Source organism: Melozone crissalis, unplaced genomic scaffold (assembly GCF_028551555.1).
Source record: "Melozone crissalis strain CALT ecotype California unplaced genomic scaffold, PUWL_Pcris_2 ptg000027l_1, whole genome shotgun sequence".
NCBI lineage: Eukaryota > Metazoa > Chordata > Aves > Passeriformes > Passerellidae > Melozone > Melozone crissalis.
Genome location: NW_026535805.1, coordinates 47,802,959 through 47,947,137, shown reverse-complemented (window position 1 = coordinate 47,947,137; position 144,179 = coordinate 47,802,959). Strand labels below are relative to the sequence as shown.

Here is a 144,179-nt window from a genome sequence, read left to right as displayed (position 1 = left end):
GCTTTCACAGGGATGAGAGGTGTTTCTGTCATTAGCTTCAGACAAGACCTGAATACCAAACTCTCTGAATGCAGCAAAGTGTGTGCAATGATTCAACAAGCAGAAGTATTTTTAAACACATTCTGGAATACTTTTTATTGTCCAGTCCTATTTGTTGGATTGTAATAGAAAACACCTACAGTTTTCATGGGAGGTCAACAATCAGGAGATGCTTTGTTGCCAGTGACAGTTGTGCATCTCTTCAGATATATTAAAATACTAGAAACAAAATGCTGTGAAGATTTAAGATTCATCATCAACAGCCACCAGGACACAAGGTTAATTGACACGCACTGGCACATCATGAGCACAGCCATGAACATTTCCCTTTAACATAGGCTCCCATCTGTACAAAGGTGGGCACAGAAATCAGCTCTTGTGTTTTTCCTCTCTTCTTAGAAAGGATCCCTGCAACATAAACTATTTCTCTTCTCTGTAGCAGTGTAAAACTAATTAGTAACTTTTGCTTTCAAAAGTGTTGGCATTATGAAATTGATCTGGCAACACTGGTCTGCTTTCTGCTTCATTTTTCTTCATAGAAACCTGAGTATATAACGAAATTAGAAGGTGACTCTAACCTTTTGCAAATTTTAGTTCAGAAGTTTTCACATGATGAACACAGCCAAGAAAATATTTAAGACCCTGATCAAACAAAATGTTTACCTCCTAGAGTTACAGTCTAAGTTGAATTCTTAAATACATTGTGGGCTAAACATGGAAGTGCTGAAAGCTATTCACAAGATGAAGCAAGGCAGCAATGTTGCTGTTCAACATCCCAAACCCCACCAAAGCTTTCTTTGGTTTTCAAGCTATTTTGTTGTTGCACAGAACTATCCCACAAAAATCAAATCAAGTAACCTAATACTGGTGGGTAAGAAAATAAGTAAAAAATAAAAATTATCCTGATAGGTAGAAACATTTTGTCAAGACCTTTCTTGACAGAGTAACTGTAGTTGCACAGGAGATATATACACTAAAGTCTGTACCAGTTATGTTAATGAAATAAAACCTTCTCATGCATGTTGCCAGTCTCAGGATCTTGGATTATCAATCCTTCAGGAGAAAGGCAGGCTTCCTTTTGTGTTCATTCCTAGCTGCATTATCAACAGCAGAAATTCAAACATAACCACATCTGCAGCCAGTGAAGAACAGCTAGGAAAGTTTCAGCAGACAAATCACTGTTTTGTGCAGTCAACTCACCATGATTGCCACAACTGACATTTTTCTTCCATATAATTAATTCAGCATCATAAGTTTCTCAATACTGAATAGTTCTGTGTTTTCACACAGCACTGCTTTTACTAATGACCCCATAACTAAACTGACTGAGAAGCTCAAACTGAGACAGAGGCCTCATACCCAGTCAATGGAGGTTGAAGTTGATGAGAAAAGAAAGCACAGAGAAGGGAAACAAGGATTTTGGAAGTTTAAATTACTTCTTTAGGGATATGCAGGAAGCATAGTTGTGTCATAGAGCAAAAATAAAAATAGCTGTCACCTGATGTCATGCTTTAATTTGACAAAGCAATACTGACTTTAGGAGGCAAGTGCAATCTTAGAGCATCATGGTTTTAATAGTTTAAAGGATACATTTTCCATTGATTTTTGAACAATTCTGACTCAGTCCAAAAATTCTGCATAAAGGCAAAAAGCTCAAGTATTAACTCTTTAGGCCCCATATTTTACCTCAGTTGTGTGATTTCCCCTGCAGAAATATCATAATCTTTACCTTCTTCAACAACTACCATAACTTTTTTTCCTGAAAAATTTACTCCAGTGGATGGTTCCTTATTTCCATATTACTGCTAAACTGACAAAGGCAGCTGTACGTGCTAATAGATCCGTGTAACTAGGACTGCCTTCTTTTCCCCAGGGCAATCTGAGACCAGCCTTTGCTGACCAACACTTTAGGCCAACAAAGGCATGGGGAATTCTTGTTGCTTTTCTGTTACTGGGGTGACACCTTGCTTTGGTTTAAAACATTTGATAGCATTGCTCACAGATGACAAGTAGATGATCACCTTGGCAATGGCTTCATTGCTTGAAGATTTGAAAAGATGAGAGGTGATTTTTTTCCAAAGTTTATTGACAGCACTGGTTTTGTGAGTGCTTTCCATTGGGAAAAGACAGTGACGTGGAAAGATTAACTTATGTGCTGTGCTAAAGAGTTATCTTTACTTATTCTCATTACTAGTGGTCTCTTTCCCATTTCTTTTTCCCTGGTATCATCATGTCTTAGCCCCCACTGATCTCTCCTGCAGCCCTACAACTTCCCCTCCCCACCATGAGGCCGTGCTCCAGCGCCCAGCAGGCTGCCCTGTCCCAGTGCCCTGCCTGCCTGCCTGCTGGCAGCAGCTGTTGGGCCAGCAGATGCCTCTCAGACCTCTGAAAGCCTCCTCCCAGGCCCCAGCCACCCTGGCCAGGGGCCAGGAGCTGCTGTCACCACCAGACCCATAGGAAAGGAGGTATGTTCCCTGCTCGGCACACTGCCCAGCTCTGCACCAGGTGGGGCAACTGGGAAGGGGATGTCACAGAGGCAGGAGCTGGCCCCTCACTCTGCCAGCAGCAGAGCTGCCTTCCCCAGAGACAATTTCATCCAGATTGTCCTATCTACCTATAAAATGTCACCAGATGCAGGGATGGGATGACGGACGCTTTTAAGGCAGAAGGTCTCAAAGTGTGTGTGCCCACAGCCTTATCACTGCTGTTGCTGCTACCAGCTGAAGAAATGGACATTGAGTCCTCAATACTGCCAGCTGCCAACAGGGCTGGGAGAGGAAAAGAACTGGAAGAATACCTGAAAGAGATGCAAGGAGCATTCATAACAAGAGACTTGCCAAAATACAGGATGCATCACTACCAGTAGCACTCCAGGGGATGCTTATACATTTTATTTTGAGATGGAGTATGGGAAGCATTAAATGGGACTGAGATCCTTATAATTAAAGTGTTCAGTTTGTATTGTAGAAACAGTGAGCAGCACCCTTCTACAGCCTTTTATTAATGAATGGGCAAGAGCATCATCCATACAATACCCAGTTGTTAGAAGCAACTTAAAAGATGCTCCTAAGAAAACTAGAAGAAAGTCTCAAAAAACAGTCTCTGTTAAAACACAAGTCATGGATCATTTAAAAAATAAAAAAAGAGGGTTCTACTTTTCTGAAATTTATTAATCCATCTATGGATTCTATGCCAACAGGGTAACATATTTTGCTTGTCCCTCTGAAGGCAGTATCCAAATGGTTTGAAAAGGATCCCTGAGCAGCTTCTATTCACTGCTTTTATTGCTTTTTACCCTGGGAGCTGTCATGCCAGGACCTCACTCCATACAAGGGGTCACATCAGCACTCATGTCTGGCACTCGTGGTTATGGAGCTGAGAGGTGACTGTGGGGCTGTGATACTGCACGTGCAGCTCCTTGGGCACTTCCAGGCATGGATCCTGAAATGGGTCACAGGACACACCTTGGGCAGGAGCAGACCCATAGGAGCAGTGGGGTGTTGCAGATTCTCTGATTTGTCCCAGTTTCCCTGCAGGTGGATGTAACCCTCATGGTGGGGCTGGTGAGAGGTGTGGACTGAGAAGCCAGGTTTGGGGGAAAGGAGAACACCTAAGTGCTTTCTGAACTGAAGCTTTAGGACTGTCAGGCAATGGAGAACATGTATGCTGCCTGAGTGTCTACAGTGCACGCTGGAAGGAGGAACACCTGTGACTGAATTAGTGCTGTGGTGCCAGAGCTGTAATGGTGGAGCTGGGAGGTGGCAAAGGATACATATGACAAGTGTGCCCAGGATTGCTCATTCATTGCAGAGAGCCTGCTCCCCACTCCTCACCCCCCATCTTGCCTCTGCCAGCTCAGCTCATCCTGGGCACACAAAGGTGCAGCCCCTTGTTAGCCCATAGGTTTCTCCACCTTTCCCGTGGGGAGGATCACACCCCTGGCTCCCACTGGCACAGCCCCATGCCCGCTGGCACCAGGCTGGGCGCTGCCTGAGGCCTGCGCTGTGGCCGGCCCCCCGCTGCTGGGGCTCGCTGCCTGCTGCTCAGCTGTCCCGTGCAGCAGCCCCGGGGCTTGGGTTACAGGACAGTTTCTAACTTTGTGCCTGTCCCAAGGCATCAGGGCAGAGGCACATGATTTTTAATTTATGAGGACACCCATAGAGCTGTCACTTTCAAGGCAGGTGTTGAGAAACTGGCAGGGGGCCCGAGCAAAGAAAAAGACTGACCTCACCCTGAAATAATGGTGGCCAACATGGTCACAGGACAGAGAGTATTGACATAAGCAGGCTTTAAAAATAACTAGGTCATCCCGCTAGACTAGCTCACTGTCTTATACAAAGAAGCCATGAGGTACCAATTTATAGTAAAAGTAGGAGTGTAAACAGCTATTCAAGGGGTTGAACAAATGTGTAGCGTTTAGAGTCATTATTTTATTTAGCTTTTTTAATTCTCTTACCCAAATCGAGTGCTAAGTCACCACTAGACATAGCATCAGAATAAGGCAAGCTTTCAGGGCCCATGCGTGGCAATAGCACTGGACAGCAGGCATCTGTGGTTGTACAGTGGTCACTGTTCTGGGCTGTGGCTGCAGCCGCCTCACTTCAGATCCAAGTCAAGGCAAAAATCTAAAATGGCTGTTGGACTAGATAATCCTCATAGGCCTCTTCCAGCTGGACTATTCCAGTCTGAAAATGAAGCAAAGGTCACAAACAAATAAATATTTTGTTGCAGAGGAAAGTTGGTGAATATGTGTTAATAGAACCTGGCCTTAGGAAAAAAGGAGAGGAAATCCAGAGAGGAAATTACTATTTCTTTACCTAATCCAAGCTTTGGAAAAAATCTTAAAGCAGACTGTTCTCCATTCAGATTTGAGGTGGGGCTGAGTGCTTTCAGACAAATGCTGGTTTGCAAAACACACTTCACACCTCCTACAATCAGGGCATTTCACTGCAATTCCTAAGAGGCGAGGAACAAGATTTGGCTTAGACAGAAACCTCAAATAGTTCCAGTAATTATGAGAGTCACAAGGCCAATAGTGACTTAGGTTTTGACATCTGCATCCACAATCACCTATTCCTGGATTTCTGGCACCCATTTAATTCTACACACAGTTGAAGAGTGCTTGCTGCTGCTCCTGCCCTCTTCGTGTCTGTCTGTCATTGGAGAGAAAGTGTGATTTTCTTACAGAAAACTCTTTTACAATAACTCTTTCATACCACCTGAACGGTGCAAAGGGAGAGGACAAGAACACATTAGATACTTGGTACTGCCGCTCTGTGAGAATACATTCATTGCATGCTCAGGAACACAATATTAAATTCATGTACTGGTTAACACAACTGCTTTCATCAACAGTATAAGTTGACAGCAAACTCTTCTCAGTCTTTTCTTCCTAAAGGAAAACTACTCCTCAGCAAGAGCTTACAGCACCCTTGTATTCAGCCAAACTGTTTTTCTCTGCCAGGAAAAGAGAAACAAATAATTACAACATGGAAAACACTTTTGCTTTGACCAAGCATGCCTTTGAGTCAGCTGTTAAAGGTTTGTCACATGGTGACTGTTCCTTGTCTGGGTAACTAGCGAGCTACCATAAAAAGTCCAGTGTCGTTGGCATTAGGTTGTTTGTCAAGCTGGTAAGGCGGTTTTCTAAATCAAGACATCATATTACCAGAGGTCAATAGATTGCAATTTCACACTTGAGTATTTTCCATGCTCCTTCTAAAAAGTACTTGTTAATTTTCAATTTCTCAACTAAGTCTTAAAGATATCAAAAATATTTTTGCTCCAGTAGGACACCTATTCTGCTGCTTTGCTTGTTCAGCTTTAGCATTCTCAGCTCGTCACCCCAGGAAAGGGCAACACTGTGTCCCCTGTACCATGTTCAATTTAAATCTAATTTTTACATTGCAACTTGGACCACGAGTTTAACTCCTATCTTTTTAGTTGTGGAAGACTTCTGTAGCTCAGCTCTGAATAGTACAAATATTTAAGACTAACTGGGGGAATAAAAACAAGTATGTATTTTAATGCCTTTTTAAAAATCTTTTCTGGCACCCATTTTATAAGACAGACTGAGAACAGGCCCTAAGGAGTTTGCAACATTTCATGACAAATTGTAATTGACAGGCCAATTAAAGAAGAAATACCCTCAACAAAGCAGAATCTTTCAGCCCAAACATCTTATTAAAGTGACAGGCCACCTAATTATCTTCAAATGGAATTAGGAGCTTGTTCTGTGTTTCTTTTCCAGTAATATGGCCCTCCCAATTATCTGTATCCTGTTTCATTCATTTTGACCGTAAACACCTCTCCAATATAACAGATCCTTTCTTAATCAGTGTACTGCAGATGAGATTTGATGGGGCCATGGTGCTGTTGTTCTCAGTTAGGGGTATCCCTCTTTGGTGTTTTCCCTGCTGCAGCACAGCTGAGAATTATGTTGACCAGCCAAACGATTATAATTTCTGGAAAAGTAATTGGGGAAAAAAATGGCCATATAAAAATGGCATTTCTAGGCATGTCAAGGAGCTATTATAGGCAGCCACAGAGCAACAGTAGAGTCTATAAGGTGGAGACAATGTAAACTCTGAGATAACTGTAATTTGCCAATTTAGCCCTACCAGTAGATACTTTTCATAGTATCTGTTCCAGAAAGATTTATATTTCAAATGCTCTTTTAGTGGCTTGGTTTGCATGTGTTACATTCGGAGAAAGGAAACTAAGCTGGGCTTTGAGAGCTCAGCTGAAATAACCCCTGGTAAGTGTTTTTGACCCTGCAGTGAGAAACAAGTAAACAAGACACACAGAGTATATTAAAGTCTTGACTCTTCAAGTTACTGACACATTTGGTGGTGATGACAGTCTAGGGACAGGAAGATCAAATCTTGTACTTAATACTCATTAGTTCAAGGCTCCATGACAATTTTTTACCAAGCATAAATGATATTATCTCTAGATAATATCCCTCTGACTGCTAATTATACCCCTTGGTCTGGTGTTGACCTTACAAATATTGGATAAAAAAAATTAATGTTTTTTTAAATTCCAATATTTAGCTTACATCTGGTTGTGTAGTTCTCCCAAGTATGTGTACCTAATAGGTTCTATATTCTTAGTTAAAGTAGAAGGATGAGCAGCCCTGAGCCTCTCTAGACTTGTGCTGCTAAATTTCCTAACAAAAGATAAAATTAACTATTTAGAATTTTGGGAGTAGGGAAAATTTTTCAAAATCATTTTACTGAAAATGCACAAGGGTGGGGTCAGTTAAGTAGTTCTCATAATAACGGTCCATAGCCAGGAAAGCAACCCTGGGACAGTGGGGACACGGGGTCTTTCCAGGCTCAACTTCATAATTCACCTACTAAGTCCTTAAGTAGAGAAGGACAGAATTCAGTATTTCCAGTACTCAGTGAGACTTTCTTTACCTCATGTCCAGGGAGAAGGATGGCAGGGTGTGAAATTTGGTTTGAACTGCTTTCTTAAATGGCCAAAAATTATTTCCGGGCAAATTCACTATAAAAACACACAAACAATAACTCATTTTTGCTAAACCTGATCACAGTTGTGAGTCAACAATAAACCATCCAGGCAGGTGGAAGCGTTGCATTTTGGAGTTTTGTACCAGACTACCTAAACATAAATAGCCAGAGTTGCTGGGTAGCCACTTGATGCTCCACAGTTATTCTCATTATGTTACAGGTTAAGCAGGTTACATGTTCAGAGGCAACCCACCACCAGACATCTTGATTAGCTATTCCCAGGCAGAAATCACCCACACAGTTCACCTCTTGGTAATTAATTCTATGCAGCACATGCAATGTTGCAGTCACAGAAAAGCTGTTGTTACAATCTTGATGCACTTTTAAAGATTATACCAAAATTTGTGTGAAAGGAAAGATTCCATCTCTTTCTATTTTTATTGATAATATACATCCTCTACTCAAAGAGCAAGAGATTTAATTTTGGAAGGGCATGGTATTCCCAAGCAAAGGTGTTGTTTGACGGAAACACTAATATACCTCCAAGACTGTGTCAGGCATAAGAGCATCTGAATTATTTTACACATCTGCCATTTTCTAACTACATGCTGACATAATGTTTATATATTGTGGGTTTGTTGATTAAAATCTGTTGTACAAAAGTGAAAACACACAGTAGCCCATGCTTATTTTTGCCTTCCATGTCAAATTGACTGGCAGTGGAGAGATGAGAACAGTGCTTCTGATTAAAAGAAAATTTCCCTACTGGTTCTTAAACATCTTTCCTTGCTATGAATGGAGTCAATGAAAGAGTAATACTGTGTTTGAACCCAGTACAGGCTGCAAGTGTTCTGCTTGGAAGCACAGCTCCAGCTTCCCTAGTAATGCTCCCAGTTTGCATTTAAGACTTCCCAGTATATCCAGTTCCCTGGTTGCTCCTGTGGTCACTGAAGCAACTTAGTCACTAAATAAGTATTTTATGGAAGTGCTTTTCATAGTGAAAATTCCTTTGCCAGTGTATCATATGTTTTTCCATATGCTTTCTTTTCTTCCCCATATCACTGCAATCAGGGATATTTTCAGCTCAGATTATTATGAGGAGAAGGATACAACAAAAATATCAAAGGTGCTGTTTACCAAACTAGGTCCAGAAGATTTCTCCCTACCATGACACACCTTCCAGCCAATTGTGTGGCCAAGAAAATAATGAATCTGATCCATGCAAAGCAGATGGCCTGGAATGTCTCATTACTCACAGGTGAGTGTGGGATTCACTAAATCCTCGTGGCATCCCAGGAAACTGTTTTTCTCCATAGCCTTCACTCAGAAAACTTTGCAGCTTTTCTATGAACTGTCTTTTTTTTTTTTCCTATTCCTTCTCCTTTTTCTCCAGCACTCTGAAGTAATTTTTTTTGGCCTACCCAGGCAATTCCTTTGTCCTGTCTGCTTTCTGAGGCTACTTTTTCCCTTTCAGTACATTCAGGGTCCTCTGTGCCTGGAGCTGCATGGTGCTCAGTAACCTGAACTAGGCTGGCACTGTTGCAGTTGTCAAGCTGAGCTTGACAAAAAAGATACTCTGGTACTAACAAAGTAATAAAGCTAATTTCCAATTATTAGAGGTGGATAATTATACTAATCTCAAAATTTGAATTTTGACCAGGAAGAACATACAGAAAGTGTTTCTACCTGATATCCCCAATACATAAAGTGTTCGGATGTTCAAAGTGTTCATATGGTAGAGTGTTCAAATGGTACAGTGTTCAAGGTCTAGTACAGAATTAGTTCAGGTGTTCAGAATTAGAAACCTGCAGTCTGTGGTCATCTGCAGATATTTTCCTTCATGAAAATATTCTCTCTTTCATTAACTGCAGAAATCTGTGATGTTCTTTTACAGAAAGGTTTGCTCATGGTGCTGCTACTCTTTAACATTGCCTGTGTCCCTAAGGATTATGCAAACTGTTGCCAGCTCTAATGCAAGAAACATCTATTATTAAAATTCTTTTCATTGAGGAAACATAAGCAAAAGTTGTTTTGTTTTCTGTGGGAATCAAATGAAGGTTAGAGATCCATTCAGTGCATTGGGAAGCAAAAAGAAACAGCATGCTGCCTCAGAAAGTTAGCAGCCTAAAGTGTTGTTAGAAACTCTATTTGGAAAGATTTCTGGGATTTCAAGAAATACCCTTAAAAAGAAATCACTGTGGTACTGCTCTTTGTCATAAACACATGAATTGATTGGAAAAAAAAGCGGCATTCATCTCTGGGAAGTAAGGCTTGGGAGGATGAAGTGGAATGGATACCTCTCAGTGGACATCTTGTAGGCTCACATTTCACAACCCTGTCTGTTCCCATCAGTTCCAGTTGCTAGATTAGTTCCTATTAAGTGTTCCATTTAACTCCCTATTAAGTGTTCCATTTAACTCCCTCCCCTGTACCTTTTATGCCACACTGCTCCTCAGAGGACAACTTGATCTGAAACAAATACAACTTGCAAACAAGTCTGTGTTTTGACATAGCCACATAAAAGGTCTTTTGCATGTTAAAACTAGAAGACCAGTGGTTAAAGCCTCAAAAATTAGTACCATCCATAGGATAAACACACAAAGATGTTTTAAAAGTTCATCTGGGGAATTAATATGACAGTTTTTTGGAAATAGGAAAAGCTATAGATGTGAAATAACATATATGGAAGTACTTCTTATTTCTTTAAATTAAAGTATAAGTGGCTTTTTTATTTGGCGAAATACATTGCACCAATTAAATAAGGGCACAAAGTTGCACAGTCCCTGGCTCTGTGCACTACAATCTTCACTACTAGAAGCATCTAACTAAGTGTTCAGGTCCCTGCCTATTCAAGAGCCCCTCCTTAAATGCAGGTTTATATAGGGATACTTAAGCACAGGTTAGGTCCTTTTCTCAACTGCCATCCAGTTTTTTAAACTTAAAATACCTGTTCATTTTGTGCAGAAGGAATTAGCTGTCATCACCTCTTGTGACCTAATGAAAAGACAGGATTCAATTTGGTTGAGGCCAAAGCTGCTGAGGGCAACCAGGCTGGCACATTCTAGTAGGGAATAAACCATCCTGCTCTCAGCATTTCCCTGGAAGCCTTTCACCTGCAAATCCCAGGTGTAAGTGACGTCAACCTTGGCAGCAGTGAGCACTTGTTACCTCCCTGGACTGCAGCCCAGCAGGGAAATTGAGTCAGTGGTCTCAGCTCAGGTGGTTGTGAATGGCAAAAATCCCCAGCAAAAGTGATGTCCTTGCTGGCAGAGGTCACATCAGAAGAGCTAAGACAAAATTAAGCAGAAAAACACATAGGCCAGCACAGGACCCTACTCTCCTCTAAACAGGAGGGAGAGGAGTAAAGGGAAAAGTTTCTGTACAAGTCATACAAATAAGCAAGCATGGTAGGAATGAGTGACAGTGTTCAGGCTGTATTTTTTAGATGCACAATGTCCAGAGAAAACTTGGGACACTTCTCTAGACAAAGCTAAATTTTACACAGGGAGAGAAACAGAACACAGCACACTATATGATAATTCTGGAAATATTAAGCATTCTCTGACAAATTCTAAGGTACAGATGCAAAAGAAAAAACTGGTCCTGTGTTCCTGTGGGACAGATAGGGAGCTAGTGACTTAATAACTTGTCCCTACATCATCTAGAAAATCTTCATCACAAATTAAAGCAATAGTTCAGGACTACAAACTTTCAACCCACTGAAGTCTTATCAGCAAATGCATAAGTACTGCAAGGGCTAACTCACAGTCATTTTTTCTTTAATTCAGCAGATGGCAAAGATATGGAAGGTAGAAGCAGCAGAAAATTTCCTTTCCCCTCCTGTGAGGGAGAAGGGAAACTGGTTTCATTTATCAGAAAGATACAAAATGATTATGGCTGATTATGCAGGGACACTCAAAAAATGAAAAGCACCAGCTATTAGATAATCCTCCAGCTCCTCTCCTCTAGCTGAAGCATGTGTTCCCACATCGTCTCATGCACATTCACAGCCACCGATAACTAATTACTGTCAGACCTGCCTCCTTTCCCTAAAAATGACAGATGGTGGTGGTCTAGCACAGGTCTGCCCAGATTCATCCCCCTGCTGTCCCAGCCTCTGCCTGGCCGCCCCTGCAGGAGCCTGGCCAGCGTGGTGAGTTAAGCCTAAGATTCTCAGGATTCCCCACAACATAACAGCAATGCTTCGGAGAGTTTCTGCAGCTTGTTATGGGGGATGCCGTGCATGGTTACCAGAGGGTATATTTTCATTTAGTCTGAATGCTTGGCACCCTCGGACCGTAAACAGAAGCCTAGGTAGAAATAGATGGAATTATTTACTTACACTTCCAGTGATGAAAATGATTAGTCAATTAACTTTACTAATATACAGTATCTTGTGAGAAGATAAGGTGTCAACAGGCAAAACTAGCTTCCAGGTCATGTCAAAAAGAACAAGCCCTCTGATATTTACATTGATTTATGGTGAAGTATGACAACTATGAAAATTATGAGAGTTGCCTTTTATGTTTACATTTGTGCATTTTTCTTTGGCTATTTCTGATGATAAGCAGATTAGTGCAGCTACTTATAATTTGATATCACTGGCAGGAAAGTGTTCAGCCTGGACAGATATCCTGCAGCCCCAAGTTCCTGTACTACAAGAGGCTGAGGGCACCGTGTTGGTAAATACCTTCAAGGGGAAAATGACAGCTAAAATTGGCCACAATGACATTACAGGGATGTAATGAGAAAAAAAAAGTCCAGATGAAAAAAGTTTATAACATGAGATCGATTCAATTAGTTATTCAGTTCATTTAAGTAGTCCAACTGGACAATTATAGATGGCTACCAATTCCATTACATAACCATGAAGCAATCAGTGTCCATCAGCTTCTATTTGTGCTACTGTATCCACCCGAGCTGTCTAAATCTCTTTTCAGCTCATTTGCACATGAGAGGTACTGGGCTATGGTCCTGCATGTGTTACACACACATACAACATAATTTCTTGGTGCCTCAAACTGTAGACGTGCTTCAAGCTGCCTCCACCTGATTGGCCAGCTCAGGAAGTGAACATGGGTAGCCTTGACCAAAGGTTTACATTCATTCTGTGGAAATGCAACTTCACCTTCTCACTGTGCACTTCCACCACCCTTAGTCTAATCTGCTTCTGTAATTCTACCAAAAGAAATAGAGTCCTAGAAATTACAATCAAGCAACAGGTCTCCCTCACACACATCTATCTGAGTGAAAATGTTTAAGGAACTTATTTTACAAATGTTCTTTGGATCACAACTGTCCCAAATTCTCAGTTTGGCAAAAGTCATCTGAAGAGTTCTGCCACTGGAAGTCTGTGAACTCTCCATGACTTTGATTTCAGTGGGCTGTTCTGGTGAAGAGTAAATCCGAGTACTATGCTCTCCAGAGATCCTCCTTTAGAGATTTCCTTTGAACATTCACATTCCATCTTTGGTGACTCAAAACAATTTGGACTCTCTAGAACATCAAAAATCCTTTCATAAACGAAGGTTATTCACTCCAGCTGATAGCAACACACAATCCAGAACATGAGGAGCAACATGCCTATGCTTGTCCACATGACCATAAACCCAAACCCCACCTGCATCTTTCTGGCCAGTTCTGTGCATCCAGACATCTTTTTTGCTATAGCACCAACAACTCTGGCCTAGAATCAGCAACAAGCTGATTCTACTTGGACCTGATTTTACCCTGAACTTCTCTCACACGTCTATTAAAAAGTTAGAAGAAGGTTCAAAGCACAGTCTACCTTAGCACAGACAGAGCTGCCATCTGCAATTTAATTATTTCCATTGGAAGCTACTTACAAAGCTATCCACCCCCTGGCATCCTGAGATATCAGCTGTGAAGAAAACAACACATCTCAACACTCCCAAAGTTTGAATTCAGATCTAAACTTTGAGCAGGTTTACAAACATAAAGATCATGCAGAAAAGCTCTCACCTGAGTGAATCCTGAACATTAGCCAAGCACAGTCCCAATTTCTTCAGGGTACAGGAGTATTTCTACGGCAGCTTTCAGATGAGTGAAGGGGAAGAGACAAGGCTACACCATTGGTATTTTCCTTCTCTTACAGCTGCCACATGTTCCATCCAGTGACATCCTCTCTACCAACAACTTCACAGAGGTATGGCACAACAGTTGGGCCCTTTTAGGCTGCTGAAATGTCTGAGGTTCTGGGAGAAAACTTGGAAATTACAAGGGGAAAAAAAAGCTATTTTTTCACCTTTACTCTTTTTTTCTGTGAATGTCTGCCAAAAGAAATTGGAAAGATCTGAAAAAAATTTTGAAGGAAACATTTTCCACATAGAAAAGGCAATTTCTTTTGGAAGAAACAGTAAGAGAATCTCTAGTGTCTTTTTCTTTAAGGATGTAGCTGCTGAACTTTAGGCAATCAATAATCTATCTATAAAATTAAGCCTTCCACATGATGTTACTCCACTGAAAAACTTGCAGCTTTGAGTTATTAAAATTCTTCTATTCCTTAGGACAAATGGGGCAGTCTTATGTAGCGTTCGCAATACAAAAACATCTCCACATACAAGTTCATGAAATAAAGCTGAGTATTAGCTATTAGAACAATTTTCTTTATTTAAACCTGAAGAACACATGTACAAACACAAAGTTCTTAGGAAGGAGGATGTAGTTAGACAAGCACATAAAAGAGATTGCTATTCTTGCAAAACTTTAATTTCTTGTATTCTTAAACCAGCCAGGATAAAGCACTTGTATTTCCATTATTTCCAGTAGAAACATACACTTGTTCTTTTAACTAAACTTAATTTGTTCTTTTAACTAAACAGTATAACTTACATTCTCAAAATTAGGAAAACTTTCTTTTAGTAACAAGTAGGTAGCCCACCTACTTGAGGCATTTCAACCTTCAGCTTTTAAAAAATAAATAGCTTCAAGAAAACCTGAAAAACCTGGTGGAGGAATGCTACTTCCTGGGGCTTCAAAACTTACAGAAACTTTGCACATCCAACTCTAACTAGAAGCCAGAAGAAATTGCCCAGGGCATCAGAAATACATTTAATAATCTGCTGAACAAATAAGCCATTTTGACCTCTTCGTTTAACCATGGGTATAAGAGGGAGATAATGTCCTATTTTATTAAGCAGAGACTGTCTGAGAAGTTGAAATGAAAGAGGACTCAAAGATTCCTGTTCTGTAAGAAAAGCAACCATTGCCAGGATAATAGAACTTCGAAATCTCCCTCCTTTTCTTGATAGAAAAGAAGAAAACAAGAACTTAAGTGACTGATTCCAAGAAGCACTAGGCCTGATCTGTTGTCAGGAATATCTACACAAATCACTTGGTGGCAGGTCACTGTGTTCTGCCAAATGCAAGTCACAGAAAGAATGTAAAATAAAAAAGTGAGCTCATCATATGAAGCCACTTATCCTACTGGGTCCTGAGAGCAGTAACTTGGAATAAGAATAAGGGCTGGGGTAGTACCCATCCTTGGGTATAGTCACAGTCTCGTTAAACACCCAGTTCTCATCAGCTCCATGGATAAGTCACACACAATTAGTCAAGGGGTAAAAAAACCCAGCACCAATATGAACAAAAACCAAACAATATTAATTTCGTCACATATTGTGGTAAAGACCATATTGGTAATTATTCATTTTAAAAGCCAAAGTATGACATGTAGTCTTATGTTTTACAGAGCCAGCTCAGCAAAATGTCTTATCTTTAAACACGGGCTTTAACCCCAAGAAATGGTTTGCTGTTTGAAAGCCTGGCACAATTTGTGCCAGAAATGAGAGTGTTTCAGAAGTGTGAGATGCATACTACTATAAAAGTGTAACTTTGCAGGACAGCAACAGGCTCCTCTCCTCTTACACAGGGCAGCTGCTCCAGAAATACTCCCTTGTTTACTGCGGGCAGGGCGCACACAGAGCGCACGCCTCCGCTCCTGCGCCGCGTGTAACGAGGGGGTGCGTGCCTGGCCAATCCTCCTGTCAGCAGATCTTCTCGGCTTTCACTTCTTCTTTGCTACTTTGCAAACTCTCAGCTATTTTTTCCTGAGCCGTAACACGGGGGCTCTTAGAGATTATTGCCATTCTCCCCCTGCCTGTCATACACCTTGTTTCCAAGTATGGTCACTATGAGGGGACTGTCGCTTGGAGCCTTTGTGGAAAATTAATGGCAGACAGGAAAGGGCAAAAAAGACAGGACAGATGGCTCTGTCACCACCACCAGCCTGATGCCATGAGGGCTCTTCAGTGCCTTTGCAAATGCCACTCTGTTCTACAGACTTACTCTGAAGTTGATCCAATTGCACCCTTGGCAGCTGTCTTTCTTCTTTTTCATAAGATTTTTCCTTGTCCTTTGACTTCCCAGGCTCATCCACGTGGTAAATTCGAAAGGTCAGTTTTTAAATTAGTGACTGGGTGCTGATGGTCTGAAATACTGTTTAACTATAAACCTATTGGCATCTTGCTAGAAGTAGTGTTGAATAGTGTTGTTAATAGGGCTTGTTTACTTGTTGGTTAAAATCCAAATCAGGTCAGCTGAGACTTGAAGATGCAGTGAGTAATCTTCTAATTCAAGTAAGCAAATGGAGTGATGTCACCTCACTTTATTCTTTAAATGGCATTCTGTCTAGTTTCACTTTCACAGTGAAACACACACCCATAGTATATTGGGTGCACACTGGAAGCACAAAGAGATGCCTCTCCTTATGTGAGCGGTGCCAGACAAATCGTGGTTTGATTTATGCACATACTTGAGGGAAGACATGCTTAGGATTTTATGTGTTTAAAACACGATGAACAGGGTGAATAAATTGTGATGTGATGCCAGGACATACAGTCAGAGTCTCCAGAGAGAAAGCTAATCCCTCTGGAGGACTGGGGTTAAAATCTCTAGTTATGTAATTTCAACCTATATAATTGTATTTATAGGAGAAGTTCTACACTGGATACATCCCAACTTGGTTTGCTCTTCGACAAGAGCAATTCATGCGTTTGCAAAGCCTGGTATGTTTGTACAATTTTGTTGCCCTTTCCTTGTTAATTTGGGGAAAACATTTCCAGGTTTGGTCAAAATTTAAAGAAAGGGAGAGCTAGCCTGATGACCAGAAGAGCAAGTGCTATGGTGTGATTCAAGGTGGAACCTTTCGTCTAAGTGTGAAAATGGGTAACAGTCCCAAATTTACAGACAGTATTTAACTGTGGTCACTTGATGTGAGGGAATACCTGAGATCTTGAATATTGTGGGAACATTAATGCGAACTTTGAGGCAGGAGCAAACAAACCCTCTCTCACAAGGGATTCTTGCCATTCCTGTATCTCTGAAGGTACAGGGGTTTTCTCCAATACCAGGTACAGCTCAGGCTTGATGCCAGCTTTTCCCCTGGGGGTTTTGTGTTGCGCACCAACACTACTGAGTTCTGGAAAGATCTTTGCTGGAAACCTAGTGACAGATTGCTTCCAGGAAGTCAGCTGACACCCACCTACTGCAGTGGAAAGAGCTTTCTCTGTTACTGTGAGTCTGGAGGGAGGTGGATTGCCATCATATCATGCGTAGTCAATAACGTCATTCCTTATGAAAAAACCTGCTAGTTCACATGCTCAGATTTTGCTTGCCTAATCAAACTCATCTTCAGACTGATTCAATGAAAGGTTACAATGTTGAAGTTTTAATATAAAATGAAGATCTAATCTGGGCAAAAAAATTACTCATTCTGTAGCAACAGGTTACAACTATGCCTTAATATGAAGTATTAACAAGAATCTACATTATCTGCCTTGAAAACGGACCTGAAATAACTGAGCTTGCTATGTTGTAGTACAGAAGCTGCCAGTGCCAAGATTTATTACTAGAATGCACATACCAAAGACCACTTTGTGATAGTCTGCAACAGGGGTAAACCCTGTTTTTATGAAAACAGAAGCTGAGCAAGGTATGTAGCAGCAGTATTTCAGGACTGTTAAGGATAAAGCAGTCTTCCTATCATAAGGATGTCATTGATTGCTTTTCTAGATTCACCTGAATCATTCAATATTCCTCCTGATTTTTTGAGCAAGAAGAAGATGTAGCTGAGTTACACTGTTTTCAGCAGACCTTCTGTCTTCTTTGTGTTCAGACAGATTAGGATGAGAGCGAATTTTGTCATTTGCATTTTATGGGGCAAGACAATGCCACTTATGAAGTTAAACAGGGAAAGGTGCAAGTCATTGGATTCCAACCTGCCTGTTTAACAAAAGATGGTCCTGTCTCATCTGGGCTTCACTGATATGTCAGTGCTCAATGCCATGAACAGTAAACATGCTGCTCAGGTGCAAAGCATGCTGTAGACGTCACTACTGAATCTGTTGCAACCAACACAGTGTCCCATAGTCATCCATTTCCAGGTCTGGAAACACCTGTTGGTGTGTTCTGCATCCTGACCTAACTTTAGTCAGAGTCTAAATGCAAAAAATGATTGCTGAGAAGGGCATAAAAACCTCACTGCTGTCCAATATTCACACTTGGTAGTGGATGTGCTGAATATGGGAGGTGCCCTGATGCAATCCCTCATGAAAGAACTTTAAACTGTGAGTGTGGGTGCAATTTCACATCTTACATTGATGAAACAGTCAGCTTCCACACTCCCTAAATTCATTGAGGGTCATCATCTTTGTCTTTTTCAGGGTGTAATAGTATATCTACCTTCCTTTCCTGATATGTCCCAAGATCTCTGTTGCTCTTCCTTCTCATTTTTCTTGACACTTTCCCCAACACATTACCCCTACTTCCTTCTTTGACTACTTAAGTATTCTGTCCCTCCTTTGTCCAGCTGTATGACTAGGCTCTCTCAACCCTGGCCTAGATTTGGCATTTCTACTTGTTGTCCTTGCAGAATATAAATAATAAAGTGCTGTCAATAAAAGACAAGCATGGGACTCTGTTTTTGTATGTGGAGGCTTTTGTTCATGTTTCCACCTGCTAGATATCACTTAGACATATCAAAATGCATCAGATAATTTCCTACTATTACATTTCCTTGTCAACAAATGCTATAATCCCCACAGGAAAGTTATGTCATGATGAATGGGAGGGAAGAGTCCTCTATAATCTTCATGGGAGGACAGACACTGTGCCATTCCTTAGCTTCTCTTTCATGTCTCAGAGGCATGGCCTCCTTGGCAGTGTTTAATTCTTATTTTGTATTCCCTTTTTACATGGCAATAATTATATGTCACCACCATGAGATCTCATGAGATGGCTGCAGAAGGAGTTTAGGAATATCAGGTTCTTAGGCAATCCACAAAGCCTAACATGAGGTTACATTTTCCAGGCTGCAAGCCTGAGTCAGGTGCTTGATGGAGGGAAACCAAATAGCATCTGCCAACTTAGGGAGCACTTTTGAAAAACAAAGGTGCTGTTAGATTAAGCCCAGAGTTATTTGCACAAAATTGGACTGCAGTTCCTCCTCTTGGCAGGAAGCCTTGGTGCTGTGAAGAGCCTACATGAGCCTTAATGAAAAAGCGAGGCAAATAAAATGTACTTGTAATTTTAATAACTTCATTTAACAGAGAGATGAGGGAGGAATATTTTTCCAGAAAGACAGCCTCTTTCTGACAGAAATCTCAAATCTAAAGATGAAATTTGAATTTTGGTGGCAATTCCTCAGTGGCAATGTGTGGGTGATAAGCTCAGGATCAAGACTGTACACTTTAGGAAAAGACAAATCCATTGTGAAGAAGGAGATGGAGACCCTCTACTTAAACAGGTTCAGCTGGGAATAAAGTATGTGCTCCCTGGACTGCAGGATAGAAAGGGGAGTGCTGCCTGGTGATATAGCCAAAGTGGACCAAGAAGAGCTTCAGAAAAAGATGAGGGTGGACACAGTGCCTCTTCCCCTCAGCCATGTCTCCTGCTTTCTCCTATTTCCTACTCCGCTCAACATCCTGGAGGAGCAATGCAAGGACTGCGAGTGTTGTGGTCAGAGAAAAGAAAGCAAAGATTAAAGAGTGGATTAGGTCTCTCCATGTTCACTATGCCAAAATTTAAAGGTAACACTCTAATGAGCTACTGCTACAGATTGATTGGAGAGAGAATGCGATTGCACCCTCTCTCTTTTCTGCTAACAAAAAAATCTGTATTGATAAGCAGAAACCAAAACCCTGCCTTTCACAGAATGCCATCCTGTGGATCAAAAGTGATGTGGAGACAGGGACAGTCAAGTCACAGTGACAGTGGACCCATTTCTGTGCCTACCTGACAAACTACTGCCCTGCACTCTTTGTAGTCTGGGGGATGCAGAAAAGACAAGGGTTGCTCAACGCAGCCCCTTGCCAATCTTCTCACCAGGTACACTGTGTTGCAGCAAGAAAATAAGGTCATGCAGAGTGACTCAGAAGTCATGTTCAGGGTAAGCAGATATCAGAGAGGAGGGGGAGAAGAATGCAGCTGCTGCATGGGCCTGGCAGAGCCCTTAGACATGGGGGCTATATGAACAGGACATGCATATGCCATTAGGAAGAGAGGAAGTTTAGAATAGACAGAATGCCTAGGAGGACAGAAGCAAGGTGTTAGATAACAAGTTATTAAATGTCAGGTGAATGAATGTGTCTTCTACACCAGGTCAGGTGAGTGCTAGTTAATTCTGCCTGTGGGTAAACGGTAACAACTTACAGCTGCTCTTGAAAAGCAGTTCCATGAGGTTGAACAAGATGAATGTATTGCCTGGACATTTAGAACAAGAGACATGGTTTGCATGATGTAATGGTTACAATGCCTTTCTGAGGCACATTTAGGCCTTATGAACAATAAACAGGAAAAACTTCCCAAAGCGCCCCTGTCCATGGTGGGAGGTTGGGAATGTTGGGAATTGTTGATCTTTAAGATCCTTTAGAATCCAAAATATTCGATTCTATGATTCTAAAACCATGGTCTGTTACTGAAATTGCAGGATAGGAAATCAAAGTAGTCACACTATTGACTTGAATTACTTCTGTAATAGATGAAAACTTATCAAAAGGTAAAGCTCATGTAAAATGCAGTGTGTGAGTACAGCCTAAAGAAAAATTGAACTATGATAATAATTCACAGCAGATTACAGGTGCTGTATTAAAATTGCTTTTCTTTCCATTTCACCAGCTCCCTTTGTCAGGAATTATGCAAGGAAGGGCTTTTTTCAGGAAAGGGTTCTCTTGATGGCATGTTTGCAGGAGCAAATGTAGAGAATGAGCACATTTTTGAAACATTGGCTCCATGATAAGTATAATATACTGTTCTATCAAACCAATGGAAATAATTTTCCCATATTTCAAAGTGCCCTGGGAATTCAGAGTATCACTTGGCCACCATCAACTTTTATTATTTGATCTGACTCTTAAAACACTGGCAGTTGCAATTGGTCAATATATGTGTCCAGAAAGACAAGTATCAATAATGTCAGCCAAAAGAGATATGTGAGCAGCTTCTGTATATAGATGACATTTGTTACTACTGTGGAGACTGAGATGAATTGCTGTGTGTGAGCAGAATCTTCATGCCTGCATGAGAACACCTTAATGACAGTTTGGCCATCTACACTGCAGACATTTTTAAACATTTCAGGGAGCCACAAGCAGTGTGCTGCTTAATTCACTGAGCAGACTCAGTCGACATTAAATTCATGCTATAGGAGAGACAAAAGAAAGCAGGAAAAAACTCAGGGGCATCAGGAAACAGCACATGGGCCAACAATGTCCAGGCCAACTGGTAATAGCAAGTGGGAAAAGTGAGACCCAAAAGCAACAAGAATGGATTTTTTAAAATTGTGCAAATTCCTCCTACTCAATTAAACCCTCTATGTTTGAAATTTAGCATCGCAAAACAAATACTTAATGTGGAGGCTACAGTATCTAAAGGAGAATTAATCTTAGTTGGGGAACAAGGATAATGTAGACCCATTGCTAAGTGGAGGGAAGACCCCAGTAACAAGGATGCTGAATAACAATACCTGATGCCTTCTATGCGTCAATCTTCATTGCCAAGACCAGCCCCCAGGCATCTCTGATTCAGGAAACCAGAGTAAAGGAATGTTGGAAGGAAGACTTTCCTGTGGTCAAGAAGGATTTGTTCGGAGAACATCTAGGATCTAGGCAAATTTTATTTCCACAAGTCCATGGGACCTGATGGAATGCATCCCCAAGTTTTGAGAGAGCTTTCAGACTATAGCCAGGCTGTTCACAACCATCTTTGAAGACTCACTGAGCTCAGGAGAGGTGCTTGAGGACAGGAAGAAAGAAGATGTAATCCTAGCCTTCAAAAAGGGCAAGGAGGATGACCCAGGGCCCTCGCCTCAATCCCTGTAAAGGTGATGGAGAACCTCATTTTAGAGGACATCTCCATCAATATGGATGACAAGAAGTTGATCAAAAGTAGTCAGCATTGGTTCACTAAAGGTAAATCCTGCTTGACCAACCCAATTGCCTTCTGTGATGTGGCAGCTACCTGCATGGGCGAGGGGAGAGCAGTGGACACTGTGTACCTTGAGTTTAGAAAGGCTTTTGGCACTGTCACAACATTCTCCTAGGCAAACTCAGGAAGTGTGGCCTGGATGAGTGGACAGTGAGGTGGATTGAGAACTGGCTGAACAGCAGATCCCAGAGGGCTGTGATCAGTGACACAGGGTCTGGTGGGAAGCCTGTCACTGGTGGTGCCCCCAAGGATCAATACTGGGCCCAGTATTGTTTAACTAATTCACCCACTGCTTGGATGAAGGGGAGATGCCTCCTCAGCAAGTTCTCTGAAGACACAATCCTGGAATGGCCAATATTCCAAAGTGCTGGGCAGCCCTTTAGCAGGCTGGAGAGATGGGCAGAGAGAAACTGTGTGAAACTCAACAAATACAAATGAAGGATCCTGCACTTGGGGAAGAACTGCCCCATGCTCCAGTACAGGCTCGGGGCTGACCTGCTGAAAGCAGCTCTGAGGAGGAGGACCTGAGGATCCCAGTGGACAACAAGCTGCTCACGAGCCAGCAGCATGTCTTTGTGGCCAAGAAGGCCAATGGCATCCTGGGCTGCATTATGAAGAGCATTCCTAGCAGGTCAAGGGAAATGAACCTGCCCCTCTACTCAGCCCTGGTGACTGCACATCCGGAGTGCTGTGTGCAGTTCTGGACTCCTTAGTAGGAGAGAGACATGGAGCTCCTGGGGCTGGTCCAGCAGCGAGCTACAAAAGGGACTAGAACACCTCTCTTATTAGAAAAGGCTGAGACAGTTGGGCCTGAGTCTCAAGAAGAGGTGACAGTGGGGGCATCATCAATGTCTATCAGTATCTGAAAGGGGTGCCAAGAGGATGGAGCCAGGCTCTGCTGGGTGGTGCCAAGCAACAGGACAGGGGGCAGCAGACAGAAACTGGTGCACAGGAAGTTCCATGTGAATGTGAGGAAGAACTATAGTGCAGGTGACTGCATGGTATCAGTTGCTCAGAGAGGTTACGGAGTCTTTCTCATTGGACATATTCAAGCATCACCTGGACACAATCCTGTTCCGTGTGCTCTAGGATGACTCTGCTTGAGTAAGGAGGTTGGACCATATGGTTACTGTGGTCCCTTCCAACCATACCCACTTGTACACACTGTTTGAAACTCTATATTCTCTTCTATTTAAACATGTTATATGACTTGACTGAAACATACAGAGCAAAATGTTTATATCTTGAAATGTAACATCTCACTTGTGAGGATGTAATTATAATCAGAAACCAACTCTGTCAGTCCTCTAACCCTGCTCCACTTGGTCACAGTCCCTTTGCTAACTGGACAAGTTGTTTCTGTTTTGCCTGGAATTTTCTTGATCTTCTCTTCTGAGTGACAGCTGTTGGCACTCTGCAAGCACGGGAATTTGCTGGCATATTGTGGGTCAGGCAGAGAACATGATGGAGAGGAGCAGAAAAGCCAGGTGAGACCCTGCTAACTGAGTGAAGAGCATTGTAAAGAGAGAGAAGAGGAAGGAGGTTTTTCCGCCTGACCTGAAGGTCTAATGTTTTATTTTCTGTACAAATAGTAACCAACCCATGAGCCGTTTTCTGTCTGGACCATATTGATGAACCTCACTGCAGTGGCAAGGTGTTAAAACACCCACACATGCACTGCCATTCAGCAATAAACAAATTCAGGTGCCAACAGTCACAGCCATCTTCTCCATGGTGTTAAGTAGAAGGCAGGAATATCCCAGATAATCAAAAAGCCTAAATTACTTCCTTGGAGTTATGGCTAGTGCTTTTGTCCCCATATCCTTCCATCTGGCTCTGCCCTGGCTTAGTTAGCCTGAGAAGCACACTGGGTGCAGACATGGAGTCAGCTGCACCTCACTGTGCCCTGAGCCCAAGATAGGGCCGGGAATACTGTCCTGAAGTGTCTGACATGGATCTGCCTCGGCACCCTCCCATCCAAAGGGTAGCACATGCTGTCACACCTGAACTGGCACCTGGAGTTTCTCTGCCCCTGCAATGTCACTTGTACCCACAAAGAGAAAGCAGCCCATGAGTAATAGATGCACTTCCAGTGGCTTCAAAGCTTCTGTTAGACTAGAATAATTTAAAATACCAGACTGTTAATAGCAACAAACATTTGCAAGAGCACATTTTGTTACTGTTCTATTGTTTAGTAAGTGTATTTCTTACTAATTTCAAGTATCCTGCTTTGTGCTTTGTGAAGGTCTCTTGGAAATTTCTGCTTGAGCAATGTATGGAGGAGAGGAGAGGAGAGGAGAGGAGAGGAGAGGAGAGGAGAGGAGAGGAGAGGAGAGGAGAGGAGAGGAGAGGAGAGGAGAGGAGCATGTATTAAATTGAGCTATTCAAAGATTTAAAAGGCTGACTTGATTGGTTGGTAGTGCAATGCAAGGACAGAAGGGCCCTATTACATGACAGAAGGGATCAGTTTGCAGGACATCACCATCAGACTCCTTGGTTCAGTGCTGTTATTGAGCAACACAGACGTCAAGCGTAATGAAGGAAGGCTACCATGCCTATATGAAAATGCATGTTCAATTCTTAAGCTCTCTACAGTTATTCAGACATCAACCACCACCACAGCCTGCTCACCCAGCCTAATATTCCCTGGCTGATTTCTTAGATATACCTCAACATGTAGAAAAGGCTCAGGAAGGGATCTCAAGGACAGCCAGCGATCTTCATTAATGGGTTCAAGGAGGGTATCTCAGGTTCTAGGGAAGTGCAATAAAGCCCAGAGAACTGTATGATCTTGACCGACAGGCTGCCATGACCAATGCCATTGGCCAAGCAGATGAAGGTAGGTGTGATAACAGCAGAAACAAGTGTAATGGTTATAAGAGTATTGCATTCAAGAAAGTCATCCAAATGTGCACAAATGTTTTGACTGACTTGTTTTTGACAAATGGAAAATGCCTCCTTGTTAACCATCTAGTCTGTTTCTGTTTCAATTGGAAATAAACTTTCCCAACAAAAGTATATCTCTGTGTAAACCAGATGTCCTGGTTTGTTATTCTCAGAAATTTTCCATCATACAACTACATAATGACAGGGTGAGGAGCCAGGCTATGGATTTCTACCATGAAAAAAATAATGGCATAATCTTCTCTTTAGCAATCATTATAGGAAGTCTTTGGTCAGAAGGAAGCCAGAAAATCCTGCTAAGTCTTCTCCATGAAGTAGATCAGCTGCTATCTGAATTATAGTAGCCCAAACTGATGAATTGCACATGGCGCTGACATTAAATCTTGGTGTGCCTAGCTCTTTTCTGGTTTTTAAATATGTCTACCCTCTGTTGGAGAGTCAACATGTGTTGTCACAGGTCAGTTGCCTAATTTTAACCACTAGTGGGGCTTGCTTATCCTGGGCCAGAAATAGGAAGCCGAGTGATGGTCATATGTCTGACAAGGAGCCGGGCAGTGGGCCAAAACACATTTGAGCTGGATGGAATTTCTTGCCACTGTGAAAATGCAGTGCTAAATCTTCCTCCCCCACTCGCCTCTTTACACACAAGTGGATCCCTCCAGTACAGTGAACTGTCACCCGAAACTAACAAGGAGGATGTGTCTCCCAGCAATCTGAGCTTAGGTCAAAAGTTCACCACTTGCCAGCCCCCTATGCCAACTTGGACCAAGATTTCTGGAATGGTTAGAAAAATATTTTAATGTAATTCACCTTGCTATGCTATTTCATTAATAACCTCTAAAAATGCAAAGAGTGCGGCCTTAAAATTCCTTGACATCCTCAGCATATGACTAATAATAATGAAACTTTCTTGCTGTCGGCAGAGCCACTCTGTGAACGCTCTGTTTTCCCTGGAGTTTCATGGAGCCTTTAGCAAATGCAGTACATTTGCCATGTCCATTTTTTATAGCATAGTAACTGCTGTTCAGCCAAGCTTGCCTGAGCTGGCTCTTTGTCCGCCCCACCACACTGCACTCTCCTTCCTCCCCGCTCTGTGCTATTTTTCTCACAAGAATATTTTTTACAGGCATAATTTGGACGTGCGTGAAATACTCTTTTACATGTTATGTCTTTCTTGTTTTCTCTATATTAGCTCTGAGTCCAGCCTCTCACTGTCTACCAAAATATGTCATCCATGCAAGGCATGGGGTTGTTACCAGCCTGAGACTGTGTGTGCTGAGTGAAAAGGGCTCAGTCCTCAGACTGGGACAGACCATGTCTGACATGCCATTATATAACATGAAACCACTGTATACAAGACTGTCTTTAAGAATACATTTTACAGAGATCCCTATCTCTACATCTTGCTTCAAGCATTTCTTTCTAAAATAGTCTTTGGGGAGTCAGTGGATGAGACTCTGCTCACTGGGGGTAAATCCAGGACTGCAGGATTGCTTTCCAAGTCATATTTGCAGGCTTCATAAAACAGAATTTCAAGTAGGACCAGGACTTCATAAAACATGAGATGGTATCTAGAATTAAAGTAAATCTAGATTAAATTTTTCTCTTTGCTCCTGATTTTGCCCCAATGGCAAAAGCAAAGCCAAGAGTCAAAACATTTTTATTCTCAACATCTCCAAACCAGTAAAGAAACAGAAATCTCCTCATCATAATTTATTTTAAAAATTTGTAGTGAGGCACAATTATGGCCCATACAGTGTATTCCCTATCAATCCTTGATAGGTCTGTCTCCACTGCATATCCAAATCTAACAGGATCATGTTTCTCAGCTTCCAGTTGACACGTGAGTATTTAAAGATGCCATGCTAGATGACTGGAATAGATCCTTTACCCCACCGAAGCCTCCTTCATACCTAGGAGGTCTGCAAAAACATAGTTCTTCTTTGGATCTGATGGTTTTCCTACCATGAGAAGCAGCTGAGATCTAATCAAGAGTGCTACCATAAATATGAGAGGTTGTAATCCAAACATATTCTCTCCAATGAGCTTAGCCAGAGGAACAGCTCCCTGAGGGCTGTCCCATGCCATGACCAATTGCCCAGTCACTCTATTTTGCATCCAGAGATCTGTTCATACCACACTCACAGCACACCAGAGGCAAACGGGCCGGTTCAGAAAAGTGGAGTAAGGAGAAGTGACTAAAGACTATTTTTATATCTGGATGACCTTCTACCACATTAACTATAAATTATCCCTTTCCCAATGAATCCCATTTCTTTCCTAACCTTGTTCCCCTGTGCCTGTCTCTATTAACAGTTCATTTTTAGATTAAGTTGTGCCATATGCACTGAGAGTTTATTTACAAAAACTTTACACACTAGCAGATGTAATCTTCTGGCACAGGTGAGATTGATTAGTGGAAGAGTATTCCAGAGGTGAAATGAGTGTGGAATACTTTTTCCTCAATATTTCCATATTTGCTCAGTATTTTCCTATTTGTTCAAAAATTTGGCCCAGGAAAAAAACTGAAGCATTCCAACCTGCTCTAAAGGTAGGCAAAAACTAAAGAAAAAGAAACAAAAATTTATCCTGACAGATTATTGACATTTTAAAGTCCAGAATATTCATGAACAGATGCAAATATTTCTAGCTCCAGTTGCCTTGGATTTTGTAATAACAAAAATTAGATTTTGGGAGTGAATTTTTCATGGCATAGACATCTGATTTGATTTGTAGAAAACAGACAGAGACTAGGTTTCCTCCAAAGTATGTGCCACTGTTACACTTCCACCTGACATTGCCACACGAACATAAGCAGCGCTTTTAGGTTTTTCCACTCAGGTTTTGGCCAAGGTCTCCAATCATCCAGTTGTATGTGGTGCAGGAGCAGCTGCAGTCTAGGGGGATTGGAAGTGTTCCCTTGCAGAGGCCTTCTAGGAACATCTACATTCCATGACCTCTAGGAGAGGAAGAAAGATCTGCTTTTGGAATCTTCTGGTTTCAGAGAAGTGTCAGCTGCTGGCCTGGCCACATTCTTCATGTTGAGGCAGTTCTTCAACTGAATGTTAAGTTTCCCAATTTTTTAAGAAAAGCAACCCTTTCCCAGTTTTTAGTGAATAATTTCATAGTTCCTGATAATCTTCATCTTCAGACTTTCATTATGGTCGTCAGAGAAGGAAAAATATTTGTGTGTATATCTATTTGTCTATCTATTATATTTCCATACACATATGTGTGTGCATGTATATTTGCATACATGAACATGCATGCACTTTTTAACCACTTTTACTGCCTCCTTCACAACCAACTGTCCCTCTGTGACAGCATGTCAGAATATGTTTATCTGGCATATGTTACATCCCATGTGACTGATGCACCAGTGGTGAGCCACTCTGAGCAGTCACAAGCCCCATTCACCCAGAAAAGCCAAATGTACATGCATTGTATGCAAGCTGATCAGTGGAAAGTAGTCAATACGTGTAAACCAGTTAGTAAAACAGTTTTTTAGAAGAACTGTGCATATAACAAGTGCTTCTTTAGGCTCACTCTTACTGCACTTGTTGTTGTCCCACAGTGCCAACCCTCAATCAGCATGCTTCTAGAAACTTCTGAAAACCAAGCCTATTCCTGCACTCATTTTCTACTCCATTCTCTGCCTATAGCAAAGCATTTACTTGTTTCCTGCATTGCTGCTCACTGGGGGTCAGGGAGTCTGTGAAGCTGGAAGGCTCAGTGCGCATGAGAGCAGGCTGTTAGAAGCATTTTTCACACATCAACAAGACCTGCCCTGTGTAGTTTTACATAGCATGGTGTGAAAAAAAGGTTGCAACAGCCAGCTGGCCATCCACACCAGGAATGCTGCTTATGCAGGGCTGAGATGAGGGTGCAGCTTCCTAGGAAAATGTCCAAATCCAAACTGGGCCTGCAGGAGTGAAGCTCACCTGCTGAAGGCACGCACAGAGTGAAGTCTCACCACAGAAACTGAAGGAGCCACACTGGGATCACCAGCTGGCTCCAGCAAAAAGGGTGGAAAGGAGGACTCTGGCAGAGAAGGGAGACATAAGCTGAAAGTTCCCTCCTTTGACAGGGGGATCATCACCAAAAAGCAGCAGCATCAGGGAAATCTCTGTTAAAACTACTGTCAAATACAACAGAACTAAAGGGGGATCAGTTACAGTGCTTATAGTAATTAACGTGTGATGGGGGTTTTTAAGGGTGTTCCAAAAGTTCCAAATACAAGTAGATTTCCAGTCCCTCTTGAACATGAATTTTAAAAACAAGAGAAAAGTATTAGCTCAGTTGAGCTGTGGGGAATTAGTGTTCCGGGTTTTGATCAAGTGTTTCTACGAAAGACAACAGCAACCTGGAAACATTATGAGTCCCCCAAGGAGACTTCAATTTTGTCCATGAAACTGCTGCAAATTAGCTTTGAGGCTACCCAACGCCCCCAAAAGACAAAATGCTCTTTCCAGTCCTTGATTCAGAATTTTCCCAATCATATCCTTTAGATCTGAAGGCTTGGCTCAGCTTCTCTTTCCATGATATCCCTCTCAAATTGTTTCTGCTTAGGTATTTGATAATTTTCAGAAATGTATAAGCTAGTAGGTAGGTAGGTAGTTATTAAATGGATGAATAATCTTGGTGGGAATAGTATAGCAGACATGTAAACTACATCTTTTAAAATATTTGAAGCTCTTTGGTGTGAAAAACACTATATATCTTGGGCATACTTTCACACATAATTTAAATATTTTTTATTCTTTCTTAAAAGCAAAAGTACTGACTCTTTTTGTTGATAAAGAAACTTGTAACTGATTTGCATTTTAGGACAAATTGTGAGTACAGAAGGACAGAGTTGAAGAAATAAATGTGTTGGTAAAGAGATAATTGCCTTTTTACTAAGTCAATGAGGATGACAATTTTTTCTGCTTAGCGTTTCATGTATGTGTGAAATCTATACTTTAGCATGTGTTCTCTGAGATGCAGAAGAAAACATAGTGGTGGTTAAAGCACATAAAATTAGTTGGATAAAAGCATGCAGAGTCAGGATACCCTGAATACCCTTTGGAAAATTCATTTTACCCTTGTGCCAGCTTTCTCTCATCTATGCAAAAGCTGCGAGGCAGCATTACTGATTTAGGAGATTAACACATACAATTCATGGAGTAGGAGTCATCTTGCTTTTCTCATGTAAGAGGAGCATACAGTAGGATGCCACAAGGCAGTTGCTTTTAGGATCCTGGTGGAAGGATCCCTGAGCAGGGAAAACTGAAGAACACTGAAAAGATGGACCCTATTTCTCCGGGGCAACTGACATTTATGTCAGGGCAATGCACAAAAGTAACACGAGAGAGAACCAACTTCTGAAGCTCCAGTGAAGAGCAGGACACACACCTGAACCTGGCTGCAAGCAGAAAAGAAGCAGTGTAACATAATTCTGCACATGTAGAATGCAGGGCAAGAGAGAACATAGGAGCAAATAGGCTATATGACATCTTTCCTGACACTGGCTTCAAGCACTTGCAGGTGATTGGAGCGTGGCACCTGGTGCATTTTGCTGAATCATAAAATTTGTCCTCCACCATGAGAACACACTGGCCTGGGAAAGAGCACAACACCCAACAATGGGTGTGTGGTTTGCCCCAGAGCATGGCAGCAGGCTGTGCTCCATGTGGGAAGAGGCAGGAGGGGGTGTCCCATGCGGCAGGAATGCGAGGACTGTGGAGTTTGCTCGGTGCTGGAAGGCGAGAGACTGAACTATGGTTTGGCATGTGCCGGCTGGAACCACACGCTGAAAGACAAGCTCCTGTCCCTGGGACAAGGCACACCACATGTGGGAGAGAAAAGAGCTGAAAGGGGTTCCTGAATGCCCTGATCTTCCTCTGGAGTGTGGAGCTGATGGCAGGCTTTCCCCAACAGCTTTTTCTTGAGTGTTTCTGGTTGCCCTGGAAATCACCCTTGGCCGCGCTTCAGCAAGTACCTGCCTTCCCCAGGAAGGTGCGCAAGGGCTCCTGCAGGCAGCAGCAACCCTGCACAGCAAAACCACTGAAGCCAGGTCCCAGCCTATTCCCAGGCTGGAAATAAAGGAGCAAATCAGGACAAGAGGCACACAGAATGGTGAAATTGTCCCTGTGACCAGCAAGAGACAGTATAACAAAACTTGATGCCTTAATGGTGGACAAGCCAATTTATTTAGTACAGCAGTTGTATTATTTCAACAGATAGGGATGCAGAAATGGCTTTGAGCTACCTTCCTGCTGCCCTCTGCATTTGGCCAGCTCTTCAGCTTTCATACTCTCCTTTACAATAAACCATGCTCCCATCTCATCAGAGAACTGTCTGCATCAATTTCTGAAAAATGTCATTCAAATATTATGCCAAATTCTGAGGCTAAATAAGTCTTGTCTATTAATTTCTTGTGAAACAGCAGCTCCAAGTATGTGCCAAACCATGTGCTTGGCCCTTACCAGCTATATACAGAACTTCAACAAAAATTGAAAGATAATTTTTAATGTTTTCCTCAGTTGTGTTATCTTTCAGAAACGAAAATTGCATTCTGTTACCTTGCTATAAAAACTGGATCAGCATTTCAAAACCTTGATTTTTTAGAATAGTATCTCCATGAATTTAACTCAGTAGACAAAAAGTTCTTTAATGCACACAAGCTTTCTTCAGCAGAGGTATGAGAATGGCTTACTTTCTCTAAGCTCTTACCTGCTGTGCCTGCTCATTGACTGATTCATATTGTATGTATGTATACACATATATATGTATGTGTAAAACTCTTGGCAATTCAAGGAAGTGCCTCCCTCAGCATGAGAAGAGATTCTTGATTAAAAAGGAGGGCCATCCTGCATGAGGATCCCAGCACACGAGTCCTGATATGAGCATTACGATTTGCCTTTGAGGGTGTGTTTCTGGCGTGGGATTTCATTTCTTTCATGCTTATTCTAATAATTTTATGTGCAAGCAAGGACATGGAGCACAAACTACATATCCTCGATAGAGTCTGGAGCATTGCTATTTATTACAAAAAAGTCATCTGTATACTAAAATCTTTTCATATTAAAAGAGGTAAATTTACACAGATATCAATAGGAAACTAAGTCAGAATTCCCATCTGGGCTACAATATGACTAGGTATTCATTGTTTTTCAATGGACTGGACTGCAATACCTAGATATCATGAAAATTAAATGACATATTCTTTTGTCCCCTTCTCCCTCACATAGTATATACCCATAGTGTCAGTATGTTTGTTCACTGTTTTCTTATTGTTTTCCTCACTCCTTCTTGTTTGTTTTTCAAGCCTCATTTCTGAAGATGGAGTTGGATTTTGCAGCTGTGAGGACTAAGTTCTCTGTTAAATATGACCATTTAAAAAAATTAAATGCAAGCTCTGTGCTGTTTCATAAAGTCAGGACATTTTTCAGGCCCTGAAATGACCCCTTTTTACACTTAAGCCAGGAGCTACATTATTTGGGGCAATTCCAGGCAACGAGAACACAATTCCCTGTAGCATGGCTCCACCTCCAGTATTTTGCTATGAATTTTCTTTTTATTTTATTTTGCAATTTTGTTGCTAAAGTATAGCCTGTTACCATTTTCTTGTGGCATTCTCTCAAAGCTTAGCCAAATACACACTGAATAAAACAGAAGTGAAGCAGTGAGCCCCTTTTGTATGACATAATATTGCCCACCCTGAGCAACTAAAGTTTCCACTTGAGGAAGACTTAATCCCAGAAGTAAATGAAAGCCTTTCTTTTCCTCATCCCAGCTTCATATTGCTGGCAGAGCACTAAAGTCTGTACAGACATTAAAAGACACATACCTTACCTGTTTGTGCTCTGCTGAAAACCTGATTTTCTTGCTGCTCCTTGCATCGAGCCACTTCCTCTCGCAAGCTGCAGTCTTCCTCTGCCACCTACCTCCCTCTGTCTGAAATATTGTCTAGAAGAGTGGAAAGAAAGATGCTTCTAAAATGAGAGCATTTACAGGAATTAAAGCCTTTATGTGAAACCACTTTCTTTTTCAAAACAAAACGTGCAAAGGTATGACTGTGCAATCAAAATCACTGAGACTGGACATTGCAGGGGATCTATATATCACAATTATATCAGGAGTTTAGTGCCTGTATTAATAGGGCTGGTGCTTAAGAAACCTCAAAAGAGTGCAGACACAGCCTTTTTCTGCTTTCACATGGAACCAATTTTTTAAAAAAGTAAAATAAAACATAAATCCCCCCTATTTTATGTATGGAGGTGATTGTTAAGGAAATTTTTCACTGAACTTACTTTCCTGCTCTGAGCAGAGAAAAAATATGTGTTGTAGATATTACATACAAATATAAAAAATATATATCTTAGTGAATGAATCTCAGAACAAGCCAGATTCATCTTCTGGTGGGTCAGTGCTGAGAGGGGGAAAAAAGTGCACACTGATTCAGCTCAGATCTGAATGTGCCAAAACACCTGCACCAGAAAAGCTGCTGCCTCTGCCTCTGAGGGCAAAGCAGAGTCTGTTCCTATGCTGACTTGGGAAAAAACCTCCATGAACTTTCCTGTCACAAAATCAAGCCCTAAATTCAATGCATTCAGTGTGTTCTCACGCGTGTGAATGTATTCCCAAATGACAGCTCTGGATTTCCCTTCCAGCCCTGCACAATGATCTCTTCATCTGCCGCCATCAGTAGAGGAGAGACAGGTGATGCCTCTGGCCCGTCAGGGCTGGGCAGGACGGGTGAGTGACATGTGCCAGATGCTGCACCCTGGGCTGGGCTGCAGCTCCCCTGGAAATACATCATGGAGTAAAAATCACGGCGTGCATTCCAGCTGCTGCACAGCGTGTCTCTGGAGCAGGCGAGCTGTCACATGCACAAACGCACACCAAACAGGATCCCAGCCTGGGGATAATGAGCAGCTAACAGTAAGTTCTTAGAGGAGTAGAGGGAAAAAAGGAAAAGGGGGAAAAGAAATCATACCTTCAAAGGAAGATCAAAATTAACTATACAAGCTCTCTGAGATTGAAACACAGGTTTTTCAGGACAGTGAAAGAGACAATGAAATCAGTGATATGTGTCCCTTGATTTTTACTTTGTGTTTTACTATATTTATAGTACTGATTTTTATCTTTAATGTCAGTTAATTCAGTATCCACAAAAACTACCAAGCCAGAAGTCTTCTGCATTAATACAGACCCAGAGACTGGACCTCAAAAACATCCCTGAGAACACCATGGTAACAGTTGCCAAGCCCTAAAAAACAAAAAGCTTTTAGGGATGTGGAGCACAAAGACTGACAAGGTAAGAAAGAGAAACAGCATTATCTATCTTAATTCATTTCAGTCAAATTTGACCCATGTAAACTCACAACTAGTGCGTTCAGCTATAAGTATGTGCTGAGTCCTACAGGCAGATTGAGGCATTAGAGAGTAGAGAGCAGGAATAGGAAGACTAGTGAAACTGAACTTATCATCTCATGAAGGAGGCACTGCTCAATGTAAGTGATACACGCAGCGAATAGACAAAAAATACAAGAAACAAATCAACACACAATCTTCAGTATTTAGAAATATGACTACTGTCACATTGGAGTGCAGTATATGAACACTGCATAGGAATATTTGTATTAGTTTGTTTGTGGACTGTGCAAGAAGATCATCAGTAAATTGAAAGCTGAAATCACAGCAATAAACTTAGCAGGTAACATAGTAACAAGAAGGCTGGTGAGTAAAGTGAGAACTGGGACATTTGGCAATACCTGAGCCCGTTGCTGAGCCTCTTGGCATTCTCAAGAGCAAACAGCACATGAATGGAGCTGTTTGAAGAGTTGCACATCTATGACCAGGGAAGACAAGTGATGAAAATGTCTTAGAAAGGATGACTGTACAAGGCATCATGAGCAGGTGTCAGAGGCTCACATGGGATCATCGCAGTTTTCAGCCAAGTTACTTGCAATCTCAGTCAGATATGTAAGAGTTTAGAAGAAATTCCAGGAGGTTCCCAGTGCGGTCAGCTCCTCACCACCAAGCAGTCCATGTCTTTATGTACTTGTAGTATCAAAACTGAAAATACAGTGGTGATCACAGTGGGAGAGCACATCAGTGTCATGTCTTTAAATTTGTGTTATGGCAAAAAAACCCAATAGTTATAATCATCAGTTGCAAAGAAGGTATTTCTCAGCAAGACAAACACTAGAAAAATAACAAATTATTGCCTCAATATTTTTAGAACAATGTTGAAAAATTACATAGGTTGCAAATAAATGGTACAAAAATTATTAGAAGGAATTGCAGTAGAAAGTTAAGGAGCTCCATCTATTTTGGCAGGAAAAAACATTATATGGAATAAAATCAATTTCATAAGAGAAAATATTACGTACAAAAGGGTTGTTTAGATAAGTGAACTAAGGCATTACATGAACCAACAGCTGGAGGCTGAAGCCAAGCCAACCCAAGCTGGAAGAGAAAAACACTGAAGGCTGCTAAGCAGAGCAGCAAATTGCTGCAGCAAGGGCTGGATTCTCCACCCACCTCATGGTATCTTCTATTTGGAAAAGCAATACTGGAAACAGTGACAGTCTCCCTGAGCTTCTAAAGAACTATATTATGAACAGCAAGAATGATATATCAGAAATGTCCCTTCTGGATGATAAACACTTAATCCTTTGATTGAATGTGATACTCAGTGCTCAAACCTTCACACACCAGGGGCTGGCAGGCTGGCACTGGATGTAGGATTTCTAGGGAAGGTGAGCAACTAATGTGGTCAGTGCTACCATGTTTTTGTCCCAGTCTTTCAGAATGTTGATGTTTTGTTTCATGGCCTGTTTGCTTGTCTGCTGAACCATTCACAGTAGTACCCAATTCTCGTTTTGTAAAATGTTCCAGCTTAGCTAGAAGATAACCCTGACTTGCTTTATATAGGAATGTTTTCTGAGGCAAATTTCTGCATCTTGCTGTTTATCAGAACCTATCATTCTTTATTCCGAACAAGATTTTCGTTTCATATTGCTGCTGTGAAATATTTACCAGTGTATGGCTTAGGAGTAGGCCCATGCCAGTGGTGTGATGGGACACAGCCAGTTCTTAACCCATGTCCTTTCTAAAATTGTGCTTTTCTTTACTGCTGTCATAATTTTCTCTCTGAGGCAACTCAGCTGTTTCTTTCCAAGTTTTTGTAATTCCTTATGTGACTCAACCCACCTAAAACTCTTTAGTTAAGACCAAGGAAGATTGTTTTTATATAATTGTAAATGCACAGTGAGATCATTAGTGAATATAGTTTCTGACCCTGGGTTCCCAGGATAATTTCCTATACCAGGACTAATTTCACAGACTCACCAAAGAGGCAAAATACTGCCAGCATTTTTGCATGAATGTTTTTATTGCTCTGCATTAAGACACTGAGGTTTACTTGTGTCTTACACTGTGCAGTTTTACAGCCAAATAACTGTCTGTAAAATTCCTACCAAGCCCCATCAGACCCAATTCCCCTCGCATATACTTGAGCCTGAGGTAAAACCCCTGAATTCAGCCCCCAAGGAGAGATTCTCCAGAAGATCATCTGTCACACCACAGCACCCAGTCACACGTGCTGCTGTTACACTTTGGGTTTTCCCACACAAGGGAGTGCTCAGCCTCGGTCCTACCTTTGCTATGGCACAGAGTCCCGGTGAAGGGCTGGTCCGAAGAGCAGGAGGGCATTCTGTGTCTTTGGAGCATTGGACTTACCCTCTGAGAAATGGGCCTTTTTTGGTACCTTACCCAGCACACCATTACCTTTGAAACAGGCACAGGCCTGTGTGTGCTGGGAAAGCTCCCTACCTCTCACAAGCAGGGACACAGAGGAGAAGTGAGATCCCGTTGTCCCAAGCGAGATCCCTCAGTCTCTCGCCGTGAGGAGGGAAGGGCTGCTCTTTAGCTGACTGCTTTAATTTGGACACCAGCCACAGAGTGAGTCCTTCCCTCTACTGTGATTATTTGCTTACTGCTCAGGATAAATAAAAGTATAGACTATAAGTTACATTTCTTATTTTAAAGCCTCGTTTTCTTGACCATCCCCTCATTTTCTTGACCACAAACACAAAATTGGCTCTGATGTTGGAAGGAGCAACACTGAGGCAGAACCCACAGACACAGTGTTTCAGGCTGCACTGCAGTATGAAAAATGAATTTCCCAAACTCCCAAGAATACAGAGAAAGAAATTTGTTTAAATGTGAATTTTAAACCTTGCACCTGGTGCAGAAAACATTGAAACATGATCATCAAGCACTGAAATATGATTTTGGTGAACAGCAGGCATTCAAAACAATTTCTAATACTTGGAATATAGAAATTGCATTTTGAAGAAAACAAAATAGAGTCAACGCTTTGTTTTAAATATGATGTTTTTCTGCTAAAATTAGTTTAAATATTTCCAGGTCTTCAAAATTCATAGTGTTCATTCTTTTCAGATTTCCCCCAATACTTTCATGACAAATCAGCATTTGAAAACTGAGTAATATTATTTCCCTTGCATTTCCTATATTTTTTCTGCTTTATTACAGGTGCTTAAAAGAAAACAAGATGAGTCTCTTCTCACAGTAGTTGCGACCCGTACCATGAAGCTGAACATTTCAGAGTTGATATTGAAATGAGAACTTACATCTCTGTTAAAAAAATAATCTGCCTCCTATGCAACTCCTTTAAAATGAGCAGGGAAGGTACATTCACCTATTTACAACTTTGCGCGTCGCACTCAGCAGAAAGCCAGGGAGTAAATCCAGTTTACCTTCACGATAATTTGTTGTTTTGACGTGACTTTGCCCCTGGCGTTGTTTTAGTTTCTATTAAATGCAAAAGCATTGCCGTTCCCGGGATTTGTAATGATTTAAAAGTTTCTGGGGAGAATCCTCCTCGGGAGCAACTGGTTTTTCCTCCTTCGGTTTATCAGACCTCTCAGTTCCTGCGGCTTTGGAGGTGGCATTTTCCGGCGGACGCCGGACTTGATGGAATTTGGATGGGGTCACCCAGACCCCTGCCTTTCCCGGAGCTCCCCTTCGCCCGGGCCAGGAGCGAGGGCCGGCTGGCGGCAGGGGCATCCTCCCCGGGGGCAGCACCAGGCACAGGAGGCGCGTGGAAGGCGGTGAAATAAATGAAATAAAACCAAAAGCAGCGGGAGATGGTTTGACCCGCTGGGTAAGCCCTCATCTTCCGCCGACCCCTGGTTCGCCCTGCACCCCGCCAGCCTCCTGCGTGGCCGGAGCTCCCCCTGCGCCTCCAGCCCCGCTGCTCCGGGCAGTCCCGGCTGCGGAACCGGGGTCTCCCTGCTCCCCCCGCCTCTGCCACCCGCCGGGACCGGGGCTGGAATCCCCCAGCGGCCCGGGAATCTCTCCAGTCCCGCCGTATTTGCGGGAGGGAGCCCGCAGGAAGGGCGGAAGGCAGGGAAAGAAGGCAGGGAGGGGGTGTCAGCACAGCCCAGCTCGGCCTCATCCCCCCTCACTCCTCCCACCAGTGCGTGGTGCCTCTTAACCCCCGGGAACCTCCCTCCCCCGAAGCATTACTCCACTTTGCAGAACACGAGTTGATGAGAAAAAAAATACTTCTCGGCCGCGGCCAGCCATGAGCTGTCTGGATGTTATGTACCAAGTGTACGGTCCTTCCCAGCCCTACTTCTCAGCAGCCTACAGCCCCTACCACCAGGTACGTGTAGGGGACAGCGGTGAAGAGGCAGAAGGTGGGAGGGGTATCGTCTGGAGGATGGCCATCTGGGGCCTCACCAAAGGGAAAAAGGGAAAAGGAGAAGGGGAGGGGAAAGGGGGGAGGGAGGGGGGGAGATCTGGGAGCCTGCGATGGTGAGCGGAGCAGAACCGCATCCCACCTTGGCGCGGGGCTCGACAGGGTACGTACGCCGGCGGCAAACGACGGACTACGGGATGCCTTTGGAGAGAGGGGACGATTTTAACCCTCAGAAGGATTTTTAGGGGGTTTGTTTGCTTGTTTGTTTGTTTTTTAAACGTTTGCTTGTTTGTTTTCTTTGCCGGGACGAGCTACTTACGAGCGCGGCGAGTTGGGGTGGCGATGTGTGTGGGGACCGTCGGGGGCTGCGAGGCCGGGCTTCCCGGGGCATCGCTCACCCCGGCGCGCCGGCATCCCGGTGGAAGCGGCTCGGTGCGGAGATTTTACAGCCGCATCGGAGGGGTGCTCCGGAGTTACGCTCTGGAAGCGGGGTGGGCGAGAGAGACTCGAGGTTGCGGGGTTTGCCCGGTTTGGCGATAGCGGAGGAAACCGCGGCCGCGAAGGGGAGCAAGGGGCTACAGGATGCTCCCGTGTGCCGGGGCGCTCTCGGCGGCGGCGGGACCCCGGCACGTCTCCCGGGCTCCCCCGGCTGCCGGCGAGACCCGCGGGTGCTTGGTGAGCTGCAGGCACGTCCCCGCTGCGCGCAGCTCGGCCCGGGAGGGCGCGGGTATCAGCTGATGCCGAGGGCTCAAGGGAAGGATCGCTCCGGCCGCGGGGATGTCCGGGCACGCACGGCCCGCGCTGCGCGGGACCTGCGTGGGTCAGGCTCGGCTCCCCCGGCTGCACCTGCTGCCCACCGCTTTCCTTTCAACCCCGCTGCGTTCCCAGGTTTTCTCTCGCCCTTACCCCTTCCAGAAATTAATTCCTTCCTCCCCCAGCATAACGAAAAAGGGGATGGATGTAGGGAACGGCGCCCCGGGCCCGAGGCGGGTGCAGCCCCCGCCGTGCGGCGGTCCCCGTGCCCCCTCCAGCGCCCGGCAGCGGGGCCCAGGAGCCGTCACAAATAGCAGATAATGTCTTTCCCCACCTTGCCTTCCCTCCCACCACCGTCTCAAAACCCCGGCTTATGACATTATTAAGGGGGATAAGCATTACCTCAATGGCCGAACAGGGAGCCAAGAGGAAAGGCGCTCGTCGCGACGAGTGACATTATCAAATATACCGCGTGTCTTGGCCCAAGACTCTGCCCCGTCCTCTCGGTTCTTCCCCCGCCGGCCGCCCCAAGGCTCTGCTGGCGGCGGCCAAGCCCGGGCTCCGCGTCCCAGCGCTTATTGCTAAGAAACTCTCAGCAGTTGCAGACACGCTAACGCGCATGAAGACGGGAAACATCCGGAAAACTTCACAACGCCCGCTCTTTTCCCACTCGGCGGAATACAATAAAAGGAGACTAATCTTGCAGCAAATACCCGGAGCTTCTTGGTGTCCAGGGAAATGCTGAGTTTTGCCCTGAAGTGTGTTTGAGACTGTCAGTCTTTTTTCACCCCTCTTTGCTTCTAACCTCGCCGCTGTGAGTTACAGGGCACTCTTTGCACCAGATAGACTCTCGGAGCCGGGGACCGAGGGGCTCTCGCGTTCTCCCAGCTGCCGGCGCTGCTCCGTGGCTGCTCGGCCGTCGCCCGCCCGTGCCCCGGCATTGCAGCCCCTTGGCGGCCGCTGTCCGCTCCGAAGCCAGCTCTGCTAAGAGCCTTTTTTGGGGGGCTTGGTGTGGGGGACCCGGTCGTGTGACCCCCGCCCGGCCGCGCCTTCCCCACCCGGCGGCTGTCTTGCTCCATCCCGTTCGGCACCCGTGGGTTTCGGTCCCCCGGCCCTATTTGCAGTCCCTTCGCTGCCCCCGGACTTGAGAGGGCGATATGGGGGTGTGGGGATTGTGGTGTGTGCTGAGGGAACGGCGGGCAGCCGAGCAGAAGACTTTGGCATCCTCTCGGGGAGACCGCGGGAGAGGGCTCGGCTCCGCACGCCGGACGGCACAGGGAGGGCCAGCGCACCTTGGTGTGCTGCGTGACCGGCTCCGTTTTCTTTCCTTCCCTGCAGAAACTCGCCTTTTACTCCAAAATGCAGGAAGCCCCGGAGAGCGGCAGCAGCGCCAGCGCCGGCAGCTCCTTCTCCAGCCACGCCGCGGCCAGCATCAAGGAGGAGGACTGCAGCCCCGAGAAGGAGCGACCCCCCGAGGCCGAGTACATCAGCTCCCGCTGTGTCCTCTTCACCTACTTCCAGGGGGACATCAGCGCCGTGGTGGATGAGCACTTCAGCCGGGCGCTCAGCCAGCCCAGCAGCTTCTCCCTGGGCAGCGCGAAGGCGGCGCGGAACGCGAGCTCCTGGCGGGGTGAGCGCCCAGCGCGGGGGGCGCAGGGGATGCGGGGATGCGGGGGTGTGGGGGATGCTGGGGGTGCGGGGGATGCTGGGGGATGCGGGGGATGCTGGGCCCCCTCTGGGCCGGCACCTCGTCCCCGCCTCGGCTCTGCATCCAGCTCCCTCCTCCTTCCCACCAGCGGCTGGTCCGGCTTAGGGTAAAAAGGTCCCTATCCTTTTTAGGGTAAAAAGGAAAGAAAAAAATCCCTTCAGATTATGCAGAGGGGCATGGCCCACGGGGAAAGCAGTCTGAGAGGCGGTTGGGGGAAACAAGTGGTCTTTTCACTGCAGGTGCTTTACCTGGAGAGGGCTACAGCACAACTAGCCACGGAGTGACTCCCAAACTGTGACTCTGACCAGTGTATTCCCTGTTGACCCCAGCTTTCAGTTTAGAGTGGTCATAGTGATGGGAGCAAAGTAAAAAGCAAATGTGGGAACAATCTGATCTGCTTCCCACCTCTAAAAGAAAATTATTGTGTGTGTCCATGTATCTTGTCCTGTGTGTATCACCACCCTGATTGTTGCTGGAGTGCTGACAAGGACTCTGAAGTTTCGGAAAACAAGGGCTTGCAGACCTGGCCATGGCCATGTGCTGTCAAGGCCAAGGCTGTGACTTATGCACAGCTCTCTGTATCCATGCCTGATTCACACTGGACAGGCCCACGAGAGTAGTCAGGGCAGAGGGGAATAATCTTCTCCACACTCCATCTGCCAGAGAGTTAGGGCTGGCACTTCCTTGTGGGCAGTCTTAGCAACCCTCCCTCACAGGGCCACCTGCTCAGCCAGGGCTGGTTTCCCAGACCTTGCACGGATTGCTGTCTGTAGTGTCCAAGAATATTTCACGGGTGAGAGATATTCAGTGCTGGAATTGATGGCAGTAGAGGAGGTTTTTTTGCTCATCATGAACTGCTTCCCCTTTTCCTAAGCAATGCCAAGGCTCAGAGCTGACATACTTCCCTGGCAAAGAAGTATTAGGAACATAGTTCTATTTCTTTCAAGGACAGTGTGCATTGCCAATTAATCATACATAACATCTATTTGTGATATTAATAATCACCAGTCCATCTTGCATGTTGCTAACAAGGAAAAGAAAATTTAGGGTCTTTGTCTTTGCCCTGCCAATCTCCAAAGTTCTGCTGAGGGCTTCCCAAACAGGCTGACAATATACCTAAGAATATACAATATTCTTAGACATATGGTATATTGTCTATAGACAATATACCATATGGCTGTAATAGATGGAGAATTGCCCCAGATATTTGAGTAATTCAAACTTGCCTTTAGTCACATCTCTCACTGTTCCTGCCCACTTTGCTACTGCACTGAGGCAGCAGCTTCTTTCCAGGAAACATTGGGCATAAATGTTTAGACAAGGAGATTATCACAAAAACAAACAAGAAAAACCCAAACCTGAAAATTTAAGTGGTGTATAGTAGCCCTCAGTTTCCACTACTGAAGGAAAGAGATGTTTCTCTTGCCTTAGGTAACAACATTTTGCCCATCTACGTAGTAAGAAAAAGCTGGAGGACATAGGTGCAGCTTCATGGATAAGCCATAGGACAGGTGTGTTGGGTATTTAATCAGAGAGGAATTTATATTTATTTGGAGCAAGTTCTTATCCTTGCCAGTTTTTCATGGAACAAAGGGAATGAAAGGACTGGTTTGGGTGGATCAGGAAGGGACAAAATCCTGGGGAAAGGAGATCAAGTCTTGTGGGGTGTGCTCATTGCTGACCTTCTTTCCCATTTCCTTCACTCAGATGGATCCTTCCCAATGAGCCAGCGCATCTTCCCGCCGTCCTTCTGGAACAGCACATACCAGCCCTCCTCGGTGCCGGCCAGCCTGAGCAGCCCCCTGGCAGCTGCGGCCCACAGCGAGCTGCCCTTCGCCACCGCCACTGACCCCTACGCGCCCGCCTCCCTGCACGGCCACCTGCACCAGGGCGGCCCCGAGCCCTGGCACCACGCCCACCATCACCACCACCACCACCACCACCACCATCCCTACATCGGCACACAGAGCAGCGCCTACCCCCGCCCCACCGCCATGCACGAGGTCTACGGGCCCCACTTTGACCCCCGCTACGGCTCGCTCCTGGTGCCCACGGCCTCCGTCAGGCCCCACCGCCTCACGCCCGCCTCCGTGCCCGCACCCGTCAGCCCCCCCTGCGAACTGGGCAAGAGTGAAGCGGGCGCTGCTGCGGCCTGGACGACGCCAGGCCCCTTCCCCAATGCAACAGGAGACATGGCACAGAGCATCGGCCTCAATGTGGACACAGGTAATGAGCTGCCCTCGGCCCCTCCACTCCCCTGCCTCAGCTGCTACCCTGCTCCCTATTCCACACCCTCCATAGCAGTAGGGAAGGACTTGGGGGAGCGGCTGAGGTTCTGCTGTAAGGGAATGAACTGAGGGTGGAAGCCCCATGTGTGACTCCTGAGCTCTGCCCTGAGTGCTCTTCCTGGGGCTCTCAGGCCAGGCAAGTGAAGAAAGGAGAGGAAGGATGAGACAGGCCAACACATCACATCTCCACAACATTGTTTGAATTTCTGATGCCCTCAAACATTCCCTGAGGCAACAGGTTGCTTTGAGGTACTCTTGTCCTAGCTCTGGTCTTGTTCCTGCATTGAGCAGTGAGAGCTAGGAGCAGAATGGAGCAGCCCCAAAGGTCACTCCTTGGCCCCATCCATGTGCTGCCCTGAGGGGTCATTTCTAGACACCGTGCAGGTTCATGAACTAGCTCCTCTCCTTAATTATCTTCTCCTTCCAGTTTTTGAGATGAAAGCACAATTGCATTTTGTGAGAAAAAAGGCAGTGGTCTTCCTCTGGTGGTGCCTATTGGGGTGTCTGCAACAAAGGTGTGGCTGTAGTGCTGACAAAAATGGGTGTGCAGGCACAGTCAGCAGTGACAGATCCTGAGTCAGTGGTTGTGAAGGGAAGGAAAGTCTGTTCCAAGCTAGTTTCATTACTGCAGCCACTAATGGCTCCTTATGGTGTCCTCACTTTAAGGAGAGACTTTCTCCAGTCTGGCTTGGGCACTTCTCCTTGTTTCACAGCCTTCTGGGGCTCTGGAGATCCCATGCTTTAGACTGATGTCACCTGGCAAGAAATGCAATTTGTTTTCCTCTGTTCTTAAATGCCTGTACCTATTTTTCTTCTTCCTTTTTTTTTTTTTTCTTCTCTCCATTCTCAGGTTTGCAACCTCAGGATAAAAGCAAGGATCTGTACTGGTTTTAGAGCTGTCCTTCACTCTTCTTCCCCTGGCTCTCCCCTGTAGCTCTCTACCCGTTAGACATGGTGGCATTCAGAGCTGAAATCGGGTCAGTTTGTAACAGCTTCTGATCTTGGTTTGCAGCTCGCCGTTACTCCTTCTGTGGTGGATCCCTTCTGAGCTGATGTGCTGACTCAAAGACTCTCAGATCCCCCCTTGCCCTTTTCCAAGCCCACCGTGGCCCTGCTGCTCGGGGAAAGACAACGGGATTTAAAAGGACCTGGCATTGCAAGGGTGATACTTTAGACTTATTTCGGAGAGGAAAGTCGTTCTGTTGCAAGAAGAGAGCCAAAGACATTGAACTTCTATTTAAGCAGACCCCACAGCCAGACCTGCAGCCAGACTACTCTGAAAGAGTCAAATGACGTTGTGGATGGTGATGCAAAACCACTGGCCTTCACACAGGCAACAGAGGAAATTCTGGGGGTTTTTTAGTGGTGTGAATATATTTTTATGGCAGTGAAAGTTATTTCTTGAATGCAACCATGGGAAAGATACTCAGCAGTTTTGAACTGGATTTTTATTTTGCATTACAGAAAAGTAAAAGGAGAAGAAACTGGAACTCACTAACTTTTTCAGACTATCAAGGAACTGGTCAGATTTTTCAACTTTGTGATTGTGAGTGGCAAGTGTCTGACTGGGGCCACCTGCCCTGGACTTACAGATATGCAGCTGTTCCCCTCACAACTGCTTAAATCCCAGAAAGACGAAAACCAAGGTGGCACTTCTCAGACTTTGGCACATTGCATTGGCTGTATAACAGTTGTTTGGTTGGGGGTGGGGTTGTTTGTTTGGTTTTAGTTGGTTTTTTTGGTGTTTTCTTTTTTTTTTTCTTTTTTTTTTTTTTTGTTTTTACAATAAACATTTTCTGGTGAAAGTTTTACCCTCTTAAAGCAGGGGGAGAAAGGAATCCAATGAAGAATGGCTCACCTCCAACCCAACAGCCTTTAAAGGGAACACCAGCACAAAAAGCACTTGGTGGACATAAGTGCTGAGTTGCCTCTAACACTTCCCTTTGTCTACTTGTTGCTGTCATTTTGCCACTTTAGTAGTTGTTTTTTGGGGGGTTTTTTGAAAGGGGCAAATAGATATTTAACAGTAGCAAAGGTGTATTAAAGGTATCTCCTTCATTCATCCTGTGTACTTTCATGAAGAATTAAAGCTAAATAAGAGAAATGAGGCAAACTGAAAACTTCAGGGTGAACCAGAAACTGTATCTCTCATGTGGATGAAGTGAGTTATTTTATTATTTTGCATGAAAGATAAATAGAAATCTTAACAGCTGAAAATATTTTCTTAGTGAGTAAAATACACAGAGATAAATACAAAATATAAGAAAATATGAGACCATTGCAGTGCTACATTTTAGAGTATGGTGTGGCTGTAAGATTGGTTAAAGTAAGGGAGCTGGTCCATATTTCTTCAGCTAACAGAGGGGACTGTAGCTTATAGAACTGCTGTTGAGGTGGTAAAGTGTTACTACCAGGTGATGAATAATCGATGAAACAGGGCAGAAATGGCACTTACCCTATACCTAAAAGCTGACTTTTTTTATAGACGAATATCTGTTCCCAACACTACTGTGTTTTGTGTTTTTTCTGTTTTGGTTTTTTTTTTTCCCTCTTAATGTAATGTCTTTGAGGCTGACAAATTTTAAAGCATTTAGTAGGAAATTCCTAACATTACCCCCTGACACTGGGAGAAGCAGTAGAAAATGAACTTTTGTTCTGAGATTAGAGCTTTTACCTTTCAAACTCTCACAAAATTTGGCATAATGTTCACCCTGTGTCAGGAGTGGAGTTATGAATAACCCAAACTTGCTTCTCCTAGGTTTGGTTAAAACTCAATTTCTGGGAAAGAATAGGAATCCCAACAGAAAGAGTTTGACAAAGCAGTGTGAGTACATACTGTGAGAAGCTGACCCGGAGCAGCTCCAGCCGGAGCTTAAGAAATGGCAGGGGGAGCTTGCCGTGGTTCCCTCAGCCAGACAAACCAATGGGTATTTTTCCCTCAGTCTGCAAATATCTAGAGCCCAGACAAGCTGCGAAGGGCAAGGGAATGACTCCAGAATTTACATTATTTATTAAATCAAAAACATTCCAAGGTGTTTATCAAGGAAGAAGGCACCTGCTTTTTGAAGCAGAAAAGTAATTAAAAGCACTGGTTTGACTGCAGAAACTTTAAGTTAGCAGGATCATTTTGTGAGCATTTTCCTGAGGGCTTTCTCAGGCTGTTTTTTAAGTTTGTTTTATTTTTAAAGGTAAATCTGAGTCTGTGATTGGTCGTGCTTCACCACAATTATTTCTTTTTTCTTTCTTTTTTTCTCCCCTCTCCTCTGCAATTCTTAACAAGGAGGGCTAAGTGACGCAGCCCAAATACATTTGAAAATATTCATGTAAGCATAAATGAGTCATTTGCTACATTGCCATTTACAATCCATTTTGACTGTGAATATATTCGAGCATGAGAATTTATCCAATGAATCCATGAATATTGGTTTTGCCATTTGTTCTGTGAGTACATTTTTTACTGCTTTATCATGAAAACATCTAAACACAAAAGCCAAGACAGTGGCTCAAGGTGCTAAAAGTACAAACAACTTTTATAAAACAGTCCTACTCTGGGTGGACTGCAGCCTGAAAGCACACATGCCCTGTTTTGGCTAATCCTTGCAGTTTTGCTCGCTCTGTGTTATTCAGACTCCTGAAGGAGCACCAACATTTAAGGTTTGGGCATTACTCTTTGCAGGACTGGGGCCACAGCTCCTAATGCAGTAAGAGTGCACGTGACCATGCCATTTCTCAAGCCTGTTTCATTCCTCTTTGCATCATAGGTCACTACTCCCTTAGTCATGAATGCTTGTAGAAAATCTGGAATTACAAAAGAAACCCTTCTTAGATGTTATGTAAATATTACCTGTCACATGCTTGTCACGCACTGAAGGGGATGTGAGTCCCCATCTCTGCAGCCTGGACAGCAGATCCTCCTGCTGTCCCCTTCTGAATGTCATGCACCCCACTGTGCTCTCTAGCTGCCCACCTGACAAACAGAGTAGCCCAGCTGGGATGGACAAACAGACACAAACAGCTTCAGACCCATTCGTGCAGAGTCCAGCGAAGAAGGCAGAGGGAAAGCATCTGCTACAGAGCATGGACACAGCAAGGGTACCTGCTGCTGCCCAGTAGCCTCCACAAGGAGTTTCCAAAATGAGCTCTGGATGTATTCACCACAGGTACTTAATTCCCTTTATGAAAATAGCTGAAAATCAGCAAAGCATGAAGGAGTATACTGTTTTGATTATCTCTGATGTTGAAAGGGATCTGTCAAGGGAAGGATGGAGGTGGGGATAGAGCATGGCATTTGTGGGAGCAGTCTCCACTTTATTTTAATGAGGTCTTTGCTTCAGTACTGCTGCAGTCACAAGAGTAAAGCATGAAACTCTTGAATGCGTATATGTGCCTCTACACTTGGAGTCTAATGTTGGAGAGCTTTAGGGTAGTGTCGCTTATTTCTCACCTACTTTCCTAGTGTGCCTTCCATAGGAGCCCCCATCAGAGGAGGAGGAAGGGAGGGGACAGAGGGTGAAAGAGAGGTTGAATAATCCCTTTTGCGTCCCCTAGACTGTGTGCTGCTGCCGCTGGGGAAATGTATCTGCCCTGTCTCCTCCTTGGGTCAGGAGCTGCCGACCCTTCTCACCTTCCCTTTGAAGTCATATTTAGGCTCACAAGACAAGCTCTAGCTAGCGCTTAAATGTTGGGCCCTTCTTGGAAGGGAGGAAAATGCTGCTGGTGGCTTTGGATGCAGCAGCGTTCTCTAACTGACAGTTGCTGTGCATCTTTTTCTGGGCAAGTGTTGTAATTAACGTGCCCTTTTGATTACAGAAGGATGAGCCAGCTCCTGTGGAGGATTGTAGTGTCTTGGCTGTCTTCCCGGGCCTGCCACCCAGAGGGGCAGTTGCAGCAGGGAAAGGAGAGAGTCCTATGGTTATTTTCAGGAGTGAGACACTGATTTTGTATGCTAGGCAATTTTGCACAGGGAAATGCAAGTAGCAAGTAGCAAGATCATTTTTAAAAAAAGGAATAGGGGAAAAAGAAGACAAAAAAAGAAGAAAAGGGAAGAGGAAGAGGAAGGGAGAAAAGAAAAAGAATAAGAAAAAGAAAAAGAAAAAGAAAAAAAAGAAAAAGAAAAAGAAAAAGAAAAAGAAAAAGAAAAAGAAAAAGAAAAAGAAAAAGAAAAAGAAAAATTTTCCTTCAGTCATTTCCCAAGCTTTGGGACTACAGCTTAGGGAACGATGCTGTTAATTTAGTTGTCAGCATAGTAACACTATTATCTAATCTGAATGTAGTGACAAGCTACTCAGCCTGGGTTCTTCATGTCCATTTCTAGTCTTAAAGGTGGAGTTACTTTAGCAGTGCATCTTCTACTGCCTCCTTAGCCAGGTATAACCCAGGAATAATGTGCATCAAAGCTGTAAGTGCAAATTGCAGCAGAGAGGCCCTGGGGTGCTATGTCCCATCCTCCTGCCCCTGCCCTCTCTGCACCAGGTCCCCCAAGAGATAGGGAAGGTGCTGGAAGAGCCCACTCAGGAGTGGGAGAGTGTAGGAGTGCAGGGATGCAGAGAGCGCAAATGCAGATGTGCAGGTGTGCAGGGTGCAAGACCGTAGGAGTGTAAGAGTGCAGGGATGCAGGGTGCAGGTGTGCAGGGTGCAGGAGTGTAGGCATGCAGCAGTGCAGGAGTGCAGAGGTACAGGAGCACTGGGCTGCAGGGTGCAGGTGCGCTCTCTCCTGGCCCCCAGTCTCATGCATGAGCACTTCATTTGTCGGCTGCAGCCCACAAAAGCACAGGCTGGCCAAGGACAGAAGCATTTCATTAGGTATGTGCCAGTTGCTTATTCATTCATGGTAAAGGCAGGGTAAGCACCTGGCGGGAGTGCTGTCCCATTAGGAGATGTAATAGCACATTGGATATTACTGAGGGTACTCCATCTCCCTGTGGCATGGTGCATTTCCTTCTGCCCTACCTGGCCTGGGTACAGCTGCAAGGCGCTTCTCCTCCCTCATCATACCCACCACAACTTCTCGACTTCTTCTCTCCTTGACTTCTATCCTCAGCCTGAGCCCTGAATCTCATTTCCTCTCTGTTCTCCTGCCTCACCCAGGCTCTTCCCTCCTGCACTTAGCACTCTGGCCCCACGCCACAGCAGCACGGAGCAAAGAAACAGTGTGAGGAGGGACACAAACTCTCGTGCCAATGTTGTTTGCATGGAGTCAGTATTTACATGATAAACAGAGTTGGACAAACATGGGCCTTTTCAGGAAGAGCCAGTGCAATTGGTATCAATCTTGCAGTGAACCTCTGTGGCAGGAACCAAACCTAACCCCTGATTCTGACCCAGTGGAAAAACTCCGTTTTTCCAGAAGCTGGGTTCTAAAGAACTGTGACAGCCTCAGTTGCACAGAGACGCAAATGATTATTCTCTCTTGACAGACCTACACAGCTCCCTCCTTGTATTTAACTGCAGTCCAAGTAAGCTGGATCAGGAAAGAGACACTTGATAGCTGCTGTTTCCGTGGTTGAAATATTTGTGAAGTTAGCGCATAATCTGAAAGCAGAAGCTAATAAATTATAGGGTGCTAATTGGGGCCAGAGTGGAGCCGTCAATCATATTATCCTAAACACACAGAGACCCTCACAACCTAAAAAGGCAAGAAAGCCTCCAGGAACAGCTCCCAGTTGTCACTAGGCATGACCTCCACTTCAGTGAGTGCACAGAGAGTCAAGGCAGAGAGTTTATTCTGCTAAGAAAATGCAAATCCCATATTTAAGACAGCACTTTTATTTGATTTTGTTTACACTCTTTGGGAGTGTATTTCCAAGAGAATGTTATTGTTTTCCTTTGCCACTTAACTTGACATTTATGCCATTTAAAAAAAAAAGTAGATCAGTTAAGAATTCGCAATTTTTATATTTGTTTAGTCCTTAGAGTAACAGTCATAAGACAATTCACAGTCCAAACTCCTTGCACATAGGCTTGTTTTTTTAAAGTCATCCTATAACTCATATATCTTTTATTGCTTCCCATGCCCCAGTAACATATATTCAGCTTAGGACCTGCAGGACTCTGTGATCTGAGCCAAAACATAACTGTGCAAACATAGTAACTATAGGGTGTTTGCAGCTATAGTCACTTTGTCACCATTTTTTTAAAATTGCTTCCATCAAGATTGAGTATTTTACTCACAATATAAAACTAAATCAAAGAATTCTAAAGAGATTTTTAGTAACACTTTTCCCCATAAATTTATTTCTGTATGTAGATAGGTAGACATCCCAGAAATCATTCCCTGAAGAAAAGATGTGAATGGATCAGATCGCCTTGAGGGCCATCACACAGCACATGCAGGACAATCAGGGCATCAGGCTCAGGCTTACAAAAGGCAAGTCTTCCTTGACTAACCTGATCTCCTGCAAGGTGGCCCACTCAGTGGATGAGGAAAAGACTGTGGATGTTGTTTATCTGGGCTTCAGCAAAGCCTTTTACACTGTTTCCCACAGCATTCTCCTGAAGAGTCTGGCTGCTCATGGCTTGGCTGGGGTTTTACCCAGCTCACTGGGTGAAAAGCTGGCTGGATGGCCGGACCTAGGGAGCAGGGGTCAGTGGGGTTACATCCAGTGGGCAGCGGTCACAAGTGGTGTCCCCCAGGGCTCAGTACTGGGGCCAGTCCTGTTTAATATCTTTACCAGTGATATGCCTCAGCCACTTTGCAGGTAACACCAAGCTGGACAGGAGTGTTGATCTGTTGGAGGGCAGGAAGGCTCTGTGGAGGGATCTCGACAGGCCGGATCCATGGGCCAAGTCCAGCGGGATGAGGTTCAAGTGGCATGGCCTGCCCTTGGGTCACAACAACCCCAGGCAGCACTACAGGCTGGGGGGAAGAATGGCTGGAAAACTGCCCAGAGGAAAAGGACCTGGGAGTGCTGGTTGGCATCTAACTTAGCATGATCCAGCTGGGCCCAGGTGGCCAAGAAGGCCAATGGCATTCTGGCTTGTGTCAGAAATTGTGTGGCCAGCAGCACCAGGGAAGAGATCGTCCCTCTGTACCCAGCACTGGTGAGGCCACACCTGGAATCCTACCTCCAGTTCTGGGCCCCTCACAACAAGAAGGACACTGAAGTGCTGGAGCATGACCAGAGAAGGGCAACAGAGCTGGTGAGGTGTCTGGAGCACAAGTTTTATAAGAAGCAGCTGAGGGAGCTGGGATTGCTTAGACTGGAGAAAAGGGGACTCAGAGGAGACTTTATTACTCTCTACAACTGCCTGAAAGAAAGCTGTAGTGAAGAGCCAGGCAACAAGTGGCAGGACAAGTGGACATATCTTCAAGCTGTGCAAGAGGAGGTTCACGTTGGCTATTAGGAAGGATTTCTCCATGGAAAGGGTTGTCAAGCGCTGGAATGGATTGCTGAGATGGCAGAGTCACTGTCCCTGGAAGTGTCCAAAAAATGACTGGACATGGTACTTAGTGCTATGGTTTAGTTGACAAAGTGGTGGCTGGTCAAAAGTTGGACTTCATTGTAGGGGGATAGAATATAAGTAAATAAAGGTAGTATAGAAAGCAATCTTACCCCCTAAAGAGTTGCAGCTGAGCCAATTATTAAGGATTAGGAGCAGACCTGACTTTACCAGGCCGCAGCTGTAGCCAATCAGCAGAGTGTTATAAAAGAGTGGATTGGTTGGCTGAGGGAACTGGAGTCAGTTGGCTGCTGTGAGGACAAGGGGGAGTCAGTGCCTAGGGGAGCTGCCTACAGGAAACCTCAAGGAGGTATGAAACTCTAGCAATATGGAACCCTTGTAATGACAATAGAACTCATGCACTATAATGACAACATTTCATGATCTTGGAGATAATTTCCAACCTTGATTCTGTGACTCTGTGAAGGGCATCAGAGGTGGCGAAGGGTCTTGAGCGCAAATCTTATGTGAAGCATCTGAGGGAACTGGTGTTACTTAGCCTGGAGAAAAGGAGGTTCAAGAGTAACCTTATCACTCTCTATGACTACCTGAAAGGAGGTTGTAAGAAGGTGGAGGTCTGTTTCTTCTCCTAAGGAACAAGTGACAGAATGAGAGGAAATAGCCTCAAGTTGCACCAGGGGAGGTTTAGGTTGGGTTTTATGGGACATTTCTTCTCCAAAAAGGCTATCAAGCATTGGAACGGGCTGCCCAGGGAACTGATGGACTCACCATCCCTGGAAGTACTTAAAAAACTCGTAGATGTGGTGCTTAGGGACATGGTGCATTGGAATTGCTGGGTTGCTCGTTGAAATTAATGATCTTAGAAGTCTTTTCCAACCTAAAGGATTCTATTCCAGAAAGAAAATCCAGCTATGTCAACAGAATTACAAAAGAAATTAAAATCCAAACAGAGAGTGGTTATTTTACAACTCTGTTCTTACAGTGAAAGATAGAAGGCAGCAATGAACAGCCTCCAAACTGAAGATGTCTTATAAAGAAGTTAACACATCATAAAAAAGATTATTTATACAGCAGTATCAGTTATGTCAGTAGCAATAACAACAATATTTTTGGCATCTTCACTTGGCTTTGATACCCTGTGTTTCTGGCCATTTTTTAGAGTTAAAACATAATCAGTTAGAGTTGCTAAGTGTCATTATAAATAGAGCCACGATTGTTTGAAAAATCCAGCTGATTTGCAAGCTTCTGCAACTAGAAGTGTGTGTGTAACAAAGATTTTCAAGAATTAATTAAATGAAACTGAGCTAGAATTTTTTAACCATTAGCAAACCTGCTAGCCTATCTTACAGACATTTTCTGCAACATCCTTTTTCAGGTCTAGCTGAATAATATAAATTTTGTGTAGAAAGAGGTAAATTTGAATCTAAAGCTTGCCTTCACCATTAAAATGCATAGTTCTAAACCCAAATTAAAGAAGATCAATTTCACCTGGTTGTGCTCAGTCACACCTGAGGACTTGAATCATCACAGATAGCATGCCACAGATGGCAAAGAAAATTTAAAAAAAGAGGAAATTACCTGGAGACATCAGTCAAGTGAAATAGATTGTAAAACTTTCTTTGCTGAAAACCATCATGGAAAGCAAGGGTGCAGTGATTCTGCTGTCAGGATATTTGTGCCCTTCTATACAAAAGGTGAGAGAAGCAAATTTTGAAAGACATTGTGATCCAGAGAGTGTTACTAGGCTCTGTTATCTAGGGCACCAGGAAAGCTGATGAACAACAACTTTAATCTCAGTGCTGGAGCCTGGCTTGACGTTCTCAGACAAGTTAGGCTGAGGTGAACTTGGTCCTTGACTTTTGTGTCCTCGCCACTTAGGAGCAGGTAACAAACACTAATAGAAAAAAACTTGTGTTAGCAATATAGCAATACAACCTTCTGCTTTTCTGGTGGTCATTCTTAAGTTTCCCAAATCCTGTGATGATGCCATTGAATGAATGACAGTAAAGTCTCCCAGAAAAGATGAGACCTGAATGTAAAATACAAAAAAGGCGAAGAAATTGTCTTGACACCCCAAGTTTTTCTGTCTAATGTGATAAAACCAAGGATGTCTTTTGCCTTTCATATCTCAACAAATCATCCTTTCAAGCTGTGTACATTTTCCCTTCAGCCACATTCCCATAGCTTATGTCACTGGGCACTCCCTCTGTGACACATGGGAATCTCAGAATGATCCTGCTAGAGCCTGGCATATCTCTCAGCTACATGGACATTTCCATAATTTTATCTTTGATCTAATAAGAACTTAATATTCTTGTCATAAAAAATTGTTTTTATTTCATAGTATCCTGATCATGGACCCCAAATAGAAAGCATGAGGTACACAGGTTTTGGATAGCTCTGGTCATCAGTATGTGCCAGCTCAAAAGCTCTTGCAATCCACCCTGAAAAACAGAAATGCACCGATGGCTGAGTGCTATCACCTGCTGTAGGCCTAAAAAGAGAAGACTTGAAATTCAGAAGACTGAAAATTCTGCCTTAGTACATCAGTAACATCTGCTATGACACTTCACATTTACAAAAGAGTTTGCACACATTAATTAATCACCACAGCATTTGTGTTGAGTTGTAGAAAATTCTATTTACAGGCAGAAGTAGACTATTTTTCACCTATTCAAGTGCATATCAAAGACAAATCAGCTACAGACACACGATATATCCATGTCTATCCAAGCACAGCTCAGAGTTCAGCCATGGCCATTTGGGAGCACTTGTGGGTTGTGTGTGTGGCACCATTTGTGCAGCATGCTCAGCATTGCTGCTCAGTGTTTGTTCTGGCGTCAAGGAACACCAAAGAGCCTGAGACAGGAACTGGCTATGGCCCAGAGACTCACCTGGGGCATCTCCTGGTGAGATCAGGAGATCACCCCATCTCAGTGCCTGAGAGCATGTCTCTTCTCCCCAGCAGCTTAGAGGCTGTAGTGGGTTGGAGTTCATTCACAGCAGCTCATCTTGTGTTATATTTTAGATTTGCAACCAAAACAGTACTGATAACACAGTAATATTTTAGATATTGCTGAAAAGTGTCTGCACAGAATCAATGCCTTCTCTGCTTCTCATTCTGTGCCCCCTCCCCAGTAAATAGACTGAAGGTGCACAAGATTTGGGAGGGGACACAACCAGGCAGATGACTCAAATTAACCAGAGATATTGCATGCCATGAAATGTCATGCTCAGCAATAAAATGGAGGACACTTAAAGAGATTAGTCCTCTTTTTTTTTAGGAACTGGCTGGGCATAGGTCTATTTGTCTCAGGACAAAATTAAGCTAAACACTTGGAGACAGATTTTATACTGCTGTACATCAGCTTAGCTTAACAAATCTAACCTGATTTACAGCATGGTCCACATGCCTTATACTATCCTTATCTCACAGATAATATTTCTGATAAACATTTATTTTCTTTAAATGATGTTATCACCTTTAAATCCATTTATATTTATTTAAAATCTGTAGTCACGTAAATCAAGACAGTTGAACTCAAGGGTTTCTTGACTCTTTCCCTTGATCTGTGATAGGAGGAGGTGAAAAATGGAGGCAAACACAGGCTAGGTAGTACCCATTTCCCTGCCCAAGAGAGAATGTGTTTAAGAGGTCTTTCATTCTCATTCCTACTCTGTCAAAAAGCAGCATGAAAACTGCAATCAGATCTGTCTACTGGAAGGCAAGAGGTGACCTCCTGATAGTGACTAAGTGTTGCTGAGGAAGACATCAATAATCAAGAAGAGTTTGAATGAAGAGAGGAAGCAACACTTCAATAAGATAGAGAAGATGAAATCATAAAGATGTGTAAGGAGAAGGGTGATGCAGAAGTATGAGGGATTAAGAAACTCCCTTCAAGTAGAATCATGGGTGGAAGCAAGTGAGGCTAAGTTTGCCTGCATCAAATTCAGCTTTACCATAACTCATTGGAATAGTTGCATTTGCATTGTTACTTCTCTAAGGCAGGAAAATGAGGGAGGGACAATGGAGTTTTGGCCAGTGTAAGGGTAGGGCCATGCTCACTATATCACTGAGCATGACTCAGATGACTACAATTACTGGGAAGGGTAGGTATTGTGTCTTCCATTGAATTCAACAAGTTATAGATCAGGATCCTCAAATTTGGATCAAGAAGTTAATTTTTTATCCTGTCCAATACGTTTTTCATATTATCAGGTACAAAAGACATAGATCACTGGTCAGTATCCTAAGGTTTCATTTATTGGCAGTGTGTTAAACTTGGCACTTTTTTTCTCATCATGCTGTGCTAATTTTTTCTTTAAAACTAGGCTTGCCTTGCAACACTTACAAAATGTGAACACAAGAATTACCTTCCCCTTTTTCCTTCTGTACTGCTTTGTGTTTTTGTGACTGCTTCAAGGCCTGGAGGGCATTACTCCTGGCTGCTCTCTGTCCCTGATGCTCATCTTTCCCACTAACCCAGTTTACACACGTTGGTTAGGCTCTTCCATGATTCTTTTTAAATGCTGACCTACACATAACTGAATGGACTTGGGATATCACATCGCAGGTGCTCATGAAGCCTGTGAAGGGTATTGTCTTGACAAAATTTTGGGAGGATTGAAGGTTTCTCCTGCTAAAGAAAAAGCTATCATACAGAGTCCTATTGTTCAAAACCTTTGTGTGGGGGTTGCTGACTGAGCAGCCTTCTTGACTTAAGTCAAACTATGCACACAGAGCACATTCAGGTGTGGTGGCTACAGCAAAGGGATCCTCCTGGTTTCTGGCCACCACATGCCATAGGTTAGCAAACGTTAGTAATTTTAAATTACTGAAATGGAAGGAATCACTGTACAACCAATCAAGCAGCACTCACAGAGGAAGGAAACATAATACAGTATTTATTTGTTTATCCATTGCTTATGGTCTGGTGAGCATAGTGAAGTGCTGCAATTGTATTTATTAGCAAATCTGTCTTTTACACTGATTTGTAGATGAAGAAAAATATTTATATAATGCTTCAAAGAGCTTTTTCAGAAACTTTGAAGAATCCTAATTCAAAATTAGGAATTTCTATTTCATTTTAGTAAAATGTTGACAGTCCACTTTTTTTTCATCTGTTTTGAATCTCCATTTAAGAAACTTTTGAAGTTTGATTGCAGTGGAGTTGCTTCTCACAAATGTATACATTCTGACATCAGATAGAACCTTTACTACTGTCTAGTGTGCCCCATTATAAAATATTTGCATAAAATTGCAGCATGTTTCTAGCTTCCTGAAAGATGTCAGTGAATAGCTCTGTATAATTTGCAAACTACTGTTCATGATGAAAAGTTAGAAAAAAAGCTTATTGCTGTCTTTTATTCAATAATTATTTGTATAAAATTTTATAACATACTTTGAGTTGATCTCCAAACACCAAGGAAGAGTACCTCCCTTCACCCAGTATGATAAAAAATAAATGAGGATGATGAACATTCAAAAAGGAAAGGAGCAGAAATTTAAGAAAACAGGACTGTCCTGACTGTCAGACCAATGTGCAACTCAATATGCAAGATGATTGCAAACAGTTGTTTAAATAATTAGGGAAACAGACCACCTGCAGCAGTGGACAACCTGGTCACCTTTCTTCAGCTGCTTTCTGATTTGGAGTTTGGTATTTATGGGGTTTTTTCAGTTTGTAAAATCCTGTTTGTGCACAGTGAAACTAGACTTCAACTGTTTGGTTTTCTTCACAAAAAAGCTGGTCTGTTTTTTGAAGCAGCATACCAGTATTCCCTTTTTGGAAGGGCTGCTGTGTGCCTGAGGCACGTGTGAGTGCATAAACTTAATACCACAGTAAAATCCCTTACTGTGTGATACAAGTTTTTTTGCTTTAAACTATCTCCTGTGAAGCACCCAAACCATAACATGTAGAAAATCAAAGGCTATGTAATTGGTGTCTTAACCTGATAAACAACATTCAGTACCTCGTCATGTTTTCTGGTAGTTTTATTAAAGAATTGATTTTTTTTTTTCAGACACCTCTGTAAATATGATAACATGCAGAATATTTTCCTTGGCTTGTGTCTTCTTTGAAGAGTTTTTTCTCTTTCACTCTCTTAAACAGTGGTAACCAGACTTAACTAATTTCAGCAGAATTGATGCTTTCTTCATCTGGGTTGCCTTCTTTGACTAGTACCAAATAATTTAAGCCCTCTTGATTCCTTGTTTCCATTAGTGTGGCTGAAAGAATGCTGTCTGAATCTGCACATGGGATATCATTATCTGCATTAAAAGAAAAAAAAAAAGAAAGAGAAAGGAAAATAAAATGGAAAAATATTTTAAAAACTTTAAAAAAAAGAAAATACAACACTCAATAATACACATGCAGTATTAGAAAGCAAACAAAATCAGACCGCTGCTGGAGAAAGTTGGTCTAGTGACCCCATAAGAATGGTGATTCAACTTTATTTTCTGCTATTGTCTGTGTGGACCAGAACTATAAATCACTTGGGAAAGGTTCATATCAGTGTTCATACCTCCAGAAGCAGCAATACTGTCATGAATGCATGACTTGCTTCTTCTCCTTGTAAAGAAGCATAAAGCAAAAATTATTTTAATCTGAACCTTTGTAGTAACCCTGCTAATAATACTGCTAAAGAGTCCTGTAACATTGGCAGTTTTCTATCTACAAAATCATTATATACTGTCTCTCTAGAGGACTAGTCTAGACTTCTGTCTCTGTAGTATTTTGCTCTTCCAGAAGCTTAAACTTGGCAATCCACTGTGTTTTTCACATTTTAAAAACTTTCCATTTTTCCTTAATTTGATGCAGTTTATCTATACATAGTTGCTTGAGATTTATTGCCGGGGATATAAATTTTTAAAAATATAATAATTGTTAACTAAACACTCAAGTTATAATTGTTACTATTTTTTGCATTTATTTTTGTAATGTGTACCTTCTTTTATTACGCTCCCTCCTTATTTTACTTCATAACTAAAAAATTAAGCATATGACATTCAGGGTTATCTGTTCAAAGGAATCACAAGCATTGTGCTATTCCACCAGGCAACACACAATTTCTTATGTCACTATAATCACACATCTCCCCAAGCTATAAAGTTGGAAATTTATTCCACATGCTAGAGTCCATTAGCATAGGAAATATTATCAGGAAAAGCCTGAAAGAGAATTTTGGTTTTAGAAACCTGTTAGCAAGATGGGGTTTGGAACACAGAGCAAACTGTGGTCACATACCACAGTGACTGACAGCAATGAGAAATCTTTTGATACTCACTTTGTCAGTTCAGGGCTATTATGGCCATATTTAGTAATTCAGCTCCAACTAAGCCTTTACCAACCAGTTCAGCTCTTCTCTGTAGTTGTCTTTTTTGTTTAACTTAATGGCAACCTTCAGGGACAATTTGCTTTGGAAAAGGCACACAGGCAAATGCTGAGGGGACGTTTGCAGCAAACTCTTAAGAGGGAAACCTTAAAATAAGGACCCAAGTAAAACTGGGTATTTACAGACCAGACATATGCCGGCTGACCTGCCTAAGTATAGAACACTAGAGGAGCATTCAGATTTGTTTCCTGTATAAGTATCTGGAACTGATGAGGTGATGTTTACACAAATGTGAGTATGAGGTCACTGAGATATTTTTACCAGATATATAGATACATTACTAATTCTTTCCCCAACAGGTCTGAAGAACTAGAGAATATATAAAATTTTATAATCCTTTTTCAGCTTATGCGCCACTGTGTTTCTCATTAAGAAAAAAAGAGCTAAAAACTCAAACACTTTGCCTTGGTTTTACTTTTTGAGCTGTGGGAATGCAATAAGGAAGAAATATTATTTTTGCAGAATATTCTTATCATATCCAATGATGGAGGAAGAATATAATATTGATGACCTTTGTCCTATGACATGACATGTGTAAGACACATTGCCACTTTGACTGTGACATTTTTGACTGTAAGTGCCCTTTCCTTCACTGTTGAGTCATCTCTTAGTGCAGTGTTTAGTGCTGATGAAAGTTTAGCACCATTCTGCTCTACAAGGCAAAGCTGCACAAGGATCTCAAGTTATAGAGTACAATGTTTGTCTGTTATGTAGTTAGCAAAGCAAGCAAATTATTTCTGCTCATTTAGTTGGAGCAGAAAAATGGATGGAGACACAAAATACTAAAAAAGTGTGACTGAAGAAAAAAGTCATGATATATTGTGAAATTCCCCCAGAAATGTGAGGACTAGAAGCCCTACCAGCACCCTGGGAAGCTGTAAGTCAAGTCAGAGAACTCTGAATAATCTTTGGAAGGCCCTCCCAAAAAATGTTAAGAAATTGAAGGAAGACAGAGAAAAACCAAAGTGGAGAGGCAGGTTGGTATATTTATAAGATATCACTATTTTCTTTTCAGTTTTAACATCGCTAAAATTAGTTGATTGATGTACAGTCATGCTGGGTTATACGTGAGTAAATGCAGGATAAACCATGTGATGTGATCCCCTCAGATTTCACAAGCAAAGCTGGCCTGAGTCAACAAAACACCCCAAGAGGAGACATCCAAGGAGCACCTTCATAAAATCTGAAGTCATGCCAGACACTCAGCTACACAGGCTTGAATTCTGAGGGGTTGTCTACATGGTGAGCTGCTGCATAGTGTAGAGTTACCTAGGTTTGCTTTAAACAACCTACCTCAGGGCACGAGGCAGGCTTGCCCTGTCAGTCCAGAGCTTTGTACGGGCTGAGGAGTACCCCACTGAGAAGCAGGATCCTGCTGAGCTCTGTGCTGTCCCAGGCTGCTTCCTACAGCTAAAATGGCAAGTTCAAAGCTCAGCATTGTACTTGCACAGACACGTCTCAGGTTCTAAATGCATGCGGCTTTGACCTTGCTGGACGTTTTTCCTAGTAGAGCTGTGCTTAAAGCTTAAAGGCTGTGCTCAGAACTTGTGCATTAAGCACATGTGGGCCAAACTGCAGGTAAATGAATTACAACCCCTCTCTCCGGGGATAGGCAGAAGTTTACTCCAGAGAGCCCCACATTAGCTGACACACGAAACAATGATCTCTGACTCATACTATAGAGGAGTAGAGTTTGCTTGCTTAGCCTCCTCTGAGAAGACCAGCCCTGACCTGATAAAATCTATGCTTTTTCCTTCCCCATCCCAGCACCTCAGTCGGCTGCTTCCTGTCGCAGGGCAGCCGCAGAGCCGAGCCAGGCCGTGGGTCCTGCCTCACCGTCACAGAGTGCCTGTCCTTGCCTGCTTGGTAAACTCTGGGGGCTCACAACATGTTTTGAAGTCCTGCCTGGGAGGGTGCAAATATTTGTGGTGTCTTGATAAGCAGACGAGGGGGTTTTGGTGTTTAAATTCAAGAAGGTGACAACATTTAAGAAGAGAAGGAATGTCAGTAGAAAAACTGATTGGTTGAGACTGAATAAACTGATCTAGAGATGCTGATCTTATATTACAGCTATTTCAGGGCCAGACCCTCAGCTAGCATAAATTAATGAAGTTCCATTGAAACCTGTGGGGTGCCACCAATTTACACCAGCTAAGTAGCCAGCCTGAGATGTTACTAATTCCGGGTGACATAATCCCATAGGATGCTTAGCACCTTCAGTATGGTAAGGTATTTAGAAGTCCAGCCACATTTCCTGTTTCTCAGTAATACCCTTCTCTTTTTCTGTCCTTTGTCACTGATGCACAATGTATGTGGCAGTAAACAAGAGACTGGCTGATTTACTGGCATGGATGAAAGATATACCCCCCAGCAAACACACTGGAGAGAAACACCTGATGACATATCTTTGTTAAGGGTGAAAACGGTGGCTATTGAACCTTGACTTCTTTACTTCAGCCACGTTGGTTAGCTCAAGGAGACAGCTCCTGTGTAGAGAGTATTTTCCTGATACCTGATGGCCACCTGGAGCTGGAGGAGCTGTGTTTCAGTTTCTGCACATAGCCAGTAAGAATATAAATAGAAAAAATATATATCCGTTTTAATACTCCACTCTGTATTATGTATCAGTGGAGATATATCTGTGTTTCCTGCCTAATGAAACATATGATCTTGCATGGTTTGAGGGTGACTCACTGAGCTTTGCTATTCTGTCAGACCCTAAAGGTGCTAAAAGTGAGAATTTTGTTCACCCTACATTTCCACTGCACTAATCTGCTTGAAGCAGTGCCTCTCTTTTTATTTTAATGTATTTTTTAGAGAACTGTGTACTGAAATCTTTGTGTCCTAGTAATTACAGATATGAACTTGCTTCTTATCTAGTTCATTAAATGTATAATATAAATGCACAAAAATAACCCCACTTCTACATTTGCTGCAATGCAGTAAGACTACACAAACAGGAAAGCACTCCGTTTCTCCATGTTACAAAACAAGATTCATTTTACCAAGTTTTAACCACCCAGGTCTTACATGTCCCATTGAAGCTCCTTGCCTAGGCTGTCTTTACAGTCAACAGAGAAAGGAGGAATGAATCGCTTTGTGGAGATGCTTAATCCACATTCTTGTCTATACACATTAACATACCCTGGATATGTCTACAAGTCTCTGGTGACAGCCTAGACACCCAATGTAAAGGCAGTTTTTATGTTTTAGTTGCCCATATCTATCCACATCTGTCTACACAAATGTCAGCTCTTACAGTCTTACACCATCTGATTTTTTCCTTTGGGCAACGGCAAAGTATTGGTGTGATTTCACTTGCAGCACCATATGGCTCATGTACACTCTCTGGAATCAAACACCATTTGTCTGGAGTACAAATAAGAAACTTTTACACCACCAAGTTCCCCTTTTCTTGCAGTGCTGTAACCAGTCACTCTTTTTGGAAGCAGGCTTTTCTCTGACCTCTGCAGGCTTTGGGTCAGCTGCTCACTAAGCTAAGTGGGGAAGAGGATTACTGAATTTCAGAAAAATACAAAGGAGACTAGATACAAGGTTCTAAAACTGTTCCTTATCAACACATCTACTTTAGAGAAGCTTCCATTTGCCCAAGTGATTATTTTACGTTCAGAGAGGTGTGTGGAGTAGTTTTTAAAAGGCAATTGGGTTTAGGAAATATACTGATGACTCTTACATGAGAAACAGAAAACAGGTACTCAGCTAGTACAGAGAGCAAACATATAATTAATGATGAAATTGCTGATTCTAGCTTTAATATCAAGTCCTCACAGTGCAAAATTTTGCACTGAGATTTAAAAAAAATACAGATGACAGTTTTAGCAAGTACCTGAACTTCTGAAGAAATAAATACACTGTCTTTGGAAAGAAAAATGAAAAAAAGAAACATTACTAAATTCTGACTCTTGTATTTTACCACATTTTTCAAGCAATATCTCCCGTTTAGAATTTAAAAATCATGGTTTTGAGTCGAAACAAGTTTCCTTTCAATCTTTAGTCTTTTATCCTGGATTTTCTCCAAAGGCCTGGCATCTCCTCTTGCCAGAGGAGCCTCTTTTTCTAAGCAATTAGACATCTTTTCCATATAGGTCCAAAAGCCATAGTGAGGAGTAGCCCTGATAAGAATAGTCCTTCTAGGTCATAAAGGCAAGAAGTCTCTCCAGCTGCTTAATGCCCAGTTGTCTGATGTCAGGAAAGACGTTTGCCAAATCAAACAGGTGTTTCCATCTGTAAAGGGGCACTCACAGGACCTGAAAAGCTATAGTGCTCTCTTATATGTGCAAATGTAAAAACTGATGTCTGAAAATAGATGGTCCAGTTATTTTTACAGCAATGCAGGGCTGTCCTTCTAGCATGCTGCACTTCTTGGAACTGGGGGAAGAACAGACTATCTTTCAGCAATGAATGGGAACTCTGGTGACAGGGCCTGTACTCAGGAAATTCCCATTGAATTCAAAACCCACTGATGTCTCAGTCCTCCTCCAGCTGGATAATGTTGCCCTCACTCTAATAAATATTGTTACTGCTACTTTAAGCCCAAAATCAATGTCTTGGGGAAGCCTGTCAGAGCAAGAAGGAAAAACTTCAAACTGGTAGACCTTGGCCCTGAATTTACTTCCCTCCCTTCCAATGCAGCAGCACCAGGAGGTGCTGGTATTGCTCAGGCGTGTTTATTGACACTTGATGCCTGCTTTAGAAGGGTAACTCTTGCACTAACACAGCATGTGCCCCTTTTGCCATGCCCATGCTCTCCTGCTAGCATGCTGTCCACTAGCAGCCTGTCTGTATTGGTTTACCCACACTTGCCATCTCTGTGTCACACTGCACTGGCATTAAGGTGACTGAGAAAATCTAATGTTTTTCAGCTCTCTCACCTATGCAAATCACCAACAGCATGCATGGACCTGCTAGAAGTGTGGCTAGGTAAGACTCAACAGAATTTGGAAGATGTAAGGCAAAGTATCTTAGCTATTTTGAGGCATGTAATTTCACTTTGCTTGACATTTGTCTCTTTCTTTTGAAACTAGGTCACCTGGAGAGAGCAAGCATTTCTTGGCTAGAGACTCATGGCTAGAGTTTCATTACACACAAAGGCCAATGACTGTGTAACATTTTTGGAAAATATTGTCGAGGACAATCCATCATGGAACAGAATTTGGATTATTTGTTTTGGCTGTCATCTTTCTACTACTACTATGAACACAAGGAATACTTCACTTAGTCCCAGCTAGAAATGAATACAAATTTTAAAAATCACCAACTTATTATACAATGTGTTACAAATTACAGTCTGAGACATATTCCATGCCCCAAACTGTTTTTGACAGGGTCATAGTGGAGCACACATTTTAGTCTGGAAACTCAAGTAGAACCTGAATGGCCTTTTCTTGCTTAAATCAATATCACTTCTGGAGCCCACATCTCACTGAATTCCACTGCATGAGATTTACATGGCAGGCAGAAAAGCTGTCAAATTAATTCAAGGCTGGAGAGCTACAGAAAATTGACATGCATGTGTCCTTGGTCAGAAAATCTAGCAACAATAAGACATCACAAGGACTCTAGAGCTTCAATCAAGTAAACAGCATAACATTTTAATGGGCTTATTAAGACTCTGCTTGGGGAAAGAGGGAGATAACCTACAGGTGAATTATAAATATACAGGAAAATTAGTATGGCATTATACATGTAAAGAGCTAGTCAAGTGTTTAGTCTTTTAAAATCCATTTCAATGGAAGGATGATATGCAGATGAATAAAATTCAAGCTACCCTGTTTCCTGACGGCTATTTCCTATAAGAGAATCATCAAATGAACCTGAGGAGAAGTAAAGAAGGACTTTTGAGAACTGAAGCATGAAAACATTGAATGGAAGCATGAAAACAATTGCTTTGTCTTCTCCTCCCAATGCAGGTCCAGCAATGGGTCTGAGGCAACAGCAGCTGGGCAGAACCTATGGAAAGGGAAGAATGAGAGGAAGCCAGAAGACGGAATATGACAGCTGGTGGGGAAAGGTCCAAGGCTCAGGAAGAAAGTGTGCCAAGTAGAAGTTCTGACAGCCAAAGTTCTGCCTACACTGAATTGCCCTGCTTACCACAGTGGGCCAGATTTTACCAACTAAGTTACTATAAGCAGGTTTAATGGAGTCCGATTTTAAAAGCGACTCCTCTCAACAGATTCTTTGACTAAAATTACATTATGGAGCACAGAGCTATTATTAAGACCACCTTTAAAGTCCATTATACTACCATATTTTCTGTATTAAACTGATTTTTTTTCAAATTTTTATCCTTCAAACTGACACTTCATGGAAGCCTCAATCCATGTTTTCCTTTGCAACTTGGTAATTTCTAAGAATGTAACTTTTGCTCCTGGCGAATAAATGAAACAATGGGTTTTTTCTGTGACCTCTGCTGTGTGGCAGAACCTGAAACTTTGGCAAAATAATGTTTCTTACGTTAAGAATATGTATTTGTCATCCCAGTGAAAGTAATTATTTGCTTAAATTGAGCAAGTTAACAGCTGGAGAAAGATCAGGCTTATCTGACCCATGATAAGTAGAGACTTGCACTGAAATTAAAACACTTTCATGTTACATCTGTGCCAGGTCTACTGCACCACAAACATGGTAACCAATCTTCCAGACCCTTTGCCCAGTTCCAAGCAGAAGAAAAGTAGGTTTCTCCAGAAATTTCAGCCCTACTAAACATTTTGACAGATATTGATGTAATGCTACAAGAACTTAACTCTGTTAGCCTTCATGTCTCTGTTGCCTGTGGTGTTAGGGAACACAGAGGAGAGATGTCTAAGCCAGGAAATCAAACTAGTTCAGGAGTGGGTGCAAGCCTTGTGTCCAGTGGATGCTGTGCTCCTGTAGCCATCTGAAAATTAAACATCTAGTCTGAGATACTACAGCTGAGATGTTGTATTTTGGACGCTATCCTGAGCAATGTGTTTGGGGGGACCCTGCTTGAGCAGGGATGTTGGACTGGGTGACTTCCAGTGGTCCCTTCCAGTCTCACCCACCCTGTGATGCTACATGAACCAAATTAAATATGGCAAGTCACCAGGCAAAAGGTGACCCCTTTCCTGCTGTGATACATGCCCAAAAAACAGGAGCTGTCACTTTCTGCTTCTGACTCAGAGCTCCCTAGAAGAGTATCCTAGATGAGGCTCCTAGCCTGTAGACAGCTGCATTAAGGTGAGATAAAGTCCATCCAAAATGTAAGGCCTATTAGCTTGGGCATAGTGCCTAATTAATTGGCTGTAGTCCTTTCCTGAGCTAATGCCAGCCTTACATTTGTGCCAGACTAAGTATCCCTTTCCTGAGTGTTGTTATTGAGAGCTAAGATACCCTTAAAGAAACTAAAGAATTACACTATATGCAAATTGTTTTTCATTATAGCATAAGGGTGCAATATCAGCTGTTAAAAAAGCATGAAATGATAGATTATCTGTACTAGTCCCTTCATGTCTTTATAGAGTTTTTAGTCTTGTAATGTAAACATGCCATGAACAGGCATGATTTGACATAAAGAGGAACTACAGTGGAAATAAACTGACATTTGTAAAGCTTCACCAAATTATAAAGATTAGCAAAATATCAAATTAAGTGACAATTGGACAATGGCAGTGAATTTAACATAGATAGTATCCCAAAGAAAAATGTCTATGTAGTTGTGTAATTGAGCACTGGATCATTTCTGAGATGGACCAGCAAGTTTTTAGGAAAATGTAAAGTACTGAAGTATCAAAATTGTTTGTGAATCAGGCGAGTTCCTAGTTCAGTAACAATTTGTGAAGGGAAAAAAGAAAACTACAAAAAATCACTTCCAAAATGAAGCCTTTAGATATTTCAGAAACAGTCAGATTTGGTTTTCCTAGAATGGAAAGTAGTTCTTTAACCATTCAATATTTTCCACTATAAAACCATAGCATGCAAACAGATTAAATGAAAAAATTAATCTGTGAAATAAAAGTGAAATATTTCAATCGATAAAAACTTTCTTTTTGTTGAATTCAGATCACATTTTTTACTAATATTGTTCACTTTTTCTCAATATTTTGTTAGTTAAGAATTACTGCAGGATGTGAATAGATTAATATTCAGGCCCAGCCAGGATGCTAATTTCCATATTTAGATTATTTACATCCCAGTTGCACAGACAACTTCAAATTTAGCATTACCTTTTCTCTTAATTCCTGTCTTCACAAACTTAATAATGTTCTTATATAATTGAGCTTTGTTGTGTCCCATATCTTAAATGTGTCTTCCCTAACACCACTTAGTTTATTTGTTCACAGTGTGCAGAGCATAGGCAAGACCTCAATGACCAGGGTTTGGCTTGGATAAAAGCTACCTTACTAGGGTGCCTAAATGGTGCCTCACTTGCAGGTGGCTTCTGAACCAATGTTCCTAGAGGAAGTGCCTAATGGCCATGTTTAGCTCATGGAGAGGGCATAGACGTGTTTGAAATTGGGACAGATTTCCACATGGAGGCCTTCTAAGGCTCTCCTGGCTCTGCAAGGAACTTAGGCATCTATTTTAGCAGAACAGGGTTTTGAACTACCAAGAATTCAGATGCAAATTGGATATCTCTCTGAGTCAGGCTTAATTACAACCTCATTTGGGCCTTTTTGCTTGGTAATCTTACACAGCCTTCATCTAGTTCATTGTACCTTGCAGGCACAGAAGGAACCTTTACATGTTCAGTATGATAGAGGTAAATCTTTGCTGTTTCCATGTAACAGCCAGAGACTGTGAGGCAGTGACAAATGCAATGAAAAGCACTTTGCTCACAGGGCAGAGGCCACAAGAAGAGTGGGTGCTGGCCCAGACTCACCTTCAAAAGCTTCATTGATGACTCCAATTGATGCCTCTCTGTTTTCAAGGCAGCAGATGAAGGACAGTGGAGATTGTTTTATCTCTTGCAGTTTGTCATGAATACAAGAGAAAGTAGGTCTGTTGTGAGGTTCTTGGGACCAGCATCTCATCATTAAATCACATCTGAAAAAAAAATTAAATGCAAACAAAAATGCTAATAGAGTCATTCATCTCAACAATTACCATTAAAGATCTGGGAAGCAATTTTGGCCTGAAAAATTTCTGTATGGTACAAAGATCATCAGCACCTGCTGAGGCAATGAAAAATTAAAGATCAAATAAAGTCGAGAATAATTACTACAAAACATTTTAACTTTTTACCATGGATCTTTTTGACATTGGAAGCAGATATAACACTTTAAAAATATACATTTGCCATGAACATCTACTCTGATTGAAGAAGTCAGGAATACTTTCTAAGAAAGCAGACAAGGAGGAAATTCTCTCACAGAAAAAAATTAAAAAAAAAAAAAGGGAAGTGTAAAATCAGAAATTAACCTGAAGTTTTCAACTTAGTTAATCCTCCTTCAACTCAAGCTACCTCACATTCAGGAGAAGTTCAAGGCAAACCCTCCAGCACAGGGAGAGTTAATTTCAACTTCTACCTCCAGACCAAAACAAATAGGAGTAAGCTTTCCAAAGGCAAACATGGTATGAATTTCCTCTGGGTGTAGGGATTCCAGCCCACCTTGGATAATGCTATTGCTACCATTTAGTGGGAAAATTACCTCCTGTTTGTCTAAATGATAGGGCTGGTTTTTATTCCTTGCTTAAGGTGAGTTTATGCTACACAAAACCAAATCCTACAAAAGCCAGGGAGAGACAGGCTGAAAACAAAAACACAGCCAGCACCTGGATATGCTAAGTGTTGGGAGTGGAAAGAGGTCTCAGAGCCTCAAAATCAGAGAGCAGCCAGTGAAAGGCTGGTTCAGGAAGCTGCATCTGGAATGTGGAGCATTTACCTCTAAGCCTTAAGTTCAAACCCTCCCCTGACAAACATCTCCCCAGACTTGCTGCTATGTGACACCAGGCGTTAATCTGTTATGTGAAATGAATTGCCTTGCTCAGATCCTCACTTATCCGTCTTAAAAAGATGACTGCTGTCCTTCACCACAACTGGGCATCTTAAAAAGCCCTTGGTGACAGCTGGGAGGAATCGCTTGGCTTCTGATTTTTCAATGGTGTTTTTCATTAAAATATTAGTGTCAAGTGAGAATGTGAGTAGAAAAATTGTTTCAAAGCCACTTGTCATCAACCTGTATTCTTGTGGTTTTCAAGCTGAACAGAGTAATTTTGTTTTTTTCAAGAGGATTCCATGAAATTCTGAAAATCTGTTTTAGGAATCTAAAAAGTGGTATTGGCTTCCTACCACTCCGAATCAATTAATCTGCTTACTTTTAGGTGTACTGGTCATTGATGACTCTGGAAATATAGAAAGAAAAGAACTGAGTATGTCTCAAAATAAGGTTAAATAACTGGTTTTCCTTCTGCTGCCAGCAAAGTGTCTGTCACATAGCCTTGGATGCTGGAAGCCTAGCAATCTTCTTTCTGGTCATGCTTGTTGGTAAGATATCCAGGCAAAAAAACATGAGCTCAGGTGCTGTGCTTTGTCAGGTTTGCACTTGGGCTCATGAGCAGAGCCTTGTGGAAGAAACAGCCGGCTACTGACCAAGAAAGAAACACGATATGATGCAGAAGTCATAGACCCTGCGAATGTTTTGGGTTGGAAGGGACCTTCAGGGATCATCTAGTCCGACCCACCAGCCATGTGCAGGGACATCTTCCAGTACATCAGGTTGCTCAATGCCCCACCCAGCCTGGCCCTGAACAGCTCCAGGGATGGGGTATCCACAGCTTCTCTGGGCAATCTTTTTCAGTGTTTCACCAGCCTTATTGTAAAATAATTCTTTCTTATATACAATCTAAATTTACCTCTTTTCATTTACGAAACAAGAACATTGCAAGTGTGGAATATGAACTTTTTCATTTTGTTTCCTGTGACCAATCTCTGCCTCTCTAAATAACTATTTTTATTGGACAATCTGCTTTATAAAGTCGTTCAGTTTTGCTATGGAGTAAGGATATTAACTTTTGCCAAAACTGTAATTCAGTACTGTAATTTTCTCATTTTAATTATATTCCATGTTTTTATTTCCTAAATCAAATTACTTGGTGATTGGCTTAAAGTATCAGTACTGGTATTTCTCACTATAAGTGTTTAATTCAGATAGGCTTTAGGTTTCTAATGACAAAAACTTTCATGCTCTCTCAGAATATATCTGCAAATTTTACATGTACAGCTATTTCTGGCATGACATTTAGCTTTTGAGGCATGCTGTGACATCCAAAGTTTTAAGTCATATGGCACAAGCTTTCAATAGTTCAGAAATGCATGAGTATGATACCAGTGAAGAGGGAGAAAGACAGCTTGACATGCCAAGATACATGTAAGTGACAGATTGAACATATTCCTATATTTTTGGGGAACTAAACATGGGCTAGCAAATAGCACATCACTTCATGAGAAAGAGATCCAGAGGATTCCCCTACTTCATGGGGAAAGCCTGTCAGGAAGAAGTGAAAAATGACAGTTTCAAACACAACATTAACTAAAGGTTTATGCTAGGTTAAAGAGCTAACCTTTACACTAGATATACACCTACAAACCCACACTTCACACCTGTGTTTTATCTGGGGGCAACAACTGAATGTCCAACAGAGCTGCTTATGTGGGGCTGGTTAGAATATGAAAGCCTAGAAAAGTAAAGAACTAATATTCAGTATCTGATATTGGAGGCAGAATGTGAACATTCCTGAAATGCACTATAGTGCACAGAAGCTACAAGCATTACCAATTATTTTCTCACATGAAATGGGAAATACAATTGACGTGTGATTTTCTTAGAAAATGAGAAAATTTGTCATGATAAAAAGTCCCTGATTTCATCTGATACATTCTGTTCAAGTCCTTCTTTTCTCTCACTCTCTTAATCCCTCCAGGGCATCATTGCCAGAAACAAATAGTAAAAAGCTTTTAGTTACCAAATAAAAATTTTTTATCAAAGTCGCTCATGTAAGTTTGCAAAGGACTGGGCATTCCTGAAACTGCAAATTCAAGTCAGCAAATGTCCTGGTGCTTGTACAAATTCTCTAGACTGCAATCCACGGCCTTTGAGGATTTGTTAAATTATAATGTTCTGACTCAGTTCAGTCCAAACCTTGGCATTCTCTTGCATGCAAGCCTCAAACCCACGTGGCTGTGCCAGATGTGGATTTCTGACTGCAGATGTATTTACATTCATAGATCTAATTCATGTTTCAATGTATGTGTCTCATTTATCCGTCCCCAAGACCCTTTTTCAATTCTTTACCAAGCTTTACCTAGTCACAGTTTGCTCGGGAAAAGCAGGTGATTAGTTCCTGGAGTAGCAACTTATGGAGGCAAGGGGAAGAAATTTTCCCCCCTTCCAAATAAAAAAACCAAACAAACAACCCGCTTCCTTCATGCTTTTGCACCCTAAGGTTTCTGTGCCTGCCCTACTTGCACTTGTAGTGTGAGCCCATCACAGATTCCTAAACACTTCTCAGCTGAAGTACTTTGGCCTTTGAACTCTCTTCCTATCAGTGATGGTTTGTTTTGTCAAATGACAATGAGCAAGCCAAAGTGCTGAGGAGACAATTACTGACTGCTGATGTCCTGATGCAGGTTCAAAACCACAAGGAGGAAGGCAGGAATGTCAAGAATCCTGGCATGCCATTAATGACCTAGCAAAGCAGCAAAAAGCTGTTTATGCTACTGACAGAAGCTGCACGCAGGTGCTGAGTGTTCACCAAATGAGATAAAAGATGGTACAAGAGTCTAAGCTCATCAGCTCTTTGACTTTCAAAAACTACTATTAGGCATTGATCCTACAAGTTACAACAGGCAGACCAGTATGTAAGACCTATCTACTCTGCTACATTCAAGATCTGGGATCTTAAAAATTATTTCAAACAAAGTTCTCTTGATTTTTCTCAAGATCCAGTCATTCATTTTAAGGCAATTTATGAGCCTTTGCTTAAGTTTGAATGTCAGACTAGTACATGGATATAGCTGCCTCCTGTGCTTTTTTATTCATAGGGAAGATGTTAGAATTTTTTTTAGGAAAAGTTTCTCAGCAGAAAATATTGCAATTAAAATTTCTTTGGGCTTTCATTTGTTCTGTGACTTCCAGTTTTCCCTCTGTTATTAAAATAAAATTCTAATCTCTTCAGTTCTTCAGTTCCTCCGAGTGCTAAAGCTTGGTTTGGGGTTTTTCTGTGTTTTTTATTCCTAACATGGTATTTCAGCTATATCTACATAATGATAAATAATCACTCTTCTCTTAAGCTCAGAACACTGTTACTAGTGTAAGATCTATTATGGAGATATTGTCCTGCCAAACACAGAATTGTTCTCAAGTCTTTTCCTCTGCCCTGGGAGTAAGAATTGTTCACTTCCAGTAGCTTCTCCTTTTGTAGAACCAGCTGTCAAGTGCATTGCTGTGACTGTTTTTGCTGAGTGGGTGATAAAGAAATTGAGACATGAAATTAGACAATACTGAGTGATTGTTAAGCCCATATTCTGCTTCCTCATTCACACACCTCTGGACAGTATGGGTTTGATCCACTTGATGTATTTATTTTATTCTGTTAATTGCAAGAATTTTGCAATTAAACCTGAGTTTTGTGCTCAAGACACAAACAGAAATTGAAGGATTTACTTATCCAGTTCAGATAAAGACAAACCAGAGGTGCAGACTTCCTTTTTCCTGTACTGCTTCAGCTTTTCTTACTGGCTTTTTTTGAATCCTCTCTAGAAAGGGCAGAGTTTATTTTTCACGTATGTTCTGCACCTACCATTAAGAAAGAGAGTTTTATCTACAGTCACAGACACATGATGTACCAGTAAAGTCTTTCTTAGAGCCATCTTAACTTCTAACCAATATCTTCAGGTACTCTCAGCCTGTTCTCACACTACTACCAGATCCATGCCTTAATATCTTATTCACAGGTTTGTCTACTGGATGAATTAGCAGGTTGGCAAGTTTCACTGGAAATGAAACTGGAGGATGTTGGGCCCTTAATGGGCATGACCAACCTTCAAAATTATGATCAACTGGCAAAAAGCCTCTTGCCTCTTATGAATATTATCAACAACATTTAAACAATTTAACTTACAGGTCATCAGGAGAATTATTTGGAGTTTCCAACCTTCCTCCTGATCGTACATGGTGTAAAACCTCTGTATTGGAGAAGCCTGGATATGGCTGTTGACCCAAAGTCAATGTTTCCCACACTAGTACTCCAAAAGCCCTGAGAAGCACCATGAAAAAAAGAAAAAGAAAAAAATTACTAACCATAGCCATCCTGAAATCTCCCTATTAACAGTTAGATTGTGTCTAACCTAAGAATAAGACTCAGAAAAATTAGGAGTAAAAAGACATAATTCAGATTTGTCCCTAAGCCAGCCTTGGAATAGCTAAAATAAATGTGTAGAACTGATATGCTTTCCCAAACTCACTGAGCTGCAGCTCAGAAGACACGGAGTGCCCACATCCTTCCCAGAAAACACTCAGGTTGAGCATGTTCTCATATAAACAAGTGTTCTGAAATCTCTAGAGGTGTGGTTTAAAATGGAGAAAGACAAGTTCTCCCAAGCACCACTTGTGGAGCAATCAGCATCTCATTTGGTTTGGCTGAGAGTACTAAACTACTTTCTTAGATAAGAGCAAGAGTAGCAGTCAAATAGATAGGTGCAGGCACTGGGGACTTGGACAAGACCCTGGGCTGAGTACATGTGGCCACCTAAATCTGAACTGGTGTGAATACCAGGTTTCATGGATCTGGTTTAGTCAGGGGGTGTTTTTTGCCATGTCTCCTCACAGTGGGTCTCTGCTTCTTCACAATAAACTCAAAGCCATTCAAATGCACACTTCTAGCTAACCTCCACAAAAAAAGTACCATGACCTTCCCCTGACGATGCTGCAAAATGTGGTCTTCAAAATAAAAAGTCACTAGAAGAGGGTGAAACTGTAAGGGCAAAGTATTTGGCTGTTGGAAGGAAATGTCAATAAATCTAATGGAAAACAAAATGGAACAGCATGCAGGCAGTCAATTCACTGCCCAATCAAGCAAGAACCACATTGTGGGCCTGGTACAACTGTAAAATTATTTGAGTGACACTAGTTCCTGCCAGACAAAATCCAAAGATCTTAAAGCATAAAGAAATTTATCCATGAAATACACTGTCATGGTATCAAATATTTCATTAGATCCTTAAAATTTCACTTAGGAGGAAGTCTTTCCAAGCCTAAAAATTATTAGAGATGACAATATACAACCCTGTAATTCCTCCTCTAAACCAATATTTTCTTGCTGCAGAATTTAGTATGGTTTTTGCCACAGCTTTGTGGCATCTGTAACTCACCAGACATCAGAGCGACTTGTAAAGACACCATCAATAAGGCTTTCAGGAGCCATCCATCTGACAGGGAGCAGACCTTCTCCTCTTTTTCTGTAATAATCATTTTTATAGACATCTCTGGCAAGCCCAAAATCTCCTATCTTTACTACCCGGGACGAACGCCCATATTCCTTCTCGGACACGAGGCAGTTGCGAGCAGCCAAGTCCCTGATTTGTAAGGCAGAGAAAAAAGGATGGAGTTAGCATTGCAGAAAAACTCAGGTCTGTAAGTCTCTGGCTCAACATTCTCTTCAGAGCACTGCCAGCCCCAAGGCTGGATGGAGTGATTTGGGGTCTCACCCAGTTAAGTTTGCCATATCTTCAGGACTGGAGATGACACAGCCCTTCTGGACGACCTGTTTCAGTGATTGTTCTGGGATGTTGTGAACAATATTATTATCTAATTTCCTTTGCTGTAATTTGTGCCTGTTGCTTCTCATCTTTTCCCTGTACCTCTCTGAGAAAAGTCTGGCTCTGTGTCCTCTAAAGCTACCCACTAGGCAGACAAAGACACTACCATGGATTTTCCACTTGTCCTTCTCTCTGTTGCACTGGACATGATTCTTGCCTAGAGTGCTGTAACTCCTTGGTTCAGACCTTAGAGTAGCCCACTATTTTGGGAAAGAACTGTGAGGATATTTAGCAGAAAAGCATAGCCTTAGATTTTACTCCAGTGCTCTCTCCTGTCATGTTACACTGTGACATTTTTCTAGACATTTTTTCCTGGGTAAGATAATGAGTTTACTGTGAGTAAGCCTGGGAAGACTAAGGAAGTACATTCTGTACCTGTGTATAAAATGCATTTTCTCTAAATAGACGCAGCCTTTGCAAACATCCAAGCATATATCCAAGAGGTCAGTGACACTCAGTAAAGGGCTCTGGAGCTACAAGAAACAAAGACAGAATTTAGCTATTTCTGCCAGCTTTACCAGCTCAGAATGACAAACTCCCCATGTAAGATTTCCTCACTGAAATATATTTCCCCATTTGAAATGTATTTCCCCATTTGAAATGTATAGCTGCTTTAATCAGTATAATAGTTTTTTCTAGTAGAACACATGTACATGCACTTCAGTAGAATTCAGCACTGACTGCAGATTGGATCTGATTGTGTAAATGAACTATGCAATTGCTATAATGCTATAAAATTTCATTTTGACCTCACGTCATACCATGCATATTCCCAATCCACACACTAACTGGAGAAAAAAATTACTTGAAATTGTTTATCCTTTATTCTTTTCTTTCCTTCTAAAGAATTTGAGGACACAAGCACAGGGACAATGTATTCTTATATGCACGGACTATGCCACTCACATTAAGGATACTGTTGTTATTCAAAGACAAAAAAAACCCTCTATGATTCCTAATAAACCACATACATGACCACCATAATTTATTACCACTTTCAAAAGGACAGTTTATGATTTTCACAGTGAGAAATCAGCAGACATCTCATGACTGAAACCACAGTTTTGGTCAGTGATCTAATGACATTCAATCTTCTTCACAGCATCACTGATTGCAAGGTCAGCACTGAACACTGAGGTCCCCAGGGTGTTAAGGAAAAACCCGGTCAGACTTTGCAAGTACAGAAACAGCTGAACGTCAGCATGGACTTTAGGAAAGGGAAAAACTGAACAGAGAAACTGTGGGCAGTTACAGGTTAAAAATATGATTCTTATAGTTTTCACCTTTTTCTTTCTGGCTCCTCGTAAATAGCTAAGTAGATCCCCTCCTTCCATCAGCTCCAGGATAAGATACTGAGGTTCATTTAACAGACACACACCAAGTAACTTCAGAATGTGGGGATGATCAAATTTGCTAAACAGAAGGAAACAAATGTAAGATGACATATGAGAAATTCAGCTGGTTGATAGCTAACAGTGTTTATATTTGCAAGCAATGAATGAGAGGTTTGGCCTTTACAGTCCTGCTCATATGAACATGATTCAGTAGCTCGGTGCCTGGATTTGCTCAGTCATGGGCAGAGTTCAGTAGCATCCTTCCAAAACACAGGCTTACACTGTCTTTGACAGGCACTCTAATGCATGCACACATATTAAAAAGCACACTTCATCGTATTTCCAGGAAGCAAAGAAAAGTAGCCAAATGGCAATTTCTTCTAGGAATAAGATGATTCATCACCTCTACATGAAAGGTATCTACATTCTTTTCATAAAGTATTTTTACTACTATATTCACAGTACAACTGCTGATTCAGAGAAATACACAAAAGTAAAAGCACAAGGTGCAATATATTATTTTCACAGTTCAGCAGGGGACAGTTTTCCACAGTACATTTGCAAGAGGAAGAAAATACATATGAGTAATACTTCTAAGTATACTAGCAATTGTTTGTGTGTGTGTCTAAAACAGGGATTACCACAGAGCAATCAGTACTCTCAGTACTGCAAGTATTCTTCAAAGAATGAAGAATATTCATTGCCTCTGTCAGTGCCTGTGTTTTTTGAATCACTTCACTTGTGTTAGAACATGCTTTTCTTCTCTCACACTGCGTGAAAGCACTTGCACAAGCAGTCAGAGAAACTTGACTCTATTGGGAGAAGTGATGGGGTCCAAAATGCTGTCAAATGCAGCAGTGTAAACAAACAAGAGAGGGACATTTTCCTTCTAATCTCTTTCAATTCACCTAATCTCAGGTGTGGGCAAAGACTCTTGCAAAAAGTGCGATTTAGAATTTGACAGTTCCCCCTGGCCCCTAGCACATACCTCTCAATCAGACAAACTTTGGCACTCTCAGGAACAAAAAGAAGGGAAGGAACACCTGGCACTTTCCTCTGCACCCAGTGCAGACCTTTCTCCACTGAACTATCGTGCCTTACTTCCCGAGGGATGGGACACACACAAGAATTTCCTACATGTGTTTGCACACAAATGACTCACCAATAGCCAACATAAAATTACTTTTTGAAATAGAAGCAACTCAATTTTCCCTTTGCTGCATACCAATAAAAAGGAACAAATAGTTCTGGCTTAATTGAGCCAACATGCATAACATTAAAAGCCAAATTTTAATGAACATCCAAAAAGGCAAGCATAATAAAAGTTGCACCTACATATCTTGCAACTTGCATCTTATATACCTTATCTGTTTGCAAGCACTTAGATGCACTTCTTTTTCCTTTCTATCCTTGGTTTAATTTATGAGACCTCACAGATAAACGTCAAATGAAATCATTAAACCCTCCATGATGGAATAAAATAATTATTTTTATATTTAAAAATTAAATATGCAAATAACCTAAAATAAACATTATTATTATTATTATTATTATTATTATTATTATTATTATTATTAGTTTTGTCATTGCTGCTGCTGGTGGTTTTTAATGACTATGGGGATTATATAATACTTAAACTTTTCTATTCTCTTCATTTCTGATTCATTGTATTGGTATATATATATATATGGGCTCATGTTAATGTTTACATTTAAATGCAAAAAATTTTCAATTGTATACTCCTCCAGGATTCCTGGATTTAGATTATTGTCTGCAACAGGAATTGAGAGAACCTCAAAAACTTTAACTATGGGTTAATATAATTTCTGTACTACACAAGAAAAAACACCTTATCTGTGTTTATGACTGCTAGGTAGACTGAAAATGGATTATGAGGAGTTTACACACAACTCTTACTCTTTACCATTAATTTTCACTTTAATGACATACTCAAATTTTGGTTTTAACAAGCCTTTCACCTCATTCAGTTACAGTGTGTCATAAAAGGCAAAAAACGCAAGATATATTTTTAAGCATGTAACCACAAAAAAAATTGAAATGCTGTGAAAATCAGTTTCCAGTTTAATAACACCACGTTTTCTGCACAGAAATTAATCCTTTTTTTTTTAAATTGCCTTTATTTTTGCATGAATGAAATAAAAGTCAAAGAAATGCAAAAGTCCATCTGTAAACTAAACTACACTCTCAATCTTATAGTAACAGTTGAAAACTTCAGTTGAACTCCTTGTTTCTGGGGACAATCTAGAAAACAAGATTTCCAGCTGAAACACAAAGCTTGCTATGTGAAATTTTTGCAGTGGTGACAGATGCATAATTTAACACTACCTCAACAGAAGGGGTATGTGGCAGCCCCTAGTGGCACATTTTTAAAAAATATTTTCCACTGAAAATTACAACTTCTAGGCATCAGTTTATTCTGATTTGTTTCCTTCAGTAGAATGGGATAAGTTGAATTCTGACCATTGCCTTTGGCAACTAACTTGGTTTAGGGGAGCAAAGATACTGAAATACACCAGTACAATCCCAAATAAATCCATGATATGAGCATATTGAACTTGCAGTCTATGGCTTAAATTTTACTTGTCAGATTTACAGCTTTAGTTACATGATATTCATCAGTAGTGATTTACTAATTTGGCAGAAACACAAAAATGCCAAATAACCTGTTTAGAGGAAAGTGCTGCTTTCATTCCCCTGGAAAGTCACCACCCTCAGATGATACCAGCTTTGAAGAGTGCCCAGGGACAAAGCTGTCCCTACCTCATTAAGTGTGCCTCCTTCAGGAATTCGCTCTTCTCATGGTCTGTCGCACCCTTCTTCAAAGTCTGCTCAACGGAAAGCAGAAGTGCAGAGACATTTCATCATCATCACTGTTACTACATGGTGCTTAAGTAAAACCATCAGACATAGATGTGGCCTTAAATACACATTATTTCCCAGAAATCATTACAAGGCTGAGCTTTAAGAGATTTGCAAGAAACACTGTAAGAAAACACCCAGATCTGCCCAACACCCATTTCTCAGGCAAAATCTCTGAGACAGATCTCTCTGCCCATCCCATTCTGTTGCAAGAGAACAGATTGTTGTGATTACCTTGACTGCTACTTTGGATTCTCCACTTCCATCTGCCAGGATATCTACTGCAGTCCCTTCATATACCTCTCCAAAGGCACCACTTCCTAAAATTTTGTGTAAGTTGAGTTTGTCCCGAGGGAAAGCTGGCAGTGATTCAATCTCTGCTTGAGAAGGAAGAGTGCTACAAAACAGCAATACTAGTCACTTGTTCATGCCTAAGGATGTCAGAAATTCTATCAAAATTTAAACGAAACTGGTACTATTTGCCTCAGCAGGTATATATTTAAGGGGAGCTCAGGTGAGGCCTAGATGCTTTGGAAGTTACTGGAAAACAAACACCAGGTCTTCTCCTTTCCCTGTGCACTTGTGTTTCTTGCCAGAGTGACATGAAGGATGGGCTGGGGGGGATCCAGGTTGGGCTGTGTGCCAGAGGTGCAGCATGGCAGTGCATCCTTTGGAGCAGACCTGCCCTGCAGCAAACATGCAGCTCCTAACTCCACCTTGAGGTTTTAGGGATCAGTGCCCTGTAAACTGGTCCAGGAAAGACCTCTTTGATGTTTTTGTCCTTAAAATACATTTGCTCTGAGGACATACCGTATGGCATAGCAGGCATTGGCTAGTCCCACTGTCTCAGCCATCCCCCTGAGTTGAGCTAGTTCTTTATCTTCCTTGATAAACACTATCTGTCCAGGCAAGGCTGGTTTTGTGGATTTCAATCTTTGTTTCCACACTGGAATAGAAAAGGAGATCATTTAAGTGTTTCACTCTGAAAGTAAGGTCAAGTTTTTATAAGGATACACACAAGTATTAGAGTTCCTTAAGCACTCCTGTGCTCTCCCTGCAGGTAATCAACAGCAAGAAATGCCTGAGGATGGAGTGAACTTCTATCCTGCACTTCATACCAAAAATATAATAAGCCATCTCTAGGGCCCCAAAGAATAAGAATATACAAATTCCTCCCAGCTCCCATCCTAGGGAGGGAGCATTTCCCTAAACCTGGAGGTCAATCATTTCCCACCACCTGAACTGCCTTTCACCGAGGCCTGGCAAACCAAGGGTAAACAAAAACCTCAATCACATACCAAAACCAAATAGCATGACCACAGCCAAACACAGCACAACAACTCCAACCACAGAAGCAATGGCAATGATGGTGCCCATGGACATTATGTTATCTGTTAAAGAGAAAAGGAAACTTGTTCAATTATTGTGTATGAATGCAATGCAATCCTATGCAGCAGAGCACACCTGAGAGAACCCTTCAGCTATGTAAAAGTCTTTCACTGCACAAAGTTCTCTTGTAGGCTCTATCTGGGTGTGTATTTGGTCAGACTAATCCTTCTCCCCCAGACTTGGTTCATTCCTGCCACCTAATGTGTATGCAGAAACAGAAAATGCTGAACTGTTTGACTACTCAAGGTGGGATTTCCAAAAGCACCCACAAAGTGAAAGTCTAACATTCTGGCTGAAGGCAAGAAGTAATTCTGATATTTCTACCCAGTGGGTGAGCTTGTCTTTTTTCCAAGAATCACATCATAAAGCAGAGTGGCAGAGCCACAGAGACAAAGTACTATAAATGAGGAGAAGCACCTTTCAGGCCCACTGTTCTGAGCAAAAGAGTCTGGATGAGCACTAGCAGCAGAGGTCACAATAAAAACAACGCCATTTATTACCTATTAGAGACATTACTTTATCTTTGCAAGATTATTCTTATTAAAATAGCCAGTCTCTGCTCCTAAATTGGTATGACTATTTAGAATAACAAAACAAGGATTAACAGAATACAGAAGTACATGACATACCTTCACTCAAAATTATATTCATGCTAACATCACTGTATTCACCAAGTCCCAGCACATTTGCAGCTGCTGCTCTGAACTGGAAAGTTCCTTCCAAGTTCTTGGCCTTCCATGTGCAAATACTGCCACAGGAGCCATTGTAAACCACCTCCCACGTGGACTTCACATTGCTGCTGTTGCCAGACTGTTTCCTGCAGCATGCACAGCACGACACAGGAATGTCATTAATGCCACAAGGGCAGTTTACTGCTTCACCCCCAGCTCATTCTTTGCTTCAGTTCCATGGTTTTCACAGCATTTCTCTGTCTGCATAAAAGCTCAATCTGATCATAGGATTCTGGCTACAGAGAGGAAAATTCTGGCATGCCGTTTCAGCTGTGCTAGGGACCAAACATCTTTATCTTGGCATTGGAAATTAAATACTAGAACACTTTACGCATGCAAAACTGTTCAATACATGCCTGACAGCCAAGATTCCAAAATGTTCTTATTTAGCTTTCTGGCAAAAAAACCCAAAAAAACAAAAAAACCAAAAAAAACCCCCAAAAAAACCCTAAAAAAAAAAAACCAAAAAAACAAAAAACCAAAACCAAATCTACTGTGCTAGAGCTTTTTTCCATTCCAGACCCAGAGTAATTCAGTGTCTGTTGTGCATCAGGTTTCACAAGCTAAATGGGAAGCAAGTCATTGGCAGTGGAGATACCATTCTTTAGCTAACCACTTTCCCATAGTATCTGCTGACTGCTGGGTGTTTTTCTTCCTTTCCCCATTGGACTGAGATTGATTGCTCACAATAAATTCAGAGCTGATTATTCACCAACCAAAAGAAGACCACATACTTAAAGTTGAAAGGCCATATCTGAAATATCATTTCATGTCACACAACACCATAATACATCATGTGAAATGACCTTCATGAGCGAGTCACTCATTCTCCCAACACAATTTAATGAAGAAAAAAGGCCAAACACTTCTAAACCAGAAAGACATGGGAAAACTCACACCCTTGGTGTGTACATGTTGCCACTAGAGCTATATGAAAAATAGAGGTTGATTAAAAGGGTTAGGCAAACATTTTCTAGAATGCTATGCAAGTAGCCTAACATTTTTCTACCTGGTGTGAAATTCAGTCAAAACCATCAGCCTGTGTCTATTCAAAACTGCAAGAGAAAAGCTGACTACATTAAAAGACCACCTCAGTGAAGCACTATGGTTCCAGAGATAAATAAGAAGCTGGAGTTTGGAGACCACAGCAGCTGATGCACAGCCCTGGCACAGACCAAGGGACTGACCTTTCCTTACCCATCTGCAGCAAATCAGGTACAGAATATCTCCTGGCATATCAAAATTAATGTTTTCTCAGAGCATGCAGGTCAGTGCTCCTGCGTGCTCATGGAACTGTAGGAAGCTTACAGCACCAGGAAAATATGTCTGGGTGAAAACTTATATAGGTAAAGCATTTCCAGCTCAGAGTGCTGTCAGTGCTTAACTTTCATAAGCACAGAGAAAGAAATAATGGCTGAGTTTAGAAAATTGCTGCCCTCCATCAGTAATGACTTCAAACAATCACTGGAATATTTCAGAAGATAGATTCTCCTAGTTTTAAAATAATGCATTACTTAAACTTTGCACTGCTTTAAAGGAATCTCTCCAGAGTCATGGTCAAAAAATTAGAAATTCAAAGTCACTGCCCACAACAATATACTCTAACCTGCCCAATCAGCCCTTCCAATGCCAGTGCAGGAATAAGAGTGAGCTGGCACTCTAGTGTGACATCAGTAGCCCAGGCAATTGGAATTTGATCACAGAGCACTTTAAAAATTATGCAGTCATCTCACATGGGTGGGAATACTTTCTTTCTGGCAATATTCTTTCAGTCCTCTGAACACTAATATATTTATACATATCAGCCAATATATTATATTTATATATATCAGCCAAAAATACATACTACATGTAAGATTTGTGATTTGAAATTCTCTCCAAATCTTCTAGTTCACTGACATAGATCTAATTATATAAATCTATTTCAAGATTACTCTGAAAATGTAGTTCTGTGTTTTCCAGAAATTCTGGAAATTATGGGTTCTTGGTTTATCTAAGAAAGAGATCCCAATGGGAAGAGCCTTTCTGATCATATATATTTCATTCTTCCCATCAGAGGCAACCTGAAAAGCCCAGCACACCCAGTTTTATTCTGGGCTGTTACCTATGGGAAGAGTGCCTCATGCATTGCTTACCTGCCCTCTAAGATGTAGTATATCAGTTTGCTTCCATTGTCATCAGCCTTTTCCCACTGCAGAGAGTTTTTGGAGTCTTCAGCTTTTTTAGGAACTCCTGGCTTACTGGGAACACCAGCTTAAGCCAAACAGGGAAGAAACAGAATCCTTAAAATGTGTTTGTAGCATGACAAAGGGCCAACAGGCACAGAGAGAAATCTGATGCACACATGAGTGTTTAGACATACAAAAGGAAAGAGGGTCTATATTAATAATCCTCAGAGAGAATGAATCCTTGGCCTTCTCTTTGTGATGGATGAATTCTAAAATTTTTACCCACATGTAAATTTGACCCAAATTTTTCACCAATAATAAGTTCACTTGCATTACAGACAGTTCATTTCAGTTCCCCTCACTCTTTCCTCTGCTCCACTTGGAAATGAATCTCATTTCTTTCCCCCTGTTACATCTTAATGTATGGTATTGTGTTATCCATTTTTCAAACAAAGAGAACTATTGGGTCTTAGTGTAAGAAAATTCCCTGCTAAATTTTTGCAAATATTATGTTTAATGTTCACATCCTGTAAAGTCTTAAAATCTTGTTATGCTATGTTAAGTGCTTACCTGTAGTTTTAAAGCTTGTGGAAGACGAAGTGCTTTTCACTCCTGTGACATAAACTACTGTGACTCTTACTAAGTAGTTGGTCCAAGGAAGAGTTCCTGTGAGGTTGCATTTGTAAACAAGATTTTCTGTGCATGTAGTGTTCACAGGAGAAAACCAGTCACTTTTTGTTGGCCACTAGAGAAATAAAATATCATTATGGTCAACTTTCTGCTGAAAGTGTGTCACAGTTCTATTCCTGGGTAGATCAACTACTTTGCCACCTCTTAATATCATAGTGGAAATATGACGCAGGTGCTCTTTCAACCATGGGACTCTGTCCTCTCAGAGACCAAGGACACAAACCCTAATTTTCTTCTTTGTTTTCAGGAGACCTACAAGTCTTGGCAGTAACAAAGAATAACAGATTAAGTGCCTGCTTTACACAGCCAAAAGGAGCCTTCCCCTTTTATTTCTGGATCATCGCGCCCATGAGTTCAGCTTGCCATGATGCAATTGAAAGGAGGTGGTGGGTTAGTGGAATTGTGATGTGACATTTATTTTAGGGCAGGAAAATGTTTGGTGTAGGTCTATTGAATCTAATTCTCTATAGTAAAGAATCTGCATGATCCAGTTTAGGACAAGAATTTTTCTGCATCCAGGGGTTCAGGTGTTGAAGTCTGAAGTTTCCATGCATGCTGCTCTCACTGCAGCCCTTACTCCTTACTTCTTGGACTTGGTCTTCTCTCTGGCATTTTCTCCTAACCTCTGCCACAGGAAAATAAATCCAGATACTAGGTTGTAGCTAATATTTAGTGCTGAAAAACCTTTTCTTCTTTTTCTTGTGCAGGGCAGACATAGGATTTGCAACTGCAAACCCAGTTGGGGCAGGGCAGTGAGGAAACAGGGATAGGACTGCTGAAACAGGAGACTCAGAAGGAATTCTGGTGAGGTCATCCAGGATGTCCTTTGGCACTATGGAGCACTAAATGCTACAGCTGCACTCCTCCTTGTTCCTGGCAAATGCTGACTCCATCCTGCCCCTGCTGAGCAGCTAAGACTGACATCACCATGCCCAAATTATCCACTGAGACTCTTCATGTACATCCTGCCACCCACCCTGTCCTACTTACCAGAGCAGAGTAGGTTAAATTTTCTCTGATCTGAAAAAAAACCCACCCCGAAACTTAGAAGCATTTTTACCTTATGCAGCTCAAACCAGAAGTTGTTTTCACTGACGTGCAGAGGAGCTCTCCATTCTAGCTGGAAACTGGTGTTTCTGGGGACTATGTTGATAGGTGCAGCTGGAGTCTCAAATGTTTTTGCAATGACAGGGGCACTTTCAGAAAACCAGTTCTCATCAGGATGGAAAGCAAGAACCTAGTAAGGCAATGGATGAACTGTACAATACCAGAGCAGCTGGAAAGGCAGCTTTGCTTTAGCAGCACCAAGTGTTTGGCAGACCGACGTTTCAAACAAGACAGTATTCAGGCAATAGAGATTAAGGCGTAGAAAGATTCTGCCCCTCATAGCTGCAAGGTTACATACCTTCAGGCTGAAAGTTCATGTCCAGGAGTACCCTTCCTCAGAGACTCTTCTTAGCTTCTCATCTCAGATTTCTACCAATTCCCTTCTCTTTCTAGATCTTTCTTAAGTGCCACACAATATTACACAGCCGTGCAGATGTCACATCACATATTAGGCAGTGTTTTAGAACCACAGAAATTCAAAGTCAAGAAGTGCCTTAGCACATTGCTTTTCACTAAGCCACAGGCAAATATGACCAGTTAGGTATGCATACTTGCATACACACATACAGGTATTTAGGTATGTGTATGCATATATATTTCCCATTATATTATCCAAATCATTTACAAAAGCCTAAAATCAAATTAGGACTTACAGATCCCCTCCTGCCATCATCTGAATGTTCTCCCAACTGTGTAAATCACTCTATTTGTGATACCCAGTGCACATTCTGCAGACAACATGTTTACTTTTGAAAATGTCACTCTGATCATAGACCTGCTGTCCAGATTTACTATATTTTTTAGCCTTCATCTGGAAAGGGAGAAGCAGCAAATTTTGTTCTTATGAATCCACGTTGCATACTTTTAGTTGTCTGCTTTGCAGAAGAGAAGTCTAAAGATTTGCAGGTTGAACAGACCAGTAAAACTACTTGCAATGATACCTTGAAGGAATTATTTGTTCCAGGTTGGAGTCCACTGACAGACCAGGCAAGCATCTCATTTGAAAATTCACTTTTTCGCAATGGTGTCGCTGGGACAGGAGGCAACAAATTAACAGAGATTTGATAGCGGATGGATTCAAGAGGTCCATTTGGCTTCAGAGGTTCACTCCAGGATATGTTGATGGTGGTGTCAGACAAAACTAATATTTTAATAGTGCTAACTGCCTCTGGTACTGAAACAGAAAGAAAAATTAATCTCCCTTTTAGAGTAGTCAAGAAATGTCACCAAGGAAAGAAAAGAAGGATGTACATATATTAATATGATTCATTCACAGGACTGAAACTCTACACATGTAAAACTCATGTTCTGGTATAGTCAGTCAGCTGAAGACAAGTTCAAAATATTTTGAGGGACTTTTAGTATTTTCTTGGCTATCCCAATACACAAGCAGATAAAAAACCTGAACATCAGGAAAACATACACACACACACACATATATATAATATATATATGTATGTACATATATGTACACCTCTACATCTATAGTCATATCACTGAATTCCTACTCTCTTTTAACTTCCTAATCAGGGTCTCAGATGTGAGTTTAATACGGTGTTTACTTGAATATGCACACACTCACACACACAAAGAAAAACAAAAACTGCACTACTCCAATTGGAAAGTCTTTTCTTGAATGGAAACTTCTGAGGGACTAATATCCATTATTTCACATAATTTAAAAATTTTTCTCAGAAACAGAGTCTGGCTGAGCTGTGTAAGGGAGAAATTGGGTTGCTGGTCAGATGTCCATACCAGCTGGTTACTCACTAATTGTTCTGGAAAAATCAACCCTTGCTTTGAAGCTTTAAGATCACAGACTTTGTAATGGTATATGGCATGTCCCTACCCTGTATAAAAAATTCTTTATTTCCTATTGAGCTGTCCAGAGAGGTAAAAAGTTAACAAGTCGTTACACTATTTATGTTCCAAACATATCAAAATGATGAGTCCATATGTTTTAATTCATATCCTAGTAGCAAGACTAGAAATTATTTAATGAAATATACAGATACTAAACTAGGAAAGGACAAATTACTCATTTGTCTAGCTAAAACATATGTGGAGTAAGAGTGACACTCTGTGGCAAGAGCAATGCATTGTCTTCCTCTTTTTTTCATTCCCTCTACCTTGCTATTTGATGGAAAGCACAAATTATTCCAAGCTTCTTTCACTTCATTAGAGAATTGAGAAAAAGGCATTGAGGGAATTCACACAGCTTCAGAGGTGTTAAATAGTGCACACACTTCAAGAGGCTCTAGCAGCATCTGATTACAATTTAAACTGGCAGTTACATTCATGAAATTGAGAACATAAGTGTCAGGACACATATACCTTCTATTTACAGCTGGCTGGAAGTTTTTCAACAAATCTGAAAAGCTCTGAATGCTGATACAAATATCTATTCAAAATACTCAGGGTTTGTAAGCTGGGGTGGGGTGAGGGTTTTTTGTTGGTTTGCTTTGCTTTTTGTCTAAGACTTGATTTTCATCCAGATTTTTCATTTTGTCCCAACTACAGAAACCTGTTCTGAGTTTCAGATTTCATTTTAACATGAGACTAAAAAATTCCATTTGAGTGGAGCAATCCAGTCTCCCATTTTATAATCTACCGTTATGTTTCATCACTGAAAGGATGTACATTGCTGCAGCATACCACAGTCTCCCATACAAAAAATAATTGTGTCAATTCTTTCCACATCCAAATAATATATAATGTTATTAAATCTATGTATCACACAAATTTTATATTACAGGTGTGGAATCCCATGCAAAGAATTGAAATCTAGTGATAGAAGGCTAGAATTGTTTGGTGTTTGGGGGTGTTTATTTGTTTTACTCCATAGGAAGATTGAATCATCAAGGTTGGAAGAGACCTTTCAGATCATTAAGCCCAACTGTCAACTAGAACTACCACTGTAACCACTAAACCACATCACCCAACACCAGGTGCCTCCTAAACACCTCCAGGGATGGTGACTCCACCACCACTCCCTGGGAAACATATTCCAGTGCCTGACCACCTGAAAAGCGTAAGCATTTTTTCTGATATCTAATCTGAATCTCCCATCTCAGATAAAGGCCATTGCTTCCAATCCTCTCACGGCAGGCATGGTAGAAGAGACCAGCTCACAATATTCAGAGATCCACATAGGGTGGGAGCAGATTTGCTTGATGGTGCAGATGCTAAGGGATCTGATGTTAAGAGAAAAATACCCAGCACAGTTGAACTAGAGAACTCTGGAAGTGTAGCATATCTGGATTCCTTGAGAAGGGTGATAATAAGCCTGCACCTCTTGTTTCACTTCCATTTGAAAGATGAAAAGAAGCTCACCTTAAACAGAGGGTTTTTAAGGGGTAAAATATGATGGCTCCCAGGATAAAAAACAGGGAATGATCTGTGCATAAGAGAAGCCAGGGTGGCTCACAGGTGATGCTCTCCTCTGGACAATGGTGGCAAAAAGAGAGGCTGATTATTCTATGAATGAACCCTTAAAGAAACCTTTAAAGAGTGCATCCCTAAGGAAAAAAAAAAGGAAATCAGGACTCCTGGCATGTACTTGTTGCCAGGTGTTCTGGATAAAATGTTTTCTTGGGCACAGTTGATTGCTGGGGAAAGAGACATTGAGGAAAGTAAGAAAAACGTAGTGGTGGCTGTCCATACTTTAATTCCAGTTATTCTATCAACATCTGAAGCAGCCAAAATGCACAGAGAGGTAAAAAGAGGTAAAGGAAAACCTTAGGAGTCCTGCTGTGGCTCCCTAACTGCATGTCACAGTAATATTCACATGCACTGCTGCACAGCACAGCTCTGTGCCAGCCACGGCCAGCCCTGATGCAGCCAGGCTAAGGGAGCCAGTGCCCAAGGGCTCTGTGCCTCTCAGTTTCACTCCCTTACCCTCTCTAAAAAAAAAGAACTGCTCCAACTCTGCAGAACAAGACTTAGACAAGAAAACTAATGAAGATGGGGGCCACAGCATTCCCACATCCCAGTGAGTTCCACACGAAGTATCCCTAGGTACCACCTCCACAGTCTTTCAGCAAAACACAGATATACTGTAGACTTGGCTATAATTCTGACTTGCTGACTAAGGAATTAAGAGAGGTGCCTGATGGCTCTGCAAATGAAGAGTTTATGTGGATCCAGCTGACACTGGCTGCTGACACCAGGCACAACAGAGCAAAACTGACACAACAGAAGAGCAAGCACTATGTGCACCATGGGGGACAGCTACCCCTCATAATGGTTTTCTTTCCATGTTTTCAGCAAGGGACTTCAGCAAAAGCACAGAGAAAGTTATCTGCAGAGGAGCACAAAGACAGGTCTTCATAAAGACAAATGTGCATGTAGAGAATTGCACATGCAAAACAAGAAAAAGTGCTGAGCAAGGTAGCTCTATTGGGCTGGGCTACAACACATGCAAAAGCATAACATGAACTTTTGGATGATCCTTCTCCTTCTGGAAAATGTCAAGAGCTTCAAGAAAACTGGCACAGCAGCTGCCCCTCAGCGGCAAACAGGTAGGGTGAAGCAGGGAATGAGTAGAATCATCTTCCTGCCCTAACTGAGGTATTTGCAAACACAGGAGACATCCAGCTCAGACTGTAGTATTCCCAAAGAACAAGGACTGAAAGAGCACTTCAAAATTCTTCAAATCAACTGAAAATGAGCTGTTTTCATTCAGGCCAAAAGTAAAAATGAAGTGTTGCCTTTCCAGCCTGGTTCACAACAAAACAAATCTGCATTAGCCTTAGAAACAGCAATCATGAGAGTGACATCAGGACAGGGGAAAAAATCTTAATGCTGAATGAATACATAACACAGATATTTAAACATACATAATCACACCTACATTCGAACACAACTTACTTAAAGATGTGGTTCAAGACAGAAATTGCAACTGTTTAGCCACTTTTAACCATAAGTTATCTTTCCTCAGGAAGCAAATAGGCCAAAGCATTGAAGAATAGATACAAATTTATTAAATGAATCTTACAAATTTATCAAGTCTGTTTGCCAAAACCTTGTGAAGATCTATCCAGGTTAGATTTTAATCAGACTTGTTGTCCACTTTCTGATTTACAGCCCAAACCTGCATACATCTTCCTCTAACTGAGATGAGAACTCAGCTCAAATTCAGAATAAAATATGAAACAAACCTCCATATAGAGTTGTGCCAACTGTGCCTTCTCCCACAGGCAGCACTTCCTCTTCTGAATAGTAGTTTTTCACTGCAACTTGTATGGCATAGCTCGAAAATGGCTGTAGGTTCTCTAAGACAGCAATAGGACTCTGACATTCCTGTAAGTCCAAATCAGATAACAAACATGCATTCTTAGAAAAGAGAGTCATATGTCAACCCAATCATCTGTCAATGAAATGTGTGCTTAAAAAGTAATACAGTAGTGTTTTTGGATTGTAAAACACTTTAGTGTTTAAAAAAAGAATGTTTGAATCACAGTTTCCTACAGAAAAGAAAGTACATACCAAAAAACAAGACAAAAAGTAGGGGGGCTCTTGCACAAAGGAAAAACCATAGAGAAAGGACAATTACTGTTGGGATGTAGAAATGGTAAAACTCGCTGACAGAAAGCTACAGAATGGTTCATGAAGTCACTAGAAGTGAACATCACATTCCCTGTTTATAGATGGTATCACATGCATTTCTGTGTGGAGTAGCCATACCAATGTTTTTTGCTGTGGAGCAGACAAACATTGCCTTGAGTTCCTGCAGATGTTTGTAATTTGTCTGGAAAATACCAGGTATGTCGGTGTAGGCTGGGATATGCCGGGGCAGAGCTGCTGTGGTGCGACAGATGGCAAGCTTAATGTAAAACTGGTGTTGGTCGTAGCAAGGATAGTGGGTTTCTCAGTGTCTGGCAAGAGAATCAGGCATCTTTTATCTAGGAAAGACATTAAAAGATTAAAAATTAAAATTACGGCTGGACCAATGCAAACTTGCATGGGATTCTGCCACCATTCATACGAGAAAGCACAACTACAAAGTATTTTTTCTGTTCTCACAAAGACAAACAGAAGAAAATTCTGCCTGAAACAACTTTGATTCCTTTCATGGACACAAAAATAGTGATCCTCAGAGAAACTCTTATTTATCTTTGACAAGATACAATTTTAATAAAGAATTTAGGTCCTTCTTGAAGTAGAAGATGTAGTTTGTACAATTTCCTACATCTTTGTAGAAGATGTAGCAAATTGTAGTTGCTGTGTTGTCAGGGCAGTACATATTGATGAGCACAAACTTGCCTGTAATGGAAAAGACAGATAGGCTGCATAGACATTGCCTTCTCCAGCAATTAATTGTAATCTGCTTTTGCTTCCAAACAGTTTTCCATGTGTAATGTAACAACGGATAATGAGAGACAAATGTGGGAGGTGGAAAAGGAGTCTGGAGGGAGAAAACAGTAGAAAACTACACTGACAGTTACTGAAAAGTAACAAAAGAAAATTGGTGTACTTTCTAAAACAAAATAGAAATATATTAAATGGACTTCCTGCTAAGAAGGAAGAAATTTAGGCATGTGCACAGGGAAGAAGGTACAAGGACCAATTCTTGCCCTTTGGCCCCAACAACTGACCTCATAGTTAAGATCTTTTCTCCCAAAGTGAGCAACCCTGCCACTGCTACCAAATGTATACTCCAAATCATGCATACTCCTCCAAATGTATTTGCAGCTGTCAATGTAAATTAGAAAATCTCTGTGGGGATCTCTGGATAGGAATAATCCATTTGGACTGAAATTTGGTTCTTCTCTTTCTGCCCTAGCCAAGCCTGGGGCTCTTGCAGGAAACCCTGTCCCTGGGGATAGGGATTGGCACATTCTGTACCAGGGCCAAACCAGGCTCCTACATCAAAGCCAAGCCCACACAGATCTCATGAGAACAAACATGCCCAGAGCATTGGCAAGAATAGCCTGGGCATTGGTCAGAGCAGCCACAGGCAGGCATGACTGTACCAGCTACTCAAAAGAATGTGAAAATTTTTTATTCCAAATAAGTTCATCTTGATAAAATATTCATTTGTATATTTGCCAGGTTTTTTATGTAAAATTAGAGTTCAATCGTTATTTTGAATATATTCGTCATGCTAGTAGCTGTTATAAACCTCTGCATTTACAAAGATTATCCCTATAGGTATCATGAATCCTAATTTTCTGTTAAAACTAATGTTTTATTTATTTCATTCTACAATGGTTCGTTTAAAATATCTGGAGTTCTAAGTGATGGCTGGGTCTGCTATAGTGTAACTTGTAGTTGTCTCTTGGGTACTTCATTATAAATCACTTTAATAAGCAGAGTTCTTATCTCTTTATCTTTGAAAGGACAGACCTTTATTTTAGTTTTATATATTTGGTGAACAAACTCAGAAATCTGTGTCACAACAGGGATCACTATGAAACTCTGGCTACAACACTGTGGAACATATTTTCTCTTTTTCTGTGCTGTAATGTGCACCACCTTTTCTAAATCTCCATGTCTGACACATCTCCATGTTTGAAAATAGGCATAGTTTGGCATTAACAAACAGGTGAAATATTCATCATCGTGACCTTCCATTGTATTCAACACAAGGCCAGTCCTTATATTCATCCTTTTTAAAAAGTCCAAATTGTTTCTGTGTAGAAGGTACCTGAATCCATGAAGCATACTTTACATAAATACACATCTGCAACTTCAATACATGCTCTGATAGAAACTGGTTACATTCACAAAAGAACCCAAATCCCCTTTACCTGGATATGATTGTGCTGCTGAGCTGTAAGCCAAGATTTTCAGTGTGTGGTTTGCTCTCTTGTGAAGAAAGTGACTTCTGCTTTCTTTATCTGCTAGCCAAATTTCAGTGTATTCCTTTGTTTCAGCAGTCCAGTATATAAATTTCTTATCTGCAGTCAGGCTGCCAATTTTATTGCCTGTAGGAAAACGTTGCATAGATAAGTTTTATAGTCAACCCTGAGCAGATGATTTTACAAGAACAGAAGGGTGCTTGTTTTCACAGTGAGTCAATACAGCCATTTTGGCCATACTGTATCCCCAGGGACCTCCTCTTGACAAGAGATTTCTGATATTTCCCAGCAGATCTCATGATGCTGAGACACTGCTATTCCAGTTTACAGGTGTAGATTTGAAGGTGTTTAATTACCCATAATTATGAGAACTGCTATTCAAGAAATGAAACACGAAAGCAAGATCTGTCTAAAGAAACTTTGCTCTTTTTTCCAAGATGAAAACCACCATGATCTGCCATCTCTCAGAAACAGCTAAGACAGCTCTTCTGGTAGCAGAGCAGCTTTACCAGCACACCTCCAGAACTGAGCTGAAAACTGAGCAACCAAGAGTAAAGTGTTATTATCACAAGATGTGAAACATGGAGAGTTTGTCATACAAGACGAATTATCTACCTGCGTCAAGTACCTTCCTTACATGATGAAGTCTGCAATGCCATTTTCAGGCATGATTTGTTACTGTATCTTTTCATTGAGATAAACTGCAATAGGTGTAGCTAATATAAAACCCTAGCAAAATAATGTGTTAATATTCTAAGTGAAATCTATTGACAAGTAGCACTTGAGGCTGTAGCATTTCTTTTACATTTTACTAGAATACACACTTGCACCAGTAAACATCTTCACACTGCTCTTCTAGTTTGTATGAATAAAGTTTACAACTGGAAACGCAGAAAACAAACATTTGACTATAGATGAATCAGTTCTATAATCCGTGCTTCATGAATGCTATTTTCTGAAATCCAAGTTGTTTGAAGTAAGAGACAGCAAGAATCACAAACTACCTAAAAAAATAAAAGACACTCAGACCTTGAATATTTGGTATTTTGATAGTTCTCCAGCAGTGGCAACCCTCCACATCTGAGGCCCATATTTCGTCTCTTCCTCTGATGAAAAGCAGCTGGGGATTTTTGGAGTCAGACAGATCTATACTGATAGGCCTTCCCAGCTCTGCTTCTGTGACATTACAGGTGCAGTAGCTCCTCATCTGGTTTTCTACCAATCCATGTCCCAGGATGTGGTGCACGGTGTTGTTCAGAATATCATAATAAAACACGTGGCTGCCGTTATCAAACTCTTCCAGCCAGTACAAGCGGCTACCAAAGAAAATGCGCTGCTTTCAGTAGGAAAACTTCAACCTGACCAAGTCAAATGCAATCCTAGTCTGACACAATAACTGGCTATTCTGGATAAAATGGCTGCTACAAAAAAAATGTTATCTGTGTTGACTTTCACTTGCATTACACATAGAGAAGCACCTATCAGTATTTAAGCATAATTTAAAATTGTTACTCAAACACAAACTTTTTTTTGAAATTAGGTATGTCCAAGCTCAACTAGCAGCACTTAAGTAGCACTACATTGAAAAATTTCTGAGATTTACATAATGCCAAAACTCATCCACTATAAAGAGTCCTTTTCGGTCCTTAACAGTTCAAGTTTTAGTGAAAATCATGTCTAAAATTTGCTCTTAAAAAAGTTATTACTAGTATGTACCTTACCTTAAGAAAGGATATGACAACAGAGATGATACAGTTGAATTACTTTTGCTGAGCTGCTTGTTCAAGGCTTGTAGAGATTTTTTCTTGAGCTCAAGATCAATAAAAAATATTTGAGTTTCATTCTGTGGTGTTTTCAGGGCAACAAAGAGATGCCTTGCAATCCAGTCAACTGTGATGGCTGTGACATTGTGAAGATGCACATCTCTGAAAAACTTAAGAAAAAAATTTAAAAGGACAGAATTTTCCAACCTGGTGCTAAGACATTATGAAAACCAATTTGTTTCTGAAAGAAAAATGCCTGCTTGGGAAGTAGAAGTCAAAATACAAAGATGTGCCATGGATTGGCAATATTTTTAGAAAAATCAAAACTATTGTTTCACAAATATCAATTGTTGCTTCCATATTCTTGAAATTAGAATGATGTAAATAAAATTAAATTAAATTAAATGTGATACAAAATATTAATTTCTTGTATTTACTAGTATGAATTTTAAATTGAACATCTAATAAAAATATCAACAAAGCAGATGTCAGTAAACCATTTATGATTAACAGGACAACTTTAACAATGGTACACTCTGGTCATTTTTACTTTTTCAAAAAAACAGTTGGCCATAAAATAATGGCAATAATGGTCAAGTAATTATAGTTTTCCTAGGTTCTCACAAGTAAGGGAGTGACCAAAGGAGTACCTGAAACATTGAAGCGTTCTGTATATCAAGAATAAAAAGAGAATCTTCAGTGATAAAGTACGCTTTGTCATCATTAGCAATATAACAGATGTCCTTTACATCAGTCTTGGCTGAAAGTTCCCAGATGGTATGACCACTGTCTATGTCAGTAAGAAACAACTTGCTGGCAGAAAGAGTTATTAGAGTTGGGATAGGGAAAAGATCTGGAAGGAAAAGGGCACAGCACAATTAACAAAAAAATCCCATCCTAGATAAACACAGTTGTTCATAAGGAAAGAAAGTACAAGATACAAATAAATGTTGGGTATGAACGTATTGTATTTGCAACAGAAAAAAAATAAAGCAATGAGATGCCCTCTTGTCATCACAGTCAAACTACTAAGATACTTTCAGTGGCATTGTGAATGCTTACCTAACAAATTTAAGCACAGCAAAACAGATTTGTTCATTTAATGACCTTTAACAGCAAAACTAGAAATATATAATGATCTCTATCAGTAAACAGGTTACAGGTGAAAACCTACTGTTCCATGCTAACCTGGAGTTGCACAAAAAAGCTAATTTAGCATAGTTTGAGGAAAAGCTTGAAATTCCCAAAATTTAGTCGAATGATAAGGAATGTGTTAATCTTTCATATCAGAGGAGGTAACCATTTCCTCTGTTGTGTTTGCTGTATGTTACATAACATGTTGGAGGCTATTCATCAGACTGCCAAATTCTTGTACTGTCATTTCACCAGCTATTACACACAAGCCATGAGATAGCAACTAAATCATCCATACCTGATGAATTCCTCTCTGCCATGTCAGACAAAGGTCCTGGACCTACAGAGGTGAAGGCCTGCACCTGTGGGACAGGAGATTGATACTTATGTTATGTAACAGCATAAATGACTGCATTTGAGATTCTGTAGAGCTAATAGAGACAAAACTCCTGTCTGTTCATCTGGGAACATAAGTGTGTGTGGTCTGTTTGACACAAGGCTATGCTGGTCAGTTCAAAGGCTGCATTCAAGTTGGGACCGTGGCTATAAGGAGAAATTTAACCAGTGGCCCAGAGATTGACAATCCATGCTACATCTAATAGTTAGAGCTCAAAGGACTCCAGACAGTCTTTTTGTTTCCTTTCCCACCCTGGAACAATTCCTACTGTTTGCAGACCTTGCAACCAACACGGTGTTCTCTCTTATTAGTATCTGGTCTATTACATGCTCTCTTGTTTTTAACTTGCCTTTCAAGCACACATTTTGTCTGTTTCAAAACTCTTATCCCAATGACAATATGACATCTTGACAAGTTTTGGACTGGAAGTCTCTTTCCATGGAAGCCACATGAGTCCTTGACTTTCTCAAACTGTGGCTCTGTTCAAAAGGCCTGTCACTCTCCACCAGACCAGTTGAATCCGTGTTCAACTTGCAATTTCTAGCAGTGGTTTGGGGAAACCTCTAGAAAAGTTTCTTTTGGGCTTCAACATTTAGCGAACAACATGATACAAAAAGAAGTTGAACCAGGTGCGCATGGGTGAGTCAGCATATCAGCAGTTCTACAAGCAGAAACCACAAGCTCTTGCCTCGTGCCAAAAAAAACATCTCCCAGGCAAACACATCTGACTGCACAGATAACATCTCCCACCTAGCACGAGACAAAATTAGTAATTTTTCATACCTGAAACCTTACTGTGATGTTGGGAAGAGCATCCTTGAGAGAAAACTGCATCTGGGTGGGTTTAACATTGCTTTCAATCCACTCCATGAAAGTGCCAGAAGTGCTGCTCTGATTCACTAGCTGATAGTAAACCCTGAACTGCATTAATATTCCATTATCCCTTTCAGGTCTGTCCCACCTGAACTCCACAAGTACTTTCCCATCACTTCCATGTAGGGCATTTTGTAACACATATATTCTAGGGTTCCTAGGGGCTGAAGGAACTGTGTAAAAAAAATAAAGATAAAATACACAGAACAAAATACTCCTGTTAAAACACAAACCCTAATAACTAACTCTACAGAAGATTATCTAAAACTTAATGGTTATTCCTTTCTATTTTTCATTGATGCGAATCTATCTGATTTTAACTTGCCTAGCCAAAAGAAAGAGCTGTATAAACAGGAAAAAAAATGCACTCCTGCACAGAGATTGGGACATATCTATTTAGCCAAGTCCTGTATGTAACTATGGGACTGTAAAAATTTTCACAACACAGAGCATATTCTATTCCCTCTCCTATTCACTTCAAAATCTACTGCATCTCATAAGCTTTCTCAGTGCTTCAGTCACTCAACACTATATTTTAGCTAACTTAATTTTGACATGCATAAGAGCAGAAATAAACACTGAAGCAAGACTAAAATGTGCATAGCATTTTTTAAAAATCTACTAAGTGATTAAGATATTGCATGCAGCTTTTCGTGTTCATTGTAATGAATTCAGTTTCTCTCTCTTGCTCGTAGTCACAGGCACATGCTGGATATATTGCCCAGCATTTTCTGCTCTGAATTCAATTACTCCAATTGTCTGCATTTCTGTATGCAATAGATGATTGGCAAAGATACTCAGAAACATGTCCTTGCAACTCTGCCTGCAGCTAACTAGCTCTGAAAGCTGCTCATCCTTCACACCAGGGTTTCACTTGCTGACACTGAGCTGCTCCCAGTACCCATTACACACGAGGAACAGGATGTAAAATTTCAGTACCTCCTTCAGGGGCCCGAAGGGATACAGATGTCATTGGTGCCTTGCCCCAGTATGTGTACGGAGTGACAGTAAAGTCAAAGAGTGCAAATGGTTCCAGCCAATCCACTCGGTAGGATGGCACTGTCAGATTATGGGGGTGAAGGCATCCTTCATTCTCCCGAGGCTGCAAATGAAATTAGACAGAACAAAATAAAGCAAGACTTCTTACTGCTCAAAAGGCCTTCAGTTTTCCAAAATCCCCTCACCAAACCGGTCACCTAAATCAAAACACAGCTTCTCCTCCTGTGAGTGGTCATTGTTTCACCAGCTCCTGTGGCACTGTAGTGATGGGTAGCCATGTGCCAGCTATCTGCCCTTTGAATTTGAAGTAAAGCTTGCCAAATGCACTAAAGCGGGGATGAAGGCTACATTTCACATTCAGGCAAAGCCTGTCCCACTGTCATCTCAGAGGACACTTCTTTCTCTGAGTTACTGTGAGAGGCTTTCTCATGAATTTTTGACCACTGTGATCTCCTTGCCTGACTAGTGCCATCCCCGCCACTAGCCCAGAGCCACTTGTTGGCAGCAGTGGTGGAGAAACTGGGCAACTTGCACTGTGTTTGCAATTTAGTTTAGTTCTTGACCAATTTTTAAATGTCAGAGAAGAAAATCCTCCATTTCTTTTTAAAAATAGATGTATCAGCAAGTAGATGGAGTAATATATGTAGATAATAGGGAGGGATTGCATCAATATCCTCACTTGTAGAGCTTTGGATCCCACGCAGTAAAAGACAGTTCCCCATTCCACCTTTGTGGAGGGACTCCAAGTGATGAGAAAACTTGAGGAATTTCCTTTAATTCTGAAAGAAGACTCTGGCACTGAATCCGGAATCACTTTTGGTGTAGAAGAAAAGTTTCCTGTCCACAAACAGAAGAAATAATAATAATCTAAAGAATGTGAGGAATAGGTAGACTATTCAAATATGACTTAGAACATGGAAGTAAATCCTGTAAGCCAACATTAAATAGAAACAATAAATAGCAACAGCACATATTCTTTTTATCCATATGTTTAGCATCAGCTTTTATAATTGCACATTATCCTGATATATTTATCAGGTGATATATATATATATACATATATCAGGTATATCCTGATATATTTATTAACAAGTTATTAATATATTTATTAATAATTTGGTCTTGTCCTTATCTTTTGTCAAATTACTAAAGAAATTCAAGAATGAAGAATCACAGGCTGACAGTGAATACCTTTAGATAAAGAAAATAATGTACCTGGCAAAGGTTTAAGTGATGCCTGAACAAGGGTGAAGGCTGTAAACTCTGCTGGTTGTGAGAAGGGAATGCTAAGGCTCTGATTGACTTCCTGGACTGTAATGAACTGAAGCCTATTAATCCAGAACAGACGACCACTGTAGTATTCCAGTGCACCTGGAGATATTTCTGAAGTACTCCATGCTGCAAATTCCGTGATGATGGAATTACTACAACTGTGGAAACGTATGAAATTAGCAAACTGATAGCCCACACGTAGAGGGAACAGGTTTATGCAAGGTTTGACATATTGTTAAGTTTCTTATAATTCAAGTTCTTAATACTTATAATTCAAATTCTAAAATGTAGGAGGCAGGAAGTCAAATCAAATTTTTTTTTAAGCTCTTAAAAGAATATGAAGAATATGAGACATCACAGAAAGAACAAAAGGACCTTCATTCCCTTTATTCCATTGGAAAATAATTATAAAATGGTTTAAAATTCCACTGCATAGATGCAGAAAAATGAGAATTTTGAAAAATCAGCCCACCTTTTCTCAGCAATTTCACTGAAACAGTGAAGTCTACCTCAGAGTATGAGATTCATTCTACTTCACTAGATCAGGAACCCAGATTCATTTGACCCTGTTAGTTTTCTTCCATTAGTTACTAAGATCTACTAACATTATTCTTCACTGGGATCACCCGTGAATTAATCTGCCTTGCATATCGTACGTCAAAACTTACAGGCCTTTTTAGGTCCCAATTTATCTTGGTAAGAGATACAATATGTTGTAAGAGATGTCATTTTGCCATCTCAGAAATGTCTTTGAGCCCTCCAAATGCCATCCAAAACAAATTCGGAAAAGCTTTGACACACCATCCAGGTCCACTAGGCTGGATCACTCCTAATCTCTGTATTCTGTGATGATTTATGGCTGCCAATTTGTTCATAATGGAGCTGTATGTTCCAGCTAAAACTAATCGACATATTTTGATTCTTTAAGCGTTTACTATTAATCATAGCAAGTCTAAAGTCAGTCAGAAATTCCATCTGATTCCACACAAAGCCAGCCTGCAAAATTATGGGCACATGTAAATACAGATGCTGCTCAATTAAGTTTAGGCAATCTAATCTGATACTTGGAAAAAAAAATTAATATAATCACATTCTCCACGTGGAAGGGAGCAAAAACATAGTTTCACAAACTCTTATGCATTATACACTTTGCACTTAGAGAAAACTATTTTTCTCAAGGCTTTAGTATATAATCAAGCTAACCCATAAACAGTGTTCTTTATGTTTCGTGTTAATAAACTTTGCCTTTCTGGAGTTATGCAGCCATTTCACGTTCAGGATGATCAAGAGGAAAGCCTGCTGAATACTGTTTGCTCAGGTGAGAAAGTGGTGTCAGTTCAAGTCCTGAGATTCATGAAAGATGAGCCAGTTACAGAGCTCCAGGCACTTCGAAGCTGTCAAGCATTGTAAATGCCAAGATAAAACAGACAATAAGCAGCAATTATTTCCTAAAGCCAAGTCTAAAAATTGATGAGCATGACCTCAGTTCAGCTGAGGTTCTGTACATTTTTTCTCTCACTGTAAAACTGTTACCAACCACCACAACATGTAGTTTGCCATCATCTAGCCGTAATCATTAGCGCTTTGTTTTATTATTAATTTAGTAAATAGTGTGCCCAGCACTGGACTGTGGCACTCACGTTCTCTAAAAAATCCCTCACCCAGGATTTTTCTCAGAGAAAAGGAAAATAATTCTTATCCCATTTGCTTCTCCTGCGTTGTGCTTGTGTAGAATGTGTTTGGAGATTGTTTCATGGGATTCTGGTGAGTTGTTTTCACTCATTGGCCAATCAGGGCCAAGCTGTGTTGGGACTCTGGAAAGAGTCACGAGTTTTCATTATTATCTTTTTCGCAATAAGCAAGTATCCTGTCTGTATTCTTTAGTTAGTATAGTATTCTTCAACATAATACAGTATTATAAACTAATAAATTAGCCTTCTGAGAACATGGAGTCAGATTCATCATTCCTGCCTTTGTCAGGGCATTTCCCAGCAAATAAAAAACTGGACAACATTTTTTTCTTAAAGAGTATGACAAAAACTAGAGAATACAGACTTTCTTATCTCTGCAATACATTTACTTACCCTTCTTTGCAGAGAGAAGCTCTGTATAGGTTTAGATACAGACTATCTCGCACAAGCCAGTACAGAAAACCATAGGTGAGATCCAAGGTTACACCAACCACCTAAGAAAAAACAGTCCAACTAGCAATTGGAACACATCTTCACTTCTGAGATAAGCACCCTTAGGCATAACAGTTGTCTAGACAACATCATGAGTTCCTCTTTATTGGCAAAAATAGCATTACTACCATGAATGTTTATTCTAACACAAAAAGAGATAGCACTAGAAAATAATCAGGCCCTTGGTGGACTCCTATTTATAGCAGCTGATGATTTTCCAGATAACATTTTTTTAACACCTGTCACAGTGTTCATCCCTGGAGTATCTGAGTACCTCAGATATGATGGCAATAGCATATCAAGTGCTTAGTGGAAGTACCTATCAAAATCTCCAAAATACCTCTAATATTTTAACATTCTTTGTCTGAAACAGGTGGGTGATATCCAGTCTGAAAGTCAGAATCACCTTTTGAAAAAAGCATTTCAGGTCTTTTGTCTTTGTTTTCCAGCTTTGATTTTACACATAAACAGTTAAAATATTACATTACTTATGGAAAATAGATGCAAAATTTTAATTCATTTATTTGATTAAGCAGGAAATTTGAATATTTAAATTTTTGTAAATAATTTATTATGAAATAAAGTGGAGGAGGAAACTAAACAATCTTCCTGTTCATTACTTCAATGCTTCATCTTCCTTTCAGGGATGTGAAAGATTTGTTATTTCTTTTTAATAGGTTCTAATATTCAAAATAGAGTTTTCTTGTTTCTGCAGTAAATAACAGATTCAATACCATATGCAACAGTAATAAAAATCAGATCTTTAATAATCTGTTCTGTGAATAAAAAAGAATTTGCTTCCATAAGTTAGTCTGCTAAATGTTATCAAGTTTAGTCTATTTTATATCATTAGCACAGCTTACAAGTTGTTTGGGGCCTCTCTGAACATGTTTTCCAGCAGCTCTCAAACTTCTCATGCAAACACTAGTCATAACTATTCACTTATAAGCTTAAATTTCCGTTATGTATGTAAGTGGAACAGCCTTTTTTTCCCTAACTCTTCATTAATAAACTGCAGAAGATGATGACAGGAAAGCAAATGCTATATCACTTAGTTGTCTGTTGCTCCTTATGTAATCACATTCTTGACATATTTCTGTTGACATTGTATGTCAGAAAATCAAGGCTTGAATGATTGCTCCTGTAGGTTGTCCTGTTAAAAATACCTCACAGCGTGTATGTGCCCAAGTGTATATTTAGTCAGTCGTGCTATATTTTATCCCATTTACCTATTCTCCCTCCCATGCTCCACACTAAATGACATCTTCCTGAATTCGTGTTGCCATTTTGAACCTTTGGGTCCTTCTTCCTTGCCCCATTTTTTTTTTCTGCAGGTATTACATTTTCCTATAGATGTGTCCATCTTCTTTATCCTGACCCCTGTATCATCATTATTAAAAGGCAAATAAATATTTGTACTATTCATTTTCAGGAGTTAGGCAGGAGTTTAACCTCCTTTCTGTGATGCTTCAAAAGCAGGCAAGCAGTTCCCAGCTCATGAGAGGTACTAGTTTCTGGGCACAACATGTATTTGTGATGGTGCAGTGTACCCAAACATCACGAGATGCAGGATAAACTTGGCTATTTGAAATACCCTTTGACTAAAAATATTGAAACCACACCTAAAAGGGTCCTGGCCCCACTTCCATGTAATGCACTTTGCTGCTCCTCTATAAAATTACTTTTGTTCTATCATACTGTACAGTGTAAACAACTTAGTAAGAGCTTTGGAAAGTCTATGCCAGATCCTAAGTTGGAATAAATCAGAGGAGCTCTGCTCAAATCAATCAAGCTCTGCCAATACACACCAGCTGAGCTAAACAACTGATCAGAAAATAAAATAATTGCCATAGAAGGATTTAGTTCCTGCCAAAGAAATTAGACTTTTCAAAGCTCTGCCTTTGTATTTGTTTAGGAAACCTGCCATTTTTACAGTAGGCTCTTCTATTCCTATTCCTAGCATTCAGATTTCAAGCTAAAAGGAAGTACAGCTACAAACTGCTGAAGATCCAGCTGAATTCTTTATCGGAAAAACAGATGGTGAATACCAGTAAGAATTACTTACATGGAGAACATTCTTTAACTGTTGGATAACAGCAATTAACTACGACATCTGTACTTTAATACTGAGATAAGACATGCCCTTTTCACATAAAGAGCTTCATTGTGCAAAGAAAGTACATATTAGTACCTGTGCAAACATATATTTGCCTCTTGGTATTGAAACAGTAACAACCAGCTCAACAATTCCACGATTAAAGAATATTGTGCTGTCCTTTTTTCTTCTGATAGTTTTATTCTGAGATTTATTTAATAAAGAAACACCTGTCAGCTACAACTGGTCACTTCTCAATCTAGACATTTGTACTTGGCTTTTTGCCTGTGTGCATCACAGCAGGAGGCTGAGTTCAGAAGTCAGTGCACAGATTAGGGCAGCAGAGAAGCAGGAGAGGAGATGTTTGTTTGTAGGAGGTGTGAATAAGTGAATGGTTGAAGGCTGGTATCACTGACATAGAGAAAGGTGCAGAAAAAAAAAAATGACAGGACCAGACAAGCAATCCTACTGCTGCCAAGGTTCCTGAAAGCAAGAACAAGAAATTTGAGGTTAGCATGAGGCGATCCAGAGAAGCAAGTAGAGAATCAAAAGAGAAGGGCAAGGAAGTTGAGGTTTGCCACTTAGAATAAAGTGGAACATGTCAGTCCTTTGCCACAGATCATCCAGAAGATATGTCCAAGTGTGCTGCTGAGCTTGGACAACATATACCTTCCCATGGAGACAGTCCACACCAGCCAGCTTCCACAGAGGGGTAGGGAGGCTGGGGCTGGGAGATAGATTGGTCCTTTGCAGCACAGACTTTTCTCTCATATACAAAAGTTTTACAGTTCCTCTGTATGCAGGATTACAATTATAGCAGGTGGCACACCAGAACCTGCCTGCCTTCTTCCCAAGCCCTCATGGAAGTAAAACACCCGTGAGATTAGTGGGCCTTTCAGAATATTAACTTCCTTTCATGGACTAAACAAGGCCTGGCTTTGTTTTATAATCAGAGAAACACCAAATTCTTTTCTTTTGGGAAAGGAAAGTTAAATGTTTTGGGGGATGATACAAAGCTAACTAAGAGAAATGGATCTCTAAAACTGGAGAGGGTCTTTAATGGACAATCTGGCTTCAGGTTAAATGGGAGTACAATTTGTATGACTGGTGGAATAACAACAAAGACTGGGGTTTAAAGGAAGGAAGAAAGCAAGGGAGGTAGGGAGGAAAGAATATGCTAAGACCTTGGCAGATCTTTTCATGAGGAGAAAACTCAGTCTCAGAGTTCTTCCATTGTGTAGGCAACACCAAATTCCACCTACCAAGAATGAGGTCAAATCTTACAAGGTGGCAGAGGCAGGATGGATTTGGAGAAGCTCATCTATGAGGAGTCAGCAGTGAACCAAGTTTTTAAGAGACTTGATAGGACATCAGAGAGGGGTGAATGTAGAAGAAAGGCAGTGGAGAAGTCAGCAGAGATATGGAGGTTGTGCAGGCCTCAGAGCATAACAAAGTGTCTCCAGGTAGGAAAAGTGAGCTACTGACCTTCCACATACTACAGGATCTTTGGTGAGCTATTGGTGGAACTGGCATCTCTATGTTCCCTCTCCTTTCTACTTCTGCATGGGACCTGTTCTCCACCTAATACAGCTAAAACAACAACTCCCTGTCCCTTTTTTCCTCTGATTGGTGGCAGATGTGGCACCCTCACCAGCACTGTGGCAGCAGCAGCAAGCTGTGCCAGGCTGCAGCAGGGGCAGATGCCATCCCCCCCCTCTCATCACCACAGGTAAAACCTCTAACAGCACCTCTGCAACCCAAAATGCAACCCTGGTATCTCTGGCAAGTGCTAAGCCTCAAAACTGGCCCAGTCAGGTCCTGCAAGCTGGGGAACATCACAAAAGAGGCAGGATGCTATGAAGCTCTGGATCCATATTTTGATGTGAAAGCCAGAAGTGACCATTAGACTTAAATCATCTGGAAAAAAAGAACCTTTCACATGTGGGAAGGAGTAGCATTACAACCACAGTTTTGGCAGCTAATGAACACTGACTATATTCAAGAAATCTAAATACTAAAACACACACCACTCCTCCACCCCATCTCTCATAGAAAGAAAGAGAAGTAAAAAATCAGTCACCTGTTTATCAGAAAACTGTAGCTGCTCTTGTATCATGAGGTGCTCCTCTCCATTCAATCTTGTGCTCTCCACTGAATACATCGTGGCCCAGTACAAATAGCCATTTACTGAATCCACAACTAGGTCCCTCACTGGGAACACAACATGAGCTACAACATCTATATGGCCTCCCCACAGTGATTTTCTGTAGATCTAGGGACAAAAGAATTGACTTTAGCATCACATCAGCTATGATCAGCTTAGTGTACATTAGTGACTTTTCCACATGTGTTTATCAAAAGACAGTGCAAGCCTTCAGCTTTCAAAGCCTAAACCTTTTGCATTCAAAGTAAAAGGATGAAGAATAATGCAAAATTATTAGTTCATTTTTGCCAGAAAGTAACAAAAGAAAAAAGCTGAAATAGCTTTTTCCCTTCGCTTTCCCAGTTTTGGCAGCCTTCTGTCTGACAGAACTTCTCACCCACTTCATATTCACTATTCACAAGTGTAAATGAGGGTGCAAGGCAGTGTGAAATCTGGCCTCCTAGCTCCAGTTTTTAAAACAGCTTCTGACTTTGCACTTACAAGGAATGAAAGGCATAATTTGACAGCACTGCATAAATTAGCACTACAATTTTGAAGTCAGATACCTTTTAAATAATTCACATGTCAGTGTTCCTGATATGAGAGTGTACAAAGTGCAATTGTAATTATTTTTTAACTGCAGTGATCTGCAAAATATCACAGAGCAGAGGTCAACCTTGAAAATCTCTGTGTAAACAAATAGTGCCAAATTTGATTAAAATAAAGTCCATCTACTTCTTGGCTGAGATCAACAGGGCAGCCTCCATTTTCACTATCTTCATTTATTTTCACAATGTTGAATCCAACAAAGCTGTTGATAACATGTTTGATTTGCCTGTTTTGCACCTGGTGAATTCAGTATCCTGCATTAGTGAATGTTAGTGAATATTTTACCCCAAACTTTTTTATAACTGTGGAAAATCACTTAAGTAAAGAAAAGCCTCCTTGTTCTACACTATAATAGCAAAGGTCCAAATGTATCTCAGGTTGCAAGAAATAGGGATTACTTTCCCAAATACTGCCTTAGAGTCTTTTTTGTTGACTTAAGGGATTTTTCTTTTTTAAGAAATGCAGCTATACCTACCGTATTTGCTTTGCCAGCCCAATACAAGCACTGACCCAACCAATCAAAGGCCAACATCCTTGCATTTCTGACGTCAGACACATAAGTGTTCTCATTGGTACCTTTTCTTTTGTTCAATGTCCAGGTTTGAACTTGGCCCATGGAATTAATCCAATAAAGAGTGTTGTTATACCAGTCGAGGTCTTAAAGAAAAAAAAAGATGTTAAGCATTACACAAACATGTAAATTTCAAAAAAACTCCATTGTTTTAAAGAATAAAAAGCAGTCAGGCAAGAATAAAAATCAATACAAATGCACAGTCAGACTCAGCTAATGTGAAGGTACATGCTTCCTTACAGGAAAAAATGTACATGTATTGTACATATATAGCCCTGATTATTATAAATATATGACATATATTGGGATGCTGGAGACAGAGCTATTTAGTTCAGAGGGTTGATTTTAGCTCTGCTGTAACTAAGGATTCACTAAGGATTAATTTGACTCGTAAAATAGAAGAAAGTGGATGAACCCAAAGTGTTGGCTCAGTGAAGCTGCTGTACTGCACTTCATGACATCCAAGTCTAGAGAACTCTTGTCTTTCAGGGCTGTTGGTGAAATTTATGGAGAGCTAACAAATGCCAAAAAGCCTGTAGCAGCAGCGTGCAAATTGTTTAGTATGTACCTGAAACATTTCTTATATGAGGATAGAGGAGTTCTCCTTGCCTGTAGCTGTCCAATCGCTGCTTCCAGAGACCCTCAGGCCCCACAGCCAATATATATGGTTCCTCTTCAGCTACAAAGGAAGAAAACTGCAGTTGTGCACACCAACAAGCAATTTATCTTAATATTTGTATTTCAATAGCAATAGTTCCTGTTCCTGGAAAGTTACAAAAACACCTTTAAAGCTGCCCCTGTCCTAAGGAATAAAGGACAAAGAAGAAATACATGAAAATATCATAATTTGAGAAATTCAGAGATTCAGGGCAGCTTCAGATCCAGAACAATAAGGCAATTTGGAATCCTATTAGATGCTGAAAAATCACTGTGGATTTGGACCTGTCCTTACCAAAGTCAGGTAAATGTCACCCCTAAGCCAGTCCAGCCCCTTAAACTGGGAGCTATTTTCCCCTCAGCCTTAGGTTAATTCGGGTGAACGAGGTTTCAAAAAATATTCCAAAGGCATGGAAATCTCAGACATTTTGCACACGTCCATTTCCCCTGATTATCTATGCTCAAATCAAGGATTTTCAGCATTTGGTGAGCTGCACTTTTCCATGAATTGTCCGTAATCCTCAGGGCATTGCACAAACCACTTCATCATATAAAGTTCTTTACAGAGCAATGAAAAGGGATAACACCTCTTTTACTGTATCAAATAATATTTTGATAGAGTATTTGCATTAGAAAAATGTAGATAACTACGAATGTTAATGCATAAATAATATTTAATATCATTATTCTAGTTTGAAAATCTTACTACTTTAAATAAAAGCAAATTTACTTATCCTGTATTCTTTAATTCGAAGAAAAACCTTTTTGTGCTCCTTATTTTGTAGTCTTTGCCAAAAGTGTGTGCCTCACTAGGTGGAAAGATTTATACACACTTTGTTCTTCATTTTTCCTGTGTGACAAAGCAATTCTCACCTTCTTCTAAAGTTGTACCTCTAAATGACTCTGACCATGGCCCTGCACCAGCAGGAGACACAGCTCTGACTGACACTTCGTATGCTGTGAAGCTGGCCAGCCCCTTCACTGTAAGCCTTGTGTTACTAATATTTGAGACAACCCATTCCTCCTCAAATGGGTGCTGAGGCGACACTTTCACATCATAGGTCCAATTCTGCCAAGCAGATAAACCTGTGTGAAGCAAAAAATTGTGTGAGTACAGAGTAAATCGCTGTAACTGGTGATACACAACCTTTGAGAAAGATGTATATTGGAGAGCTTTCAAAAATGCCAATAGAATGGAATTAAGAAAGGGATAGATTAAATCCCCTCTGGCCCCATGTTTCAATTCCCCGTGAAGAATGACATTAGAACAAAAATCTTCCCTGGCCAGGTGATTTTCTGGTATTCAAAGATACATGCACAGAGGGTAGAAACCATAGCACAGTCACCGATCAAAAGTTATTACATCTCTGCCATCCATTTCCTATGTGATACCAGCACCCAGCATCACTGCTACTCCATAACATACTTAAGATCAAGTTTTGCTTAAAATCCTTGCAGGGGGCATATGAGTTGCCAACACACACTTGTGTTAATTTAGACAATTTAGCTCTTTTACTGGCAAATTACCAGCTAAATTTTTGAAGCAGAGGTAATTCCATAACTTCCATCCATATCTGCTATTGATATCACCAAAGTCCAAATCAAGAAAAGGGAAACCAGAAATTACTTCTGTAGAAAGAAAAGAAATGGGCCTTCAGGGATAATCAGCTGAACTTACTGCTTCCAATGGTGTGTTCAGGAGGTCTCCAGCTGATCGCAGCTTGGTCCGATCCAAACAGAGCCGCGACAAGACGAGGAGCAGTTGGTAAAGGAAAAGGCTGAGTTGATGGCCCATAGAAAACCAAGTTGCCAATGCCAAAGTACTCTGGGTACTCCAAATTGCAGTCCACAATGTACTCATTGAAGCTAGAACTTCCCACTGGAGAGACCTCCTCATGGAAAACTGCCGAGCCATCTGTGACTGTAAATGTGTTATCCTCATAAACAAAGCTCTCCATGTCATTAAATCGCACGTGTGATCGCAGCGTGTGAAACTCTGAACCATCAAGAAAACCTGACACAAAGGCCTGTTCTGTTTTGTTGAATAAAATGAGTCTCTTAGATTGGAAGTTGATTGTAAAGGTTCTCAGAGCACTGGATCTCACCACTGGTGAAGCTGCAGAGGCAGTGCCAGGAACGAGCGGAAGGTTTGCTCTGTATATGCCATCCTCCAGGAGACAGAAGATATAACTGGCCACAGAGCAAAATAAACCCAAATAACTACAGTGCAAGAAGTCTGCAAAGCCACAAATATTTTAGCAGCTAAGACATGTGCCTGTCTTTATGAACAATAGAAAAATACTTTTGGCAGTATTAGTACATATATACTGGGGGAGTAGACACATCAGTTTTTACCTTCTGGGAATTTTGCATAGCAGATTATTGAAGAATATTTTTCTGTAATACCTTAAATGCTAAGCATGAACATTTCAAATTCATAGAGCTTCATATTCATAAAAGCATGAAATTTCTGAAACTCAAATTTCTTGTTTGGAAAAGCTTTATCTCTTCTGCTAAGCCCCTAAAGAAGAAAATGCACAAAACAATACTGCATGGCATCTGTCTTGTTCCAGTTGTTTTGTAACTTGTTATTTGTTGCTCTTTTGTTTTGTTAACTTAAGTGCTTGAAACAGGAACCTAGATGACTAATGAAGTGGAGAAAATCAGAGAGAAGCTTTATAGCACCTTTGGCACCAAGTGCTCAAAGGAGTTCACTTACCCATTATAGGGATCAGCTACAACCTTCCTAGGGGATGTCACGTAAAGAGGAGTGACGTCTTCAGCTACCGTGCAGTTCTCTAAGTGGCAGACATGTATCTGGGGAATGAGAAGAAAAATGGGTGATGCATTCATAGGGTGTTTGCTAATGAGCAGACAAGCTGACCTGAGATTCCTTCAGGGGATGGAGAGAGTGAAACACCTCTCTCACAGTCCTAGGTCCTTCTGGGCTCCTGAGTGTCCAGTCAGCCAAGGATAACCCTTGTACACAAAGCCACGACAGCTTACCCTGAAGCTGTCAGTCATGCCTCTAAGCTGGAGGGAAAATGGGTTATCCAACTGCCTATACTCAATTTGGAGGGTATAGGCAAACTGTACTTTGAAAATGACCTGGCAAGGAAATGAAGTACTTTTCTGGTCCTGGAAGCAATACCTTGGAATTCAGACATCTCTGCCATTGGTCTGTTCATCTACAACTCATTTGTATCTTTTCATCACTACTGCTTTTCCTGCTCCCTGTGCCCTGTGCAGCAAGCAAAAGATCAAACATGGCAAGAGGATTAAAAAAATAAAAATCTCCCACTAACCATTATGGGCAGGTTTCTAGTCCTTTGTGCATTAGAGGATTACATGGGTACATGCAAAGTCTGACCATTAGTCTAACTGATGTTTTATGGGTAGGAAATCTAGTGCAGGGTTAATCTCCATTTTCACTTTAAATTGAAGCAGCTGTAATCTGAGCTGTTGCTATTGTATGAAACATTTAACATATTTTGTCAATTATGACAAACAGCAAAAAATCACTATCTAGTTATCTGACCACCTCCTGAGGCCAAGTAGGAAATGAACAGGGTAGATGGGTAACCAAGAGAAACAGTGTGCCAATACTGCGTATGAGGAGGGTGTGAAGGCAGTCTCAAAAACAAATTAAAACCAAAACACTTATGTCCTAAGGAGAAAAATAAGGCAAGGAACCAGAGTTCCACATAGGGTGTTTACTTTAAATATGACCTGATAGTCAAGACTTTCTTCTTTTTTAAATTAATAATATGTGAATATTAATGTTGTATTAAAATATGTTTTTGTAACTGTATTTTGTGCATAAATCTCTATACATAATAAAATTTTTCTCATGTAAAATTAATCGTGTAATGGTTCAAATTATGCACTAGAGCATTACCTTTTCATTCATGACAAAGTATATCCTCTGGTAAAGCCAGTCTACTGAGATGGACACAATATTCCCCCAGCCAGCGTAAAAGAGCATTAGGCTGGATACATCAGACATATTTGCAACTCCTTTCACCCAGATAGAATTCCCTTCAGAAAAATAGACAACTTGCTGATAAATATTCACAGAAATACCTAAAAATAGAAAGATATGTGCACACAGATAAAATAAGAAAGTTTCCATTTTTCAGTTAATTTTTCTACTCGCCTTGAAAATACGTATTTTTCAGTCTTCAACCCACCATCATCATCAGAGAAAAGTTAACTGTTTTTTCCCCTCACTTCCAGTCTTCTTTCAGATAATAAGGAAACATTCCCATTTGCTTTGTAAGTGACATTATTATAGAGAATTGCCCTTCAGAAAGGTAATCAAAGAGGGGACATGTAATATGCAAACTGACACTGATTGCCCCTCTACAGGTCAAACAGATGCAGCTGGCATCTCCTCACAAAGCACCACTCACTCTAGAATTCAAACTTGACATAATCTGTGCCACCTCTGCACTATCCAAGGCTATTTAGTCAGGGGCAACATTCTTTCTCTGGAGTCTTTGTGGCTCTGAGAAATTTGGTAGATAAACTCAGATTTCCACACTGTCACCAAGGACCAGTGTAGGTAAGAAACATTGGAGTGGCGAGTAATTTGAGATAACATGGTTATCTGATGACTCCGGCTGCTAAATGCCTCATTAGTATGCTAACACACTAGCACTATATTTTAGAACTTGGCATTATTTTATCCAGAAGTTCGAATCACTTCATTTCCCCATATTCACATTGAGAAAAACTAGATATCAATCGCAGGGAAACGTGGATTCATCTTACCTCAATTTAGACACCTACAATGTAAAAAATGCACCAGCTGCCTAGATACAGCGGAGAAACAGTTGCACTGGGGAGAACCATTTATCACTTCCTAATGCCTGTCACTTCAAATACATCAAATTATGTCCTGAAAGTTCCTATTTCTCCCAATAGACTATAAAGGGAGACTAGACACTGTCTCAAGCCACGTGAGATGCATTCTTTCCTTAGTGTAAAGAGGTCTTAGTGGCACTTGACAGAAAAGGAGAGAGCCCAGTCTGATTTTACCTGTGATGTTGTGGTGTACAGCACCATTTGGCAGGCACTGAGCAGCTTCGAGGAAATGTCCTGTGTATCTCTTCCTTAAAGACTCTTTTCTGGATAGGAAGAGCCATGCTGCTTTTTCCTTAACTGGCAAACAGAGAAATTTAGAATTTAGATGACCACTGCACATGGTCAGATACATCCTTAATAGCCATGCATGTGCACCCAAATGTACGTATGTCTGTACGTATCCTCACATTAGCAGTGACAGACCAAAACTTAAACCCTTCGAGTGCTGAAAGCACATGGAGTTATTCACCATTGCAGTTGATTTTGGCTCCTCACACAGGGTGAGAACAGGCCATGTGAATTTCACACCATCCTTCCTGCAACAATAGTCAGCTCCCTAGGGAGGGAAAGTCAGCTGGAGCAAATGAAGCCTTACTGACCCAAGGATATGAAGGCACTAAGACACCCATGTGACTTCAAGATCCAGCAGAAACAGGACATTTAACACCTCTAGACTTCTTTGAAAACCCCAGTCAAACTAAAATATTATCCCAGAGAGCTAGAGAAAAGCAAGCCAAGTATGTTTATGTGTTTTATTGTAATGATTAGTGATTTATTCAAAAAACAAGTACCTATTACAGATACAGATGATAATGGGATAATATCATCTGTTTCAAAGGTGATAAACTTACTATTTTTTTTTCTAATAAAGTCACAGAATTTAAAGTCAACAAGGATAGTTTTGGTCAAATAAACTGATTTCATACTTATAAAGGCCCATGTGATTTACATGAAAACCTCTGCAGTAAATCTGTACCTTCTGTCTGGTCTACACATAGGCTTGGGGAATATAGTTTGCCTCGCTTCTGATTCTCAGATACTTGGAAATCTAGCACACACCTTGTTAAATTGATTGTTACCTTCATTTTTAAAGATGGCGTATTATTTCAAGTATGATTTTGGCTAATTTCCATCAGCAAACAATCCTTCCCTTTTTTTTCTCCTCTCCAGCTTAAGCAGCTGTCTGCAATCAGATATCATTTCCTCATATGGATACCACAAAACTGTGATCAAATGCTGTCTTAATTTATTCTGATAATCTGCATAGATTGAGCTGTGTGAATTTCTCACATGATGCACTGTGAGTAGTTTCAATAATGATGCTTTCAGAGCAAAGTACAAGAGGCCAATATTACCTCTTTATCTCTTTTCAAGCAATGTTTCTTGCAATCTACAGCAGAAATCAGATTCTGTCCCCGACCCTTGTCAGGGCTCAGATCTACACAGCTCAGTGCCTGATGCAGTAGCACCATTTCTGGACATGATGCATGACAAAAGGCTGTTCCTGTTCATGTTAGCACAGAGAGAAAGTATGTGCCTGTGCAATTCAGGGGGAAACAACTGAAATTTTATGTGGTGACTACTAAGGGGGGGTGGGGTGGCTCCCCATCCCCATCAGGTGGGGGTTTCAGGGGCTATAGAGTTTGTTTGCTTGTTTGTTTTCTACCTTAAATTAATTGTTTGCCAATTGCATTGACAAAGTGAACACAGTCTGGACTTTTCAAAAATGACACAAATATTTATAACTCAGGGTCAGCCAACCCTAGAGCAAATCTCTGTGGAGCTATAAGTAAGGAAACATCAGTGTGTCTGAGCTCATACAGACAAAAAAACCCAACAACAATATTTTAAAAAGCACTAGAGAAGCAAGTTCAATGTCTCTAACCAATGGCAATTCAGAGACAGTCTTGAAGTGTTTTCATAAAGCTGAAGCATTTCCAGGTGTTTGACAACTGAATCTTTTCATGAGAAGGGAAGTCTTTTATTTTCTTTCCTAAAAGAACATTTTGATAACATTGATTTCGCTCTTATTTGTGTTCTATCTCAACATGTCTTTTTCTGCCAATTAATTGATAATTCTGCAATTCTTTGAGTAATAGTTATACTGCATCATTACCTTCAATATTAATTAGTTGATGTAATAAAACAAATACCTCCATGAAAGAGCAAAAGAAAAGTTGGTATGATTTCACATACTTGGCTTGAGATAATTGAGAATTTTTGACAAAAAAGTTTCGCATTAAGTGATCATTCCCATGCTGTGATGCCTTATCGTGTCCACAGCTGGAGAGCAGGACCTCCCTCTGATGTGCTATTGACTCCCCAGTGTACAACTCTTTGATATATTCACAGTCTAAATATTTGTACTCCTGTCAGGAATGTGGCAGGCCAGGGAACACAGTTTGTCCCCAGGACTCTGCTGCTCTTTTACCTTTGGATGCCTGGGTTGTGATGCTGGCTTCAGCAGGGGGTCCAGCACCGACCTCATTAACTGCCACGATACTGAACCTAAGGCATACCAAAGAGACAGGTTTGGTTGGCAGGTTCCTTTTGAAAGATTGCCTGAGAAACATTTTATCCAGCTGGGAAGCTGCTACAGAAGTGTTTGACTTTCAGAAAATGCCTGTTTAAATAAAATGCTCTGGGGAAATTCAGAATAAAAACAAAACCAACCAAAGTCTGAATTGTTCAAAGGCAAAACAACAACACGATCTTCTAAATTTCAATTCAAAATATATTTTCAGACTCAGAACAACTACTCAACTTCATTTCAAAGGAAGATCTGTATTTACCAGTACAAGCAGAATGCTGACCTCTGCATTTAATAAAAATGAAGGCATTTTTCTAGATGCTTACAGGACTAGAGAAGACCCCTCTATCTTTCTCCCACTATACTAAAAACATGCCACACAAGCCAAAAAAATTAAAAACATCAACTAAGAAAATGGAGCCTCCCAGCCCTATATACTGGTGCTTTTCCTTCCTTACCATCTGAGTTCTGCAAAAGCAGCCAAGCTACCTGGGGTAACTCTGTTACCTCAAGGAAGGTGCCCCTGCTTTTGGCAAGGATGTAAGTAAACAGCACAGTTGTGCAGAAGTGGCATTAAGGCATACTTGGTGCTATCTGGGCAAGAAGTGTGACCTCATGCCTGGCCACATTGGTATCTTTTCTTTTTGTACCTGTAAGTGGTGTTTGGGAAGGTGGAGTAGAACTGAAAGCTGTGCCCTCTTGAGGCTCTCAGCAATTCATGATTCTCGCTGGTCAGGAGCAAGTTATATCCAATAATCAATCCATTTGGAAAAAGTGGTGGAGACCAACTAACTTCAACAGTGTTTGGACTTGAACTCTGAATGTCTTTAATGACAGGAGCTGTTGCAGGAACTGCAAGACAGAAATATCTGACTCTGGTACTTGATTAAGACATTAATTGATCTTGATTTTTAAATATATTTTTAGGTTTCACACCTGTTAATTCATTTATACACCAACAAATATTATAAGGGACAGTTAATATTTCAGCAACGTTTCAGGGTTTTTTTAATGTCCATGAAAGCAGGATTGTGTTTCAATCAAATACATGCATATATATGTACAAAAGTATCCCATATGCCCTCACAATTTTGTCCATGTTTCTGTGCTTGTTTTTAAAACCAAAGGCAGGGAGAAATCCTAAATCTTCTAGGTCAAACAAAAAGAACCTAAAGTTTTTTTTAGTTTTGTTTTCTGCAGCTGCCTAAGAGACAACATACATGTGATTCTAAAGATTAGGCACCCATGTCTTCTGCCAAAGAAACAACAATGAAACTCAAATGTTTCTGTTAAGGTCCTGAAAGATGGAATTAATAGTGCAATTCATTACCTCCAAAAGCATGTGTCCGGTAGCTGGGGCTAGGTGGAGAATGGAGCTGCAGCTGAGACGTAATGATCCAAACCACTTGAAACACGTATTCTGTGAAGGCCTGAAGGTCTTTGACAGTATATGAAGTTTCAGATACTACCTAGATTAATGCACAAACACAATTGGGCTTTTTCTTCCTCCAGCTGCGGCTACTTTCATGAGGGCAAAAGAGGTCTCATACAGCAATATACATATTTCAGGATAGAAAAGGGCAGCATCGTAAGTATAATTAAGAGGGAATTCTGAAATTTATTTTCAGCATAGACATTGATTTTTCCATCTCTTCAGAACATTTTCTCTTCTCTTTCCTCAAAACACAGCACCAAATCCCAACAACGAGCAGGTAGATCAAAGGATTGATGCAACATAGAAGTAAGTTTTAAGAAAAAAGTTAAAAGAAAAAGCTGAATTAGTAGCATGTTACAAGCAATGTATTTTAAACTTATACCACAGGTTTCAGATACAAAGGATCCTAGTTACACTGAAATATTTATTGTCTGAAGTAATTGCTCCCTATTATTTCATCAATGATTCATTCAGAGTAACTTCCTGCTTAGCAAATTATCTTTACCTTTGATTTGTGGCACCAAGTTGTCATGCCCTGTAAATTGGTCCAATAGAGATGATGGCAAGATAACAAGTGTACAGTTGACGCAAAAGAACAAATTATGAGAATAACTCTACTGAGTCAGAACAAAGGTCTTTCTAGCCAAGTATTGTGCTTTGACAAGAACCAAAAAAAGTTCTCTAGGGAAAGGTATTAAAAAAAAAAAAAAAAAGAGAGAAGAAAGCCCGTAGCTTTATTTCTCCTCAATATTTTCATTGGCTTTTCACAAGCATGACTCAACATGAAACAATGGGAATATTTGCATTTATTAGAACTCGATTTTTTTCTTCTGCTAATTTTTCCAGTCACTTCTCAAACCCGATTTAGTAATTTCAGCATTTTTAATATTCAGGAGTTTAAATTTAGCAATTTAACATTCACACGTGCCAGGAAGTAGCTGAACATTTCAACTACCCATTCAGTGAGGAAATATATCTTGCTAGTTTCCATCAAGGTCCCTAGTTCTTGTGCTGGAGGAAATGGGAAATCATCCACTGCTTCTCAGCTTCCCCATGCCACTCGTGATTTTGAAAATCTCTTTCATGTACCTATTATCCAAGATCTTAAAAAAAAAAAAAAAAGGAGCAAAGAAGAGCCAATTTCCTTGCAAAGTAAAAGGAAGTGCCCTCCCTTACCTCTGTGTACCTCCAGTCACCAGGTAGTTGGTTGAACTTCCACTGGATAACATATTTCACCCCAGAGATGTTAGCTGCCTTCCACCCTAATGTGACACTGTGGTTTCCAATGACAGATGCAAATGGTGCACTAGGTTTGTTCAAGTAGCCTGAAGGGAAAATACAATATAACAGTAAGAAAAAAATCTTTCATGGCAATTCCTGCATCTTAAAACCTTTTACTTCACACACCTAAAAGCTGTGAAGCCCATAAAAACATATAAAAGAATATATTATTATATAAAAGAATATATAAAATGTTGCTGAGTAACATGCATGGCATTTTAAAGACAAAGACAGTTTGATAAGTCAGACAGAAATGGGCCAGGTTCAATGTGAGCAGTTGCGACTCCTATCCCATACTTGTGTAAGTGCATTTTTAATTACAGCTACTTATTAAAATTTCTTTGAAAAGAAACATAGAGAAAGCATGAGAGACTTCTGAAAATATTTTCAAGGGAACTATTTCAATAGCACTCTATTGGCCCAAGGTATCATCTTAAACAGTTGAGACTGGATTCAAAAAGTCTCATGTCTATGAAAGGGAGGGAAAAATGTTTTACTCCAAGATAAACTTCAGTGTATTTGTTAAAAGAAAAAGAAATAGTGGTAGTTTTCTGATTAATAAAAGTACTCAAGACTTTCCTATTTCTTAAATAAATCCAGATCATAGAACAAGACTATGAATTTATCAGACTGTCAGTTGGACACAGGACTCTATTCAGACTTACTTAGTGCTTCACCTCCATATGCATCCTCTGCACAGCTACAGCCAAACTTACAGGAAATTGTCTGTGTAAGGTACAGAACTCACTGGTTAGCATTGTGTGAAGGGAAACTTCCTTCCAGAATCATGCAGACACGTTTTAAATACATACAAATTCTGTGGACATTTTGCATATGCACAAACCCAATGGAAATAACTATATTAAATCTAAAAAATAGCACTACCATGAACTCATTCCAAAGATTTTCTTGAGAGACTTTTCATCAATTCGCTGGGCCCTGAATTAAAGGTTTCCTCCTTACACACTGTTCCTTTGTGGAAAGCATGAACATGGGGCTACATTACAGCTGGAAATAGACTTCAGTGATGACCATGGAGTTAGGAAGACGAGTTTTTTTGACTAGTTAGTACTATATTCCACATGTTGCATTTCACCCTTTCCTGCTTCATGTATTCCCTATGAATGAGGCACATTCCTACAATGAATTTCCAGTGAATTTTCAAAATAGCTGAAATCAGCAATTTTTTAGAGCAGCCATGCCTAATTCACACTTCCTATTCAGCAGCTACTCCTTCTGTTACAGTTGTGCCTACAAGCTGCAAATATAACAAATACCTCAGGGCAGTGAGCTCCATACTGGCATACTAAGAACAGAAAATTCCCGAGTTTTCAGTTCAAGTAGGGAAAATAAATATAGTGTCATTCTGCTTTTTATGTAGAGAACTTAAGAAGAAGTAGAAATGTGTTCTAGGTGGGTCTCAGTAGCTTTAAAATTGAAGGCAAGACTGAGTCTCCTGGAAATCCAAACTTTTTGAGAAGTGGTGATTTGAGCTTTTCTAGGCAGGAGGTTTATTTGGGCTTATTTTATTCTGCAAGTTCATTCAGCCTTTAAAGTCTTGAAGTTTGCTCCACACAGCAGCAACCTTTCAAATGATAATCAACCTTAAGATCATTCAGAAGCAATTCATTATGGCAAGTGAGGGAGGTTTTTTAATTGCTCTTCCTATGATTTGAGGAAACACACTTCCAGCACCCTATGGAAACTGATAAGACATGTTATTTCAGACAACACAGTTGCAACCAAGACAGATTTGAAAACTTGCTTAGCTTTATATGCCTATATACATTATGTCACATCTAGACATTCAATGCCAAGTGCAACCACTCATAATTTTTTTCCAATATTTTCCTATTCAGAGAAATAAAATAATTCCAGGTAAATTATCATCACTGTTAGCAGGTGAAAATTCAGGTATTAGTAGTTATCTAGTGTACAGTGGAGCATTAATTTACAACTAATATTTATTTAAGAGGTAGTGTCCCCAGATTTCATGCTGATTCATAGTGCCTTCTGCCTCACTGAACACAGGTATTTCTGAACATTTGTTATTTGTTGTGTTAGTCTTTCTTCTGATTTTTGTCTGAATCTGAACCATAAATTCAATTTTTGCTTGAGGTAAGAGGATTGCTAAGGCTCCTAACCTTAAATTTTAAGAGAAATTTGCCAGCTGCTCTACTTGTGAACAATAAATCCTCATATTTTCTCCATCCATCAGCAATGTTCTTATATAAGCCGCAGTCTGATGTCTTTTCTTGTGACTGCTCCCATGAAATTCAGTGGCAATCCCCTGTTCCTAGATGGAACGAGAAATACTACCAGATTTCAGTCACAAGGTGCATTCAGAAAACAGAACTGAGCTAATGCCAAAGAAAATGTCTCACTCTTACTCCCACTCCTTTGCTCTGCAGGCTGCAATGACCTGATCCTTTGGATGCAGTGACACTGTGTGCCTGACATGTGGGTAGTCAAGTCAATCAGCTGATCCGTGGAAAGATAATATCAAAAAAGCCCCTGCAGAGTCAGCACATTTAAGTGGCATATTGTGTGACCAGACAGGCAAAGAAAAAAACCCCAACACAAAAGCAACAAAACCCCGCACTCGTTTTATGTTTCTACAAAAGTAATTTGGTTACTTCTTGGACTGGTCCTACACACCAAAACCACCATTTCACGCATTAGTAAACCTTGGTCATCATCACAATTGGACAAACTAAAAAGCATTACAAAAAAAAACTTTTCAATCAAATTTCCAGGTTGCCAATGGGTTTGTATTCTACTCATGATTCTCCAACTCCTCCACAACCTTCTTGAAACGTATTGCTTCCACCTGGGATCAGCCTTCGTCCTGAGGTCTCAGCAGTGCCAAACACAATCTTTCAATCACCTCATCCCCATCCTACCCTATCCTCTATGCTCATGCTGAAAGCACCCATCTCTTTACAGCATTTTGTTGACCCAAACTCATCACTGTGAACACCAGTCCATCCACAGAACTCCCCTCTTAAGGTCTTCTTCTAAGTGGCCATATGTTGCCCCCTACTGAATTGCATTTTATTTCATTTAGGCTCTATCCAGGCAAGAGTTTTGTCTTCTAGCTCCCAAGGAGCTCTTCTAGCTCTTTGTTTCCATTTCTCACCAAGCTGCTATCATACCAGCCTTAAGAAGCATTCTCTCTGGATAGTCTGTGATGGAATTAATGGAAAACTGGATGAACAACACTCTTGAGAGAGCCTAGAACATGGTTTACATAGATCTGTCCTGTTTCATAATAGTGCGATTTGTCTGCTTTCTTAATGCAAGCCTGCCCTTGGTCACCATGCTGAAAAGGTACATAACTCATTCTTCAGTTTTAGGGAGTACAAAACAATTAGACCTGAATTGGTAAGTTTGTGTATCTACAGTGTATTTCTTAGCACTGTGAGGACATAGCAATCACTGAAATAGTGATATTTGTTTTGTATTGCTCTGATGGCATTTAACTTACCTCACATGTTCTAGTGTATGTCTCATTCTGCCAAGAAACAAATTAATAAAATTTGTGGTTAGCAAAATATAATCACAGAGTATTTCAAACAGATAATACCAATTTATTAGAATTACTTACAGCGAAAGTACATTACAAAACTTAATCACTGGCAAATAATGAAAGAAGGAAAACCCATACTTGAAACACAGAAAGTCAACATTAGAGTCATGCTAAGGATGAATAAGATTCAGGTGTTCAAGATATGTAGAAAAAATAGAAGTTTGAAAGCGATCATGGCAGTTTTCCCAGACCAAAGCTAGTTCTCAGCCACCTGGTTTAATAAAAACAAGAAATCAATCTACTGAGGGCCTAAAATGTGCTTCATTTACATCTGCATGCAACTCTGAAATAGGTCAAATAGAGTAATATCCTGAAAAGCACTAGTGCATTCTCACTGTCTAAAAACCTGCATTAAGCTTAATAAACTGCAAAATGCATATATTCTGACAAACTAATTGAAAACCTTTGATATTAGATGCAACTTGCATAACAAGAATTATTAATTTCCCAAAACAGAATTTATAAGGAACGGAGAAAAAAAAATCATAGGCATTACATCTTTTCACAGAAACATTGCTCTGATTGGATTTTGAATATCTGCCATTGGATACAATACTTGACAGGCCGGAGAAAAATGCTCTAGAGCCAAAGCTCAGGTAATACACTCAGGTAATACTCACACATTTCAGGGGACAGTCCGTTTGCACTGTTGCATTCCAAAACTGACATCCCTGTGTACACTGCAAAGGCAGAGGATGGCTTTAAAAATGACTTTGAAGGAAGAATTCCAAAGGCAAGGGTTACTCCAGCATTAGCAATACTTTAAAGGTATACATGGTTACTATAAATACTCAGATCCTACAGTAAGAGAGTTATGTTGTATAGTGCCCTTCTCCATGCAAAATCAAATACAAAGCAAAATAAATTGAGTCTTGTTGTGGGAATGAGTTTACTCAGCCAGCTATGATGTGGTCAGCACTCCCACCAGTCCAGCTTTGTTTTAGCACTGTGTTTTACTCTGTGCAGAAACAGCAGATATGCAGTGTGCAGGACAGCAAAGCACAGAGGAAAGCTGTACAGCACAAGCCCTCCCGCATGTGCATGCCAATAGGCATCGGCTTTAAAACCATGAGGTTTCAGAGAAGTAATAAATATTATGTTGTTCAGTTTTGATATTGGACCTCTCTTGTTTATGCTGTCCCATCTACTTCTTAGTGATTGTAAAGGTTTTTCTTTTTAAAGGGAAGCTGGAACACCATTAGAAGCAGAAGACTGGTACTGAGTGTTGAAAAGTCTCATGAAAAATATAGTGAAAACTTGATAACACTGAGCAAAGATACTCAGCAAATTAAACAGGTGAGTCAACCTTGCTATGTATTGTCACTGGCAACACAGACTTTTATGATCCCAGCATCATAAATGGCCCAGCCTCACTAGATACCAGGTGCTGAGAGGCTACTTGTTACTAGTCTATGGCAAATACTGAAGACTGAATTCTCCACCACTCTTCAAAGAATATGTGTAATCACTGACACTGAAAGTGGCAGGAAAAAACTTTCTAACACAACCTGAGCCATCAGAAAGCAGGCATTCTTTCGCTGTACAGGACTCACAGAAGGACATCTTATTTCTGTGTGTGTTGTGAGACTTTTCAAAAAATATTTATCCACTATAATCATACCTATAAATTGTGTTTTATAGGTATTATAAAATTACATAATAAATACATGAACATAATTTTCCTAGAACTAATTTCAATGTATCTGCCTCCTACTGGAAGTCCTGTTATGGCCCTGAAGGTTTATCGAGAGAGGTCTCTGGTGGCCATATTCACTGAATGCTTCAATATTAAAGGTGACCTTTCCTTGTACTTTTTCTTTGGGCATGCACTGTTGCTTCTTGTTACATAACTTGCAAAAACCCCACTGTAGACCTCATCTCCCCTGGTTCCAACCATGCTTATCATCCTGCATGCATACCTCTCCATCCTTTTATCTTTTTGCTGGTTAGTCTTTAAGCTTTATTCAGCAACTTCATGGGAGCTGAAAAGTTTTATTCTCTATGTTACCTATCACCACCAGCTTGAATTGCATTTGCAATCTGAACTAGGAAATCAGCTGAAGTCCTCAAAGAATGCACGTATGGAAAGCTCACATTAAACCCCCATGATGGACACAACCATTTGAAGTCCTAGAGAACTCCAAATGTTCAACAATTATAAGTTTTCTTACGCTGAATCACTGAGAAAATGAAATAAACTGCTTAACTGTACAGAGGTAACTGAATAAGACAGTCTTAATGATTTGCATGTTGGACAGAACACTAGTTTTGACTCATTGTCTCAAAAATGAGAGGTTATAAACTTTGTAGATCACAAATGTGAACATAACACACAGCAGAGATCATCACCCTCTACACATTTTCTTTAAATAAAAATTATAGCCATGTCTCTAATAATCTGAACTAAATCTACCCACTCAGTGACTTATGCTAGACAGGCACCTGTGCACATTTTCATTAATTCTTTGAAAATATGATCATTGTACCCATTGTATTCAAATACTAGGAACATAAAATGTCAATAATTAACAAAGTAAACCATTACTCACAGCTCCAGTGATGTCACTAACATTGCAAAGGTTAGTAATTCCAAGTTCGCCTTCCTGTAGGAAAACATATAATTTTTTAAAAGTATCAAAATATTTCCCCAAAATTCTTTGATTAAAACACACTAAGTCATTGGCTTCTTGTAACCTGAATTTTCTTTGGCTGATGTTTCCTCATCTGGAGAAATTTACTGTTGAGAAGTAGCTTCTCACTTGATTTCCGAGATACCATCAAACAAAGACATTGGCGGAATCAGTTGGTGTTTGTCAAACCATCTGAGGTAGGAATTTGGCTCTTACCTCCCCATTCTGGTTCACTGAGTCAATAACAAATCCTTCACAAATATGTTGGGCTTAAATGACAAAGCCAAGTGGCTTTGACCTCCTGGGAGCGGAAAGACCTTCCCTTCCAGCTAAATGCCGTTTGTTTGGCCACCTTTTGAAAGGGTTTTACGCAGCCATATGGTGATCGCCACCACCCTTCCGCTCCTGCCAAAAGTGCTCTCCAGTGAACCTGCCAGCTTTTTCACATCATTCACAGTGGGCAAAACCATCACTGTCACTCAAGTGCAAATGATTTGAGGACGTATGCAACGACCTTAGAGAAGCTGAATAGCAGCTCTTAAATTTTTGACTGGAAACCAGGTAAGAGCAGCCTTAACAAAACAATTCTCAGGAAGACATTTCCAGCACACTAAGTACACCGTGACAATAGTGAGAACCAAATCTGTCACAAAATAAAAAAATCGAACACAACAAGTGGATCAGAGGAGAAAAATAAGATTTACAACTCAGACTCAAAGATTACATTTTTCACACCTGAATCAATACATTCACTGAACATAAATGTGATTTTCCTGTCTTTCAAAGCTGAAAGGAAGAGCAGCTTATTTCTTATTCTGAATTAATTTGAACTCAAATCAAAGGATCCCCATTAAAGTTATCATTGCATGATAGGTTTCCATCAGGGAAGGCAATTAACTCTTTCACTGGTGAAAGAGCTCCAAATAGTTTTAAAGAAACTGTCAGAGAAGTGCATGAAATAAAATAGAGAAGGTGATAGTTCTCTGCAGCAGGTTTCCACAATTAGCACCAAGCCACAAAATGTCCTTTTTACAAAGCAAAGATACACGTGGCTCTAAAACACATCAACACATTTCTGGCAAATAGAGGCAAGGAGGCAGCTCCTGAAGGCAGAATAATTATCTAGATTTCAGACGTTTTGCTTATCTTTGTCTTGCAGTTGTAGAATGCATTGCACAGTATTCCAAGGAATATTAAGAAATTATAAAACTAAGGATCTGATCACTAATTTTAATGCTTACAGAATTAACCACAATTTAAACCAGCTAACTTGAAAATTAAACTGCAGCTAGGTTCAGGATAGTGCTGTGTGTCACAGAAAGAAAATTTTTTGTGACTTTATAGTTATCCTCAATTATATAACAAAAGTCCTGGACTAGACTGAAATGAATAAGTAAAATGAATAAACTGAAAGAATAAAAGTTTATCTTCCCCACCGTCCAGGGTCTTTAGCATTAACAGTAATTGCATGCAGTCAGAGTAGTGGGACTTGTTCCTTACCAGATTACACAAATTAAAATGTTAAATGTTAATTCTCAAACTCTGCTCTTAATAAAAAAATATTCTTTAGAGAAATTTTGAAAACACTGATAAGCAATATGAAGTTCTGACAGTGCTAACAACAATTGGTATTTCAAAAATTAGGAACAAGTCTTGAAAACTTACCAGGTTACTTGTACATAAGTTTTGACAGTTCCTTGAGAAAGCACAGTACACTGCAGAGATCCATAGACAGCAAAGAGCAACAAGCCTTTTTAGGGGGAAAACCCACAGGCAAGCGTTCTTCATAACTTAAACAATTTCATCTGGTAATCTGCCTCTTCCCTTGACTCGGCCATACAAACTCCTTCTAGTTTTGGTGACGGAGATACAACTGTGAAATTTCTGCTTGTCAGATCATAATAATATTTTCCGAATCCTAGTTTACACTCCGCTCCTTCAACAACTTCTCCGCTTCCTGGAGCACTTGTCTTGAGGTTACGCAACCCCTATTTCATAGTTTCTTATTAAGCCACTGAAACAAAAGAGCTGACAAATGAAAGTCAGTGTGTCGACTTACACAAATATCATTAACGTAAAAAGGAAACCAAGGGCAATGCTTAACCAGGTGCTCCAAGCCACGTGGAAACAGGGAAACGGTGGGAAAAAAACAGCCTAATGTTAATTTTGACTAGATCAAGCTATTTCTAAGTATTTGTACGTGGATGCAACTAAGAAAATTTGTTGTTGATGATGAATAACATTGTTAGAACACCATTGGTCATATCAGACATGGCAAAAATTTTAATTAATCTTTTTTTTAATGACTGTTTCCAAATGTTGTTTCCACACCAGAATATCATGCAGAATAGACCAGTGCCTGCCTTCAGATGCAATCTAGAAACAAACTAACCAGAAACAATTTGCTAAGGGCTCTCTAGATGAGGAGGCACAATGGTACAAGTAAGTTTGCATCTATATCATGGAAGAAAAATGAAGCTGATAGATAAATCATGTGTCTGATTTAAAGAATGGTTGAAGTTGAAAGTTGAAGACTCACATTAAAGAGGTCCATGGAAAGTCAAGCTTAAGACACATCCAGGCTCTGGTCTGTGGCACATCCGTGCTGTACCAGCAGAGATATCCACAGAGTAATTCTGCTGTAGAAGATCAATCCAGCTTACACACACACACACATAGATGTATATATAAACAAATGCTATGTCATTTTGTGCACGTGTATTACTCATTATAAATCAAATGTGCTACTTTATAAATAACACAGCATTTTGATGATCAGTTGAGACTGGCACATCCTGTTATTGCTGCTTAGAAAGGTACCTGCTTTCCCACCATACCTTTCCAAGCCCCATTGACTTGCCAAGGAAACATTTCTGCAGTCATGCAATAAAACAGGCTGGGAACCTGGTTAACACTAACCCAGCAACAGCAGAGGTGAATTGGTTGGCATTAACCTAATGCTGTTTTTTCTGGTTCAGGCTGTAGTAGAATCCCCTGTGCTGTTCTGTCCATACAGTGAAAGGAGTAAATGCACTAAGGCAGGAGGAAAGGGAAAGCCAGGATGGAGACAGACTATCAATATTGGGAAGCACGTGGCTCAATGTGGTCCAAGGAAGGAAAGGCTTTTAGGACCAGGTTCCTTCCTTTCCTTTTTTTCCAGTTGCCCTGGGAAACACTGGGGGGTTCCCTTGTGCATTGTCTCAGTCTTTATTACTCAAGGCAGCTTCCAGATGAAAGTAAGGCTCATCTAGGGTGAGATTTGCTTTCAGCTATGCAGGTGTGGAGGAATTACTGCCCAATTTGCTTGTCACTTCTCCACTCCAGAAGGATGCTGCCCCCACTCCAGCCCATGAGCAAAGCTGCTCAAGAAGGAGCTCCTTAGATCCAGCCAAAATAAGCCAGTTTAGTCTGACTGCTTAAATAGTAGGTCTCTGCTAATCCAGCTCATCTTGGCTGAAGTTTCATCAGAGCTCACGTGACCAGCAACACTGAAGAGGAAGCTGGTGACAGGCAGATGGAGGCTGCAATTTCTTCCTGAAGCAAAGAACTTTGGCTTTGGACAGTTAGGACATTTAGGACCTTCAGGATTTGGTCTCTAGGACGTTTAGGTCTATAATAGTAAATTCAGTGTTCCCACATCAATACCCCAGCAAGTGGCATGGGGACAATGTACCCACATCCACATTTAAAAATCTCTCATTCATCCAAGAGAGGATAGGCATAGCTGAAATACCTATGGCCAGTGGCTCTTAGAGTTACTATATCCCAAACTGCTCCTGGATATTATTTGTGCTAGTGCTGATGTGGATCAAAATCAGACAGACTTCAACAATTGATCTATGCAGTCACTCAGGATTAAGAACGTTGTCTGGCATGGTATTAAATTACTAACATAGATGTAGCACAGGTAAAAGGATATGCCTAAGTTCAAACTTTTTAAAAAAAATCTTTTAATATCATTTAAATAGTCAACTTTATTTTTTAATTTGTTTTGAAGTTTTGGGGTTTTTTTAAGGAACTGTTTGATTGGTGTTTTTTCAAGATGTATAGGGAAAAGCACTGGGAGATGAGAAACACAGAATCATAGGATCATTATAGTTAGAAAAGACTTCCAAGATCATCAAGTCCAACCTTTGGCTGCACACCACCATGCCAACTAAACCATAGCACTAAATGCCATTTTCATGGGTTTCTTGAATGCTTCCAGGGACGGTGACTCCACCAGGTTAACTCCTGGTGAGGAATATGATCAAGGCGCATCTTCGTCTGAGAAAGAAGTTCACAGCACCTTAACAATAACAAAACAGCATTTGGCTTGTCAGACAAGGAAATGTGGTTACTATCAAACACTCATAATGAACCCTTTGTAAACTGAAAGCTTGGCTGTTACTGATCAGGATAATTCTTGTCAGTCTTGTCAGTCTATGAGTGTGCATCTTTGCACACCCATATAGGGGTAGTGCACACGTGCCTCGCACAAATGGGCTCTAACCATTACAGTTAGTTAATAAAATAGTAATATTAAAGATACGATTCAAATGAACTACTCAAATGGTGCAGAAATTTTCCTTCAGCTTCCAGCACCGTTTTCCACCAGGTGTCACTGTAACATCCCATAAACCACGACTTTCAAAGAAAAAAAAAAGCACTGCAATATCTCCTTTCTTGTTTACCTTCCATTGAACATATTGGGAGAACAAACAGTAACAGTCACCTGAGTCATTAGATTTTTAACCTGAATTTCAGGAATTCTACAAGAAGTAGAATTGTATGGGCTTTAGAAGCTGAACTTTAAAAGGACTGTTTGCAATATCTGTAAATAACAAAGCTTTAAGTGTAATTTTTAAGTACATAACTTCCATTACACTGCACGCTGATGTGGTACTAGAGATCCAAATTTTGTGAGATATCATTAATAAACTAGTCCTTTACATTACAGATCTCCTTACAGAATATAATTTCCTTTATTGCAAAGACCATCACAAGTACAGACCAGTATAGCCGCAAGGGAGAAGACTGAGAATTAAGAGAAAAATAGAGAAAACTTGATCACAATTCCCTACCCGGACAGAAGTACATATCAGAGCTCTTTGCAAACTATGGATTCATCTTTCAAGTTCTTCTGAGTCTCTTGTAAGAAAAACAGAACTATTTACAAAGGGTCAGCCCTGATAGCAATGGGTAAGGGCTATCATACCTTGAGGAGAAACATGTACATTGTGACTGCCAGTAAAGTGAATAATAGCTTCTTTATACCTGAAATCATCATAATCCATAAAATCAAGACTTTCCCGTACATGGACATGCACAAGGCTGTGCATTTGTACACATGAATAGTATAATATAAGCAGACCAAGGATCAAAGACACAGAGCTTTAGTGCTTTGCTGCACTTACAGCAAAAGATTAAAATTATTGGCTCAAGGTGGGTTGGCAGCCTCTACCATTCACCCCAGTGCACAGCCACAGGCTGTTGCACATACAGCCAGAAAGATCAGCTGGGAAACACCTTCTGGGCTGCCAAAAGGTTACAGACCAACACATTAACATAAACTGATGGCAATTTCAGCTTATTTTAATAGTACAGGACAAAAGCTCTCAAATGGTCAACTCCCAGCTGATCCAGACCTGGAGTTGTGTCATCATTGCTGCCCTTGTGACAGCAACCTCCATCACAAAGTTTGGCCAAAAATCTCAACGTAATACCCACTCCAGCGATCTAATTTTAATCTCCTCCCACGTTTGAGTCAGGCACCTAAAATCTCATTGAATGAAACAATTGTCTGTGTGCTGCCTCTCAAACACATCTGTGCACGGTTTCACAAAACAGCACAGAGCAGGAATGGCAGGACAACAAAAACTGGACACGGGATGGCTGAGGAGGCAGGCAGGAACATCCAAAAACCCACAGATGTTTGTGTCTAAACTGGACTGTTTGTGTCCAGTCACACAGCTCGAAAAATTCTTTGAAGTTAGACCACAGTTCATGGGTCCTATCTTGAGAAGAAGGAAAGCTGGGAGAGGTGAGAAAGGAGAGACTGTCAATCCCTCAACCAGCCTACAGGGCAGAGCAATGAAAAGGAAAATCTCAGCTTTTACTTATCAGTTTCTATCTTTGTCTTGGGGAGGTCATCGTGAAAAGATATGCTGATGTGAAGAGTGATAATGGATTTTCACTCTTTTCCAAAGATCATAGATTATTCTCATTTTCCCTCCAGCAATGGGCCCCCATTAGATTTTGAATTTCTTAGTAAAGTAAATGAACAAGGACCCTTAGGGCAAAAAGGTTCCCTCCACTGCCCCGGCCTCCCTCCTTCCCCTTTCATTTGTTAGTGCAACTGCTAAGACAGCTGTTTGTCTGGGAATAGCAGCCAGTCGGTCAGGGAGTGCTGTGCACAAACAGAGGGAAGGCCATACAAGAGAAACCCCCTGGAGTCTGGCTCAAGATTTATATCTATCTCTGCAGATTAGAAAAGTGGGGTCGGGGAGGGGGGGAGAAACAGACTGTTAAACTGGATCAAATTGGAAAGACAGTCATGCATGAGATCCTTAGCTAAACCAGTCAGGAGACAGGGATTTGCTTCTATTGATCTGCAGTAATGATGACTGGAGAAATGTCTCATTAAACAATGCACAATGATGGGTTTCAGACTAGGCAAATTTGAGCTGTGGAGATTACAGGAAGAGATGTAAAAGCTAGGCCAGGATAGAAAAGATAAGGAATGCTAAAGAGTAACATGGATCTATAAATACATTGCTAGAAAATTGAAATCTAAAAAGGAAAATAATATATTAGAGTTTATTAAACTATGTTTGTGTGATCATCATACACAACATTAGGAGAGAGTGAGCACAAAGCAACAATAAAAACCTTGCTGTTAAGTAGGTAAAGCTTGCACTTTTTTGTATTTCTTTAAAGAGGGTGAGTTGGCAAAGTATTAGCAAAGCTATTCAGTGATTTGTTCAACTGTGTTATCTATTAGTTATCTCCTGATTATTACTAAACAAATATGCTGTCTGAAATTTGAAGAAAATTAAATTTTAACATACACAAGTAGCAGGCAATGCAACAGTGTGAGGGTAAAATGGCCTGATGCAGGATGTCTGAAGAGGATTGCATGAAAGAGATGTGCAAAGGGTTTTAGAGGGAAACAGAAGGAAAGAAGATTGCATACCACAGAGGGAGTGACTTATCGCTCTGAGCATGTAGATCAGTGTGTAAGAAGATATAAAATCAAGATTAGGAGAAAAAGACAAAAGGTGCAGAAGCAGTAGTGCAGATTACACAATCTTCAATCTTTGCAAAGATCTTCAGAACAGTCAGGTGTTCAGTTTGCATAAACATCTCCCATAAAAGTCTCTACCTCTAACACCCCCTGGTTTCCATGGCATTCCCAAATACCTGAACATTTCATCTCCCAGTAGTTCCATAAAAAGAAATTGCTTATCCAGCAATCCAGGAGAGAGCCCATCTGCCTTGAGCTCCTTACAGACTGAGAAGCAACAGTGCTCACTGTGGAGACAGGAATTAACTGGGGCTGGATTTGACAATTTCAATCACCAGTCTGAGAAAGTGTGTTGCTGGACTGTTATTTGGATGTACTGCTCACTAACCTTTTGGTACGTATCTGGAGTCCCAGTCTTTCTCCCCCCATAAATTCCCACCCTCCTCTTCTTGACTGAGCAGCACCCCTGGCTACAGGCGCTGGTGCACAAGAACAAGCAGATCCCTTTCTCCATGCAAGAAAGAGCAAACCTCCTCACAGTAAGGGAACAAAAATTAAGGATGTTCTCTAAAACACAGGCTTGTTGTAAACAGTTGGAGATATATCTAATTCCTTCTTTTCTGAAGGAGAGAGCTGGAATCTTCCATCAGGAGAAATCCTAGGGATGGTAATCCAGCACATCATTTCCACCTGCAATAACTGCTAAGGTAAATGCTGTGGGCAAGACAACACTTTGTCTCGACTTGCTAGCATGCACCAACATCACAGGCAGCCCAGTCAGCTTCAGGCTTTATCCTCCAAGGATTTAAACCACTCTGGAACACCAACAAGTCTGCTCCTTGCCCTTCTGGGTGCAGGGGAAGGCCTGAGCAGAGCTCCACAGCCACAAATTCAGATCAACCTGATGAGGGCCAGCCCTGCTGAGCTCCCCCACTGTGCACTCAATCCCCTGTTATGGGGAACATGAGGCTTGATCCCATTCCCTAAACACAGGTCCCCCAGTGACACCCTCCCTGTTGCTGGGAGTACCAGATGTTCACCCTGGACTAGCAGTGTTTAGGTACTGTGAAAAATAGGTTAGAAACTGCTGTAAAATAGTTGATAGATAGTTAAGCGTGTACTGTTAGTTTGGTTATTATATAGTAAAAGGGGTTAAAAGGGTAGTTATAAGCATAGCACACTTAAGCAAAGTGCAGCACCCCCAAGCAAAAACGAGCCAGCCTGGACAGAAACATAATGGGCTAATGGGCCAATCAAGCACCTTAAACCTTCATGCAAATGAAGGCTCCAAAAAGAAACCAATCCAAAGGGACAAAATACAGGATAAAAAGGGGCTTCTGACCCACTGAATCTGTGCTGCTCCATCTGGAACATCGGGGACATCGCTGCTGAAAAGACCCAGCACCGGTGCTGCAGCATCCTCAACAGGAATGCTCCTGCTCGGCCTGCAGGCCCCCATGCTTTAGGCCTTTCTTTTTCTTATCATAAAAGCTGAAATCACTTTAGTCTGGGAGCTTGCTCTCATTTTTATCAAGTACCATGGTAGGGTGTTCCCAGGGCAGAGCCCACCCCCAGCCAACAGCAGGGCAGCCAGGGCCATCATCCAGCACCTTGCTGGGGACAGAGGGGCCAAGGCTGGGATGTTGCCCAGGGATGGAGAGTGGCCCTGATGTCACACCCCTGGGGCGGGGGCTTCAGGGGCTGGCATGGGGCCTGGTCCCTGGGGGAGCCCAGGGGAGCTGGGCAGAGTCAGCCCATCCCAGGTGTGCCCTCAGGGTGGGCTGGCAGGTGTCACCCCAGAGCAAGGGAACCCTGCCCTTCTGGACCAGTAGCTGAGAGCCATAGGGACCATTCAAGAATCTCAAAAGGCCACTGGTCTGAGTATGCCAACTCCATTGACTGCAGGAGCAGTCACTCAAATTTAGATGTATTGATTTTAAATTAATTGCAACGCTTTTAAACAGCCTGAGTATTATCTGCCCACAGCCATATGTGCTGACCCCCAAGCTGGCATAGCCATGCTGTCAGAATCACAGCAAGATGGTGGGTTGGGTGTTAAACCAGCTTTTTTATTTCCTTTTGCTGAGGAAATTTCCTTCAGGCTGAGAGAAGTTTCCTTCCTCAGGAAGTTGTCTTTACTGAGAAGCCAGGCAGGTGCCAGAGCAAGGAGGGCACAGGCACACAGAGCTAAACCTGCACACTGCCAGTGCAGCTGCATCCCGATGCCGAGAGAATTTATCACCTGTGAAGGACATCAGCCCTGGCATTCCCTGGCATGGTCCCAGACCTTCTTTCCTCTCCTTTCCTGCCCTAGCAGTGCAGTCCTTCCCTCCCCCTTGCACCAGCTCTGGCACTGTTTTGATCCTCTCCTGAGCTAATTCAGGTCCCCAGCACAGCGGAAAGCCATCCACCTTGTTGAGAAGAGAATGTTCTGCTACCTCAGCAAATTGAATTAGCTCAACACAACATCAGGTGAGCTCCAGGAAGAGGGGAAGTGAGGCAAAGAAAGGAACCCTTTGACCCAGTTGGTTTGAGCCTTCACTCTAACAGCTGCTATTGTTGACTAAATTTAGGTCTGATACATCATTGTGCCTTAATAGAGGGAAAACTGGGGAGCAGGGTCCACTGCTCATGACATGTTTGAGTGTGATCTTGCACAACAGAGCAGTGACCTCTCTGTGCATTATGATAACATAAATAGCAAGAGGTGGCCTTTAATTGTGAGCACATCTGGACTCCTAAAAGATTTGCAGAACAATAACATGCTTAAGCTGTAATGACAAACACTACCTCAATGCAAAGCAGGCTAAGACAGGACAAACATTAAATAAGGGATGTCATACAGGTTCATATGTTTATGCTCCCAAGATTAAAGATCTAAACTGGTTTATGAAAAGTACATTATTTTTCCAGTATTATTTACATGCACAAGTACAATGATTTGCCTTTCTAAGGCTGAAAGGACTCAGTGGAGCTCAAAGAAAGGGATGCGCTAAAAAGAGAAAATCTCTGTATCAAAATGGATATAAGAGAATGAATAATTTTAAAACAATAACTAAAACAATTATTTCTGAGAAGATTCTTCTGGCTAGGTTGGAGTGGGGGGTGGGTTTTTTGGGTTGGTTTTTTGGATTGTTTGTTTGGTTGGTTTTTGGTTTTGTTTTTTGGTTGGGTTGGTGGTTTCTTTTGGTCATACTAAAATTTATTTTCCAGCCATGTTTTGGATTTCTACTAAATCACAAACCACAGAAAGACTATTCTCTGAAAAAAGGTTAATGCGCCCTTTCACAGGTTAAGTAAAGACCATATCCTTCAACCTCCCTGGTCATTTGTGTTCTCAGTCCAGTGTACTGGGGAATAACCATCCTAACAGCAATTTAAATTAGGTGCAGACACATGCAGTCTTCCATTGCTCTGCAAGCTGCAGAAGTTGAGCAGAGTGAAGAGCTATGCATACAGCAATATCTTGAAATGTTACAGCACTAGAATCTAGAAAGCATGGGACCAAAACACATTTAGCCCTGCTGTCAATAGAGGCTCCCCCAGTAATGTCAAGGTACTTTAGATTAGGCCCAAGAACTAATCTGAAGAAAGATACTCTGCCCAAACAAGACTGCTAAGCAGTAATGTTCCATTTAGTGGAGATTCCAGGTGCACAGAGTGCCCAGGTAGATCTACTCCAATGTCTGTATGCCAGCAAAAATATTTCACTGCATTTTCACACAAATTTTTCAGATAAATGTAAAACATATGAGGAATTGTCTATAAGTGTGTCTTTATAATACTAGTAGAACGAAACAGCTATAAATATTTCCTTTATGTAGCAACAAGTTAACCTTTACTTGGTAGAATGGCTGTCTGCAAATGTTATAATTATTTTCTATGACTATGGTATCTCTGTCATGTTGTTTTTGTTTCCTGTTGTCATTATAGTGCAAGAGTTCTATTGTCGTTACATTGCAAAGGTTCCATATTGCTAGAGTTTCGTACCTCCTTGATGTTTCTCATAGTCAGCTCCCCTAGGCACTGACTCTTCCTTCTTCTCGCAGCAGCCAGCCAACTCCAGTTCCCCTCAACCAACCAATCCACTCTTTTATAACACACTGCTGATTGGCTACAGGTGTGGCCTGTTAAAATCAAGCTTGCTCTTAATCCTTAATAATTGGCTCAGCTGCAACTCTTTAGGGGATAAGATTACTTTCTATACTACCTTTATTTATGTTCTATCCCCCTACAATTCCCCCTTTTTCTTTTAATTACGGACTTGCAGCATTTCTAGAAGGACTTGTTCGAATAAATTAACATTATGATACATGCATATATTTCATTTAGAACTAAGAGTTATATAAATGTTCAGGCAACATATTATAGCATGAATATATATATTTCTTGAGTGTTGGTTCAGTTTTGCAGATTTTCTCAGTTTACAAAGTACTTATCTTCAAAATCTTTTATTCTCACATTTAACAAACATTAATAGCTGCAATTGATATATGTTACCTGTAGTTTAGTATTCAAGTCCTTTTCCCCAAATCCATGGGGTTATATAGGTGAGTCCTGTTTCCCCAAATCCACAGGGTTATATGGTTTAGTAGTCGAGTCCTTTATCTCCCCAATCCATGGGGTCATATAGTTTAGTATTTAAGTCCCCTTTCCCGAATCCTATCAGGGTCACCATTTGTTGTCATTACAGTGCATGAGTTCTATTGTCATTACATTGTAAGGGATCTGTATGGTTAGAGTTTTGTACCACCTTGATGTTTCTTGTGGACAGCTCCTCTAGGCACTGACTCCAGCTCCCCTCAACCACCCAATCCACTCTTTTATAACACTCTTCTGATTGGCTACAGGTGTGGCCTGTTAAAGTCAGGCCTGCTCCTAATCCTTAATAACTGGCTCAGCTGCAACTCTTTAGGGGCTAAGATTACTTTCTATATTACCTTTATTTACTTATGTTCTATCCCCCTACAGTTTCCTTTGCTTTGGTGTTTGTTATTTTATTGCATTAACATAATTCTACAGATCAAAGCAACAACGACAACAAAAAATCCTGGGACAGTAACATAGAACAAACATCAAGAAAAAATACTGGGCATAAGATGCAAGGAAGTAAAAGTTCATGGTCCACCAAATCCAGGCTGCAACCAGAAGAAGCCAATGTGAAATTACCTACATGTGCTCCAGAGTTGTTGGTAACTGAGAGGCAGGCTAAAGAGCAGATGGGTTTCCTGCTCCTGCTCAATTAGAGGATAGGATTTGCCTCTCTAGAACCCTGGTAACAGGAGCATATTGGTGGGAGTGTAGGAGAGGAATCAGATAATGCCATGAGAACTAATCAAAACCCATTTGATCACTCTCTTTTCCAAGTAAAAGCTACAAAGTCAGCTAGAAAACAGTTCCACGTGCTAACATGAATCGCAATTATTGATTAATATACCATGCTCATCTTTATTTAAACAGGAAGTCAAATACCTGCAAATGGTACAGTATTCAAATGTACACAGCAGAAGTCTGAGCCTAAAAGACTATGGTAACTCCTGAAAAGGTGCTGAGTCCTTGCAAATCCCTCATGAGCAGCGTGCTGCATGAGAAATCCAGAAACAGCAGGGACTCAGATCTTCTCTGAGAGCAGAGGTAACTGGAGAGCCTGAGCAGGTAACTATTACCAGGGTTAGTTTTGGCCTGGTTGGAGCAGTCAATAACAGTCTTAGCTGTGGCTGACTTCACCAACACCCTGCTCACCATTTGGCATTCTGGGTGTGCACCCTGAATCCTTTGTGCCAGACTAATCCCAGCTGTCCCAAGGCATCTCCTCTGTGAAGCTGCCTGATTCTTTCTGCACATGAGGAGCTGTGGCTGGGTGGTGGGAGTTCTTACAGGGATTTTGGCCACAAACAGGTGCTCTCTGCCCCGACTGCTCATGACAGATGAAGGTTTCCTTGTTCCCAGGTGCTCTGTTCATCCACTGGAGAATGACGCCATGAAGGGTTCACTCAAACTTTTTAAGCTATTGAGGACAAATGTGTATGAAATAGATAAATGTTAGTGTGGGAACTCAACATGCCCAGGCAGCAGGAGATGGAAACTCAGGTTAGGCAGCAGAGCTGCTCACACAGTGGATGCCTGGCCCTTATTTCTCTCACCTGTGCAGGCAAGTAGCCCACAGGAGGTGCATGCCTGGGCTGAATCCACATGGACAGCCAACCCAACCCCACCACCCTGCACCAAAAACTTCATCATGCTCAAGGGAAGGATGGTAAGAACGTCTGGTTTTGGTGGACAAATGCCATACTGGATATAGAGCAAAAAATTAAAACACAGGCTGAATTTAAGTCTTGGAGGCAGACCTAACTTGAGCTCAGCTGTGTCTATCACATTTGGAAAAAGGCCTTTAGGACCATTTATGAACCCCAGGGCAAAGAATAACTACCAGCATGCATGTCTGTCATAACTAAGAATACAGTATCTTTAATGAAAAGAAAAAGACAGAAGAAAGCTAAAAGTTCTTGCTTTGGGAAGGAATATCTGAGAAATTATACTGTCCACACAAACCTAACTTTAGGTGGCAACAAATATGAATTATTGTTTTTTTATTATCTTATGAAGAAAGAATGTTCAAAACCGATTTGAGTGTTCACCAACATGATATATTTACTTTCTGTTGTGCAGTCATCTTTGACAAGGAACCTAAAGCAGGCTCTAAGTTTTTATATTTCATAAACAGGCACAATAGTACATTAATGTAATTAAAGTAATTAAAATAGGAGAAAATATTCACTCAAATTCACAATTTTCTAACTATTTGCAAAAAGGAAAAAAGTTTTTTACAGAGACAGATTACATTTGATCAGGCTTTTACATTCAATAAATAGCCTGGCTTCAAAAGCAATTCACAGTGAACCCTTAAACTATATATACAGTTGTGATCCACAGCTGTGTCAGTATGAATTACAAGAATTTGACCTTGTGATTCATTGGCGTAGTGGCCCAATGCTGTGCAGAAAAGTTGCACAAGAAGCTTTTTCTCCATCCATAATGATTATTGCAGATTTATGACCTGTGCTTCCACTATGCATAACTGGCTTAGTGCTGTGCAGACTTCCACAGAGCCTGTGCAGAGCACAGGCAGGGGGGAGGGACCACATTCCCGCACATCATAATTGCTAAATTAATAAGCATGATTCCCATCCCTCTCTCTTGAAACAAATGAACTGAAGAGAAAGAAGGTCTTACTTTTCAGCTCCTGAGACTGAGTTCATATCATACCCTGCAGGGAAACTGCAACATGGCATGATAACCCTTGAAATTAGGAAGGCAAGCTAGATCTGGAGTAAACTGGATGACTACTTTTAAACCATGCAGTCACCCAGCTCAAACTTATATTTGCTTTCAGCTCTCTTAGTTATACAGGCACAAGTATCACGATCAAGAAACCAGCACATAAACTGCCCTCTCCAGTGTGCATAAGTGGCACACTCTCTATATTAGAAAATATCAAGTCCTGCTTATTTGCATTCATCTCCCATTACTCCACACCTTTTGGGAAAGATTATAACTAGATCAATTGTCAACTTTATTTAAAAGACATGTGATTCAAACATAATTGGTCATTCCTGGAAGTGACCACTGGATTGCCTCATATTTTGTACAAGTAATTTCTTAGCTCCTACTTGGATGCAATCTCATAAACATGAGTAAATGATTAAGACTAGTTACTTCCCGTGGAAAAAAAAATGCAGACTGTGCATCTTCAGCTGTGAACTCCCTCTTGAAAATTCCAAACATGTTACCATTAAAAATTACCCATGTATTAATGGGCAAAATTTGACTTTTTTTAAAAGTATGAGGACTTGCAGCATCACAAAATCTCTCTAAAACACCTATAAAAAACAATCAGAGTTATGTCACTGACAATGACCAAGGATGCTGTCAAACTAGCAAATTATAAAATAGCAGGCTCTGTTTTGACAAAAAGTGTCATGAATCTCTAGATCATAATATTTTTCAAGGCAATCCTAAAAAAATATGTTTAAATGAAAAGGAACGTTCTGCCCCATATTTCTTGACAGCAGCATAGCATGTTTGGTTGATTGTCTTCAAAATCCAGGTGATTAGCAACTTTATTTCTTTTTCCTTCAAAGTATGAAAAATTATGACCTAAGACGACCAAGCAGCTGTGAGAAACTGCAAAATATGTGGCAGTGGGACAAATGATTAGTCTTCAACTTGATCTCATAATTACATCATAATAGGTGACATGATTGGATAGGTTACAGCAATTAAAGTGATGAAAAGTGCACATTCATCCCCTATATGACTCTCATTAGAGTTACACCCAACTGCTGTTGCTGCAGTGAATGAGGCTGCTTATCTCTTAGCATCCAATTATCCCATAGACATTCCCTACCAGTGCTGGGAAAAGCCCTGCTATCACCCCCACTCAGACAAGACCTATGGTTAAGACAAAAGTCCTGAAGCCTGCTGCGGTTTAGTTTTCTCTCCCGGAATTTATGGCCTGTTATTTCTTTTTCCATGTTCTTAAGGTCTAAGAATATTTATGGTCTCTCCCCGCTGGGGATTCTTGCTACCAGTGTAATTACATAATGACACTACATGGTTCCAGCTCATCCATATGGGTGCAGGCAGTGACCTGTGCTAGTGCAAGTTAAACTGTTTCTTCTATCAGAAGATTTTTTTTTCTGTCTGATTCTTGCCTCACGTTTGCCTTAAAATACTGAGGAAGCGTTTGGTCGGGATATGCTCTTAGCTACTTGCTTAGAACTACTTGAAAAGTGGAAATGTTATTTTACTGACTCCTTCCCTCCTGGGCATTTTCACACCTGGGGAGGGATGCTTACATTAAGCAAGGAGGGAAGCTGCTAACATGAACTTCATCAGAACCTAGGCTGGCTCTGAGAGGGAGGGCACAGCCCCACAGCCAACTACAAATGGGTAGATTTTTTCTAATTCCAATGAGTAAATTGCAAAATTTTTCCAGACGAGTCCTGGAGGTCCGTCCATCTCCTCATGGTTTAATGGTATGCAGACCTTAGTGGAAGCTGAAATGTCCGTGTTGCTCCATGGGCAAGGCCTTAGATTCCAATGATAAAAACAAACTGTTATTCTGTGTATGTAGAGTATTTTATGTGTCCATAAAATACTCTACATAAGCAGAATAATTCATGTATATCTCAAGGAATTTGCTAAACTTCCTAAGCCATGCCACAGCCTTGTGGCACCGTTTACTTTGCTGTAGTCTGAACAGTTTTAACAGAGAGGACTCCTCATGAAGTTTATACAAATGTTGCATCTAGACACACTTAATGATTTTACCTTATGTGTTTTATTTTCTGAATTTTTTTATATAACCAACACATACACTTCTGGCAGAACACAGTCCCTGAATACACAGAGATCGGCAACCACAGCATTTTGTTCTCAGCTTTATCCTGTAAATCCACTATACCATTTGCTTTTGCCCCAGTGAAAATGCAAAACTTGGCCCTTATATAAAGACTGCTAAAAGGCCTCTCAATCTGCAAGCTATCCTTCTGCTAATGAAGAGATTAACATACCTCTCAATGTCTAGAATTGTTCTTGCTGTTTTGTAATTTGTAACCTCGGGTCCTCTCCACCTCATTGTGTTTTCAGTTCCTCCCCCTTCTTCTATGCAAAGAAAAAGCTTTCCACGTACTAAGAGCAGGAACTTTCCTGTTAGCTGCACAAAAGCAAGACTGCTCCATTAAGAAGAAATTTAAACCTCTTTGTATAAATTAAGTTTGCTTTCTATTATTTTTCCCCTAGAACCTGCACAGAACAACATGCCTTTGAAAGGAAGAATATATACAGTGTCAAGCTTGCAAGATAAGCTTAGGAGGGCTCTGCAGTGTGTTTTTCCCTCCTCCCCTGCCCCTTGCCCCAGAGAACTACCAGTTTAACATCACACGAGGAACACAAGGACTCATCAGATGATTTACATATGCTTAGAAGCAGCGCTTTCTCTGTGTGTTATATGAAATTATGCAACAGTATATAAAAAGTATAGGTCAAGAAAGTGAATCCATGAAGCTAGAGACTGTACAAGCCTACAAATGAAACCTGGGCATGTTCCCATATTGACCATCCACCTTCTGAAGCGTTTTGAGCTGATTTTGTCCCGAGGTCCTCACTAGCTTTGGTCATCCTGGGGTCAAAGGTCTGGGGAGTAAAAACTCAATGGCTCATTTGCAGGTGGCCGCACAGTAAAGGGATCCATACAATGAAATGAGACACATTATCTAGCTGTGGGTGACTCAGTTAATACCATTTGCAACAAACACACGAAATACTCCTAACTCATAGCCTTGGAAAACTACCTGTAAAGGAAAGGCATATGTTCATGCTAAAAAGTAGCTATGTGTTTGGGTGAATCAGGTCTCTTCCAAATTAAGTCAGTGTGAGTGACCAAAATCAGTTGCAAAAAGCTGTCAGAAGTGTTTTGGCAAGGAGTTTTCCTGTTGTGAAGCTCCCACCGTGTGACAACATATTAGTCAGGCTCAATGCATGCCTTCTTTCTGAACTAAACTTTTGCCTTAACTCAAAGCACATGCCTTTAAAACTATATTTATTTAAAAGCTGGTTTTAAGTCTCCTCCTTACAAAGGGAAATTTGGAAAAGCACACATGAACCAGTGTAGCAAGGTGACAAGGGTTACACAAGTCCTCCTTGTGAATAACAACTTTGAGAGCTATAGACTATTTCATTCATCTTAATGATTATTTAATCTTGGAAGCTGACAGTAAGTTCTTTGCCTACAGCATATTGAAAACTGACAGAGAGAGGGCATAGTAATGAGAATTTAATAGCAAAATAAATAATACAGAAGCTACTTCACTGATTGCATTATTATTATCCTGCTGCAGTCAATAAGAAAGCTGTGCTCCCAACACAGGCGAGAGGAGCAGGGCTTCCCCCTGAGCACTACAGGTTTGCAGCAGGAAACACGTGGCCTTGGACAAGGGACCAGCCCCGGCTGACCCAGGGTGGTGAGATTGGAAAGGCGGCCTGCACGCTTTCCCTCCACCAGTGCTCTCCCCACTGGCCGTGAGCAGAAAACAAATACCACTCCCAGATGTTTTACAGCCCCAGTCTCAAGGGCATGACTTATCGTTTCACTACAAATCATTGAAATAAAAATAACTGCAAATTGAATCATTATCTCTCTGTCTCAGAGGGCACTGCCAAGCCTCCAGCACCCAGCAGATGAAGAAAGCCTCCTTTCATGGTATCTGGCAACCTACCTTCCCCTTTGTTCTGAGCCTCTAGAGCTGTGTGACAGGCAAAAACTGTTTTGGCCTTCCAAGGCTCCTAACTTGCCTCTACCAATTACCAACCATCCAAGTTCTGTGGAGAGATCAGCATTAGTGATATTATCTGCAAGCTCCATGGCAAAATGTTCTGCACATTAAATTGCCCAAGATCACCAAAGCTGGTTTATCACAGTAGTGCTTCCCTAAGGTTAGCTGGGATTGACCTGCAGGACTGTTGACCTGGCACTATTACTAGAAAATATATTCTAGATCTCAGCTGATGGAATACAAATCAGTATAATTCCCAGTACCAACCCATGTGGGACTGACTGGTTTTGATTGCCTGCTGAGACTAATACAAAACAATGAATGTTCATATGTTGTTATATTGCTTTTCAACAGCTACCACTCTTTCAAAGATGATATATGTTTTGCAACATATGTATTATCCTATCCATCTCTCTCCCTCATGTTTCCATTTATTCCATTGAATCTTGTTTGTAGGTTTTGGACCAGAATTTGGTATTGGAAAAATTATTGTCTGTGACCACAATATTTTCACCACTTCTGTGAGGTCTGTAAATCTAGTCTTGAGGCTGTTGCAGAGTTTGACTTTCTTGCTCCTTTGTCTCCATAATCACTCTCATTTGTATGGATTTGCTCCTGACAATCTGTGAGACAAGTACAAGAGCAGGCCACTTTTATTCACATGGACATGCTGCTCCTCTTTAAAAGTCTCTCAGCCTTCAGAATCTCCAAGAGAGTGACCCATCCCAACCTCCTTCAACCAGAAGGATTTGGCATTTGTTGGCAAAATCCAGTGAGGATTAGTCTGGCCACCAAACTGCTGCACTAACAAACACTCACTCTGCCTTACATCATCTCTAACATTTTAGTCTAGATTTCAAACTCTCCTTTGGAAAGAAGGGTAAGTCTCAAATACTAACAACGTGTGTTAAATACATATACCAAGAATATAATGTACTGGGTACATGGCAAAAAATATGCCTGATCACATATGGTGTCTGAAAAGTTAAAAAACAGACATTAACACTTACAAAACAAGAGCTCAATTAGAATAAAGGTTTACCAAACTCGACTTTTTCTAACATAATATAAAATCTAGCAATGTTGTCTCTGACATACAAGCTAATTCTGTACTTCATTTTAGCATAGCAGCCCAGTGTTCCGTTCCTGACCTGCCAGCAGTGTGAATTCACCTGCCTCACAGCAACCCATCCCTGAAAAGACTGTACAGAGTCAGACAGCCCACCTTCCATTCTCCAGGGTATTTCTAAAAGGCAAACCACTGGGGCCTGCTTAACATTCGGGTCTCCTGCAGCCTGCTGGCACTGTGCTCCCTGCCGAGCATCTACAACCCTCCCTGTGCCACAGGTTTCTTCAGAGCCGGACACTCAAGCCGGACAGAGAGAGAGATGCTCACAGCATACTTTAGAAAACTCCTATTTAATTCCGCCCATAATTGTAACAGACAACGCTGGCACAGGCAAACCACACGGCTTGCAAACCTGCGAGGAGACGCTTCCCCAGCAGCGGGAAGCCCCATCACGACCCCAGCTGTGCTGACGGGGCCAGACGGGGCAAGCGGGAGCGTCCG

At 41.1% G+C, this 144,179-nt stretch overlaps 2 protein-coding genes across 3 annotated transcripts; one reads left to right on the top strand and one right to left on the bottom strand.

The window, feature by feature from the left end:
- The first annotated feature begins 38,463 nt into the window (after positions 1-38,463).
- Positions 38,464-44,382, top strand: VGLL2 (vestigial like family member 2). 2 transcript variants are annotated; one of them, XM_054279848.1, is made up of 4 exons: positions 38,464-38,544; positions 40,672-40,963; positions 42,749-43,267; positions 44,342-44,382. In XM_054279848.1, the coding sequence occupies exons 1-4, from the start codon at positions 38,464-38,466 to the stop codon at positions 44,380-44,382; spliced, it is 933 nt and encodes a 310-aa protein (XP_054135823.1). The 2 variants fall into 2 exon arrangements, with proteins under 2 accessions (XP_054135823.1, XP_054135824.1); XM_054279849.1 differs by lacking the exon at positions 42,749-43,267.
- A 13,472-nt stretch (positions 44,383-57,854) lies between these two features.
- ROS1 (ROS proto-oncogene 1, receptor tyrosine kinase) lies at positions 57,855-125,836 on the bottom strand. Its single transcript, XM_054279839.1, has 44 exons — positions 125,714-125,836; positions 123,968-124,021; positions 122,039-122,098; positions 121,317-121,343; positions 118,495-118,555; positions 117,725-117,873; positions 116,444-116,582; positions 115,764-115,965; positions 115,015-115,091; positions 112,758-112,880; positions 111,616-111,800; positions 110,437-110,534; positions 109,396-109,907; positions 108,591-108,803; positions 107,629-107,739; positions 106,965-107,146; positions 105,818-106,009; positions 101,544-101,644; positions 99,403-99,617; positions 98,867-99,024; positions 98,128-98,290; positions 97,099-97,361; positions 96,217-96,280; positions 95,435-95,637; positions 94,743-94,954; positions 94,051-94,337; positions 92,971-93,147; positions 90,905-91,122; positions 90,379-90,520; positions 86,161-86,393; positions 85,173-85,349; positions 83,993-84,167; positions 83,390-83,507; positions 81,153-81,340; positions 80,433-80,525; positions 79,945-80,080; positions 79,369-79,531; positions 79,036-79,100; positions 76,204-76,333; positions 75,296-75,393; positions 74,474-74,677; positions 73,225-73,359; positions 67,985-68,148; positions 57,855-58,000 (listed from the first exon to the last, which is right to left on the bottom strand). Exons 1-44 carry the CDS (start codon positions 125,834-125,836, stop codon positions 57,855-57,857), a joined length of 6,936 nt encoding a protein of 2,311 aa, XP_054135814.1.
- Between the last annotated feature and the right edge of the window lie 18,343 nt (positions 125,837-144,179).

Bases quoted from the DNA above. Each gene is read 5' to 3' on its own strand.
- VGLL2 (XM_054279848.1), top strand. From the start codon at position 38,464: ATGAGCTGTCTGGATGTTATGTACCAAGTGTACGGTCCTTCCCAGCCC. The intron at 38,545-40,671 runs GTACGTGTAGGG...CCTTCCCTGCAG, and splicing joins CCTACAGCCCCTACCACCAG to AAACTCGCCTTTTACTCCAA. The intron at 43,268-44,341 runs GTAATGAGCTGC...CTTGGTTTGCAG, and splicing joins CGGCCTCAATGTGGACACAG to CTCGCCGTTACTCCTTCTGT.
- ROS1 (XM_054279839.1), bottom strand. From the start codon at position 125,836: ATGAAGAACGCTTGCCTGTGGGTTTTCCCCCTAAAAAGGCTTGTTGCT. The intron at 121,344-122,038 runs GTGAGTATTACC...GTTTCTTGGCAG, and splicing joins CGGACTGTCCCCTGAAATGT to AATGAGACATACACTAGAAC. The intron at 68,149-73,224 runs GTAAGTTAAATT...TTTTTTTTTCAG, and splicing joins AATAATTCTCCTGATGACCT to ATGTGATTTAATGATGAGAT.